Source organism: Salmo salar, chromosome ssa12 (assembly GCF_905237065.1).
Source record: "Salmo salar chromosome ssa12, Ssal_v3.1, whole genome shotgun sequence".
Taxonomy (NCBI): domain Eukaryota; kingdom Metazoa; phylum Chordata; class Actinopteri; order Salmoniformes; family Salmonidae; genus Salmo; species Salmo salar.
The window spans coordinates 8333349-8476642 of NC_059453.1; the positions used below are offsets into that span (position 1 = coordinate 8333349).

General features: G+C 43.8%; 7 protein-coding genes and 1 long non-coding RNA gene across 16 annotated transcripts; 7 read left to right on the top strand and 1 right to left on the bottom strand.

Annotated features, from left to right (window-relative positions):
- Positions 1-3168: 3168 nt before the first annotated feature.
- On the top strand, positions 3169-8043 carry LOC106564032 (uncharacterized). Its single transcript, XR_001319385.2, has 3 exons — positions 3169-3264; positions 3715-3904; positions 6022-8043. It is a non-coding gene; the product is annotated as an uncharacterized lncRNA (long non-coding RNA).
- Positions 8044-10484: 2441 nt separating this feature from the next.
- LOC106592426 (zinc finger protein 271-like) lies at positions 10485-22091 on the top strand. Its single transcript, XM_045690609.1, has 3 exons — positions 10485-10665; positions 11405-11589; positions 17679-22091. The coding sequence occupies exons 2-3, from the start codon at positions 11421-11423 to the stop codon at positions 20084-20086; spliced, it is 2577 nt and encodes an 858-aa protein (XP_045546565.1). The 5' UTR covers positions 10485-10665; positions 11405-11420; the 3' UTR covers positions 20087-22091.
- A 5095-nt stretch (positions 22092-27186) lies between these two features.
- Positions 27187-48186, bottom strand: LOC106592427 (zinc finger protein 271). 3 transcript variants are annotated; one of them, XM_045690612.1, is made up of 10 exons: positions 47976-48186; positions 47266-47495; positions 45881-45931; positions 45219-45332; positions 44580-44774; positions 31405-31581; positions 30498-30734; positions 29803-30012; positions 29503-29718; positions 27187-29318 (listed from the first exon to the last, which is right to left on the bottom strand). In XM_045690612.1, the coding sequence occupies exons 2-10, from the start codon at positions 47474-47476 to the stop codon at positions 28351-28353; spliced, it is 2379 nt and encodes a 792-aa protein (XP_045546568.1). In that variant the 5' UTR covers positions 47477-47495; positions 47976-48186; the 3' UTR covers positions 27187-28350. The 3 variants fall into 3 exon arrangements, with proteins under 3 accessions (XP_045546568.1, XP_045546567.1, XP_045546569.1); XM_045690611.1 differs by having other exon boundaries at positions 30498-30737; XM_045690613.1 differs by lacking the exon at positions 45881-45931 and having other exon boundaries at positions 30498-30737.
- Positions 48187-52557: 4371 nt separating this feature from the next.
- LOC123725399 (zinc finger protein 501) lies at positions 52558-61081 on the top strand. Its single transcript, XM_045690614.1, has 4 exons — positions 52558-52603; positions 53042-53140; positions 58291-58503; positions 59350-61081. The coding sequence occupies exons 1-4, from the start codon at positions 52558-52560 to the stop codon at positions 60432-60434; spliced, it is 1443 nt and encodes a 480-aa protein (XP_045546570.1). The 3' UTR covers positions 60435-61081.
- A 1422-nt stretch (positions 61082-62503) lies between these two features.
- LOC123725400 (zinc finger protein 883) lies at positions 62504-74614 on the top strand. Of its 3 annotated transcripts, none has more exons than XM_045690615.1 (10): positions 62504-62580; positions 62999-63196; positions 63777-63833; positions 64849-64905; positions 65054-65299; positions 66415-66501; positions 66934-67017; positions 72721-72857; positions 73015-73248; positions 73446-74614. In XM_045690615.1, exons 2-10 carry the CDS (start codon positions 63010-63012, stop codon positions 73881-73883), a joined length of 1527 nt encoding a protein of 508 aa, XP_045546571.1. In that variant the 5' UTR covers positions 62504-62580; positions 62999-63009; the 3' UTR covers positions 73884-74614. The 3 variants fall into 3 exon arrangements, with proteins under 3 accessions (XP_045546571.1, XP_045546572.1, XP_045546573.1); XM_045690616.1 differs by having other exon boundaries at positions 62505-62580; positions 65060-65299; XM_045690617.1 differs by having other exon boundaries at positions 62505-62580; positions 63039-63196.
- A 9634-nt stretch (positions 74615-84248) lies between these two features.
- LOC106595424 (vascular cell adhesion protein 1) lies at positions 84249-110191 on the top strand. 4 transcript variants are annotated; one of them, XM_045690619.1, is made up of 7 exons: positions 84256-84584; positions 86360-86528; positions 86679-86758; positions 86860-87207; positions 87519-87785; positions 92309-92413; positions 109932-110191. In XM_045690619.1, the coding sequence occupies exons 1-6, from the start codon at positions 84527-84529 to the stop codon at positions 92377-92379; spliced, it is 993 nt and encodes a 330-aa protein (XP_045546575.1). In that variant the 5' UTR covers positions 84256-84526; the 3' UTR covers positions 92380-92413; positions 109932-110191. The 4 variants fall into 4 exon arrangements, with proteins under 4 accessions (XP_045546576.1, XP_045546575.1, XP_045546574.1 ...); XM_045690620.1 differs by lacking the exon at positions 109932-110191 and having other exon boundaries at positions 84249-84584; positions 86706-86758; positions 92309-93351; XM_045690618.1 differs by lacking the exon at positions 109932-110191 and having other exon boundaries at positions 84257-84584; positions 92309-93351.
- Positions 110192-121105: 10914 nt separating this feature from the next.
- On the top strand, positions 121106-126145 carry LOC106564107 (vascular cell adhesion protein 1). Of its 2 annotated transcripts, none has more exons than XM_045690622.1 (6): positions 121106-121350; positions 122173-122341; positions 122492-122571; positions 122673-123020; positions 123201-123461; positions 125685-126145. In XM_045690622.1, exons 1-6 carry the CDS (start codon positions 121299-121301, stop codon positions 125876-125878), a joined length of 1104 nt encoding a protein of 367 aa, XP_045546578.1. In that variant the 5' UTR covers positions 121106-121298; the 3' UTR covers positions 125879-126145. The 2 variants fall into 2 exon arrangements, with proteins under 2 accessions (XP_045546578.1, XP_045546579.1); XM_045690623.1 differs by having other exon boundaries at positions 122519-122571.
- Positions 126146-131020: 4875 nt separating this feature from the next.
- Positions 131021-138380, top strand: LOC106564104 (hsp90 co-chaperone Cdc37). The gene is made up of 9 exons (XM_014130099.2): positions 131021-131355; positions 132315-132608; positions 133815-133920; positions 134457-134572; positions 134795-134917; positions 135169-135261; positions 137058-137147; positions 137455-137526; positions 137690-138380. Exons 1-9 carry the CDS (start codon positions 131242-131244, stop codon positions 137840-137842), a joined length of 1161 nt encoding a protein of 386 aa, XP_013985574.2. The 5' UTR covers positions 131021-131241; the 3' UTR covers positions 137843-138380.
- The last annotated feature ends 4914 nt before the right edge of the window (positions 138381-143294 follow it).

Sequence of the window (143294 nt, forward strand, 5' to 3'; positions counted from 1 at the left end):
ACTTTACGCACAGTCTCTTTTCTACTCATTCATCTGCCCAGAGAAGAGGCTACTCTGGTGAATGTCTGTGATGAATAAATAGTGGTGCTCGTTTAATAAAGTTAGATTAATGCTTAATAAAGTTAGATCAAAATCTAATTTTCAAGCTCTACCCGTAGATTTTGCGGTGACGTAGTGTCCCCATGAGTGACAGAACACTGAGCCAATCACGGAGCAACTAGAGAACATTACCAATTACCATTACCAATGTTTCGTATTTTCCGCTGGCTGTCCCACCACCACAGAAGGCACTGAGCTAGGCTGAAACACCTGCATTTTGGAGCTGCCTTACTCAAGAAAGCAAAAAAAGAGACCAAGTTTGTATGTGGCTTTATTAACTCAATGTTTTATTAATTTCTTTTACATTGTTTGCAAACTGAAATGTGACACGTATTAATGCCAAAATAACATGCAAAACAGGCAACAATAAAAAAAATATATATACACATACAGTACCAGTCAAAAGTTTAGACACACCAACTCATTCCAGGGTTTTTCTTTATTTTGACTATTTTCTACATTGTATAATAATAATGAAGACATCAAAACTATGAAATAACACATATGAAATCATATAGTAAACAAAGAAGTGTTAAACAAATCAAAATATATTTTATATTTGAGATTCTTCATAAGAACACAGCACAACTCTGCAGTTACCCAGACTTGGGAGGGCGAAAACTCCCTATTTTCAGCCACAGACTAAAAAAGTGATGTATCTGTCAGATGGCCAAAATATGCACAGCTACTACAGCTGATATGACACTCACAAACATTTATTGCAGTGCTCCATTAATCCAGACCAGACACAGTCAGCAGGATTAGGGTCATGGCAGCAACACACTAGCTGTATCCTATCCACATTAAGACTTCGGGTTTTCAGAATTTGTATTCAAAATAAAAGTCCGGGGGAAAACTTTTTTGCATCTTTGCATAGGGCATAATGTTAAAATGATGTAAAAAAAACAATCGGACCAGCAACACTCTGTATTATTCAGTGCCCCATGAAATGACACCATATGTACACTGAGTGTACAGAACATTAGGAACACCTTCCTAATATTGAGTTGCACCCCCTTTTGCCCTCAGAACAGCCTCAATTTGTCAGGGCATGGACTCTACAAGGTGTCGAAAGCATTCTATAGGGATGCTGGCCCATGTTGAATCCAATGCTTCCCACAGTTGTGTGAAGTTGGCTGGATGTCCTTTGGGTGATGGACCATTCTTTATCTACACACAATACCCCATAATGACAAAGCGAGAACAGGTTTTTAGACATTTTTGCAAATGTATTAAAAATAAAATACAGAAATAGCTTATTTACATAAATATTAATCCTTGAGATGTTTCTACAACTTGCAGTCCACCTGTTGTAAATTCAATTGATTAGACATGATTTGGAAAGGCACACACGTGTCTATATAAGGTCCCACAGTTGACAGTGCATGAGAGAGCAAAAAACAAGCTATGAGGTTGAAGGAATTGTCCATAGAGCTCCGAGACAGGATTCTGTCGAGACATACATCTGGGGAAGGGTACCAAAAAATTTCTGCAACATTGAAGGTCCCCAAGAACACAGTGGCCTCATCATTCTTAAATGGAAGAAGTTTGGAACCACCAAGACTCTTCCTAGAGCTGGACACCCGGGCAAACTGACAACCATCTCTGCTGCACTCCACCAATCAGGCCTTTATGGTAGAATGGCCAGATGGAAGCCACTCCTCAGTAAAAGGCACATGACAATCCACTTGGAGTTTGCCAAATGGCACCTAAAGGACTCTCAGACCATGAGAAACAAGATTCTCTGGTCTGATGAAACCAAGATTGAACTCTTTGGCCTGAATGCCAATCGTCACGTCTGGAGGAAACCTGGCAGCATCCCTACTGTGAAGCATGGTGGTGGCAGCATCATGCTGTGGGGGTGTTTGTCAGCGGCAGGGACTGGGAGACTAGTCAGGATCGAGGGAAAGATGAACGGAGCAATGTATAGAGAGATCCTTAATGAAAACCTGCTCCAGAGCACTCAGGACTTCAGCCCGGGGTTGAAGGTTCACCTTCCAACAGGTCAACAACCCTAAGCACACAGCCAAGAGAAAGCAGGAGTGGCTTCGCGACAAGACTCTGAATGCCCTTGAATAGCCCAGCTAGAGCCCGGACTTGAACCCGATTGACCATCTCTGGAGAGACCTGAAAAAGCTGTGCAGCAACGCTCCCCAGCCAACCTGACAGAGCTTGAGAGGATCTGCAGAGAAGAATGTGAGAAACACCCAAAATACAGGTGTGCCAAGCTTGTAGTGTCATACCTAAGACTCGAGGCTGCAATCGCTGCCAAAAATGCTTCAACAAAGTACCTAGTAAAGGGTCTGAATACTTATGTAAATGTGTTATTTAAGTTTTTTAGTTTTAATAAATGTGCAAAATTTTCTAGAAACCTGTTTTTGCTTTGTCATTATGGGGTATTATATGTTGATGTGGGAAAAGTCAAGGGATCTGAATATTTTCCAAATGTTCTGTACACAATCCATGTCTCAATTGTCTCAAGGCATCACATTTCTTCTTTAACCTGTCTCCTCCCCTTCATCTACACTGATTGAAGTGGATTTAACAAGTGACATCAATAAGGGTTCATAGCTTTCACCTGGATGTATTTCACCAGTCTATGTAGGCCGTCATTGAAAAATAAGAATTTGTTCTTAACTCACTTGACTAGTTAAATAAAGGTTACACGTGTCAAATTTCACCTGGATTTACTTCACCAGTCTATGTCATGGAAAGAGCAGGTGTTCCTAATGTTTTGTACAATGGATTGGGTGGAGTAAAAGGCCAGCAACACGCCATATAATTTAGTCTCCCATGAAATGGTATTCTACAGACCCTACTGAGTATTCCCTAGTGCAGCACCTAGAATAGTTTTCACTCTATCAGCCAATACCAGGTCTGGGCAATTCCAGTCCTCGGGGGCCTGATGGGTGTCACACTTTTCCCCCATCCCTAGCGTTTAGACACTTTTTTTTCTATATCATGAATAAATAAGGGTTATTGACACTTTTCTACTATTACATGGGGGGACTTTTATTTTTGAAAATTTCCGAAATTCCGTGACCCGGAAGTACTTCATTAATGTTGCTGACGAGACGCTGATGTCGGCAGGTGGATGATTGATTCTGCTAGCGCTCTCACTGGATCTCCTCAACCAAACAAGTAGCTAAAGGAAATCAATATCAGGTAGCCTACTGCTAACATTTTCAATGTGAGCTTGTAAATTTGGTCTGTAAACTAACGCATTCCATGAATCGTTAGTGGTTGCCGCGGCCTGGCTTTGTTGTTATCCAACCTAGCTAGAACTACACTCCAATCCAACCCGTTTGTGTAGCTAGCTAACTAAATTCAGTGAGAGTTGAAATGTGTCTTTATTTTATACTTAGCCAGCTATCGTTGCATTTTGAGTAAAATGTCTAGTGAGGAATAAGTTAGCTGGCGCTTGGCTAGGTAGTTAGCTAGCTAAATTATCTTGACCAACCGTTGCTAAACTAATTGGCTACCGGTTTGTGTTAATCCCTGTTGGACGGGATGAGTTGTTAACTATTTTAGTTATATATATATATATTTTTGGAACTATCCCACGATCAAGGTTTGTGAAAATCCCCCTGAACTCGTTGGGTCTCCTCTTTTTAGATCCACCTCTAGCTGACCATGTCTGAACCGGGTTCTGGCTGTGGTGTTCCCGCCCAGAGAAGCTCACAGCGGGTTCCAGAGATGGTGTCAGTGAGGCTGGAGGACTGCAGTCAAACAGTGGAACTCAATGTGATTGTCAAAGAGGAGGAGGGATAGAGCGAGGACAGAAACAGTGACTCCGTTGACTCAGGTAAATTCAGGCTAACAACATCATCTTTGGGTTATAAAAATCAGGATCATTGAATTAACCAGCTAATTTTGATTAACAACCCCACATTACCGTTGATTTTCTGGTACATTAAGAAATCTAAACTTATATGTGTGTTTTGGGTTGTTGAGTCAAATTACACCATGCCAATATCAAGCTTCAAGTTATTTCTGAATATTTAGACAAGTTTGTATTTGTATTTATTATGGATCCCCATACTCTTCCTGAGGTCCAGCAAAATGAAGGCAGTTATACATTTTAAAAACATTACAATACATTCATAAGAGTTTTCACAACATACTAAGTGTGTGCCCTCAGGCCTCTACTCTACTACCACATATCTACAACACAAAATCCATGTGTACATGTCCCACCTGTATAATAGGGTGTATTTTTATCTGTTTTTTAAATTATTTCAGTGAAATACGGAACCGTTCCGTATTTTATCGAACGGGTGGCATCTATAAGCCTAAATATTGCTGTTACATTGCAGAACCTTCAATGTTATGTCATAATTATGTAAAATTCTGGCAAATTAGTTCGCAACGAGCCAGGCGGCCCAAACTGTTGCATATACCCCGACTCTGTGTGCAATGAACGCAAGAGAAGTGACACAATTTCCCTAGTTTAATATTGCCTGCTAACATTCATTTCTTTTAACTAAATATGCAGGTTTAAAAATATATACTTCTGTGTACTGATTTTAAGAAAGGCGTTGATGTTTATGGTTAGGTACACATTGGTGCAACGACAGTGCTTTTTTTCGCGAATGCGCTTGTTAAATCACCCATTTGGCGAAGTAGGCTGTGATTCAATGATAAATTAACAGGCACCGCATCGATTATATGCAACGCAGGACACGTTAGATAAACTAGTAATATCATCAACCATGTGTAGTTAACTAGTGATTATGTTAAGATTGATTGTTTTTTATAAAATAAGTTTAATACTAGCTAGCACCTTACCTTGGCTCCTTGCTGCACTCGCATAACAGGTAGTCAGCCTGCCACGCAGTCTCCTCATGGAGTGCAGATTGTTATGAAAACTTGAAATCGGCCCTAATTTATCGGCCATTCCGATGAATCGGTCGACCTCCAGTATGCATCGGTGTCCGAGCTGTGTGCCAGTAGTTTAGACAGACAGCTCGGTGCTTTCAACATGTCAATACCTCTCACAAATACAAGTAGTGATGAAGTCAATCTCTCCTCCACTTTGAGCCAGGAGAGATTAACATGCATATTATTAATGCTCTCTGTGTACATCCAAAGACCAGCCGTGCTGCCCTGTTCTGAGCCAATTGCAATTTTTCGAAGTCCATTTTTGTGGCACCTGACCACACGACTGAACAGTATTCAGGTGCGACAAAACTAGGGCCTGTAGGACCTGCCTTGTTGATAGTGTTGTTAAGAATGCAGAGCAGCGCTTTATTGTGGACAGACTTCTCCCCATTCTAGCTACTGTTGTATCAGTATGTTTTGACAATGACAGTTTACAATCCAGGGTTACTCCATACAGTTTAGTCTCCTCAATCTGCTCGATTTCCACATTATTCATTACAAGATTTAGTTGAGGTTTAGTGAATGATTTGTCCCAAATACAATGCTTTTGGTTTTTGATTCCTTGCCACCTATTCTGAAACTAACTGCAGCTCTTTGTTAAGTGTTGCTGTCATTTCAGTCGCTGTAGTAGCTGACATGTACAGTGTTGAGTCATCCTCATGCATAGACACACTGGCTTTACTCAAAGTCAATTAGACCATGCCAATATCAAGCTTAAAGTTATTTCTGAATATTTCGGCAAGTTAGCTGGCTAACTCATTGATCCTGCTTTGTAGTATACCCCTCAGGCTTCTGAATGTGGGAGGGTGAGTGCCAAAACAAATGTCTGTCGAGTACTCACCAGTGTGCAATGCATTGTAATTTATCTCTGTGTGATACAAAGCAACAAGCCCCTTGTAAAGTATGTTAAGGCTCTGTTAATGTACACACCTTCCAGCTCACATCCCACCAAATTCATGTTGAATCCTGCATTTTTAAACCCAAAAGCCTTTGTTTCCGCTCTGTCTGTTTCTTACCCAATATGTGTTCATATTCTTACAGGAGAGAGCTCGAACCCAGGCTCAGACAGCAAGCCCAGTCCCACAGCATCAGGAAACCGCAGACAGAAGCCCCAACCCTGCTGTAGTGACAGTTGTATTTATCCAACTCGCCACAAATCACACCAACAAACTCCCAAAATAAATAAGACTTACTTTTGCCATCAATGTGGGAAGAGTTTTCAGACACCAAGCAAGCTAAAGGCTCACCAGAGAATGCACATTGGAGAGAATCCTTACCCCTGCTCCCAGTGTGAGAAGAGCTTCAATCATTCAGGAAGACTTAAGGACCATCAAAGAGTACATACTGGGGAGAAGCCGTACCACTGCTCTCTTTGTGAGAAGAGTTTCAGTCAGTTAGGAAACCTGAAGACTCATCAGAAAAATCACAAGCCTTACCACTGCTCCCAATGTGGGAAGAGTTTCAGTGAGAAAGTAAAACTTACGGGACACGAGAGAGCACATAATGGAGAGAAACCTTACCGCTGTACCCAATGTGGGAAAAGCTTAAATTATTATTCAGTACTTAAGGAACATCAAAGAGTACATACAGGGGAGAAGCCGTACCATTGCACACTTTGTGGGAAGAGTTTCAGTTGGGCAACAAACATAAGGAATCATCAGTTAAGACACATTGGAGAGAAACCTACATGTACTCTCAATGTGATTGTCAAAGAGGAGGAGGGTGAACAGAGCCACATTAAGGCAGAAGAGAGAGAAGTAGAGGAAGAGGCTACATAAGCTAACTCCATAGGAATGTAAAGGCACACCTCCTATCCATTGCAATGCTGTCTTCTGTGACAGCCCTCAATGGTGCTGCCCATGCCCTATCTCTTAAAGAAATCCATATCTATTCTACTATTCTAAGTGTATTGGAAGGTAGAAAATAAACTCAAAAAGGTACATACCACCACCTACTTTGTTAGTGTACAAAGCCAAGATTGGTGATTTACTGCCAGCTGCAGTTATGGAACGTTAGCTCCATATAATTCATTGGTTGATCCCTCCTGCTGACCTGGATGGAATTCTGTGATCCTTCCTAAACGCATAAGGGGACCACGTTAGAAACAAGTGATTTTCGCTTTAACGTGTTATCCACTGGATTGTACTCTGTGCTTGTTTTTTCTCAGTAAATCAATAGTAAGTCCCACCCAGTTGACTACTTTAAAATGTTGAAAACCCTCAATGGCGCTGCCTGTAAGCCTTCTATCCACCTCTATGGTGGAGAACAAAGTGCTGCTGGATATGTATGACACAGTCCACTTTAAAAACATATTTGTGTTTTCCACCCCGGTTTACCTGAGACAGGTAGTAAAGTTTTTATTTTTTTCTCTACTGGCTCTGGTGTATTCCATATACATTGCACGAGGGACAATGGAGGGGGAGGAACACGAAGTGCTGCTGGATTTATACGACACAGTCCCTCTCAAAAACTAAACATATTTGGTTAGTAGAGACCTTAATGAATCATTTCCGACCCACTTTAACTGAGACAGGTCCTACAGACAGGTCCTACAGCCCAATATTTTCAACATTGTATTTTTCAATGGACAGACTAGGACAGAAGAGCTGGCTCCCTCCAAAGGAAGGTTGGTGGACCAAGGTCAGACTAGGACAGAAGAGCTGGCTCCCTCCAAAGGAAGGTTGGTGGACCAAGGCCAGACTAGGACAGAAGAGGTGGCTCCCTCCAAAGGAAGGTTTGTGGACCAAGGTTCCAAGGTCAGGCTAGGACAGAAGAGGTGGCTCCAATACCAAATCGTCCCCTAAGCCCTGCACACCATGTACTTGTGTAGATCTGAGAGGAATTGATAACACTGTAGAGGGGGGGGGACCATTGTTAATTGAATTCATCATTCCATTTGGTTGACATTCATGTGAATGGTTTGTGTCTGGACTTTATGGTTTTCTTGCATTGTTGTAAATACAGTGCCTACAGTGCTTTCAGAAAGTATTCATACCCCTTGACTTATTCCACATTTTGTTGTATTACAGCCTGAATTAAAAATTGAAAACATGTTTTTAGAAATGTTTGCAAATTTAGTGAAAATGACATTTGAGATTAGCCTCAGCTAGCTAGCTATGTAGCTGTTTAGCTTTCTAGCACATTCACTCATTTGTTTGTAAACAATAAAACAAGCTAGTTAGATACCACATGTTATTGTCAGACTGTCAATAGAATAGATAGCAAAGCAACATAAAATGACAAGTAACAGTCTAAAAACCACTTGAGGGCAAATACATCTGATTTGTACCTTTGCAGACACAAATCGCATGGCCAGGAATCAGATTTGTATCTGACTTCAAATCACCTACGAAGGTGGTTTGAAATGTGGCTTGAAATATCAGATTCCATGTGCTTTTTTTAGCTGTTCAGACTGCAGGAAAAATAACAGTTTCTAATTAGATATGCAAAAAAAAATGGATTTCAGTCACTTCAAACTGCCAGTGTGAACAAGGTTTTAGACCAGCAGCAGCCAGGGGCAAAACATGGTAGGGAAGAGGATGATTTACGTGACAAAGACTCAGGCCCAAAACAAGTTAAGCCACCCCAGAATCCACTTGGCCGTTTTGATTGCAAAACTAAAGACACAGAGACAGCAACAGAAGAGTAGATGATGGAGAGAGACACCAGACAAGACACAGAGACAGCAACAGAAGAGTAGATGATGGAGAGAGACACCAGACAAGACACAGAGACAGCAACAGAAGAGTAGATGATGGAGAGAGACACCAGACAAGACACAGAGACAGCAACAGAAGAGTAGATGATGGAGAGAGAGACAGATAGCAGCAGAAAATACAGAGAAAGTGACAGAAGAGGGCAGATGGAGAGAGAACATAGATGGGTTGAGCACACAGTAAACTGTATTACTTCAAGCTGCTCTATAGATTCTAATTACACTGAACAAAAATATTAATGAAACATGTAAAGTGTTGGTCCCATGTTTCATGACCTGAAATAAAATATCCCAGACAATCAGATTGGCTCATTAGACAAGTCAGAGTCTATGTTTGAAGTTGTTGAGTGGTTTTTGGCAATACACTGTAGAGTAGAGAGTGTTCCAGAGTAGAGAGTGTTCCAGAGTAGAGAGTGTTCCAGAGTAGAGACCCACAGTAGCTACTGTAATTGAGTACTGGTAGTTTCTGCTGTGGCAGGTGGGAAGGTGCACCATCTCTCTAAATTAATCTCAAAGTGCACCAAATTCATGCATTTAGCTGTTGAAATTCCTTTTTTTTGTTGGGGTAGAATGCCTACTGGCTTTGGGCTAAGACCCCAATGTCTTAAAATCCTATATATTTCTAAATATTTTTTAAATGAACCTTTATTTAACTAGGCAGGAGAACAAATTCTTATTTACAATGACGGCCTACACTGGCAAAACCCGGACGACGCTGGGCCAATTGTGCACCGCCCTATGGGACTCCCAATCACGGCCAGTTGTGATACAGCCTGGATTCGAACCAGGGTATCTGTAGTGATGCCTCTAGCACTGAGATGCAGTGCCTTAGACTGCTGCGCCACTCAGGAGCTGCAAGAGCCCCTACCAGTGAGGCAGAGGTGCTGCAAGAGGTTTCACTCTCTCCAACATCTGTCCACTTGGGAATACAGCGTTATTCAATGTGTTTATATGACTCAATATGCAGACATAAGCTTGTTGCTTTCCTTCCCACCTTTGGGACAACGACTCCCATTCTTAGGGCGGAGACATGAGGATCTAGTCATTATTTAAATACATTATGTTGTTACAGGTATCAAGCTTATGGGCATGTTGCAGCAGTGTTTAGGAGGGAGGTTCCTAGGTGTGAGAAGTGTGCAGAAGGGCATAAGACAAAGGAATGTGTAGCATTGGGGAAAGAAGCGGTACGTGTTAATTGTCTCATGCTCTTCTGCACACCTCTCCCTCCTACACTCTTCTGCAACATGCCCATAAGCTTGACTCCTGTAACAACATGGGGCTGGGGATCAGAAATGTCCGGTGAGAGAGAGGCAGGTTGAGGTTACCAGGGTTAGAGTAGTGCAGAAGTTGTCATATGCTGAGGCAGTGAAGAAAGTAGAGGAAGATGGGTCAAGGGAGAGGGATCCTGAGAGGATCACAGTGGGTAGTAGATCTGTACCAGCACAGAGGGATGGGCCAACGAGTGATATATGCTTCAGTAAGATTGGATTTTTTGAATTTATAGCAATGGATATCTACTGTACTGCAGGGATAGAACATAAGTCGCAGAAAATTGAAGTTGTGGTGGCAGCTGCAGAGAAGTATTTGGTTGAACGAGATTTGACATAAGAGTTACAGGGTGTGTTGAGTGGTGGTGTCCTGTCCTTTCAGGCTGTTGGCCTGAGGTACGACTACATAGATTTAGTGGAGTAGGGTGGTGGGTTTTTAATTAGTGTAGGGTTAGATGGTAGGGTATTTGTTCATCTATTAACTTTAAAGCAAACTATAAGGTAGTTATACTCCAGTCTAGATGGTGGCGGTAATGCAACGTGTATTGGATGCCAACGGCCGTTAAACCACATCGAAGAAGATCCCGTCATACAGATGTGTTTATACCATATAGAATAATACATTGCACGATTCTGATTGCTCTCACTGGATCTCATAATTTGCACTTACATTCAAACAATTACAGAAAATTAATTGTTCAGGTATTTTGATTTTAAATGTGACCTTGTAGTTGGGTATGTAAACTAAGGCATTCCATGGATTTGCAGTGGTTGCCGCGGCCCGTCTTTGTTGTTGTTTTCCCCGCAAGTTAGCCATTAGTCAGCTAGATAGTTCGTTAGTTAGTTACAACCTCCAATCCGTTAGTATAGCTAATGTTAGGTAGCTAACTCCAGTTCAGGGTAACGGTTGAAGTGTGACTTGCGTTTGGTAGCCAGCTATCGTCTCATTGTGAGCAAAATGACTAGCGAGGAATTAGCTAGCTAGCTAAATTAGCTGGACCAACCGCTGCTGAGCTACCTGGCTACCGGTTTATACTAAAATCATTCCATGAATCTGCAGTGGTTTCCACTGCTGGGCCTTGATGATGTTGTCCCAGCTAGCCATTAGCACGCTAGATAGTTAGCTACCTACACCCCTCCAACCCGTTTCTTAAGCTAGGTAGCTAACTCCAGTTCAGGGTAACGGTTGAAGTGTGACTTGCGTTTGGTAGCCAGCTATCGTCTCATTGTGAGCGAAATGACTAGCGAGGAATTAGCTAGCTAGCTAAATTAGCTGGACCAACCGCTGGTAATGGATACCGATTTATGCTAATCCCTGTTGGACGTGATGTGTGGTTAGCTCGTTTAGCAAACGTTACATATGTGTTGTCTTTTCTGTAGCAATCCCACGAAAGATATATTTGTGAAAACCATCCTGAACTATTTGGGTCTCCGCTTTTAGATCTACTCAGCCTACCATGTCAGAGCCGGGTTCTGGCTGTGGTGTTCCAGCCCAGAGAAGCTCACAACAGGTTCCAGAGGCGATGTCAGTGAAGCTGGAGGACTGCAGTCAAACACTGGAACTCAATGTGATTGTGAAAGAGGAGGAGGAGAGAGAAATCAAGGAGGAAGAAAACAGTGACTCAGGTGAGTTCTGGCTGTCCTTTCCCACTAGCACAGACTTTGCTGATAGCTACTTTATTGAGGAAACATGCACTTACTATTATTGAGAAATGTGGTGGTCTCACCTACTTAAGATGGATGCACTAACTGCAAGTCGCTCTGGTTAAGCGCGTCTGCTAAATGACTAAAATGGAAAATGTTCAGACTTCAGAAAATGTTCAGAACATCCTCTTTGACTTGAGTTCAGGCTGTGTTTGGGAGGGAGGACGAATTGCTTTATCCCCAAACATTATAATACTTTATATATTTAATTTGTGTTATCACTGTGTGATTCAAAGCAACAAGCCCCTTGTAAAGCCTTTCTTTCAATGCTCTGTTAATGTACCAGCCCTCTGGCTCACATCCCAACAAATTAAAGAGCAACTGAATGCAAAAAAACAACTTCTCTGGTTGAAAATGGCTTATGTGGCATCGATATTAGTCAAACATTTATTCCACTTTCAATATTGACTAAAGTGTAAGTAGGATAATTTTGGTAATAAAGTATATTCCAAAACAGTTGTAAGATTTGTGTAACTGAGGTCATCACGATGTACATGAGGGTTGTGTTTGGATTCCAATCGTGCCCCACTAACACAACAGTGGTAGACCTGATCACTGACAACGATGAGACAGCCTATAGGGAGGAGGTCAGAGACCTGACCGTATGGTGCAAGGACAACAACCTCTCCCTAAATGTAATCAAGACAAAGGAGATGATTGTGGACTACAAGAAAAAAGCGGACCGAGCATGCCCCCATTCTCATCGACGGGGTTGTAGTGGAGCAGGTTGAGAGCTTCAAGTTCCTTGGCATCCACATCACCAACAAACTAACATGGTCCAAGCACACCAAGACAGTCGTGAAGAGGGCACGACAAAACCTATTCCCCCACAGGAGACACAAAGATTTGGCATGGGTCATCAGATTTTTACAGCTACACCATCGAGAGCATCCTGACGGATTGCATCACTGCCTGGTATGGCAACTGTTCGGCAGCGTACGGCCCAGTACATCACCAGGGCCATGTTTCCTGCCATCCAGGACCTCTATACCAGGCGGTGTCAGAGGAAGGCCCTAAAGATTGTCAAAGACTCCGGCCACCCTAGTCATAGACTGTTCTCTCTGCTACCGCACGGGAAGCAGTACCAGAGCGCCAAGTCTAGGTCCAAGAGGCTCCTAAATAGCTTCTACCCCCAAGCCATAAGACTCCTGAACAGCTAATCAAATGGCTACGCAGACTATTTGCATAGTCTGGGTAGCCATTCCCTTCTCCTAGCTGCCAACCGCCTAGCTCCAAAGCACCTCTCACTCACATGGCTCTCTCAGATATCTCAATTCTTATTAGCCAATGCCCGTCACGTGATCGGGTCCATCTCACAGTCGTCGCAGCTCCAAGGTAGGCTAATAGCGAAAACCGACACATCGGGGTAGGCTGCTAGCGAGACCGACACATCGGGGTAGGCTGCTAGCGAAGACCGCCACATCGGGGTAGGCTGCTAGCGAAGGCCGCCACATCGGGGTAGGCTGCTAGCGAAGGCCGACACATCGGGGTAGGCTGCTAGCGAAGGCCGACACATCGGGGTAGGCTGCTAGCGAAGGCCGACACATCGGGGTAGGCTGCTAGCGAAGGCCGACACATCGGGGTAGACTGCTAGCGAAGGCCGACACATCGGGGTAGGCTGCTAGCGAAGCCCGACACATCGGGGTAGGCTGCTAGCGAAGACCCGACACATCGGGGTAGGCTGCTAGCGAAGCCCGACACATCGGGGATACAACGGTCTTATCGGATTCCAAGACGCATATTAAAGATGTTAGACGAAATGTCCACTTTTTGGTCGACAAGATGAGTAACGAACAGGCTGCTAATTTTACTATGTCAATGTACTATCCCCCCATAGTACAAAAGTTGACCTATTCTATTGGTCAGCTTGTTGTTCTGTGGGAGAAGTAAATATTCCAAACCAGACTATGGGACAGTTGTGGGGTGATGGATCCCAAATGAATCCAACCACTGTACATCAAAACACCCTTTAATAGCAATGAGGCTGATCAGAATGTTTAGTTACATTTTTTTTGTAAAGTATTATTTCTTCACGTTATAAGCTCAGCAATGTGCACACGGCAGTAAATCAAATCAAATCGAAATGTTATTGGTCACACACACATGGTTAGCAGATGTTAATGTGAGTGTAGCGAAATGCTTGTGCTTCTAGTTCCGACCGTGCAGTAATATCTAACAAGTAATCTAACAATTTCACAACAACTACCTTATACACACAAGTGTAAAGGAATTATTAAGAATATGTACATATAAATATATGGATGAGCGATGGCCGAACGGCTTAGGCAAGATGCAGTATATGGTATAGAGTACAGTATATACATATGAGATGAGTAATGTAGGGTATGTAAACATTATATAAAGTGACATTGTTTAAGTGACTAGTGATACATCCAAATGTTAATTATAAAAATGTAATAAGTGGCTAGAGATTGAGTGAGTATGTTGGCAGAAGCCACTCCATGTTAGTGATGGCGGTTTAACAGTCTGATGGCCTTGAGATAGAAGCTGTTTTTCAGTCTCTCAGTCCCCGCTTTGATGCACCTGTACTGACCTCGCCTTCTGGATGATAGCGGGGTGAACAGGCAGTGGCTCGGGTGGTTGTTGTCCTTGATGATCTTTTTGGCCTTCCTGTGACATCGGGTGGTGTAGGTGTCCTGGAGGACAGGTAGTTCACCCCCGGTGATGCGTTGTGCAGACCTCACTACCCTCTGGAGAGCCTTACGGTTATGGGCGGAGCAGTTGCTGTACCAGGCGGTGATACAGCCCGACAGGATGCTCTCGATTGTGCATCTGTAAAAGTTTGAGTGTTTTTGGTGACAAGCCAAATTTCTTCAGCCTCCTGAGGTTGAAGTGGCGCTGTTGCGCCTTCTTCACCACGCTGTCTGTGTGGGTGGACCATTTCAGTTTGTCCGTGATGGGTACACCGAGGAACTTAAAACTTTCCAACTTCTCCACTACTGTCCCGTTGATGTGGATAGGGGAGTTATTTTCCTGACACCACACTCCGAGGGCCCTCACCTCCTCCCTGTAGGCCGTCTCGTCGTTGTTGTTAATCAAGCCTACCACTGTAGTGTCGTCTGCAAACTTGATGATTGAGTTGGAGGCGTGCATAGCCACGCAGTCATGGGTGAACAGGGAGTACAGGAGAGGGCTGAGAACACACCCTTGTGGGGCCCCAGTGTTGAGGATCAGCGAGGTGGAAATGTTGTTACCTAGGTGCGGCCCGTCAAAGTCCAGGACCCAGTTGCACAGGGCGGGGTCGAGACCCAGGGTCTCGAGCTTAATGACGAGTTTGGAGGGTACTATGGTGTTAAATGCTGAGCTGTAATCGATGAACAGCATTCTTACATAGGTATTCCTCTTGTCCAGATGGGATAGGGCAGTGTGCAGTGTGGTTGCGATTGCATTGTTTGTGGACCTATAAGCAAATTGGAGTGGGTCTAGGGTGACCGGTAGGGTGGAGGTGATATGATCCTTGACTAGTGTCTCAAAGCACTTCATGATGACAGAAGTGAGTGCTATGGGGCGATAGTCGTCTAGTTCAGTTACCTTAGATTTCATGGGAACAGGAACAATGGTGGCCCTCTTGAAGCACAGCAGACTGGGATAGGGATTGATTGAATACGTCCGTAAACACACCAGCCAGCTGGTCTGCGCATGCTCTGAGGACACGGCTAGGGATGCCGTCTGGGCCATTAACACGTTTAAATGTTTTACTCACGTTGGCTGCAGTGAAGGAGAGCCCGCAGGTTTTGGTAGTGGGCCGTGTCAGTGGCACTGTATTGTCCTCAAAGCGAGCAAAGAAGTTGTTTAGTTTGTCTGGGAGCAAGACATTGGTGTCCGCGACGGGACTGGTTTTCTTTTTGTAGTCTGTGATTGACTGTAGACCCTGCCACATACGTCTCGTGTCTGAGCCGTTGAATTGCAACTCTACTTTGTCTCTATACTGACGCTTAGCTTGTTTGATTGCCTTGCGGAGGGAATAGCTACACTGTTTGTATTCGGTCATGTTTCCGGTCGCCTTGCCATGATTAAAAGCAGTGGTTCGCGCTTTCAATTTTGCACGAATGCTGACATCAATCCACGGTTTCTGGTTGGGGAAGGATTTAATCGTCACCGTGGGTACCAGATCACCGATAAACTCGCTCACTAAATAAGTGTATACATCAATGTTATTGTCCGATGCTATCCGGAACATATACCAGTCCACGTGATCGAAGCAATCTTGAAGCGTGTAATCAGATTGGTCGGACCAGCATTGAACAGACCTGAGCACGGGCGTTTCCTGTTTTAGTTTCTGTCTTTAGGCTGGGAGCAACAAAATGGAGTCGTGGTCAGATTTGCCGAAGGAGGGCGAGGGAGGGCTTTGTATGCATCACAGAAATTAGAGTAGTAATGATCCAGAGTGTTGCCAGACCGGTTCGCGCATTCAATATGCTGATAAAATTTAGAGAGCCTTGTTTTCAGATTAGCCTTGTTAAAATCCCCAGCTACAATAAATGCAGCCTCAGGATATGTGGTTTCCAGTTTACATAGTCCAATGAAGTTCTTTCAGGGCCGTCGATGTGTCTGCTTGAGGGGGATATACACGGCTGTGATTATAATCGAAGAGAATTCTCTAGGTAGATAATGCGGTCGGCATTTGATCATAAGGAATTCTAGGTCAGGTGAACAAAAGGACTTGAGTTCTTGTATGTTGTTATGATCACCCCACGACTCGTTAATCATAAGGCATAGATAGATGTTTGTTTCTGTCGGCGCGATGCATGAAGAAACCGGGTGGGCTATAAGCTCAGCAATGTGCACACGGCAGTAGGCTATAAGCGCAAATGTTCGAAATTGCATTTAGCGTTTATGGTTAAATAGTTAAAATGTTGACTGCCTCCGCTCAGGTTGCAAGGTGGGTGATGTTGCGGTGCTCAACAGTCACTGGCTTTTCTCTCCTATCTGAATGAACAGTGCCTCTGGTATGACAGAATCAAGCCTTTAGACCTTAATATGAATTATCCTTCATTATATTTGTCAAACATGACAGGCATTAGTCAATACCATAGTCTATCACTTTGATGTGTAGGATAATTATTTCTGTACATTGACATACACTTATGTTTTTCTTAACAGAAGAGCTAGTGTTTATTTGTTGTTTTCAAATCAATTTAATTGTCTATTTTGGTTAATGGCCTTGGTGCCCTGGCAGGTGGCCTTGGGGCCCTGGCAGATGGCCTTGGTGCCCTGGCAGATTGGGCACCTCTTGAAAGCCAAATGGCCTTGCCCCTTAACATCAGGAAACTCCAGGCCTGGTGATCACTCCAGTCTGCCATTGATTTGGGCAAATGGGGAATTGAGACGATGCACACTTGCATCCCAACTGCCATTTGTCAATATTCCAAAATTCCCATTTGCGAACATCTTGTGACCTGTTTTATAACATAATTCGCTATGAAACACTGCCAGACTTACACACTCTGGTAATAGATAGCGAGGAAGTTGTAAGAAACAAAACGGTACCGAAGCACATGTGTCGCCAGTGACTTGATAAGCTGATTGAGCTAACGTGGCCTGCCTGCTCAATGTACCTGCTTCATTGACAAACACAGAGATGGAACTTGGCTGGCTGGCTAGCTAGCTAGTGATTCTAGGAACTAATAAATGTGATTGGTGAAGGGTATGGAACCCTGGTCTCTGGTGGGGAATCTTAAATGTGATTGGTGTAGGGGAGTTTTATCACTACATCACGGCTCTCCACTAATTACAGATTTCTTGATTGATCTGAGATTATTTTGAGGAAGTGGTAGGATATGTTGTTGCTACCGTGACTCAAGAGGGACAAACAACAGTAACTGCCAGAGTAGGATATTCGAACATAACTCACCCACATCAAACCACACCCTGAAAACCGATATCTAGTTTTTTCAGCCGTTATTTAAGGTTAAATCCTGCATTTCTACGCCTAAAAGCCTTTGTTCCTCTTTCTGTTTCTTACCCAATATGTGTTCATATTCCTACAGGAACGAGCTCCAACCCAGGCTCAGACAGCAAGCCCAGTCCCACAGCATCAGGAAATCATAAACAATGCAGACAGAAGCCCCAACCCTGCTGTAGCGACAGCTTTATTTGTCCAACTCACCTCAAATCACTCAAACAGACTCCCAAAATAAAGAAGACATACCTCTGCTCCCAATGTGGGAAGAGTTTCAGTCGGACAGGAGACCTAAAGAGTCATCAGAGATCACACAGTAAAAAGAAGCCTTACCACTGCGCTCGATGTGGGGAGGGATTCACTCAGCTTGGAAGTCTAAAAAGTCACCAGAGAATACATACAGGGGAGAAGCCTTACCACTGCTCTCAGTGTGGGAAGAGCTTTAATCGCTCAGGAAACCTTACAGAACACCAAAGAATACATACAGGGGAGAAGCCTCACCACTGCACCCAATGTGGGAAGAGTTTCAGCCGGGCAGGAATTCTAAAAAATCATAAGAGAACTCACACAGGAGAGAAACCTTTCCACTGCTCTGCTTGTGGGAAGAGTTTTACAAGAGAAGTAAGCCTAAAAAATCATCAAAGAGTACACACTGGAGAGAAACCTTTCCACTGCTCCACATGTGGAAGGGGTTTCAGTGAGAAAGTAAATCTTAATAGACACGAGCGAGTACATAGTGAAGAGAAGCCTTACCACTGCACCACATGTGGGAAGAGCTTTAATCATTCAGGAAGCCTTAAGGAACACCAGAGAATACATACAGGGGAGAAACCTTACCACTGCACTGAGTGTGGAAAGAAATTCCGTTTTGCAGGAGATCTAAAGAATCACCAGAGATCACACAGTAGGGAGAAGCCTTACCACTGCTCTCTTTGTGGGAAGAGTTTCAATCAACCCGGAAACTTAAAAAGTCATCAGCGTATACACATAGAAGAGAAGCCTACCTGTACTGTCAATGTGATTGTCAAAGAGGAGGGTGAGAGGGAAATCAATGATAAGGTAAAGAGAGAAGTTGAGGAAAGTAAAGGTGTAGTTGACCCAGGTACAGCAAGACTACCTGGTCGTGGGAGTTACCCCTGCCCTCAATGTGGGAAGAATTTTAGTTCCTCAAGTAATCTGAAGAATCATCAAAGAGTACACACTGGAGAGAAACCTTTCCACTGCTCAGCATGTGGGAAGCGTTTCCGTGAGAAAGCACACCTTAAGAGACATGCGAGGGTACATAGTGGAGAGAAGCCTTACAACTGCTTCGAATGTGGGAAGAATTTCCGTATGGCAGATACCCTACAGAAACACCAGAGAATCCACACAGGAGAGAAGCCTCACCACTGCTCTCTTTGTGGGAAGAGCTTTAATCATTCAGGAAGCCTTAAGGAACATCAAAGAATACATAGTGGAGAGAAGCCTTACCACTGCTCTCTTTGTGGGAAGAGCTTCCATCATTCAGGAACCTTTAAGAAACATCAGCAAAGTCACATTGGAGTAAAACCTATCTGTAATCTCAATGTGATTGTCAAAGAGGAGGATGGTGACTGTACTCTCAATGTGATTGTCAAAAATGAGGATGGTGACTGTACTCCCAATGTGATTGTCAAAGAGGAGGATGGTGACTGTACTCTCAATGTGATTGTCAAAGAGGAGGAGGAAGACCCAGATACATCAAGACTACCAGATTGTGGTCGTTACCCCTGTTCACAATGTGGAAATAATTTTAGTTCCTCAAGTAATCTAAAGAATCATCAAAGAGTACACACTGGAGAGAAACCTTTTCACTGCTCTGCATGTGGGAAGAGTTTCAGTGAGAAAGCAAACCTTAAGAGACATGAGAGAGTACATGAGAAGGAAAAGAGAGAGGTTGAGGAAGAGGAGGAAACTAGTGGTGTAGTTGACCCAAGTACACCAAGACTACCTGGTCATGGGAGTTACCCCTGCTCTCAGTGTGGGAAGAGTTTCAGTTCCTTAGGTAATCTAAATAATCATCAAAAAGTACACACGGGAGAGAAGCCGTACCACTGCACCCAATGTGGGAAGCGTTTCAGTGAGAAAGCAAACCTTAAAAGACACGAGATAGTACATAGTGGAGAGAAGCCTTACCACTGCACCCAATGTGGGAAGAATTTCCGTGTGGCAGATACCCTACAGAAACACCAGAGAATCCACACAGGAGAGAAGCCTAACCACTGCTATTTTTGTGGGAAGAGCTTTGATAATTTAGGAAGCCTTAAGGAACACCAAAAAATACATAATGGAGAGAAGCCTTACCACTGCACTCAATGTGGGAAGAGCTTCAATTATTCAGGAAATTTTAAGAAACATCAAAGAATACATATTGGAGAGAATCCTACCTTTACTCTCAATGTGATTGTCAAAGAGGAGGAGGAAGATGGAAAAGAGAGAGAAGTCGAGGAGAGAGTAGTGAAGGAAGAGGCTACATAAGCTAACTAGGAAAGGATGCTGTCTTCTGTGTCAGTATGGGATTGGGCAGCACCATTGAGGGTGATCTCCATTTTAAAATAGTCCATATCTTCTATTTCGATGAGTGTATTGGAAGGTAGCAAATAAACTGAAAAGGTACATACCACCACCTATTTTGGTGGAGTGTGTATAATCTGAACAGGTACAAAGCCAAGGTTGGTGATTTACTGCTACTTGCAGTTATGGAATGTTAGCTCAGGAGTATAATTCATTGGTTAACTCCTTCTGCTGACCTGGATGGAATTATACATTCCTTCCTTAACCCACAGGAAGTCCCAACATTTTGACTACTTCAAAATGGTGAAAGTCCTCAATGGTGTTGCTCATTAGACAATACAGTGGAGAAGCCTCACCATTGCTTTCATTATAGAAAATCTCTTATTCACTAAAGCATTTGATATATTGTATATGTATGTGTGTGTATAGAAACTGCGTTCCAGGACACAGATTCATGCTGGGAGTTCATCTGACCGTGGGTTGTCGACAATGCAGCTTTTAAAGGCAATTTCCGACTCTGCGAACATATGCAGTATTTACCGTGAATAACATATACACGATAGTGGGAACATTGCCTTTAAAAGTCGGATTAAATCCCAGCTTCTGTCTAGTCATGGTGAAAACATTACATCTTTCTTCCATTTATTTTCTTCCATTTAGCAGAAGCTTTTATCCAAAGTGATTTATTCTGGATGCATAGCACAGACGACACAAACAATATCTAACACATTAAAGGACCAATCCAAAGTTGAACCAATAACAAAGCGAGGCACCCTTGTTTTGGTATAAAGCTTAGGGATGGACCTGGAGAAATGTAACCACTTTCACATTAATAGACAGAGCTACGGACTGACCAGTCATAATGATCATTTTAGCTATGGACTGACCATTCATGATGTCATAATGATCATTTTAGCTATGGACTGACCATTCATGATGATCATTTTAGCTATGGACTGACCATTCATGATCTCAAAATGATCATTATAGCTATGGACCCACCATCCATGATCTTATAATGATCTGCTATGGACTGACCATTCATGATGTCTTAATGATGATTTTAGCTTTGGACCATCCATCCATGATCTCAAAATGATCATTTAAACCATGTTTTGGGCTATACGGGGTTTGTTTACATTTACAATGTTTCCAAACACTGGAGGAAAACAAGTTTATATTTTGGGGTTCTGATGGAGTGTGACAGTTGAAATAATCTCATGAGGGATTATAAATGAATAGTTTAAGAATCAATAGCGATATACAGTATCATTCATTTATAAGTCTAAAAATGTATGTTACAACTGCAGATCGGCCCTTTAAACACTACAGTATCATAACATATTTACATATATCATTACAACAGTTCACAGTAACAGAGGTCAGATAGGCCTACAGTTTACGTTGTTAAACAATGTTTCTGCTTTACTTTTTCAACTGATGAGTGAGATGTGTAAAGGCACATTGGATCACTATTAGTTGTACAAGGTCATTGATAAGTTGATCTACAATACAACCTGCCCCGCCACCTTCCTGTTGAAACGAGTAGTACAGCATCAAGAGAATAATGCCCTGTGGGCTATCCTATTGAATTCAAAATATGTCCATAGAATCATCCCGCTGGGCACAGACATCAGTTCAATGTGAAATCAACAAAACATTTCACCATGTCATTGGATTTAGGTCAAAAGTTTTAGTGAATTGAAAAAAAAGAGATTCCCTTACATTTAAATACTGTTTTCAAATCCAATCAGTTTTCCATGTTGAAATGACGTGGAAACAACGTTGATTCAACCAGTTTTTGCCCAGTAGGATTATGACAGAATTCAGACATTCTTTTTTTAAGCTCAGGAGAAGGGCTGGTTTGGATTGACATCAGAAGTAAACAATATGAGTGTATTGTTATGTCATAATCTGGATGTAATCTGTGTGTAAAATATTGAATTATAAATACAAACAGAACAAACTGTCTGTGTAATCCCTCTTCTTCATTGACATTGTATTATGTTGGTTGGCATGGCACCCACAACAATGCCTCTATACACTTTCAGGAAGGTCAGGAAAATGGCATCCCTTGAGAAGGCAAGAACGAGATGTATGTTAGAAGGGCAATATTATCATAAGGCAAGGTTCCCTAACTGGCGGCCCGCGGGTGGTTTTATTTGGCCCCCAAGTTTTCTAAATTTAAGAAATCTTTTCCCAAGTATTCCCACGCAAAATAGAGAGAAACATCTGATCGTATACAAATGTAAGCAAGGCTTGAAATTGTTTGTCAAACATATGTTTGGGCTTCTTGCGGTCAATTTGCAATTATGTTCCTGCTCCCCCGACCATCCGCTCAAGAAAAAAAAATCTGCCCACAGCTGAATCTAGTTCATGATCCCTGTCATAAGGAGATGTGTACTTGAAATACAGAGGAGGGGAAAAAGAAAGGCAGAGGTCAAAGAGAGGGAGGAAGAGGGTGAGCTTGAATCAGTTTAAAAATGGTGGGGAAAAAGGGAGATGGTTTGTCGAAGAAGAACGGTAGAAAGTGTAAGCAGAGTGAGCTGAAGACAGGAGGAGAAATGTGAGTGAATGAGGGCGAAGTATCGGAGATGGTAGGTGTGGTGAAGTTCTTGGAGCCCGAGCGCAGAGGGTCAGGATGAAGATGAGTCTGTGACAGTAGGAGTTAAGTTTGGAGAAAGTGGACCCCTGCCTTTTGGCTGATCCATTCGTGGTTTCAGGCTGGGTGAAAACAGAGTTGGGTGCTGTGGAATCGGTGAGGGTAACCAGAAGTGGTCTTATGATGATTGTTTGTGTTTCTGCTGGTCAGAGGGAGCAGGTGCTCCGAGTTAAACAAATGGAGACGAGATGTGAATTGTTTTTACTCTCAAGAAAAGAACCCTATTGAAAGGAGTGATTACTGGGGTAGCAGTAAATGTGAAGGGAGTTATTACTGAGGTAGCAGTAAATGTGAAGGGAGTTATTACTGAGGTAGCAGTAATTGTGAAGGGAGTTATTACTGAGGTAGCAGTAATTGTGAAGGGAGTTATTACTGAGGTAGCAGTAATTGTGAAGGGAGTTATTACTGAGGTAGCAGTAATTGTGAAGGGAGTTATTACTGAGGTAGCAGTAAATGTGAAGGGAGTTATTACTGAGGTAGCAGTAATTGTGAAGGGAGTTATTACTGAGGTAGCAGTAATTGTGAAGGGAGTTATTACTGAGGTAGCAGTAATTGTGAAGGGAGTTATTACTGAGGTAGCAGTAATTGTGAAGGGAGTTATTACTGAGGTAGCAGTAATTGTGAAGGGAGTTATTACTGAGGTAGCAGTAATTGTGAAGGGAGTTATTACTGAGGTAGCAGTAAATGTGAAGGGAGTTATTACTGAGGTAGCAGTAAATGTGAAAGTTGACCAACTGAAGGGGAAGATTCCCAGTGTTTGTGATGTTTGGTGCGACGCAGACAGAGTGGCAAAACAGAAGAGTCATTTTGATATTGAGTCTTTGCCCGACCAAATGACGTTAGGATATTTCAGTTATACCGTACAAGCTTTTGTGCCGAATACATTATATTGTTACAGGTGTCAAGCTTATGGGCATGTGGCAGCAGTGTGTAGGAGGGAGGTTCCTAGGTGTGAGAAGTGCATGAGACAAAGGAATGTGTAGCTTTGGGGAAAGTAGTGGTATGTGTTTATTGTAGAGGTGCCCATGGGGCTGGGGATCAGAAATGTCCGGTGAGAGAGAGGCAGGTTGAGGTTACCAGGGTTAGAATAGTGCAGAAGTTGTCATATGCTGAGGCAGTGAAGAAAGTAGAGGAAGATGGGTCAAGGGAGTAGTAGATCTGTACCAGCACAGAGGGATGGGCCAACGAGTGATATATGCTTCAGTAAGATTGGATCTTTTGAATTTATAGCAATGGTTATCAACTGTACTGAAGGGATAAGTTGCAGAAAATAGAGGTTGTGGTGGCAGCTGCATAGAAGTATTTGGTTGTACGAGAAGAGATACAGCGTGTAGATTTGAGAAGATGGCGTCCTGTCCTTTCAGGCTGTTGGCCTGAAGTATGACTAGATAGATTTAGTGGAGTAGGGTGGTGGGTTTTTAACGAGTGTAGGATTAGATGTGAAACGATGCAATCCAACAATTATTTATTCAGAATAGGTTTGATTTTTGCTCTTTTCACATGCCAAAATAAGCTGTTGACCAACAGGGGTATTTCTAGGATTTTAAAACATTGGGGGCTTAGACCACAGCCAGTAGGGGGGTTTGTGGGCATCCTCCCCCACCCCCCAAAAATAAACATTAACTACAGTTGAAGTGGGAAGTTTACACACTTAGGTTGGAGTCATTAAAACTCATTTTTCAACCACTCCACAAATTTCTTGTTAACAAACTATAGTTTTGGCAAGTCAGTTAGGACATCTACTTTGTGCATGACAAGTAATTTTTCCCACAATTGTTTACAGACGGATTATTTCATTTAACTCACTATATCACAATTCCAGTGGGTCAGAAGTTTACATATACTAAGTTGACTGTGCCTTTAAACAGCTTGGAAAATTCCAGAAAATGTCATGGCTTTAGAAGCTTCTGATAGGCTAATTAACATTATTTGAGTCAATTGGAGGTGTACTTGTGGATGTATTTCAAATGGACAATGACCCCAGGGATACTTCCAAAGTTGTGACAAAATGGCTTAAGGACAACAAAGTCAAGGTATTGGAGTGGCCATCACAAAGCCCTGACCTCAATCCTATAGAAAATGTGAGTGCAGAACTGAAAAAGCATGTGCGAGCAAGGAGGCCTACAAACCTGACTCAGTTACACCAGCTCTGTCAGGAGGAATGGGCCAAAATTCCCCCAACTCATTGTGGGGCGCTGGTGGAAGGCTACCCGAAACGTTTGACCCAAGTTAAAATTTCAAGGCAATGCTACTAAATACTAATTGAGTGTATGTAAACTTCTGACCCACTGGGTTGAAATAAATCATTCTCTCTACTATTATTCTGGCATTTCACATTCTTAAAATAAAGTGGTGATCCTAACTGACCAAAAACAGGGAATTTTTTACTAGGATTAAATGTCAGGAATTGTGAAACTGAGTTTAAATGTATTTGGCTAAGGTGTATGTAAACTTCCGAATTCAACTGTAAATGCATGAATTTGGTGCACGTTGAGAGATTAGATCTTTTCAGGTAACTTCCCAACTGCCATAGCAGACGCTGCCAGTACTCAATTACAGTAGCTACTGTGGGTCTCTCTACTTTGAAACAAGTCTACAGTGTATTGCCAAAAAGCTCCATACCACTCAACAACTTCAAACAAACTCTGACCTGTCTAATGAGCCAAACTGATTAAAGAATCCCACAGTACCCAAACACCCTCTCTTTCACAAGTTTGGACACACCACATTCAAGGGTTTTTTCTTTATTTTTACTATGTTCTACATTGTAGAATAATAGTGAAGACATCACAACTATGAAATAACACATATGGAATCATCTAGTAACCCAAAAAGTGTTAAGCCCTCTTCTGTTGCTGTCCCTTAGTCTTATATGCACTGCATAACTGTGTGTACATGTGATTTTGGAGATCCTTCTGGCAAAGAAGTATTCTTTTTTTTTTTTTTATTAGAACATGATATCCCAGAATCCCCAGCTCTCATTGGTAGTCCCTGCTGAGACTTTGTGGCAACTAGTGACAACCCAACAGAGTCGGGAAGTTTGAGACTGTGGATGCCGACACGATAACAGTTATGGACAAGATTGAAGATGATTCAATTATATTTTTTGCAACAATGTCTCTAGAACAGGTACAAAAAATATACACTGGGTATAATTCTCATTTTTAGATTGTGTAATAAAACAATATTCACCTTGTCAGCCAGAAAGGTAGCTAATGTTAGCAATGTCAAGGTAGCTAGCTGACAAAGCAAAACCTTTTTTTAATTTTTTTTTACATATAACAAATAACAGAAATACCTTATTTATATAAGTATTGAGACCCTTTGCTTTGGGACATGAAATTGAGCTCAGATGCATCCTGTTTCCATTGATCCTTAATATTTCTACAACTTGGAGTCCACCTGTGGTAAATTCAATTGATTGGACATGATTTGGAAAAGGACACACCCGTAAATATAAAGTCCCACAGTTGACAGTGCATGTCAGAGCAAAAACCAAGCCATGAGGACGAAGGAATTGTCCGTAGAGCACCAAGACAGGATTGTGTCGAGGCACAGATCTGGGGAAGGGTACCAAAACATTTCTGCAGCATTGAAGGTCCCCAAGAACACAGTGGCCTCCATCCTTCTTAAATGGAAGAAGTTTGGAACCACCAAGACTCTTCCTAGAACTGGCCGCCTGGCCAAACTGAGCAATCAGGGAAGAAGGGCCTTGGTCAGGCAGGTGACTAAGAACCCAATGGTCACGCTGACAGAGTTCCTCTGTGGGGATGGGAGAACCTTCCAGAAGGACAACCATCTCTGCACTACTCAACCAATCAGGCCTTTATGGTAGAGTGTCCAGACGGAAGCCACTCCTCAGTAAAAGGCACATGACAGCCCGCTTGGAGTTTGCCAAAAGGCACTTAAAGGACTCTGACCATGAGAAACAAGATTCCCTGAATGCCAAGCGTCACGTCTGGAGGAAACCTGGCACCATCCCTACGGTGAAGCATGGTGGTGGCAGCATCATGCTGTGGGGATGTTTTTCAGCAGCAGGGACTGGGAGACTAGTCAGAATTGAGGGAAAGATGAACGAAGCAAAGTACAGAGAGATCCTTGATGAAAACCCGCTCCAGAGCGCTCAGGACCCCGATCAAACATCTCTGGAGAGACCTGAAAATAGCTGTGCAGCGACACTCCCCATCCAACCTGACAGAGCTTGAGAGGAATTGCAGAGAAGAATGGGAGAAACTCACCAAATACAGGTGTGCCAAGCTTGTACCGTCATACCTAAGAAGACTCGAGACTGTAATCGCTGCCGAAGGTGGTTCAACAAAGTACTGAGTAAAGGGTCTGAATACTTATGTAAATGTTTTATTTTTAATATATTTGCTAAAAAATCTGTTTTTGCTTTGTCATTATGGGGTATTGTGTGTAGATTTTTTTTTAGCAATGTTTAATCAATTTTAGAATAAGGCTATAATGTGGAAAAAGTCAAGGGGGCAGACATGTCAATAGGTACCAGCCATGGAGACATCATGTCAATAGGTACCAGCCATGGAGACATCATGTCAATAGGTACCAGCCATGGAGACATCATGTCAATAGGTACCAGCCATGGAGACATCATGTCAATAGGTACCAGCCATGGAGACATCATGTCAATAGGTACCAGCCATGGAGACATCATGTCAATAGGTACCAGCCATGGAGACATCATGTCAATAGGTACCAGCCATGGTGAGTGGAGACATCATGTCAATAGGTACCAGCCATGGTGACATCATGTCAATAGGTACCAGCCATGGTGACATCATGTCAATAGGTACCAGCCATGGTGAGTGGTGACATCATGTCAATAGGTACCAGCCATGGAGACATCATGTCAATAGGTACCAGCCATGGAGACATCATGTCAATAGGTACCAGCCATGGTGACATCATGTCAATAGGTACCAGCCATGGAGACATCATGTCAATAGGTACCAGCCATGGAGACATCATGTCAATAGGTACCAGCCATGGTGAGTGGAGACATCATGTCAATAGGTACCAGCCATGGTGAGTGGAGACATCATGTCAGGTTTGAATGTATTATTGTCATAATGGATATTGTGTCATATCATGCCATACATAATCACATCATCCTGTCAATTCATATCTGACATTAGGATACAACCTCAATAAAGTTTCTGTAGAGTATCTTACAGACTGAATAGCTAGTGGTTAGTTTAGTGATACAACCTCAGTTTCTGTAGAGTATCACTAAACTAACCACTAGCTATTCTGTCATGGTGAGTGATGTCTAATGGCACATTTAGAGTACAATAACATGGATGCATGTGGGGGACTTTTATTTTGAAAAAAAACGTCCTCAATGGGAGCAGCAGGTAAAACCACCAGCAGGCCTCGACTATTTCTCAATTCATCATTCCCTGATTCCTCACATTCTTTCTCTTAGTCTCCTCCTCAAAATGCAATAGAGAATAAAGTCAGAGAGGGGGGACCTTGGAACTTCTATTACAGTTGAGAGGAGAGTGGAGCGAGGAATCACAGAAACAGTCTTTTCCTATCTCCCGTCAACCTAGACGGTAGTCTCTTTCATATGTTTCTGTTGGTGTGTCTTTAGCGCTTTGGGTACAATGAACCCTTTCCCACACAGGCTACAGACATACGGCTTCTCCCCTGTATGAAACCTCCTCATGTGCACCTTCAGACTCCCAGAGGTGGTGAACCCCTTATCACAGACAGTACAAGGGTACGGTCTCTCTTTAGTGTGCTTGATCTGATGCACTCTCAAGTTCCCCGACTGGGCAAAACTTTTCCCGCATGTGGCGCAGACGAAGGGTTTCTCTCCGGTGTGTGTTCTCTGGTGACTCTTTAGATCCCCGTCCCGTAGGAACATTCTCCCGCAGTACGAGCAGCAGTACTTCTTTTCCAGGCTCTTGTAGTGCATTCTCGCGTGCACCTCCAGCCTTTTCATGTCCGGGAAACTCTTCCCGCACTCGCACATGTGGTGGCGGACCTCTTCCATGTGTATCCTCTTGTGTTTCTTCAGGCTTTCGCTTCTGGCAAAACGTTGGCCACACACAGAACACTGGTGCGGTTTTTCCTTGGTGTGGGTCAGTATGTGGGTCGCCAAGGACGTTTTCTGAGTGAAGCCCCTCCCGCAGTAGGAGCAGTGGAGGAGGTTCTCCCCTGTGTGGATCGACCTGTGGGTCTTCAGGGTGTAGAAGTGGGTGAACGTCTGGCCGCATTGGTCACAGAGGTACGGTTTCTTGTTGTTGTGTGTCTGCTTGTGCTCCCTGTACTCCAACAGGTTGCCAAAGCTCTCTGGGCACTTGGAGCAGTGGTACGGTTTCTCTCCTGTATGGGTGCGCTGGTGAGTCTTTAGGTCCTGCAGCAGAGTGAAGGTCTTCCCACATGGTTGGCAGATGTGCTTGGTCTTCTCTCCTGTGTGGATCGTCACATGAATGTTCAAGTCATCAAGCTTCAAGAAACTCTCCTCGCAGACAGAGCACTGGTGGGGTTTCTCTGTGCAGGCACCATCTTCTGTTTTAATGACAACATTACAAGCATTAAAAACAGACAGAGAGGAGAAATTAATTGGTGCACACCGTAGCAGAAACAATGCGTTTCTTATTGGAAAAGATCTGGTAGTCCATCCCTGTTTCTGCCTGTTTGCTTCAGTGTGGTTTCCTAGTGAACACAACTCAGGTGTGTGGGTCTCGCTTACCTTTGTGAATCACCTGGTGTCTCTTCAGGTCCTGGTATCGCAGGAAACACTTCCCACAGACGGAGCACTGGTGGGGTTTCTTTCCGCTGTGCGTCATTGTGTGTGTCTTCAGGCTGCTGGCTGCAGTGAACCTCTTACCGCACTGGGAGCAGAAATATGGCTTCAGCTCCTGGTCAGGGTCCCCTGGGCTGTCAGGGTCAGAGCTGGTGCCCTCTCCTGTTTCAATGACAACATTAGAAGGGTTTAACGCAGGAGGAGAATGATGAGGAAAGCACAACTCCAACCTGGTGTTCCTCTCACCTTTATGGGTCACAAGGTGTCTTTTAAGGTCGTAGGGTCGAAGGAAGGCCTTGCTACAGATGGAGCACTGGTGGGGTTTCTCTCCGCTGTGGATCTTCATGTGTGCCTTAAGTCTGAAGGCTGCGGTGAACCTCTTACCACACACAGAGCAGGGGAACGGTCTCTCCGGATCTGGTTCCCCTGGGCTGTCTGCGTCAGAGTTGTTGCCCCCTTCAATGACAACATTACAGGGGTTAAAATGCTGCACTGTCAATAAATGACAGTTTATTACAGACTAATACACATAAAAATACCCAGCTAATTTACGGAAAGAGGCACTGGTGTGGATATGTTGATGTTTCTTCAAGTCACCTGTCTTCCAGCAGAGATCTCAGGGTCCTGTTCATTACTGCACACTGTTGCAAAATGTTTTGCAAACGGAAAACAAGTGTATTATTATTGGATAGTCCCTCCCACTTAGGCTTATTTGTTTCTGTTTGGTTCCTAATGAATATGACCCAGGTGTGTGAGCAGAGACTTCAGGGTGTATTCACTAGGAACAAAATGGAAGCAAAAAGAACAAAATGGAGAGGGACCTACCTGAATTTGTCCAATAGAATTTTTGCACAAAAAATGTTTTTCCTTTCGGAGTCAAAGGTTACCATTGCAAAACGTTTGCTACAGTGTGCGACTCAGTGTGTTGGTGTCTCTCTCACCTTTGTGGATCTCCTGGTGTCTCTTGAGGTCCTGGAACAGCAGGAAACACTTCCCACAGACGGAGCACTGGTGGTGTAGCTCTCCACTGTGCTTCTTCATGTGAGACTTCAATAAAGGTGCTGTGGTGAACCTCTTGCCACACTCTGAGCAGAGGTACAGTCTTTCAGGGTTCGGGTACAGCTTCTGCCCTTGTTCGGGATCCCCTGGGCTGTCTGGGTCAGAGTTGGCGCTCTCTCCTGCTTCAATGACGACATCACAGGGTTTAAAACACATCAAGACAGAAGCGAGAACAGCAAGTACACATACAGTAGACCTACACCCTATGGTCACTGTCCTCTGAGCCTCTATAGTCACACCCTATGGTCACTGTCCTCTGAGCCTCTATAGTCACTGTCCTCTGAGCCTCTATAAATCACACCCTATGGTAACTGTCCTCTGAGCCTCTATATTCACACCCTATGGATCCTCTATAGTCACACCCTATGGTCACTGTCCTCTGAGCCTCTATAGTCACACCCTATGGTCACTGTCCTCTGAGCCTCTATAGTCACACCCTATGGTCACTGTCCTCTGAGCCTCTATAGTCACACCCTATGGTCACTGTCCTCTGAGCCTCTATAATCACACCCTATGGTCACTGTCCTCTGAGCCTCTATAATCACACCCTATGGTCACTGTCCTCTGAGCCTCTATAGTCACACCCTATGGTAACTGTCCTCTGAGCCTCTATAGTCACACCCTATGGTCACTGTCCTCTGAGCCGTCATAATCACAACCGGTCGTACAGTACTGTTTCCGTTGAATTCAACGATGCACCGTTCTGAACACAATCCTGGGCTTGCAAAGGTCATATTCTACCAACGAGCCACACAGGACAGTCTTCCAGCAGAGAGATGTTTCTCTCACCTTTGTGCACCACCTGGTGTCTCTTCAGAACACATAGCCACAGGAAACGCTTCCCGCAGACAGAACACTGGTGGGGTTTGTCTTCGCTGTGGATCTTCACGTGGATCCTCAGGCTGGTTGGCGAGGTGAAGGTCTTGCCACACTCAGAACAGTGGTACGGTCTGTCTGAGGTGACTGCTTTAATGACAACATTACAGAGGTTAAACTGCTGCAGGACACAGAGGAGAGAACAGCTCACCACCACATACAGTATTATGCATCTATGGGCAATTCCATTTTAACTGAATGGAGACTGATTGTTTTTCATGTAAAATGTATGCTCTACAAAAACCATTGATTTTTAACAAACCATACAACTTTATGCACAAGGACTACGTTTACACTGAACATATTGCAAAAAACACATTTATTTACTGGAAGAACTGTGAGGATGCAAAGTTTGGTAACAGAATTACAGTTATTTATGTGACCAGGTTTTCTTAAAAACTCTGCATAAAAGAATGGCGTGTCAGTTATGACAGGACACTTTGAGTTTGAAAGAAGTGAGTGAAGTGGATTTACACCCGGTAACTGATTTCTACACAAACGGTGTAAATATGCAACATCCTCCTCTACATATGTGGGTATTATTTTACACACTGGCTATTATTTAATCAACTCCGCAGCAAAACCACATTTGGTTCATCCGAAGCGGATCAAATCTGCACAAATGTTTTACAAGTTTGGATATCAAAGCACAGTACAGTTCAGTAGAGTACAGTAGATTTCTGTACAGTATAGAAGATTTCAGTAGAGAAAAGTTCAGTACAGTATATTTCTGTACAGTATAGTAGATTTCAGTAGAGAAGAGTTCAGTAGAGTACAGTAGATTTCAGTACAGTATAGTAGATTTCAGTACAGTAGAATAGATTTCAGTACAGTAGAGTAGAGGTCAGTAGAGTAGAGGTCAGTAGAGTAGAGGTCAGTAGAGTTCAGTAGAGTAGAGTTCAGTAGAGGTCAGTAGAGTAGAGGTCAGTAGAGTAGAGGTCAGTAGAGTAGAGGTCAGTAGAGTAGAGTTCAGTAGAGTAGAGGTCAGTAGAGTAGAGGTCAGTAGAGTAGAGTAGAGTTCAGTACAGTAGAATAGATTTCAGTACAGTAGAGAAGCGGTCAGTAGAGTAGAGGTCAGTAGAGTAGAGGTCAGTAGAGTAGAGTAGAGAAGAGTTCAGTACAGTAACGTTCGGCACAGTAGAGTATAGTTCAGTAAAATATAGTATACTCAACTCTAGTGTGCACTATACAGGACCGTATGGTACTATACTGAACTATAATCCACAGTACAGGACCGCATGGTACTATACTGAACTATACTCCACAGTACAGGACCGTATGGAACTATACTGAACTATACTCCACAGTACAGGACCGTATGGAACTATACTGAACTATAATCCACAGTACAGGACCGTATGGAACTATACTGAACTATACTCCACAGTACAGGACCGTATGGAACTATAATCCACAGTACAGGACCGTATGGTACTATACTGAACTATACTCCACAGTACAGGACCGTATGGTACTATACTCCACAGTACAGGACCGTATGGAACTATACTGAACTATACTCCACAGTACAGGACCGTATGGAACTATACTGAACTATACTCCACAGTACAGGACCGTATGGTACTATAATCCACAGTACAGGACCGTATGGAACTATACTGAACTATACTCCACAGTACAGGACCGTATGGAACTATACTGAACTATACTCCACAGTACAGGACCATATGGTACTATACTGAACTATACTCCACAGTACAGGACCGTATGGAACTATACTCTACAGTACAGGACCGTATGGAACTATACTGAACTATACTCCACAGTACAGGACCGTATGGAACTATACTGAACTATACTCCACAGTACAGGACCGTATGGAACTATACTGAACTATACTCCACAGTACAGGACCGTATGGTACTATACTGAACTATACTCCACAGTACAGGACCGTATGCTACTATACTGAACTATACTCCACAGTACAGGACCGTATGGAACTATACTGAACTATACTCCACAGTACAGGACCGTATGGAACTATACTCCACAGTACAGGACCGTATGGTACTATACTGAACTATACTCCACAGTACAGGACCGTATGGAACTATACTCCACAGTACAGGACCGTATGGAACTATACTGAACTATACTCCACAGTACAGGACCGTATGGTACTATACTGAACTATACTCCACAGTACAGGACCGTATGGAACTATACTCCACAGTACAGGACCGTATGGTACTATACTGAACTATACTCCACAGTACAGGACCGTATGGAACTATACTGAACTATACTCCACAGTACAGGACCGTATGGAACTATACTGAACTATACTCCACAGTACAGGACCGTATGGAACTATACTTAACTATACTCCACAGTACAGGACCGTATGGAACTATACTGAACTATACTCCACAGTACAGGACCGTATGGAACTATACTCCACAGTACAGGACCGTATGGTACTATACTGAACTATACTCCACAGTACAGGACCGTATGGAACTATACTCCACAGTACAGGACCGTATGGTACTATACTGAACTATACTCCACAGTACAGGACCGTATGGAACTATACTGAACTATACTCCACAGTACAGGACCGTATGGAACTATACTCCACAGTACAGGACCGTATGGAACTATACTGAACTAACCACAGTACAGGACCGTATGGAACTATACTTAACTATACTCCACAGTACAGGACCGTATGGAACTATACTGAACTATACTCCACAGTACAGGACCGTATGCTACTATACTGAACTATACTCCACAGTACAGGACCGTATGGTACTATACTCCACAGTACAGGACCGTATGGAACTATACTGAACTATACTCCACAGTACAGGACCGTATGGAACTATACTGAACTATACTCCACAGTACAGGACCGTATGGAACTATACTGAACTATACTCCACAGTACAGGACCGTATGGTACTATACTGAACTATACTCCACAGTACAGGACCGTATGGAACTATACTCCACAGTACAGGACCGTATGGTACTATACTCCACAGTACAGGACCGTATGGAACTATACTGAACTATACTCCACAGTACAGGACCGTATGGAACTATACTGAACTATACTCCACAGTACAGGACCGTATGCTACTATACTGAACTATACTCCACAGTACAGGACCGTATGGAACTATACTGAACTATACTCCACAGTACAGGACCGTATGGAACTATACTGAACTATACTCCACAGTACAGGACCGTATGGTACTATACGGAACTTTACTCCACAGTACAGGACCGGATGGAACTATACTGAACTATACTCCACAGTACAGGACCGTATGGTTCTCTGTGTTCAGCTCATAGTGTCTCCTGCTACTTCCTCCCTTCCACTGAGACACTATGAGCTGAACATAACAGTATGTCAGTGGAAGAGAGGACAGTAACAGGAAACACTATGAGCTGAACATAACAGCCAGTGGAAGAGAGGACAGTAACAGGAAACACTATGAGCTGAACATAACAGTGGAAGAGAGGACAGTAACAGGAGACACTATGAGCTGAACATAACAGTATGTCAGTGGAAGAGAGGACAGTAACAGGAGACACGATGAGCTGAACATAACAGTATGTCAGTGGAAGAGAGGACAGTAACAGGAGACACTATGAGCTGAACATAACAGTATGTCAGTGGAAGAGAGGACAGTAACAGGAGACACTATGAGCTGAACATAACAGTTGTCGGGAAGAGAGGACAGTAACAGGAGACACTATGAGCTGAACATAACAGTGGAAGAGAGGACAGTAACAGGAGACACTATGAGCTGAACATAACAGTATGTCAGTGGAAGAGAGGACAGTAACAGGAGACACTATGAGCTGAACATAACAGTGGAACAGAGGACAGTAACAGGAGACACTATGAGCTGAACATAACAGTGGAAGAGAGGACAGTAACAGGAGACACTATGAGCTGAACATAACAGTGGAAGAGAGGACAGTAGCAGGAGACACTATGAGCTGAACATAACAGTGGAATAGAGGACAGTAACAGGAAACACTATGAGCTGAACATAACAGTATGTCAGTGGAAGAGAGGACAGTAACAGGAAACACTATGAGCTGAACATAACAGTGGAAGAGAGGACAGTAACGGGAGACACTATGAGCTGAACATAACAGTATGTCAGTGGAAGAGAGGACAGTAACAGGAGACACTATGAGCTGAACATAACAGTATGTCAGTGGAAGAGAGGACAGTAACAGGAGACACTATGAGCTGAACATAACAGTATGTCAGTGGAAGAGAGGACAGTAACAGGAGACACTATGAGCTGAACATAACAGTCTGGAAGAGAGGACAGTAGCAGGAGACACTATGAGCTGAACATAACAGTATGTCAGTGGAAGAGAGGACAGTAACAGGAGACACTATGAGCTGAACATAACAGTGGAAGAGAGGACAGTAACAGGAGACACTATGAGCTGAACATAACAGTATGTCACTTGGAAGGGAGGACAGTAGCAGGAGACACTATGAGCTGAACATAACAGTGGAAGAGAGGACAGTAGCAGGAGACACTATGAACTGAACATAACAGTATGTCAGTGGAAGAGAGGACAGTAACAGGAGACACTATGAACTGAACATAACAGTATGTCAGTGGAAGAGAGGACAGTAACAGGAGACACTATGAGCTGAACATAACAGTATGTCACTTGGAAGGGAGGACAGTAACAGGAAACACTATGAGCTGAACATAACAGTATGTCAGTGGAAGAGAGGACAGTAACAGGAGACACTATGAGCTGAACATAACAGTATAGGAAGAGAGGACAGTAACAGGAGACACTATGAGCTGAACATAACAGTATCAGTGGAAGAGAGGACAGTAACAGGAGACACTATGAGCTGAACATAACAGTATGTCAGTGGAAGAGAGGACAGTAACAGGAGACACTATGAGCTGAACATAACAGTATGTCAGTGGAAGAGAGGACAGTAGCAGGAGACACTATGAGCTGAACATAACAGTATGTCAGTGGAAGAGAGGACAGTAACAGGAGACACTATGAGCTGAACATAACAGTATGTCAGTGGAAGAGAGGACAGTAACAGGAGACACTATGAGCTGAACATAACAGTATGTCAGTGGAAGAGAGGACAGTAGCAGGAGACACTATGAGCTGAACATAACAGTATGTCAGTGGAAGAGAGGACAGTAACAGGAGACACTATGAGCTGAACATAACAGTATGCCAGTGGAAGAGAGGACAGTAACAGGAGACACTATGAGCTGAACATAACAGTATGTCAGTGGAAGAGAGGACAGTAACAGGAGACACTATGAGCTGAACATAACAGTATGACAGTGGAAGGGAGGACAGTAACAGGAGACACTATGAGCTGAACATAACAGTATGTCACTTGGAAGGGAGGACAGTAACAGGAGACACTATGAGCTGAACATAACAGTGGAAGAGAGGACAGTAACAGGAAACACTATGAGCTGAACATAACAGTATGTCAGTGGAAGGGAGGACAGTAGCTGGTATGATGTACAGAGCACCAATACTACATTACAGAGCACCAAAACGACCTCTTCCTTGTATCTTTTGGTCGTCATTTCCGGTCACAACTTGTAGACTTGTTTATGTGCTGCTGTGCGGTTTGTTGCTAAACTTAGTTTGCTACCTGCTAACTTTACGGTTTTATATATTTAATTTATTTCCCCTCGCTCGATTTTTTTCATTCAACTTTTTCACTCCGGACGCTTTATCTGGACGTGGTTCTGAGGACCTCCACCAGCCGAAGCTAAGTAGTAACATTAACATTATGCCTTCTAATTACAGTCGCTGTACTCATAATATACAGGAGATCGATCGTCTTACGGCGAGGATAGCTGTGCTGCAAGCCCAGCTTCAGACGGAGCCGTTAGGCAAGGGTCATTTCAGTGTAGGAAAGGATGAAACAGCGTCTGTGCCACCAGTAAGTACAGATAGTAACGTTAGTATAAATCCCCTCGCACGGTGCCCACAGCCGGACAACTTTCTCATGGCTTCTGGAGGGAAATGCTGTAGGAATGCTCAACCGGTGTCGCTTATTCAGCCGACAGAAACTTTCAACCGGTTCTCCCCAGCGAGTCCGAGGCCGAGCCTTCTCTGGTCTCTCCTCCTCCCGTTTCAGGGTCTGAGACGCCGAAGCCTCCCACCATAAGCTCTGACAAATTGAAAACCCTAGTCATTGGTGACTCCATTACCTGCAGTATTAGACTTAAAATGAATCATCCAGCGATCATACACTGTTTACCAGTGGGCAGGGCTACCGACGTTAAGGCTAATCTGAAGATGGTGCTGGCTAAAGCTAAAACTGGCGTGTGTAGAGAGTATAGAGATATTGTTATCCACGTCGGCACCAACGAGGTTAGGATGAAACAGAGGTCACCAAGCGCAACATAGCTTCAGCGTGTAAATCAGCTAGAAAGATGTCGGCATCGAGTAATTGTCTCTGGCCCCCTCCCAGTTAGGGGGAGTGATGAGCTCTACAGCAGTCTCACAACTCAATCACTGGTTGAAAACTGTTTTCTGCCCCTCCCAAAAGATACAATTTGTAGATAATTGGCCCTCTTTCTGGGACTCACCCACAAACAGGACCAAGCCTGGCCTGCTGAGGAGTGACAGACTCCATCCTAGCTGGAGGGGTGCTCTCATCTTATCTACGAACATAGACAGGGCTCTAACTCCCTTAGCTCCACAATGAAATAGGGTGCAGGGCAGGCAGCAGGCTGTTAGCCAGCCTGCCAGCTTAGTCTGCCACTAGCACAGTCAGTGTAGTCAGCTCAGCTATCCCCTTTGAGACCGTGTCTGTGCCTCGATCTAGGTTGGGAAAAACTAAACATGGCGGTGTTTGCCTTAGCAATCTCACTGGAATAAAGACCTCCATTCCTGTCATTATTGGAAGAGATCGTGATATCACATCTCAAAAATAGGGCTACTTATTGTTAGATCCCTCACTTCCAAGGCAGTTATAGTCAATGAACTAATCACTGATCATAATCTTGATGTGATTGGCCTGACTAAAGCATGGCTTAAGCCTGATGAATTTACTGTGTTAAACTTCTTATGGATGGTGGCAGTATTGAGTAGCTTGGATGACTGACGTGCCCAGAGTAAACTGCCTGCTACTCACTCCCAGAAACTAAGATATGCATATTATTAGTAGATTTGGATAGAAAACACTCTGAAGTTTCTAAAACTGTTTGAATGATGTCTGTGAGTATAACAGAACTCATATGGCAGGCAAAAAGCTGAGAAAAAAATCCAAAACAGGAAGTGGTTTGTAGTTTTTCAATTGATTCCCTATCCAAACTACAGTGTCTGTGGGGTCATTTTGCACTTCCTAAGGCTTCCACTAGATGTCAACAGTCTTTAGAACCTTGTTTGAGGCTTCTACTGTAAAGTGGGGATGAATAAGAGCTCCTGGAGTCAGAACACTGCCACCAGGGCATGAGGCTCAGGCATGAGCGCTCACGTGAGAGGTAGCTCAGTTCCATTGCATTTCTGAAGACAAAGGATTTCTCTGGTTGAAACTTTATTGCGGATTTACGATAAAAACATCCTAAAGATTGATTCTATACATCATTTGACATGTTTCTACGAACTGAAATGGAAATGTTTGAGTTTTTGTCTGACCTGCGCGTTGTGAATTTGTGAACTGAAGGCGTGAACAAAAAGGAGGTATTTGGACATAAAAGGATGGACTTTATCGAACAAAACAAACATTTATTGTGGACCTGGGATTCCTGGGAGTGCATTCTGATGAAGATCAAAGGTAAGTGAATATTTTATAATGCTATTTCTGACTATTGTTGACTCCAACACGGTGGATATATTGTATGGCATGTTTTTGTGTCTGAGCGCCGTACTCAGATTATTGCTTTTTCGGTAAAGCTTTTTTGAAATCTGACACAGCGGTTGCATTAAGGAGAAGTTTATCTAAAGTTCCATGTATAACACTTGTATTTTCATCAACATTTATGATGAGTATTTCTGTAAATTGATGTGTCTCTCTGCAAAATCACCTGATGTTTTGGAAGCAAAACATTACTGAACATAACGCGCCAATGTAGACTGAGATTTTTGGATATAAATATGAACTTTATCGAACAAAACATACATGTATTGTGTAACATGAAGTCATGAGTGTCATCTGATGAAGATCATCAAAGGTTAATGATTCATTTTCTCTCCATTTCTGCTTTTTGTGACTCCTCTCTTTGGCTGGAAAATGGCTGTGTTTTTTTGTGTGTAGGCGCTGACCTAACATAATCATATGGTTTGCTTTCGCCGTAAAGCCTTTTTGAAATCAGACACTGGCTGGATTAACAAGAAGTAAAGCTTTAAAATGGTGTATAATACTTGTATGTTTGAGGAATTTTAATTATGAGATTTGTTGTTTTGAATTTGGCGCCCTGTACTTTCACTGGCTGTCGTCATATCGATCCCGCTAACGGGATTCAAGCCATAAGAAGTTGAGGCCTCTCCTCCTGGTTACACTAGTGACCATATCCCCCGTGCATCCCGCAAAGGCGGAGGTGTTGTTAACATTTACGATAGCAAATTTCAATTTACAAAAAAAATAAAAAATGACGTTTGTCTTTTGAGCTTCTAGTCATGAAATCTATGCAGCCTACTCACTCACTTTTTATAGCTACTGTTTACAGCGTATACAGCGTTCCTCACTGAGTTCCCTGAATTCCTATCGGATCTTGTAGTCATGGCAGATAATATTCTAATTTTTGGTGACTTTAATATTCACATGGAAAAGTCCACAGACCCACTCCAAAAGGCTTTCGGAGCCATCATCGACTCAGTGGGTTTTGTCCAACATGTCTCTGGACCTACTCACTGCCACAGTCATACTCTGGACCTAGTTTTGTTCCATGGAATAAATGTTGTGGATCTTAATGTTTTTCCTCATAACCCTGGACTATCGGACCACCATTTTATTATGTTTGCAATCGCAACAAATAATCTGCTCAGACTCCAACCAAGTGTCATCAAAAGCCGTGCTATAAATTCTCAGACAACCCAAAGATTCCTAGATGCTCTTCAAGACTCCCTCCACCTACCCAAGGACGTCAGAGTACAAAAATCAGTTAACCACCTAACTGAGGAACTCAATTTAACCCTGCTTAATACCATAGATGCAGTTGCACCCCTAAAAACATTTGTCATAAGAAACTAGCTCCCTGGAATACATAAAATACCTAAGCCCTGAAGCAAGCTTCCAGAAAATTGGAACAGAAATGGAGCTACACCAAACTGGAAATCTTCCGACTAGCTTGGAAAGACAGTACCGTGCAGTATCAAAGAGCCCTCACTGCTGCTCGATCATCCTATTTTTCCAACTTAATTGAGGAAAATAAGAACAATCTAAAATTGATTTTTGATACTGTCGCAAAGCTAACTAAAAAGCAGCATTCCCCAAGAGAGGATGGCTTTCACTTCAGCAGTGATAAATTAATGAACTTCTTTGACAAAAAGATCAGCATCATTAGAAAGCATATTACGGACTCCTCTTTAAATCTGCGCATTCCTCCAAAGCTCAGTTGTCCTGAGTCTGCACAACACTGCCAGGACCTAGGATCAAGGGAGACACTCAAGTTGTTTAATACTATATCTCTTGACACATTGATGAAAATAGTCTTGGCCTCTAAACCTTCAAGCTGCATACTGGACCCTATTCCAATTAAACTACTGAAAGATCTGCTTCCTGTGCTTGGCCCTCCTATGTTGAACATAATAAACGGCTCTCTATCCACCGGATGTGTACCAAACTCACTAAAAGTGGCAGTAATAAAGCCTCTCTTGAAAAAGCCAAGCCTTGACCCAGAAAATATAAAAAAAACTAATCGGCCTATATTGAATCTCCCATTCCTCTCAACAAAAAAATGAAAAAGCTGTTGCGCAGCATCTCACTGCCTTCCTGAAGACAAACAATGTATATGAAACGCTTCAGTCTGGTTTTAGACGCCATTAGAATTGAGACTGCACTTGTGAAGGTGGTAAATTACCTTTTAATGGGTCAGACCGAGGCTCTGCATCTGTCCTCGTGCTCCTAGACATTAGCGCTGCTTTTGATACCATCGATCACCACATTCTTTTGGAGAGATTGGAAACCCACATTGGTCTACACAGACAAGTTCTGGCCTGGTTTAGATCTTATCTGTCAGAAAGATATCAGTTTGTCTCTGTAGATGGTTTGTCCTCTGACAAATCAATTGTACATTTCAGTGTTCCTCAAGGCTCCGTTTTAGGACCACTATTGTTTTCATTATATATTTTACCTCTTGGTGATGTCATTCGGAAACATAATGTTAACTTTCACTGCTATGCAGATGACACACAGCTGTACATTTCGATTAAACACAGTGAAGCCCCAAAATTGCCCTCCCTGGAAGCCTGTGTTTTAGACATAAGGAAGTGGATGGCGGCAAATGTTCTACTTTTAAACTCGGACAAAACAGAGATGCTAGTTCTAGGTCCCAAGAAACAAAGAGATCTTCTGTTGAATCTGACAATTAATCTTGATGGTTGTACAGTCGTCTCAAATAAAACTGAAGGACCTCAGCGTTACTCTGGACCCTGATCTCTTTTTTGACTAACATATCAAGACTGTTTCAAGGACAGCTTTTTTCCATCTGCGTAACATTGCAAAAATCTGAAACTTTCTGTCCAAAAATTATGCAGAAAAATGTATCCATGCGTTTGTCACTTCTAGATTAGACTACTGCAATGCTCTACTTTCCAGCTACCTGGATAAAGCACTAAATAAACTTCAGTTTGTGCTAAACACGGCTGCTAGAATCTTGACTAGAACCAAAAAATGTGATCATATTGCTCCAGTGCTAGCCTCTCTCCACTGGCTTCTTGTGAAGGCAAGGGCTGATTTCAAGATTTTACTGCTAACCTACAAAGCATTACATGGGCTTGCTCCTATCCATCTTTCCGATTTGTGTCCTGCCGTACATACCTACACGTACGCTATGGTCACAAGACGCAGGCCTCCTTACTGTCCCTAGAATTTCTAAGCAAACAGCTGGAGGCAGGGCTTTCTCCTATAGAGCTCAATTTTTCAGGGAATGATCTGCCTATCCATGTGAGAGACGCAGACTCGGTCTCAACCTTTAAGTCTTTATTGGAGACTCATCTCTTCAGTAGGTCCTATGATTGAGTGTAGTCTGGCCCAGGAGTGTGAAGGTGAACGGAAAGGCATTGCAGCAAAGAACCACCCTTGCTGTCTCTGCCTGGCCGGTTCCCCTCTCTCCACTGGGATTCTCTGCCTCAAACCCTATTACGAGGGCTGAGTCACTGGCTTACTGGTGCTCTTCCATGCTGTCCCTAGGAGGGGTGCGTCACTTAAGTGGGTTGAGTCACTGACGTGATCTTCCTGTCCGGGTTGGAGCCGTGCGGGAGAACTTCGTGGGCTATACTCGGTCTCGTCTCAGGATAGTAAGTTGGTGGTTGAAGGTATCCCTCCAGTGGTGTGGGGGCTGTGCTTTGGCAAAGTGGGTGGGGTTACATCCTGCCTGTTTGGCCCTGTCCGGGGCTATCGTCGGACGGGGCCACAGTGTCTCCCGACCCCTCCTGTCTCAGCCTCCAGTATTTATGCTGCAATAGTTTGTGTCGGGGGGCTAAGGTCAGTCTGTTATATCTGGAGTATTTCTCCTGTCTTATCCTGTGTCCTGTGTGAATTTAAGTATGCTCTCTCTAATTCTCTCTCTCTTTCAATCGGAGGACCAGAGCCCTAGGACCATGACTCAGGACTACCTGGTCGAATGACTCCTTGCTGCCCCCAGTCCACCTGGTCGTGCTGCTGCTCCAGTTTCAACTGTTCTGCCTGCTGCTACGGAACCCTGACCTGTTCACCGGACGTGCTACCTTGTCCCAGACCTTCTGTTTTAAACTCTCTAGAGACAGCAGGAGCGGTAGAGATACTCTAAATGACTGGCTATGAAAAGCCAACTGACATTTACTCTTGAGGTGCTGACCTGTTGCACCCTCTACAACCACTGTGATTATTATTATCTGACCCTGCTGGTCATCTATGAACATTTGAACATCTTGGCCATGTTCTGTTATAATCTCCACCCGGCACAGCCAGAAGAGGACTGGCCACCCCTCATAGCCTGGTTCCTCTCTAGGTTTCGGCCTTTCTAGGGAGTTTTTCCAAGCCACCGTGCTTCTGAACCGGCATTGCTTACTGTTTGGGTTTTAGGCTGGGTTTCTGTACAGCACTTTGTGACATCAGCTGATGTAAGAATGGCTTTATAAATACATTTGATTGATTGGTTTGTGACCCAACTGAGGTTTGTAACTACTATGATGTCCCATTATAGTCTATTCAATAGCAGAAATTCTGTTACCGATTAAAAAAAAAAAAATAATTGGTGAGGGGGGTCAAATAATTTTGAATTCATAAACGAATTTGATATCAGTAAAAACACTATAACTAATTGGTAGGTCTACATTTACTTGTTACTTTTGTGAACTTTCATTATCCTCCTCATGAGGGAGAGACATTAGAAAATATATTCAAGATATGTGGGTTTTTAGTAACTGTATTTCAAGGCACAAGGCAACGTTTCAGTAAAATGTATCCAAAACTAAATATAAGTGTTTATTAGTTTGCAGGGTTTTTACTTCAATATTATTGTGTTTTGATATATTTCTGATACCTTCTAGGACTTTTTCTGGTAGATGTTTTTTAAGACCCCTTGTCCATCCAATAAGCCTTTGCTTATTCACATTTTTGGGGATGGAAAATGGTTCAAAATATATGTATGCCTTCATTTCTTAAAAATATAGACTATGCTTTCATTTGACACCCAATTTGACATGCTCCAATGAACTTCACGTTGGTGCTCATGGGTCGTTTTACATGGAAATGAACCTACACCATATAGATCAACTTATGTAACTGATAAACAGTTGCACTGGTGTGGATACGTTGATTGACAGTGTTCCAACAGAGAGATGTGTGTGAGGAGCGACGCCAGGTGTGTGAGGAGCGACGCCAGGTGTGTGAGGAGCGACGCCAGGTGTGCGAGTGTCTCTCTTACCTTTGTGGATCATCTGGTGTCTCTTCAGGTCTGTGGATCGCAGGAAGCGCTTCCCACAGACGGAGCACTGGTGGGGTTTCTCTCCGCTGTGTCTCTGCATGTGAGTCTTCAGGCTGCTTGGTGCAGTGAACCTCTTACCACACTGGGAGCAGAGGAACGGTCTCTCTCTGTCTGAGCTGGCACCCTCTCCTGTTTCTATAACAACATCATACAGCCCTTAGCCGTGGTATATTGGCCATATATCACAAACCCCCGAGGTGCCTTATTGCTATTATCAACTGGTTACCAACGTAATTAGAGCAGTACAAATAAATGTTATGTCATACCCGTGGTATACGGTCTGATAAACCAAGGCTGTCAGCCAATCAGCATACAGGGCTCGACCCACCCAGTTTATTATACTGTATATAACACTATGCATTGGTATGTAGGAAGGTAGAAAGGGAAGATGACTCCTCTAAGAGCCCTATTTAATTTAAACTGATTAGGAGTTATTTGGTTAGGGGGCACAGTTTAGTACATACAAGAATGACAGCTATAAGCAGTCACTCAGCCCTCTGGGCCCTTCTCAAAGGTAGTGCTCTATATAGGGTGCTGGGTTCCATGAAACTGGTCTCTGATGTTCTGATCAGTGATTACCTGGGTTGGTCCTGTCCCCAACCTCCTCTCTGTCCCCGACCTCCTCCTCCTCCTCTCCATCCTCCTCCTCTCTGACCCACTCCTCCTCTTCTTCTCTTTTAACAGTAACAAGTCCTGTAAAACGTCAAACCAAAAGATCTAAAACACTTGATAATATAAATGCCCCCCCCCATCAGTACTCCACCAGAGGGAGCTCTAACTTGGTTCCCTGTAGAGTCAACAGCTCCTTGGGGGAAACACATTCAGGTACTCTGCTGTAGTTCTGTGGAACTGAACCTGTAAAGTGTCACTTAAGAAATATCTGAAAAGTAACGTAATGGTGTGATTAGGGGTAGGCTATTCTTTCAAGAGGTGACTCTTAAAACAAGCACCTCTGTGCTGTTAATTGTTCTAAGTTGTTGTATATATTTGTAATTGATGATACTGTTGTTTTAAATTGCATTGAGAATAATGTGTAAATCATGCCCACCTGCCATCTCACAGGACTTCAGTGTTTTTATCCTGAATAATAGTTCATGTTATGTTATGTCATGTTATGTCGTCTTCAGCTGGAGCAGACTAACTTTTCATTACCTAATACATTAAAATCAATCAATATTCAAATAATAAGGTCTTGGGATAATAAATACATATTCTATTCCCTGGCTAGTGTACTTTATTACCTGGGTTAGCCAGATCTCCTCCTCCTTTCTGGTCCTCCTCTTCTTCCATATCTACTGGAACAAGATCAACATCACACACATGGTCTGTGTCCGGAATGACACACTATTCCCTATATAGTGCACTACATGCTGTGCAATACTCTGAACTATAGCAGACCTGGGTTCAAATAGTATTTGAAATCATTCAAATGCTTGATCTGTGCTTGATTGAGCTTGCCTGGAGCAATTGAACCAAATGGGATAGTCCCAAAAGTGCCACCCTGCCCCCCTGGCTATCTGGCACTCCAGGCAGGCTCAACCAAACGCTGAAGGATTTGAATGTTTTAAATGATTTGTTATATATTTTTGAACTAGATTAGGATGTAACCTCTCTAAAACTCATATTAGTATTTAAAATAGCTCTAAAAACTCCTATTAGGATGCAACCTAAAACTCCTACTAGGATGTAACCAAGCAACCTAAAACTCCTGTTAGGATGTAACTTAAAACCTCCTATTGGGATGTAACCTAAAACCTCCTATTGGGATGTAACCTAAAACCTCCTATTGGGATGTAACCTAAAACCTCCTATTGGGATGTAACCTAAAACCTCCTATTGGGATGTAACCTAAAACCTCCTATTGGGATGTAACCTAAAACCTCCTATTGGGATGTAACCTAAAACCTCCTATTAGGATGTAACCTAAAACCTCCTATTAGGATGTAACCTAGCTCTGTATAACTCTATGGAGCATTCTGCCTTCTCCCTACAGTTTTCAGCCATTAGCTTCGCCCGCGACTGGCTCGTGTGAACTACAGTCCCGACGCTGTGTTTTAACGTTTAGAAACACCAATAATCATCGCTTGAGATAAGGCTTTCAAAACATATGGCCCTTATCTTTCAACGGCGAGGAAAAATCCTTCAAATACTGTAGCAGTTACAGATCCATACAGCTATGGAGCCTCCATCCTACTAAACTACACTGTAGCAGTAACAGATCCATACAGCTATGGAGCCTCCATCCTACTAAACTACACTGTAGCAGTAACAGATCCATACAGCTATGGAGCCTCCATCCGACCAAACTACACTTCCACTACTCTTCCCGAGTTACGCTTACACACAGGTGTTCAGAGCTAACTTGAAGATATGGCCGTATGGGAACACTAGCCCTATCAAGGTGTGTATCAATTTAACCTGTCGTTTTTTTGAAAATTATAAAAAGGTCCTTATCCTTCCAAAACCGTACCACAAGCGAATTATGTTAATGTTCAGATTGAGCGTATGGGCTCTTAACAAAACTGTACAGAAGACGCCTTCGTCCAATGTCTTCTGTAATGGAACTGAGAGTGAGGATCAAGGTCTAGATGTAACCCAGTGGCAGGTGTAGGCATCTTAGACTCACCGGAGTCAATGTTACCATCTTCGCTCTCCAGTTCATCTTCCCTTTCCTGTTCTACTCCCCCGTTCTCTTCCTCGGTTCTTCTCTCATCCTCCTCTTCCTCTTCTTTAACAATCACATTGAGCTCCAGTGTTTGACTGCAGTCCTCCAGCTTCACTGACGCCATCTCTTGACCTGGCTGTGAGCTTTTCTGTGCCGGACTCGGTTCAGTCATGGTATGCTGGAGGCAGATGCTTTAAGAAAGGAAAAGGAATACATGTTAAACATCAACTCTAGATATGTTCAGGAAATTAAATTAATATATAAAACAAAATATATATAAATCACAATGGGAGGAACCGACTATCATGCCAGGGAGAGCGCTGCAGCTAAGCAATAAGCTAAAGGCCATTTCACTAATCACCATGTTTGTATATCAGCTAAATGGTGATGTAATGTACGACCGCGCGAAAAAAATGTAGGCTTTCTACGTACAGTGTTTTCACTACGAAAGAATTCATTCACATGGAGTTCCTCCCCTAAACTGTAATGGATTTTTATCAGTAACGTTCCTGGCCAGAACAACAACCGTGACAGCCCAACGGACGGTAACCATGGCTGTCTACCACCACACTGTTCAACATCTACCACATCGCCGACCGACAATAAACGTTAACTAAATTTCAGCGTCTGGTTATAGTTTAATGTATTATAATTAAAACACAACAGATTACCTGATATCCCTGGTGTTTTATTGTTTGATTAGACTCTGAGCATGGAGAATCGGATGAGCCAGGACTGTAAACTTCCGCCTGCGTGCAGGATGGGAAAGAGCGTCATGTTCACGGGCGTCATGTAAGCGCAGCCGTCGGCCATCACACCGACCGATTCACAACCCTCCTCCCAGTTTATCAATAAAAGACCAGCGATTTCAGGTAATCCGACATGCTTTCATGATCATTTAAACGATAGCCAACAGTTGAACATTACAGTAAACGTTTATTGTCAATCGGTAATGTGGTAGATTGCAGCTGTTGAATAGTGTCAGTTTTTCGGGCTGCAGCGGTTGTTGTGGTTTCCGTCTGTCATGTTTTTTTTAATTTTTTTTACTCAGGGTCGTTATCGATACAAGCCATTACATAGGTGAGGACTCAAAATGAATGTATATCTGAGTAAGAGTATGGTACTGTGTAAAAAAAGTGCCGATTAGTAAAATGCCCCTTATTGTTTTACTGTGGCGCTTGTTGCACAAGCAAGAGAACTGACTCCTCACACCGTGACAAATATAAGGGAAAGAGGATACCTAGTCAGTATGTGTGGTAGTATGTATATATATATATATATATATATATATCGTTCAAAAATGTGGAGTCACTTAGAAATGTCCTTCTTTTCCATGAAAACATACATGAAATTAATTGCAAAATGAATAGGAAATATAGTCAAGACGTTGACAAGGTTATAAATAATGATTTTTAATTGAAATAATAATTGTGTCCTTCAAACTTTGCTTTCATCAAAGAATCCTCTATTTGCAGCAATTACAGCCTTGCAGGCCTTTGGCATTCTAGTTGTCAATTTGTTGAGGTAATCTGAAGAGATTTCACCCCATGCTTCCTGAAGCACCTCCCACAAATTGGATTGGCTTGATGGGCACTTCTTATGCAGAGGCGGAAATCCCGGGGGGACGGGGGGGACACGACCCCCCCATCCTGGGAAAAATATGATTTGTCCCCCCCAATATATCACTGAAACATAACTATGTAATTTAAATAATATTAATAATACGCAATGAAAGCAATTGTGCTGATTTATAGACACTTAATACCGCGTTTTTAAGTTTCAAAAGATTGCGACACCCCCACCCTTTGCCTCACAATGGTTTGATCCACTGCCAGTTCCTTAGCTTGCTCCGTAACAGAGAGGCCGTATCTACTGTCTGAAAGGCACTCAATGAACGTAACTGACGTGAGGTTAATCCAGTCAATCACGCACACACACTAGCTGAATATGCAGAGCTAGCGCGCAAATATTAACTATTAAGCTAGCTAGTACCTATTCCATTTATGTGGCGTTGTCAAAGATGGAATCTTTGCTATCGTCAATTTATTCCAAGATCAGCATGCAGATGATGTAAGTTAGTGCTTCAAAGTCCCTGTTATAAGGTTAGCGATAAACTGAAGTCCAAACTGAACAGAACTACACTCTCTTCTACCATTGTCTTAAATATATTTAATGGTCTCGTTGCAAAAGCTAAATTGTCGCAAGGGAACTTTTATTTATTTATTTTATTTCACCTTTATTTAACCCGGGTAGCAAAGATTATAGCAAACACCACTGAAACGGAATTGGTGCTCGCTAGCTTTGCAAATTCAGCTATTGTTGGAAGCCAGCCAATATGAAACAAACTATTAAAATTACAAAAGGTTGCAGCATATGTTGTGTAAATGGTGAACTCATACAGCTGTCAACTCTTGTCATTTTAATCCGTTTCACATTTGCTAGCTACCTTTTAGATTGAAGCCCAAATAGAATGATAGAAGATAAGATGATAGAAGCCCATCTCCTACTGTAAATAACCTACACACTGTGTGTGTGTGTGTGTGTGTGTAGCCAGCCAGGTAGAAAAATGGCAGAAAAATAAAAGACAGACATCAGAGTATTTTTCAATACACCAAAACGCAAAGTAAGAACCCTAGTAGCATAATATCTCAAAGACTAGTTGATAAAATGTTCATAAGAAAGAAATTAAATTCTAATGGAAATGTTTCACAATGATGTCATTAGGCAGAGCAGGCAACAGATGGCACACAGACAGCAGAGTTGGGGACAGATATGCAGGGACAGACTGGCAGAGACAGGGAGTTTCAGGTAAGTTTGTTGAGTCTTTGTTTGGCAACATTATGAAAGGTTCTAAAATTTTTTGACTTGTAAAATAGGAACATAATTGGAAAATGCCATGGATACCCCCACTCTCAACTTAAACTGGTGACTGAACTAAGATTTGGTAAAGGCAATGGTATTGCTGTTGTGATTAGTTGTGTAGTTTTGGGTACCGGTAGTTAAGAGTAAGAGTATGGCAAACACCTTATTTCTTTGGTTCCTCAATATACATTTACCATATTACAATGTAGGCTATGTGTTACAGCACTACTTTTGGTGTCCCCCTCAGGAATTGCTCTTGAGAAAATTTCATGTAATTGTCCCCTCCAAAGTTGATATCAGATTTTTGCCCCTGTTCTTATGTACCATACGGTCAAACTGCTCCCACAACAGCTCAATAGGGTTGAGATCCGGTGACTGTGCTGGCCACTCCGTTATAGACAGAATACCAGCTGACTGCTTCTTCCCTAAATAGTTATTGCATAGTTTGGAGCTGTGCTTTGGGTAATTGTCCTGTTGTTGGAGGAAATTGGCTCCAATTAAGCGCCGTCCACAGGGTATGGCATGGTGTTGCAATATTGAGTGATAACCTTCCTTCTTCAAGATCCCTTTAACCCTGTACAAATCTCCCACTTTACCACCACCAAAGCACCCCCAGACCATCACATTGCCTCCACCATGCTTCACAGATAGCGTCAAGAACTCCTCCAGCATCTTTTCATTTTTCTGCGTCTCACAAATGTTCTCCTTTGTGATCCGAATATCTCAAACTTAGATTTGTCTGTCCATAACACTTTTTTTTCCAATTTTCCTCTGTCCAGTGTCTGTGTTCTTTTGCCCATCTTAATCATTTATTTTTATTGGTCAGTCTGAGATATGGCTTTTTCTTTGCAACTCTGCCTAGAAGGCCAGCATCCCGAGTCGCCTCTTCACTGTTGATGTTGAGACTGGTGTTTTGCGAGTACTATTTAATGAAGCTGCCAGTAGAGGACTTGTGAGGCGTCTGTTTCTCTACCTAGACACTCTAATGTACTTGTCCTCTTGCTCAGTTGTGCACCGGGGCCTCCCACTCCTCTTTCTATTTTGGTTAGAGACAGTTTGTGCTGTTCTGTGAAGGGAGTAGTGCACAGTGTTGTACGAGATCTTCAGTTTCTTGGCAATTTCTCACATGGAAAAGCCTTCATTTCTCGGAACAAGAATAGACTGACGAGTTTCAGAAGAAAGTTCTTTGTTTCTGGCCATTTTGAGCCTGTTATCAAACCCACAAATGCTGATGCTCCAGATACTCAACTAGTCTAAAGAAGGCCAGTTTTATTGCCTCTTTAAATAGCACGACCGTTTTCAGCTGTGCTAACATAATTGCAAAAGGGTTTTCTAATGATCAATTAGCCTTTTTAAAATGATAAACTTGGATTAGCTAACACAGCGTTCCAAGGGAACACAGGAGTGATGGTTGCTGATATGGGCCTCTGTACGCCTATGAAGATATCCCATTACAAATCAGCCGTTTCCAGCTACAATAGTCATTTACAACATTAACAATGTCTACACTGTATTTCTGATACATTTTAATGGATAAATATTTTTTGCTTTTCTTTCAAAAACAAGTACCTTTCTAAGTGATCCCAAACTGTTGAACGGTAGTGTGTATGCATATTATATATGTTTTTCTGTTCGTTTATTTCATTTCTGAGCAACACTTAGATTTACATTTTTTGATTCAGACACTTTTTTTCTAAATAGAAAAAAAGCATCCAGTCCACTTCATACCATGTCTGAACTGGGTTCTGGCTGCAGTGTTCAGACCATGTCTGAACTGGGTTCTGGCTGCAGTGTTCGTACCATGTCTGAACTGGGTTCTGGCTGCCGTGTTCATACCATGTCTTAACTGGGTTCTGGCTGCAGTGTTGCAGCCCAGACAAGCTCACAACAGGGTCCAGAGATGGCATCAGTGAAGCTGGAAGACTGCAGTCAAACACTGGAACTCAATGTGATTGTCAAAGAGGAGGAGGAGGAGAGAGAAATCGAGGAGGAGGAGGAAGGCGGGGGGGAGGAGGAGGAGGAGGAGGAAGAAGAGGAGGAGGAAGATAATGACATTGACTCTGGTGAGTCCAGGTTGGCTACACCAGTATTTTGGTTACATCATAGTCCTTACAGTCCAGATCTAGGTTCAGAAAGTATTTAAAAACGTTCAAATACTTTCAGTGTTTGCTTGAGCCTACCTGAAGTGTCACCTAGTTAAGCGGGTTGATGGTCATTTTTGAGACTATTCTGTTGGTTCAAATGGACCATGCACATATTGATTCCAATCAAGCACAGACTGATTTTAAATTCGAATTGAACCCATGTCTACTATTGTCTAGTGTGGCACACACAGCATGTGTAGTCCAAAAATAACCCCTAAGGCCCTGTTTTGACGTTGTTCAAGTAGATATGGAAGAAGAGGAGGACCAGGGAGAAAGAGGTGCAGCTAACCCAGGTAATACATTACAATAGAAAGAGAACTAACCCAGGTAACACATTACAATAGAAAGAGAATAGAGTAAAGCCTATTATTATTATTATTACTATTATTACTATTACTATTATTACTATTATTATTATCATTATTATTATTATTACTTTTACTATTATTACTATTACTATTATTATTAGTATTAGTATTATTACTATATTATTATTACTATTATTATTATTATTATTATTACTTTTACTATTACTATTATTATTATTACTATTATTATTATTATTACTATTATTATTACTATTATTATTATTACTATTATTACTAGTATTATTATTACTATTATTATTACTATTATTATTACTACTACTACTATTATTATTATGTGAAGATCTATTATAAAGTGTTTTAATGAACATTGTGTTCCAGTCTTATTGGTTTGATGTTTTACAGGGCTTGTTATTGTTAAAAGAGAAGAGGAGGAGGAGGAGGAGAGGGACAGAGAGAAGAAGGATGAAGCGGAGGAGGAAGGTGTGGATAGGACCAAGCCAGGTAATCACTGATCAGAACATGCATCCAGAGGAGGGGGTGGGGGGTGGAGAGGAGGAGGAAGGTATAGATGGAACCAAGCCAGGTATTTATTTAAACACATGAAACTACCAATTCATATACACATTAATATACAATAAACACATTAAACTACCCATTAATATACAATAAACACATTCAACTACCCATTCATATACACATTCATATACAATAAATCCATTAAACTACCCATTCATATACATATTAATATACAATAAACACATTAAACTCCACATTCATATACACATTAATATGCAATGTGCTGTACCCACACACTTCAAGATGTGCAACTGGATGTGCAACTGGGTCCTGTACTTTGACGGGCCGCCCCTAGGTAACAACATTTCCACCTCGCTGATCCTCAACACTGGGGCACCACAAGGGTGCGTTCTCAGCCCTCTCCTGTACTCCCTGTTCACCCATGACTGCGTGGCCATGCACGCCTCCAACTCAATCATCAAGTTTGCAGACGACACTACAGTGGTAGGCTTGATTACCAACAACGACGAGACGGCCTACAGGGAGGAGGTGAGGCCCTCGGAGTGTGGTGTCAGGAAAATAACCTCACACTCAATGTCAACAAAACAAAGGAGATGATCGTGTACTTCAGGAAACTGCAGAGGGAGCACCCCCCTTTCCACATTGACAGGACAGCAGTGGAGAAAGTGGAAAGTTAAGTTCCTCGGCGTACACATCACGGACAAACTGAAATGGTCCACCCACACAGACAGCGTGGTGAAGAAGGCGCAACAGCACCTCTTCAACCTCAGGAGGCTGAAGAAATTTGCCTTGTCACCTAAAACCCCCACAAACTTCTACAGATGTACAATCGAGAGCATCCTGTCGGGCTGTATCACAGCCTGGTACGGCAGCTGCTCCTCCCATAACCAGAAGGCTCTCCAGAGGGTAGTGAGGTCTGCACAACACATCACCGGGGGCAAACTACCTGCCCTCCAGCACACCTACACCACCCGATGTCACAGGAAGGCCAAAAAGATCATCAAGGACAACAACCACCCGAGCCACTGCCTGTTCACCCCGCTATCATCCAGAAGGCGAGGTCAGTACAGGTGCATCAAAGCTGGGACTGAGAGACTGAAAAACAGCTTCTATCTCAAGGCCAGCAGACTGTTAAACAGCCATCACTAACATGGAGAGACTGCTACCAACATACAGACTCAAATCACTGACCACTTTAATAAATTGATTTAATAATGTTATCACTAGTCACTTTAAATAATGCCACTTTTATATGTTTACATATCCTACATTACTCATCTCATATGTATATACTGTATTTCATGCCATCTATTGCATCTTTCCTATGCCGCACGGCCATCGCGCATCCATATATTTATATATACATATTCTTATTCTATCCCCTTACATTGTGTGTGTGTATAAGGTAGTCGTTGTGAATTTGTTAGATTACTTGTTAGATATTACTGCACTGTCGTAACTAGAAGCACAAGCATTTCGCTACACTCGCATTGACATCTGCTAACCATGTGTATGTGACAAATAAAATGTGATTTTATTTAAACACATTCAACTACCCATTCATATACACATTAATATACAATAAACCCATTAAAAGACCCATTCATATACATTTATATACACGTTATTATACACAACAATACACGAAAAGAAAAACAAAATTATAAAAAAGACATTCAGTAAAACGGTCCCCCTAACAACCATCTGAAAGGCCCTAGAGGGTCCCCTAACAACCGTCTGAAAGGCCCTAGAGGGTCCCCTAACAACCGTCTGAAAGGCCCTAGAGGGTCCCCTAACAACCGTCTGAAAGGCCCTAGAGGGTCCCCTAACAACCATCTGAAAGGCCCTAGAGGGTCCCCTAACAACCGTCTGAAAGGCCCTAGAGGGTCCCCTAACAACCATCTGAAAGGCCCTAGAGGGTCCCCTAACAACCATCTGAAAGGCCCTAGAGGGTCCCCTAACAACCATCTGAAAGGCCCTAGAGGGTCCCCTAACAACCGTCTGAAAGGCCCTAGAGGGTCCCCTAACAACCGTCTGAAAGGCCCTAGAGGCACCAATTCCTACAATTTTAAAGTGCATTGTAGATCATTCCACACTGAAGTGCAAAAAAACTGAAAGCAGATCTACCCAACTCAGGGGATATCGAAGGGATCTCCAGAGAGTAGCCATCTCTGAGCCCGGGTCCGGTAGCCCGTACATCTATAGGTTAACAATTAGGTAAGGTACGGCGGAAATGTATGCAATAGGCTTTTTTATAGACAAAAGAGCACAATGCATCGATCTACGAGACTTCAAGGTGGGCCAGCCTGCATTCTGATACAAAATGCAATGTGTGCTGAACCTATCGGCCGTAATAAATTGCAACGCATCATGATAAACCACATCCAATGACTTCAATACAGTGGCAGCTGCATTCAGATAGACAATATCCGCCATAGTCAATATACCTGGAATGAATGTTGACTAAATGATTTGTTTTCTGCTATTAAATGAAAGACACAACCAGTTCGTATAGAAGAAGCAGATTTTTTTTAAAAAACTTTATTAATTTATTTTTTAATATTATTAATTAACTAATTCATCAACATACTTTTTGAAAAGATCGCTTTTCATCCATCCAGATGGACAGACATGTATAGGCGGGGACACGATCAGTGAGAGCACCATCCAAAGTACTTATGCATAAATCATCATATATCATTTTGTCGTGATTTGGAAAATGTACATATACTTGGTTTTACCTGCATTAAGTTTCAGTTCAACAAAGGCTTTCTGTAGAGCAATGGAGACAGATTGAAGCTCTGACAGAGCCTGGTCAGCTACGTAGGCAACAGCATACACCACAGTGTCATCTGCGTACAAGTGAAAGATAAAATTTTAAGATAGTGAGAGAAAATAAAACGGACCAAGAATGGATCCCTCCGGGAAACCCTTTATGTCCAGAACCTGATTTAACACCATCAGTAAATACACACTGTGTTCTGAGGGGTATCCTACGAAGCAAGCAACTCTAGGTTTTCTAAAGCTAACCGGGCTTCAGTTAGCTTGACATCCCATCTTAGGCTTCATCCGTACTCACGACGGCGGATATTTCTCACCTGCCTGCCGCTAACTCCACCAGGCGAACATGGCTTGTCGAATTCTTCATTGAGACAATGCTGAAACGTCAATCCGTGGGCAAATCAGTGCCATGTTCAAATTAGAGACGAAAATCATAATGAAGGAAAAGTTATCTTGGAGATTCAGCAGGCTGAGGTGTGAAATAAGCTTTTAGAAGTATCTTCTTCATTGTTTTACTTTGCTGTGTTTATTGTTATTGTTAAAATAATTATATAATAATAAATGTTTATTTTAGTTTCTAAATGCATTGTGTCATTACTAAATCATGTGATGGGTATTTTTTTTTAATTGTAAGGATAGAGTTGGCCTGCTTGGGAACAGGTTAGTTCTGAAGGATTCATTCAGGATAGAGTTGGCCTGCTTGGGAGCAGGTTAGTTCTGAAGGATTCATTCAGGATAGAGTTGGCCTGCTTGGGACCAGGTTAGTTCTGCTTGGGACCAGGTTAGTTCTGAAGGATTCATTCAGGATAGAGTTGGCCTGCTTGGGAGCAGGTTAGTTCTGAAGGATTCGCTGCCATAGAACTGACTAAAAGGTGAGCCACATTCATACGACTGGTTATCCTTTTAAATCATTTTCAAACCAGCTACATGCAGCCTGGTCCAGGCTTCAGAATAAGTCGTGTAGTATTTAGTAGTATTTATTGGGACCCCCAATTTGGAAATAAAACGAAACAAATAAAATACATGATATACATAAAATATACATAAAACGACATAACACTACATAATCTCCTGCCTCTGCCTCACGCTTCAGAAACAGGAGATGCCTCCTGTCCTATGAGCCGTTCCGGCTTGTACAAGCCAAGGCTTGTGGAAGGCTACTTACCTACATACAGTGCTTTCGCAAAGTATTCAGACCACTTGACTTTTCCCACATTTTGTTACGCTACAGCTTTATTCTAAAATAGATTAAACAAATGAAAAAATCCTCATCAATCTACACACAACACCCCATAATGACGAAGCGAAAACAGGTTTTCAGAAATGTTTGCAAATGTATTAAAAATGAAAACAGAGACCCTTTGCTATGAGACTCGACATTGAGCTCAGGTGCATCCTGATTCCATTGATCAACCTTGAGATGTTTCTACAACTAGATTGGAGTCCACCTGTGGTAAATTAAATTGATTGGACATGATTTGGATAGGCACACGCCTGTCTATATAAGGTCTCACAGTTGACAGTGCATGTCAGAGCAAAAACCAAGCCATGAGGTCAAAAGAATGGTCCTTAGAGCTGTCAGGACTGTGTCACGACACAGATATGGGGAAGGGTTTCCTAGAGCTGGCCACCTGGCCAAACTGAGCAATCGGGGGAGACTGGCCTTGGTCAGGGAGGTGACCAAGAACCCGATGGTCACTCTGACAGAGCTCCAGAGTTCCTCTGTGGAGATGGGAGAACCTTCCACAAGGACAACCATCTCTGCAGCACTCCACCAATCAGGCCTTTATGGTAGAGTAGCCAGACAGAAGCCACTTCTCAGTAAAAGGTACATGACATCCAAAAGGCACCTAAAGGACTCAGACCATAAGAAACAAGATTATCTGGTCTGATGAAACTAAGATTGAACTCTTTGGCCTGAATGCCAAGCGTCACGTCTGGAGGAAACCTGGCACCATCCCTATGGTGAAGCATGGTGGTGGCAGCATCATGCTGTGGGGATGTTTTTCAGCGGCCGGGACTGGGGCGAAGGTTCGCCTTCCAACAGGACAACGACCTTAAGCACACAGCCAAGACAACACAGGAGTGGGTTTGGGACAAGTCTCTGTATGTCCTTGAGTGGCCCAGCCAGAGCCAGATTTGAATATCCCAGTAATCGCTGATCAGAACATACATTTAAGAGGAGGAGGAAGGTGTGGGTAGGACCAACTCAGATCAGAATATACATTTAGGAGAAGTCAACTTCCCTTTCTACCTTTTTAGATACCGATGCATATATAGCATATAAAACAGAAAACAAGTGTTTAACCCCTGTAATGTTGCCATTGAAACAGGAGAGGGTGCCAGCTCTGACCCAGACAGCCTAGGGGACCCTGACACTGAGAGACCATATCTCTGCTACCAGTGTGGCAAGAGGTTCACTGCAGCCAGCAGCTTGAAGATACACATGATGACCCACAGCGGAGAGAAACCCCACCAGTGTTCCATTTGCGGGAAGGCCTTCCTGCGATCCTATGACCTGAGACGACACCAGGTGGTTCACAAAGGTGAGAGAAACACCTATACCCTGATGTTAAACTATTTTATTGACTATGGTACAGGTACACTATTATGTAAAACAATGAATTTGAAGATGATCTCCACTGTATGTTTGTTACCTAGCTATCCAGACAGTTTTTAAAAAAACTGCCAACATTCCATTAAAAAATTGCAGTCAATCTACAGCCATACACTGGCTGAAATCAGTTGTTGATAGGACTTAGACAAGTTGTAAATGCAAGTACTGATATTGTATCGTATAGTAACACTCACTGCTTTCCAAGAGAACACACATTGAGACATTATGGTTTGTTTACATATATTTTAGAGGCAATAATACGGAAAGTGTGTATAAAACCTGTATAAACTGTATTTAGAATTATATGACCAATATTTTAGGTAGACTAATTCTATTACCCAATTTCTGATACATCACATGCCTTTTATTTTCCTGCGTCAGTTAAAGCAGGAAATGCATCACCTACTGCCATTCATTCCAATTAGACTGGGTTGGATTTCTCCCTGACCAAGATGGCTGCCATTTTCAGACCATTATGGAACTTTGAGGGTTTACAACACAGCCCCTCTAGTAATTGAGTAGGATCTCTATGGGTACAGGTACATGGTATTGTAGCAAATTTGGGGTGTATCTCCGACCAGGATGCAAACTGTGTCCAGGAGACTGTCAACCCTACAGTGATCTGAACCTCTTGACGAGGATGCTAGGTGTTGGGTTAAGGTCGCTATAGTATTTTACTGTATGTACAGTATACTGTTAAGCATGCAAGGGATGCTGTTCTCTCCTCTCTGTCCTAGCAGCGTCTCTAACCCCTATAATGTTGTCATTGAAACAGGAGAGGGTGCCAGCTCTGACACGGACAGCTCTGAGAAGCTGCACCGCTGCTCCGAGTGCGGAAAGAGGTTCCTCACAAAGACGCGGCTGAACAGACATGCGCTGATTCACAGCGGAGAGAAACCACATCAGTGCTCTGTCTGTGGGAAGTGTTTCTTACGACCCGATGACCTAAGGAGACACATGACCATCCACACCGGAGAGAAAACCAAGCACGTCTGCCATCCGTGTGGGAAGACCTTCACCTTGCTACGGCACCTCAAGATCCACCAGCGAGTCCATACAGGAGAGAAACCATACCACTGCTCCAAGTGCCCAGAGAGTTTCGCCCACCTGTTGGAGTATAGGAAGCACAGACAGACCCACCGTAAGGAGAAACCATACCACTGTGATGACTGTGGCAAGATGTTCTCCCACTTCAGAACCCTCAAGGTTCATCGTCTGATCCACACAGGAGAGAACCTCCACCACTGCTCCTACTGTGGGAAGGGCTTCACGATCAGAGGGAACCTCAACACCCACCTACTGACCCACACTAAGGAGAAACCGCATCAGTGCTCCATCTGCGGACAACGCTTCGCAAGATCCCAGTGCCTGAAAAAACACAAGCTCAAGAAGTTACACATGGAAAAGGTCCTCTACCATATCTGCAACTGCGGTAAGAGCTTCACGGATGTAGAGAAGCTGCAGACGCACGCAAGGACGCACTTGAAGAACCTTGAGAAGAGGTTCTGCTGCTCATACTGCGGCCGGACGTTCGTACGGGCTGGTGACCTTCAAAGCCACCAGAGAACACACACGGGAGAGAAACCGTATGTCTGCACTATATGCGGGACCCGTTTCGCCCAGTCTGGGAACCTGAGAGTGCACCAGATCACGCACACTAAAGAGAGGCCGTACCCTTGTACTGTCTGTGATAAGGGGTTCACCACACCGGGGAGTCTGAAGGTGCACATGAGGCTCCATACAGGGGAGAAGCCTTATGTCTGTAGCCTGTGTGGGAAAGGGTTCCATGTACCCAAATTGCTTAAGAAACACCAGGAGCATCACACAAGCGAGATGACAGCCTCCTTGGACATGACATAGGAAAAGCCTACAATTTGTCTGGAGGACCTTTATTTTGGAAAACACATGTCCTCAATGAGACCAGTGGCCAGTACTTTATTCACTGAGTCCTATCCTTTCTCAATTCATCTTTCCTCGATTATCTCGCATCCTCTCTCCTCACCTCCTCAACTATATTGGAGGAGAATATCTAAAGTCCCTCCCCTCAGACCTTCTCCTCCAATGAGTTTTGAGAAGAAGCTGAGGTGAGAGAATACAAGGACTCGAGGACTGAGGAATTGAGAAAAAAAATCCAGGTTTCAATGGCCAAAGGATTGCTGGTGGTTTCTCTGCTGCTCTCATTAACACTAGCGTCGCTGGGCCTCGGGCACGTACCAGTGGAACGTCTACATTTGAAACAGTCTATAAATCCATTTAAGGACATGGGTTTTCAAAATAAAAGTCATCTGAAATTGTGCTCCAAACGTGCTTTCCAACATCTCACTAATCATGACTGAATTTGTAGTGCTTCATTTAGTGATACAGCCTTCATAAAGCTTCTCTAGATTAACTCCATATATGAAGACAGTAATGATATATAATGTGTTACATCATGTGTTGCCCTCTATAGGTAGCCTAGTGGTTAGAGCCTGGTGGTTAGAGCCTGGTGGTTAGAGCCTGGTGATTAGAGCCTGGTGGTTAGAGCCTGGTGGTTAGAGCCTGGTGGTTAGAGCCTGGTGGTTAGAGCCTGGTGGTTAGAGCCTGGTGGTTAGAGCCTGGTGGTTAGAGCCTGGTGGTTAGAGCCTAGTGGTTAGAGCCTAGTGATTAGAGCATTGGGCCAGTAACTGAAAGGTTGCTGGATCGAATCCCTGAGCTGACAAGGTAAAAATCTGTCATTCTGCCCCTGAGCAAGGCAGTTAACCCACTGTTCCCTGGGCGCCGTGGATGTCGATTATGGCAGCCCCCCGCACCTCTCTGATTCAGAGGGGTTGGGTTAAATGCGGAGGACACATTTCAGTTGAAGGAATTCAGTTGTACAACTGACTAGGTATCCCCCTTTCCATTATAGCCATTATGGTTATTATTTGACCCTGCTGGTCATCTTTGAACGTTTGAACATCTTGAATAACGATCTGTCCTTAATGGTCACATGGACTCTTACATCTCTATCTGGCACAGCCAGAAGAGGTCTGGTCACGCCTCGGTGCCTGGTTCCTCTCTACCCAGCACAGCCAGAAGAGGACTGGCCACCCATCAGAGCCTGCTTCCTCTCTAGGTTTCTTCCTAGGTTTCTGCCTTTCTAGGGAGCTTTTCCTAGTCCCTTTGCTTCTGCCTCTGCATTGCTTGCTGTTTGGGGTTTTAGGCTGGGTATCTGCAGAGCACTTTGTGACACCTGCTGATGTAAAAAGGGCTTTATAACATACATATGATTTGATATGACACGATGTGAACATGTCAGTATATGTCATGACAATAAATGCTAACTATGTGATGTGTTGTTCTTTGTTTGGGGTTCTCTGAGGGGCGGGTTCCCACACGCAGATTAAGCCTAGCCCTAAAAAGACATTCTCAATGGAGAATTTATAGTGGAAGTGCTTTTTAGTCCAGAACTAGGCTTGATCTGTGTCTGGGAAACTGCCCCAGAGACATTTAACATGTGGAGTGTATAAATGCTAAAATAAAATTAATTCATCTTGGTGGCAATTTTGGGGATTATTTCGGTTGTCCAAGATGAGGCCTATCCAGCAGTACAATTATCCTTAAAAATGAAGACATTTAAAAATGTTGCGCTTACCAATTAGTTTAGACACATTCATTTTCTAGAAACGTGTTAGATTTAAATGAAAAGTCATGGAGAAGTCCTGCCTAATTGCGCCTGTAAATCGCTCTGGATAAGAGCATCTGCTAAATGTATCTCCTATTTACACCAATACACATTGAATAGTGTACTGCTCTACCGACTAGTAGGCCGTCATTGTAAATAATAATTTGTTCTTAACTGACTTGCCTAGTTAAATAAAGGTTACATACAAATAAATAATAATAAAACAATCCAGAGTGAGAGAAGCGCAATGACTGCGCATACTTGATGCTCGTGAACAAACCTTTTTCCTCATACAGGCGGAAGTTTACAGTTGGATTCCCCGACCCTCCTCCATGCCAAATAATTGAAGAAAACCTATCCCAGGTAATCTTTATAACGTTGAAATGTGAACCCAACATGCTATATCAGTGTTTAAGCTACTACCCGACGTATCGGCAACGGTAGCGAATGCTAGCCGCTGTGTAGAACGACTACCAGCCAGGGAAGCGTCAAGTCGAGCTAGCTAGGTTGCGTCTATGGCTTTTTTCACGTTCTCCACCTAGTCAGTAGCCACAGCCCATGTATAAGCTACAACATGTGAAGGCTATTCCCGTCTCAGTAACTAGCTAACCTTAACTAGATCAGTGACCGTTGTTGTTTTTGCTCCAATGTTCTGCAAGCAGTGAACTAGCAAGTGTAGACTCATATCTGATACAATAACGATGTTAGATAGCTAGACGTCAGTATGTTTTCTGAATAGATCGATCGATCACATATCGCCAATGTCCTCTTCATATTTAAGACTGTGGCACCATGTCTGATCCGGAATCCCCGGATTCTAGTGATCCAGTCCCGAGAAGCTCCCTGCGAGGTCCAGAGATGGCGTCAGGGAAGCTGGAGGACTGCAGTCAAACACTGGAACTCAGTGTGGCTGTCAAAGATGATGATGGTAATGACGAGGAGGAGGCTGATGAAGAGGATAGCGATGCTGTAGACTATGGTAAGTTCAGGTGTTGAGTCAAGTCAATATTGGGCTACAATAAACTCTACTGTGCTGTGTAGCCTATTCATAGCCTGACTGCCAGTCTGTTTCCCTTATCTTGCCAACTCCTTATGGAGTGTGATTTGACAGGAGCGCAGAAACAGACTGGCAGTCAGGCTAGCTTATTCATAGTGCTGATGGTCTTTCATCATCACTACTGTCTGTTTTCAGTCAGGCTAGTCTATTCATAGTGATGGTACTTTTATCAGTACTACTGTCTGTTTTCAGTCAGGCTAGTCTATTCATAGTGATGGTACTTTCATCAGTACGACTGTCTGTTTTCAGTCAGGCTAGTCTATTCATAGTGATGGTACTTTCATCAGTACGACTGTCTGTTTTCAGTCAGGCTAGTCTATTCATAGTGATGGTACTTTCATCAGTACGACTGTCTGTTTTCAGTCAGGCTAGTCTATTCATAGTGATGGTACTTTCATCAGTACGACTGTCTGTTTTCAGTCAGGCTAGTCTATTCATAGTGATGGTACTTTCATCATCACTACAGTCTGTTTTCAGTACAGTATCGTGTGTTCTCCACCAGGGCATAACGTTGTGAAAGTGGACATGGATGAGGAGGAAGGAGAAGCAGTGAAGTCGGGTGAGTAGTACAGTAGCTAGCTAGAATGGGTGGGGAGAGAGTCCTCTGGGTAGTAGCAGGACAGTAGCTAGCTAGAATGGGTGGGGAGAGAGTCCTCTGGGTAGTAGCAGGACAGTAGCTAGCTAGAATGGGTGGGGAGAGAGTCCTCTGGGTAGTAGCAGGACAGTAGCTAGCTAGAATGGGTGGGGAGAGAGTCCTCTGGGTAGTAGCAGGACAGTAGCTAGCTAGAATGGGTGGGGAGAGAGTCCTCTGGGTAGTAGCAGGACAGTAGCTAGCTAGAATGGGTGGGGAGAGAGTCCTCTGGGTAGTAGCAGGACAGTAGCTAGCTAGAATGGGTGGGGAGAGAGTCCTCTGGGTAGTAGCAGGACAGTAGCTAGCTAGAATGGGTGGGGAGAGTCCTCTGGGTAGTAGCAGGACAGTAGCTAGCTAGAATGGGTGGGGGAGAGTCCTCTGGGTAGTAGCAGGACAGTAGCTAGCTAGAATGGGTGGGGAGAGAGTCCTCTGGGTAGTAGCAGGACAGTAGCTAGCTAGAATGGGTGGGGAGAGAGTCCTCTGGGTAGTAGCAGGACAGTAGCTAGCTAGAATGGGTGGGGAGAGAGTCCTCTGGGTAGTAGCAGGACAGTAGCTAGCTAGAATGGGTGGGGAGAGAGTCCTCTGGGTAGTAGCAGGACAGTAGCTAGCTAGAATGGGTGGGGAGAGAGTCCTCTGGGTAGTAGCAGGACAGTAGCTAGCTAGAATGGGTGGGAGAGAGTCCTCTGGGTAGTAGCAGGACAGTAGCTAGCTAGAATGGGTGTGGAGAGAGTCCTCTGGGTGCCTAACCTTCTGCACTCATTATTATACACTCCTGGTTACCCATGTCTATATCAAACACTGATTGACAGAAATAATAAACATCAGCAGACACTCAGGCCCCCGGTGGCCTGGTGGCCTGGTTGCCTGGTTGCCTGTGCTGGACTGTTGTAGAGGTTCTGATGGATATTATCTGTTCTATTCATGTGAATCTGTGTTTTAACAGGGCTTTCTATTAAAAGAGATGCAGAGGAGGGAGGTGGCGGGGATGAGACCAACTCAGGTAATCACAGACCACAATAACCATTCATGGGGATGATAAAAGCTTTGGTTGTATCCACTTTGATAGTTTATAGTGTTAGGTAAGAGAACATTGATCTTAAGAGATACACCCGGTCTCCTACAGTATTTAACCTGTAGTGTTGTCACAGAAACAGGAGAGGGCGCCAACTCCGACACAGACAGTTTCGATGGGGAGAATGAACAGAGTTTGAACGCTCAGAGTGCAGTGGAGAAGCCACACCCCTGCTCCCAGTGTGGCAAGACCTTCATCACCGTGGGGAGCCTGAAGAGGCACACACAGACCCACAGCGGAGAGAAACCCCATCAGTGCTCCGTCTGCGGGAAATGTTTCTCACGCTCAGACGACATGAAGAGACACCTCACCATCCACACAGGTTATTGTGAACAATGATTATTATATTTCAGTATTTGGCATAGACTATTACAAGATAGAATATAGCTGTAAGCAGCCATGGTGGTGCTCAAGCCTTATTGCACCACAGCGCCAATTTCAGGACAACTTGGATGAGCTACTTCTGTACATCTGACCATGCCTGCCATAACATAACATCACAACTCAACATCCTCCAGACCATGCCTGCCATAGCATCACAACTCAACATCCACCAGACCATGCCTGCCAATTATCACAACTCAACATCCACCAGACCATGCCTGCCGTAGCATCACAACTCAACATCCACCAGACCATGCCTGCCGTAGCATCACAACTCAACATCCACCAGATCATGCCTGCCAATTATCACAACTCAACATCCACCAGACCATGCCTGCCAATTATCACAACTCAACATCCACCAGACCATGCCTGCCAATTATCACAACTCAACATCCACCAGACCATGCCTGCCAATTATCACAACTCAACATCCACCAGACCATGCCTGCCAATTATCACAACTCAACATCCACCAGACCATGCCTGCCAATTATCACAACTCAACATCCACCAGACCATGCCTGCCAATTATCACAACTCAACATCCACCAGACCATGCCTGCCAATTATCACAACTCAACATCCACCAGACCATGCCTGCCAATTATCACAACTCAACATCCACCAGACCATGCCTGCCAATTATCACAACTCAACATCCGCCTGCCATAACATCACAACTCAACATCCACCAGATCATGAAGTATGCTTCTGATGGATTTGGGACCATTTTTTAGTGACGTCAACTACTTCTCTAAGTAGAGGTGCTGTGAAGTGTAGAGGTCTTCTCATGTCAATGCTAAATAAATCTGTATCCACACAGGAGAGAGGGTCAGTCACATTTTAAAAGTTGTATGTATTATTATTATTATTATTATAGTAAGAGATGTGTGGTACATGCTTACCTATCTATTGGGGGGGCTGAATCAAAAATATGTCTAGCAATGGGAAATATCACTTAAAGGTATTATTTTAGATTACAAAATGTTCAAATCGATATATGGGTGCTCTTGATCGACTTATCAGTCAGTACCTGTAACTCATCCCTAGGAGAGAGGGTGAGCCATGTCTGTCACCAGTGTGGGAAGACTTTCACCAGTCTGGGAGGGCTGAAGAAACACCAGATGACCCACACAGGTGTAGTGCTCCTTCTTCCAGGTGTATAGAGGATGATGTCATGGGATGTTGTTGTTGATGATGAGGGGGCAGCAGGTAGCCTAGTGGTTAGAGTGTTGGGCCAGTAACCAAAATGGTTGCTGGATTGAATCCCCGAGCTGACACGGTAAAAATCTGTCGTTCTGCCTCTGAACAAGGCAGTTAACCCACTGTTCCCCGGTAGGCCGTCATTGTAAATAAGAATTTGTTCTTAACTGACTTGTATGTTACCTTTATTTAACTAGGCATTATGTTAATGATAGTATGATGTAATGTATTATAACAGATATTGACATTATAATTGCCTAGAAAAGTTATCAGTCTCTCAAAACTCTCTTTGAGTGGGCCTCAATGTGGTTTTTAAATCTGTTATTTGTGACATTGAAACGTTCTGTTTGTCCGTCTATCTATCAGGAGAGAAGCCGTTCCAGTGTTCAGAGTGTGGGAAAGGTTTCACTGCGCAGGGTAACCTCAAGATCCACCAGCGTATCCACACAGGTCAATTATATAATATATTTAATATAATATATGCCGTTTTACCTCTCAGGTTTATATCTCTCAGAAAGACACTAAACGTTTTGTACCGGCTTTTAACTGAAAATGTGTTTATGTTCATCTTGTATATGTTTTGCATTGGCATCATTGGTATGTGTTCTGTGTAGAGTTCTCATTCTCAGCCCGAACCCGACGGTTTCAGGCTTGCCGTTTTGTGTTAAGGGGGGAGAACCCAATGGAAGTCTGCCTACCTTGTCAGCCCACTACGTTTCTCTCTCAGCCGCAGCAGTTGCCAGGATTCCAGTATTGGCTGGGCCAGAGAAATTTGTGGCCATGATGAAACTTAATTTTTTCGGGATGATTTGAAATGTTTCAAATCGCGATAGGAATAGGCCTGAGTGCACTCGGGAGAATGATGATCCGCGAGACCGCGACAGGCAGAGCATCTTGGTATCAGGAGAAGCCCATATTCCAGTGGTATCTGTTAAAACCTCTCTTGGGTATGTGGGACGTGACCGTCCCACCTGCGGGACACACTCCCAACAGCCAGTGAAATAGCAGGGTGGCAAATTCAAAACAACAAAATCTCATAATTCAAATTTCTCAAACATACGACTATTTTACACCATTTTAAAGATACACCTCTCCTTAATCCAACCACATTGTCCGATTTCAAAAAGGCTTTACAGCGAAAGCAAAACATTAGATTATGTTAGGACAGCACCTAAACAAGAAAAGCCACACAGCCATTTTCCTAGCAAGGAGAGGCGTCACAAAAACCAGAAATACAGCTAAAATTAAGCACTAACCTTTGACGATCTTCATCAGATGACACTCATAGGACATTATGTTACACAATACATGTATGTTTTGTTCGATCAAGTTCATATTTATATCCAAAAACAGCATTTTACATTGGCGCGTGATGTTCAGAAAATGTTTGCCTCCCAAAACTTCCGGTGAATGTGCACATTAATTTACAGAAATACTCATCATAAACGTTGACAAAATATATAACAATTATTTAAAGAATTATAGATACACTACTTCTTAATGCAACCGCTGTGTCAGATTTCAAAATAACTTTACGGAGAAAGCACATTGTTCAATATTCTGAGTACAGAGCTCAGCCATCAATGCAAGCTATACAGCTACCCGCCAAGTCATGGCATCAACAAAACTCTAAATTAGTGTTATAAATCTTTCCTTACCTTTGCTGATCCTCGGCGGAATGCACTCGCAGGACTCCCACAAGAAATGTTTATTTGTTCGGTAAAGTCCATAATTTATGTCCAAATACCTCTGTTTTGTTGGCGCGTCCAGAACACTATTCCAAAGGCACGATGCGGGAGCGCAAATCAATAGACGAAAAGCTCAAAAGTTCCATTACCGTTTCTAGAAACATGTCAAACGATGTTTACAAATCAATCCTTAGGGTGTTTTTAACATAAATAATCGATAATATTCCAACCAGACAATAGCGTATTCATACCAGAAGAAAAAAAAAAAATGCTATCCATGCGTGAATGTGCATGAAGTAACTACATGACCTCAGACAGTCCACTGCTTGAACCGGCTGTTATTCCCTCAAAATTCACCATAGAAGCCTCAAACAACTTTCTAAAGACTGTTGACATCTAGTGGAAGCCTTAGGAAGTGCAAAATGACCCCTAAGTCACTGTAGTTTGGAAAGGGAATACATTTAAAAAAAACTATAGCCTCAGATTTTCAACTTCCTGGTTGGATTTTTCTCAGGTTTTTGCCTCCCATATGAGTTCTGTTATACTCACAGACATCATTTAAACAGTTTTAGAAACATCAGTGTGTTCTCTATCCGAATCTACTAATAATATGCATATTCTAGTTTCTGGGCTCGAGTAGTAGGCAGTTTAATTTGGGTACGTTTTTCATCCGGCCGTGAAAATACTGCCCCCTACCCAAGAGAGGTTAACACTGATACATCCTACCAAAATACACCCTGTGACTGCCCTGCTAAAGAGCCTCGCTGGACCTGGTAAACTATCCGAAGTAGCTAACTATCCAATTGTTTACTAATCAAACATGCGTTGAAAACACAGGGTTTTTAATCAAATAGATGTTTGGCAGAAAAATCGAGAAAAATCAAGGCTCCCTTTTGTTATTTCATTTCAAAATAAAATGCGTGAATGCTGTGCAATGACATGAATGAATGGTTGATTATATTGAAGTTGCGTTAAGACAGATAAAACGGGACGTACTCTCACAGCTCCATGGTGGATAGATTATACATAGAAACCAATTTAGTCAAAATGGATTCAATTGGTTAATTTTCTCACCCATCTACCCATAATGACAAAGTGAAAACATATTTTTCCAAATGTATTGAAAATGAAATGCAGAAATATCTAATTTACATAAGTATTCACACCTTGAGTCAATACATGTTAGAATCACCTTTGGCAGTGATTAGAGCTGCGAGTCTTTCTGGGTAAGTCTCTCAGAGCTTTGCACACCTGGATTGTACAATATTTGCACATTATTATTTTTTAAATTCTTCAAGCTCTGTCAAGTTTGTTGTTGATCATTGCTAGACAGCCGTTTTCAAGCCAATTTAAGTCAAAACTTTAACTGTGTTTTAGGTTATTGTCCTGCTGAAAGGTGAATTTATCTCCCAGTGTCTGTTGGAAAGCACACTGAACCAGTTTTCCTCTGGGATTTTGCCTGTGCTTAGCTCTATTCCTTTTCTTTTTATCCTAAAAAAACTCCCCAGTCCTTGCCGATAACAGGCATACCCATAACATGATACAGCCACCACAATACTTGAAAATATGGAGAGTGGTACTCAGTGATGTGTTGTGTTGGATTTGCCCCAAATATAACGCTTTGTATTCAGGACATAAAGTTCATTTCAGTTTTACTTTAGTGTCTTATTGCAAACAGGATGCATGTTTTAGAATATATTTATTCATTACAGGCTCCCTTCTTTTCACTCTGTCATTTCTCAGTTTTCTCCTTTCACAGCCATTAAACTCTGGAACTGTTTTAAAGTCACCATTGGCCTCATGTTGAAATCCCTGAGTGGTTTCCTTCCTCACAGGCGTCCTTCCTAACTCAGTTGCCGGAATCTTTGTAGTGACTGGGTGTATTGATACACCATCCAAAGCGTAATTGATAGCTTCACAAGGCTCAAAGGGATATTCAATGTAGGCTTTTTTTTACATTTTTACCCATCTACCATCTGCTATACGAGGCATTGGAAAACCTCCCTGGTCTTTGTGGTTGAATTTGTGTTTTAAATTCACTGCTCAACTGAAGGACCTTACAGATAATTGTATTTGTGGGATACAGAGATGAGGTAGTCGTTCAAAAATCATTTTAAACACTATTATTGCACACACATTGAGACTTGTTAAACACATTAACTTGTTTTACTCCTGAACTTATTTAGGCCAAAACAAAGTGTTTAAATACTTATTTACTCAAGACATTTCAGCTTTTCATTTTGTATTAATTTGTAATGTCTAAAAACATAATTCCACTTTGACATTATGGGGTATTGTGTGTAGACCAGTGACACAAAATCTCAATTGAATCTATTTTAAATTCAAGCTGTAACAACATTTTGGAAAAGGTCAAGGGTTGTGAATACTTTCTGAAGGCACTGTACAGACAGCGATTCGGTTGAATAAAATCTCATTGACTGATTATCAGACAAGACACAGGCGTTTGGTTGGGAGGAGGACCGGCTGCTACGCCAGAGAAGAGCAGAATCCACTTGTTAAGCTACACGCTGGCAAAATTTTGTTAAAGCAATGCGGTGGCGCTGTCCTAATCAAGTCGGTGCTGAAATTATCATCTCGGTGACCACACATGACTATTGCTTTAAATTAGTATAACGGTTGGATATGACATTGGGAGTTTCAGTATAAGCAAGTACAGTTGAAGTCGGAAGTTTACATACACCTTAGCCAAATACATTTACACTCAGTTTTTCACAATTCCTGACATTTAATCCTAGTAAAAAATACCTGTCTTAGGTCAGTTAAGATCACCACTTTATTTTAAAAATGTGAAATGTCAGAATAAGCTTTTATTTCTTTCAACACATTGCCAGTGGGTCAGAAGTTTACATACACTCAATTAGTATTTGGTAGCATTGCCTTTAAATTGTTTAACTTGGGTCAAATGTTTCGGGTAGCCTTCCACAGGCTTCCCACAATAAGTTGGGTGAATTTTGGCATATTCCTCCTGACAGAGCTGGTGTAACTGAGTCAGATTTGTAGGCCTCCTTGCTCGCACACGCTTTTTCAGTTCTGCCCACAAATGTTCTATAGGATTGAGGTTAAGGCTTTGTGATGGCCACTTTGTTGTCCTTGAGCCAATTTGCCACAACTTTGGAAGTATGCTTGGGGTAATTGTCCATTTGGAAGACCCATTTGTGACCAAGCTTTAACTTCCTGACTGATGTCTTGAGATGTTGCTTCAATATATTCACATAATTTTCTTTCCTCATGATGACATCTATTTTGTGAAGTGCACCAGTCCCTCCTGTAGCAAAACACCCCATAACATGATGCTGCCACCCCCGTGCTTCAGGGTTGGGATGGTGTTCTTTGGCTTGCAAGCTCCCCCTTTTTCCTCCAAACATAACAATGGTCATTATGGCCAAACAGTTCTATTTTTGTTTCATCAGAGCAGAGGACATTTCTCCAAAAAGTATGATCTTTGTCCCCATGTGCAGTTGCAAACTGTAGTCTGGATTTTTTATGGCGGTTTTGGAACAGTGGCTTCTTCCTTGCTGAGCGGCCTTTCAGGTAATGTCAATATAGGACTCGTTTTACTGTGGATATAGATAGTTTTGTACCTGTTTCCTCCAGCATCTTCACAAGGTCCTTTTGCTGCTGTTCTGGGATTGATTAGCACTTTTCGCACCAAAGTAAGTTCATCTCTAGGAGACAGAACGCGTCTCCTTCCTGAGGGGTATGAAGGCTGCGTGGTCCCATGGTGTTTATACTTGCATACTATTATTTGTACAGATAAACGTGGTACCCTCAGGCGTTCGGATATTGCTCCCAAGGATGAACCAGCCTTGTGGAGATCTACCATTTTTTTCTGAGGTCTTGGCTGATTTCTTTTGATTTTCCCATGATGTCAAGCAAAGAGGCACTGAGTTTGAAGGTAGGCCTTGAAATACATCCACAGGTACACCTCCAATTGACTCAAATGATGTCAATTAGCCTATCAGAAGCTTCTAAAGCCATGACATTTTCTGGAATTTTCCAAGCTGTTTAAAGGCACAGTCAACTTAGTGTATGTAAACTTCTGACCCACTGGAATTGTGATACAGTGAAATAATCTGTCTGTAAACAATTGTTGTAACATTTACTTGTCATGCACAAAGTAGATGTCCTAACCGACTTGCCAAAACTATAGTTTGTTAACAAGAAATTTGTGGAGTGGTTGAAAAACTAGTTTTAATGACTCCAAACGGTGTATGTAAACTTCCGACTTCGACTGTATTTGATACATGCCTTCAATTGCATTAGCTTATTTTATTGCAATATTATTTTTTAACATTAAGTTTATTATAACTAAGCGCAGAGAGAGAAACTCCCCTATCTGTTTCCTCATCTCCTCACTCCGTTGCTGCCTGCTTCCACCTCGTTGTTCTCAACACCAGTTTAAATCAATATAAACTTTATAAAAAAATAGTTATTCTATTCACAGGGGAGAAACCGTACCAGTGCTCCCAGTGTCAGAAAAGCTTCTCCCGGCTGGCCCACTATAAAGACCACCAGCAGACTCACCGGGAGGAGAAACCGTACCACTGCAATGACTGTGGGAAAAGCTTCTCCTACTTCAAGGTTCGTTGTTGTTTTACTGTCTTAATTTATCTATTTACTCCTCGTCTACTGTTTTTTGTTTTATCTTTCTCACGTTTTATTGATTTATGTATGGGAAGCACTTTGCACTGCATTTTGTTGTAAGTAATGATCTAAATGAAGTTTGATTTGATACAAGTCGCTCAAGTGCCACCAGATGATCCATAAAGGGGAGAACCTTCACCACTGCTCCGTATGCGGTAAAGGGTTCGCCATTCGCGGCAACCTGAAGACCCATCTGCAGACACACACCAAGGAGAAACCACACCAATGCTCCGAGTGCGGGAAACAGTTCTCCCGAGCCCACGACCTGAAGAAACACAAGCTGCTCCACACGGGGCAGAAGACCTACCACATTTGCCAGTGTGGCAAGGTGCGTGTCAATTCAAGTTACATTATGTAGCTTTGTGTACGAACCAACAGATTTCAGATAGAAATGCGAGTTATAGATTTGCCATTCTCTTTGAAAACAAGTCTTATAAGCGGTAGATCCGTTATATGTGCAATATTTCTATGCCTCCCCTCCATTTTTGTTTTTGTGTCTTTTTGTTTATCTGTCTCCAATCTAAGAGCTTCACGGAGCTGGGGAACCTGCGGACCCACCAGAGAACCCACACCGGAGAGAAACCATTCTGCTGTTCCTTCTGCGGCCGAACCTTCTTGCGCGCTGGAGACCTGAAGAGCCACCAGCGGACACACACCGGAGAGAAACCATTCATCTGCACCATATGTGGGACCAGTTTTGCCCAATCTGGCAACCTGAAAGTGCATCAGATCACACACACTAAAGAGAGGCCGTACCCTTGTACTGTCTGTGATAAGGGGTTCACCACACCGGGGAGTCTGAAGCTACACATGAGGACACATACAGGGGAGCGGCCGTTCCTGTGTAGCGCGTGTGGGAAAGGGTTCACGGCGTCAGGGCAGTTGAAGAGGCACCAAGAGTGTCACATGAGAGACACTGTCCAATCATCTCCTAGTGAAGACACGAGGGTGGCTTCAAAATAAGAGCACTGGAAACGTGCCATTGTGTGTCTGAACTGTGATCATGATGGGAGGTTTTACTGCTTCATGATGTCCCTAATGGGACACCATTCACTATGGGCTCTGGTCAAATGGGACACCATTCCCAATGGGCTCTGGTCAAATGGGACACCATTCCCAATGGGCTCTGGTCAAAAGGACTGCACTATAAAGGGAGTAGGGTACCATTCAGGACTGACACTATTTCTCCCTTTTGCAGAACGTCAGTTGTTTACTCTATGAGCTCAATTATGAGCTTTTAAAGTGTCAGAGAATGTGATGTTTGACAAAAAATTGTATTCTGAGTCCTGAATGACACCCAATTTAGTGCACTACGTTTGACCAGGGCCCATAGGGTTCTGGCCAAAAGTAGTGCACTATATAGGGAATAGGGTGCCATTTGGGACCCTATGTGAATGTGATGGTCTTAATGGTAAAAGGTCTGTCATGTCATCTACCCATTAGAATGTACACGATCTGATATTGATCATATAATATGATTCCCAAATGGCACCCCTATTCCCTATATAGTGCACTAATGTTGATCAGAGCCTAAAGTAGTGCACTATATAGGGAATAGGGTGCCATTAGGGACGTAAATAGTGTATACTATACTACAGTACTAATGAACACATTCTCTGGTAAAACACAGTTTACATATTTGTCTCTTTATTATGAGTATTGGATCTCATTTTAATAAATAACATTAAAGTATACTAATGCGTTTCATCCTGTGAAAACTTAGTTTGAAAGAATTAAGTTCCCCTATTGCCCTGCAGGTGGTGCCATTGTGTCACATTCACAATGCAGCCAGTAGTTTCCCCCATCGTCCTGTAGGTGGTGGTATTGGGTCACATTCACAATGCAGCCAGTAGTTTCCCCCATCGTCCTGTAGGTGGTGGTATTGGGTCACATTCACAATGCAGCCAGTAGTTTCCCCCATCGTCCTGTAGGTGGTGGTATTGGGTCACATTCACAATGCAGCCAGTAGTTTCCCCCATCGTCCTGTAGGTGGTGGTATTGGGTCACATTCACAATGCAGCCAGTAGTTTCCCCCATCGTCCTGTAGGTGGTGGTATTGGGTCACATTCACAATGCAGCCAGTAGTTTCCCCCATTGTCCTGTAGGTGGTGGTATTGGGTCACATTCACAATGCAGCCAGTAGTTTCCCCCATCGTCCTGTAGGTGGTGGTATTGGGTCACATTCACAATGCAGCCAGTGAAGTTTGTTGTGTTTTTAGCCCATAGCGCTCTGTAGTGCACTATATTTACATTTGAGTCATTTAGCAGACGCTCTTATCCAGAGCGACTTACAGTAGTGAATGCATACATTTCATTTCATGCATTTTTCTTTTTGTACTGGCCCCCCGTGGGAATCGAACCAGTGTGCCATTTGTTATGTAGACTTAGTGTGAAACTAAAGGGAGGGACTAAGGTGTGTTTCCTACTGATAAGGAACTCTTCCTCAGAGTAAACATGTATTACCCCCTAAAAAACAGGTGGGTTATAACAAAGAATGGACAAAATTAGTCATACCAAAAACTGTAAACAAAATGGGCAGTGTTGGGGAACTTCATGTAATTCAAATAGTAATTTAACTACACGGAACAAAAATATAAACGCAACCATTTCAAAGATTTTACTGAGTTTAAGTTCATATAAGGAAATCAGTCAATTGAAATAAATGAATTAGGTCCTAATCTATGGATTTCACATGATTGGGAATACAGATATGCATCTGTTGGTCACAGATACCTTTAAAAAAAAAGGTAGAGGCATGGATCAGAAAACCAGTCAGTATCTGGAGGGACCACAATTTTCCTCATGCAGTGCGACACATCTCCTTCACATAGGGTTGATCAGGCTGGTGATTGTGGCCTGTGGGATATTGTCCCACTCGTCTTTAATGGCCAGTTGCTGGATATTGGCGGGAGCTGGAACACGCTGTTGTGCCTGTCGATCCAGAGCATCCCAAACATGCTCAATGGGTGACAATGAGTATGCAGGCCATGGAGGAACTGGGACATGTTCAGCTTCCAGGAATTGTGTACAGACCTTTGTGACATGGGGCCGTGCATTATCATGCTGAAACATGAGGTGATGGAGGCAGATGAGTGACACAACAGTGAGCCTCAGGATCTCGTCACGGTATTTCTGTTCATCAAAATTGCCATCGATAAAATGCAATTGTGTTCATTGTCCGTAGCTTATGCCTGCCCATACCATAACTCCACCACCACCATGGTGCACTCAATTCACAACGTTGACATCAGCAAACTGCTCACCCACACGACACCATACGAAAGGTCTGCGGTTATGAGGCCAGTTGGACGTACTGCCAATGTTCCAAAATGACATTGGAGAAAGAACTCTGGTGAACATTCCAACAGTAAACAGGACAATTGCACTCTCCCTCAAAATTTGAGACGTCTGTGGCCTTTTATTGTCCCCAGCACAAGGTGCACCTGTGTAATGATCGTGCTGTTTAATCAGTTACTTGATATGCCACACCTGTCAGGTGAGTGGATTATCTTGGCAAAGGAGAAATGCTCACTAACAGGGATGTAAAACAATGTGTGCACAACATTTAGAGAAATAAGCTTTTTTGTGCATATGGAACATTTCTGGGATATTTTATTTCAGCTTATGAAACCAACACTTTACATGTTGTGTTTATAGTTTTGTTCAGTGTACATTAGCTTGGTAGTTGAACTAAATTCAAATCTAGCGAAAGAACCGTCACCGACTCCTTCCCTGGAGTCTCATATTACAGGAGTTTCCCCCTGAAAACAGACATGTCCGTGGTAAGGACAACTTGGTTGCTGAATGTCAAGGGTGGGCAGTCGATCCGTTTTGTGTTTAGCCTGTGTGTAGCCTTGGCTCGCAATTTATTTTCACTGCACGTTTTGGAGATGAGTTTTGTTTTGGTTGCGATCGTTCCAAGGGGACGAGATTATTAGGGGCGACAGGTAGCCTAGTGGTTAGAGCGTATTTTTATTTATTTTATTATTTTTATTATTATTATTATATATTTTTTGCCATGTTTACCCTGGAGAAGGCGCCGCATTTACGTTGATTATGTTGTGCGATGGAAGTTGTTTTCTGTTGGTGGTGCGCAAACGTGTCCAACAAAAATATAGGATATATTAGTTGTCTCAAGGGGGAAGGTGTTACAGGCTTTGGGTTTTCCATTTATGTTTTGAGGTTGGACTTTTAGCACGTAGGGCGCGCCGATTGGCGTCACCTCGTGTGTGTTACAACCACACCTGTCCTGGCTCGTCCATCTCGTTAGTGGGAAGGTGTTTCACCTGTGCTGGCCCTGGTGATATTTAAAAACGACTGGGCCAGTGGTCTTGAGAGATGTGGAGGGTCAACACCTTTAGTTTGCGCTCCCGCTTTGATATCTAGATAAAGATTCATTTGTCTGATCTGCCCAGTTTGTTTTGCTTCCTGTCTTTCAGTTTGGGTTTTTATTTTGTTTGCCTCTTGGGAAAATTGAGTGTGTGTCTTTTTAGGTTCTAGTTGTTGTTGCTAGTCAACTTTCAGTGGACACCCCCATGAGTGTCTTTCAGAACCCCTCCTGTTTCGTTTTGGTTGTTGTCAGTGACTCTGTTCCCCTTCTGTTTGAGTGATATTCTTTGTTTTTTTTTGCTGGGGAACGTTACAAAATGGGTTTCAGTAGTGTTTTCAGTTAATTACTTTTGGCATGTCGCTAACTACTGGAACTACACAAAATATGGGTGAAGTAGACAATCTCTTCCTTTTATCAGACCTGCCCGAATCCTCACTTGAAACATTCATTTTTGTGTATTAAGCTAAATTACACATTCTGTTAACATTTGACCCCCAAAGTGATCTACTCTTGCAATATGTAGTCTAACATTTCAGATTTAGTTATGGTAATTATGAAGTAGTTTAATGATGTAGTTTCGTGCTTTTTTTCTCTCAAAGTCACTGAGTAAACTTTGTTTCTCAAGGGTAGCTTTAGTGTACAGTAGCCTAACTTCCAGTGTTCAGTAATTGGTAGCTTGGTAAACTATATTTTCAGAGTAGCTTTCCCAAAGCTGAAAATGCGGTCTCTGCTTTGCACTATGCCAGCTTTTCGCAAACTCGGCCCTGGGGTCCCTAAGGGGGGTATTTGGAGTTTTGCCCGCATCAAGCTTTGATTATTTGAATCAGCTGTGTAGTGCTAGGGCAAAAACCAAGGTAACACTTTATTTGGATAGTCCATCTGTAGATGCTCAACAGAATATCAGTAACATTTCCACTATCTACTAGATCTAACGTAACCTTAACCCTTATCCTGACCCTAAACTTACCCCTTACCCTTACCATAACCCTTATCCTGACCCTAAACTTACCCTTACCATAACCCTTATTCTAACCCTAAACTTACCCTTACCATAACCCTTATTCTAACCCTAAACTTACCCTTATTCTAACCCTAACCTTGGCCAGCAGTTGCTTATGAACAGATTGTTTGTTGATAGTATGACCAACTGTAGAGGATCTATAGATAGTGCAGATTTGCTATCCAATAAAGTGTGACCAAAATGATCCCCCTCTGGGGAATGCTGCACACAGCAATATAAGGAGATAGATTGGGGTTGAGGCCTTGTGATAGACTAGTGTCCTGTCCAGGGGGTGTAGTGTACATCAAGCTGCCTCACTACAGAAACAGGAGATGGACTAGTGTCCTGTCCAGGGGGTGTACTGGTACATCAAGCTGCCTCACACTACAGAAACAGGAGATGGACTAGTGTCCTGTCCAGGGGGTGTACTGGTACATCAAGCTGCCTCACTACAGAAACAGGAGATGGACTAGTGTCCTGTCCAGGGGGTGTACTGGTACATCAAGCTGCCTCACTACAGAAACAGGAGATGGACTAGTGTCCTGTCCAGGGGGTGTACTGGTACATCAAGCTGCCTCACTACAGAAACAGGAGATGGACTAGTGTCCTGTCCAGGGGGTGTACTGGTACATCAAGCTGCCTCACTACAGAAACAGGAGATGGACTAGTGTCCTGTCCAGGGGATGTACTGGTACATCAAGCTGCCTCACTTCAGGAACAGGACACAGGCGCCTACTCTATAAGCTGTTCCAGTTCACACAACCCAAGACTAGTGCATGGCTGCTTACTTACTCAGGAAGGGAGAGGTGGGAGGGAAAGAGAGGTGGGAGGGAAAGAGGGGTGGGAGGGAAAGAGGGGTGGGAGAGCGGCATGGAAGGCAGAGAGAGTGGGCAGATATTGTTGGGGAAGGAGTGGCGAGTGAGATTGGAAAAGTTTGAGAAGAGAGGAGGTGGCGGGTGGAGAGTATGAGTGTGGAATATGTGTGTGGCTATTTCTGGGTGTACACAGTTTAAAGTGGTTTCAGATTTCTCATCCTACGTCACACAGGCTCAGAATATAATACTGTGTCCGTGAGAAGCAGGGCTATTGCTCAATGCAAGCCATTTCAATATACACACCGTGTATACACACCACACATCGATGTATAAGCGGAGATGTCGGTCGGAACCAGTACCAGAACCTCGCAGGGCCGCTAAGCAGGGAACTTCAGAATTAAGAGGTTTTAATTCCTATTGGAATCCAGCCAGAGTGGGGATTTAAATCCTATTGGAATCCAGCCAGTGAGGATTTAATTCCTATTGGAATCCAGCCAGAGTGGGGATTTAAATCCTATTGGAATCCAGCCAGAGTGGGGATTTAAATTCTATTGGAATCCAGCCAGAGTGGGGATTTAAATCCTATTGGAATTCAGCCAGAGTGAGGATTTCATTCTTATTGGAATTCAGCCAGAGTGAGGATTTAATTCCTATTGGAATCCAGCCAGTGAGGATTTAATTCCTATTGGAATCCAGCCAGTGAGGATTTAATTCCTATTGGAATCCAGCCAGAGTGAGGATTTAAATCCTATTGCAATCCAGCCAGAGTGGGGATCTACAATACTTCTACATTGTTAGAGTATTGGTACAAAGCAAAAAAAACGCTCTGATCCTGCCTGTTACCAACATGCTCCTCTTAAGAATAAAGCAACACAGTTTATAAAGTTACTCTCCCACTTCATCTATTGTATAGTTCCAGTTCCGTGGTGTTATATCTAGCCTAGCTGTAGAAGAACGCACATCTGCACAGTTTCACATTGTACATCACTCTGTCGTTTAATGACATGTGCCATTCATCCGTAAAGCAGCACACTGTCGTAAACCATAACAACGTACAGTATGACGTACAGCACGTCGTACCATACATAACACGTGGGTTATAACAGTCGGACATAAACTGGTGGATGGAAGCAATGGCTAACGTGTTTTGAGGAAGCTAAACGACGTGTCTTGTTATTAATGTTTGAATCTACTTTTCCAGCTTGCTTTATTTCAACGGCTGGCCTCATTTCATTGTTTAGTGGTTGATGAGCACCCTGGGACGTTTTATCCCTACATTTCCTTCATACAGCTGAGTTTGAAAATGATTATATATATATAGTCGACATGATAACTTTTCAGCTAGCTAGCTAGAAGACGTGGTAAACAATGAAATGAACACACATCAGTCCAATCAAAGTAACCGGAGAAAATACGTCGATGGCTGATGACCTCAAGCCTGATTGGACGGGCACTGACCATGTAACTATGGCAGCACCCGAGAAGTCGCCTGTTTTTGTTTGCTAACTGATATGACACCAGTGGGAGGAAGTGTCATGCCAAATTGTCTGGTATGTTGACAATAAAGATTAAACGCTGCCAGTTCTGTAGTCTTAATGAGACTGACATAAAATCATGTGATACCAAAGAGATTGTTAGGGTTCTATTTTCAAGACAGTGAGCATTTCATCACGATATTGTGACACGAATGAATGGCAGAATTATATGTACATTACATTTACATTTAAGTCATTTAGCAGACGCTCTTATCCAGAGCGACTTACAAATTGGTGCATTCACCTTATGATATCCAGTGGAACAACCACTTTACAATAGTGCATCTAAATCTTTTAAGGGGGGGAGGTTAGAAGGATTACTTGATCCTATCCTAGGTATTCCTTAAAGAGGTGGGGTTTCAGGTGTCTCCGGAAGGTGGTGATTGACTCCGCTGTCCTGGCGTCGTGAGGGAGCTTGTTCCACCATTGGGGTGTCAGAGCAGCGAACAGTTTTGACTGGGCTGAGCGGGAACTGTGCTTCCTCAGAGGTAGGGGGGCCAGCAGGCCAGAGGTGGATGAACGCAGTGCCCTTGTTTGGGTGTAGGGCCTAATCAGAGCCTGAAGGTATGGAGGTGCCGTTCCCTTCACAGCTCCGTAGGCAATCACCATGGTCTTGTAGCGGATGCGAGCTTCAACTGGAAGCCAGTGGAGAGAGCGGAGGAGCGGGGTGACGTGAGAGAACTTGGGAAGGTTGAACACCAGACGGGCTGCGGCGTTCTGGATGAGTTGTAGGGGTTTAATGGCACAGGCAGTGAGCCCAGCCAACAGCGAGTTGCAGTAATCCAGACGGGAGATGACAAGTGCCTGGATTAGGACCTGCGCCGCTTCCTGTGTGAGGCAGGGTCGTACTCTGCGAATGTTGTAGAGCATGAACCTACAGGATCGGGTCACCGCCTTGATGTTAGTGGAGAACGACAGGGTGTTGTCCAGGATCACGCCAAGGTTCTTAGCACTCTGGGAGAAGGACACAAGGGTGATGGCCACCTCAACCGTGATGGCGAGATCATGGAACGGGCAGTCCTTCCCCGGGAGGAAGAGCAGCTCCGTCTTGCCGAGGTTCAGCTTGAGGTGGTGATCCGTCATCCACACTGATATGTCTGACAGACATGCAGAGATGCGATTCGCCGCCTGGTTATCAGAAGGGGGAAAGGAGAAGATTAATTGTGTGTCGTCTGCATAGCAATGATAGGAGAGACCATGTGAGGATATGACAGAGCCAAGTGACTTGGTGTATAGCGAGAATAGGAGAGGGCCTAGAACAGAGCCCTGGGGGACACCAGTGGTGAGAGCGCATGGTGCAGAGACAGATTCTCGCCACGCCACCTGGTAGAAGCGACCTGTCAGGTAGGACGCAATCCAAGCGTGGGCCGCGCCGGAGATGCCCAACTCGGAGAGGAGGATCTGATGGTTCACAGTATCAAAGGCAGCAGATAGGTCTAGAAGGATGAGAGCAGAGGAGAGAGAGTTAGCTTTAGCAGTGCGGAGACCCTCCGTGACACAGAGAAGAGCAGTCTCAGTTGAATGCCCAGTCTTGAAACCTGACTGATTAGGATCAAGAAGGTCATTCTGAGAGAGATAGCAGGAGAGCTGGCCAAGGACGGCACGTTCAAGAGTTTTGGAGAGAAAAGAAAGAAGGGATACTGGTCTGTAGTTGTTGACATCGGAGGGATCGAGTGTAGGTTTTTTCAGAAGGGGTGCAACTCTCGCTCTCTTGAAGACGGAAGGGACTTAGCCAGCGGTCAAGGATGAGTTGATGAGCGAGGTGAGGTAGGGGAGAAGGTCTCCGGAAATGGTCTGGAGAAGAGAGGAGGGGATAGGGTCAAGTGTGCAGGTTGTTGGGCGGCCGGCCGTCACAAGACGCGAGATTTCATCTGGAGAGAGAGGGGAGAAAGAGGTCAAAGCACAGGGTAGGCCAGTGTGAGCAGGACCAGCGGTGTCGTTTGACTTAGCAAACGAGGATCGGATGTACTTACTCTTACTCTCTATCCTTTATCCCTCTTGCTCTTTATCTCTCTTACTCTCTATCCTTTCTCTCTTACAATAGCTTATAGGGGGATATACAGGGCTTGAGGTACCGGGACGCATGAGAAAAAAAGTGTCAATCACAAAGTAGCAGCGCAGCAGCGTAAACAGCCAAGTAGCATACTATATATGGTGGTGAAACGGACAGCGCTCTTCAAGTAGCCTACTATATATGGTGGTGAAACGGACAGCGCTCTTCAAGGTGCTGATTCCTTCAAACTATTTTAGATGTCACGCCCGTCATACGCATAGCCAATACCAGGAGTAGTCAAATCTGACCCTACGAGGTCCGGAGCCTGCTGGTTTTCTGTTCTATCTAATTATTGATTGCACACACCAGGTGTCCCAGGTGTAAAGCAGTCCCTGATTAGAGGGGAACAATGAAAAAAAGTACAGTGGAACTGGCTTCAAGATCCAGAGTTGAGTTTGAGGGGCCTGTAGTATCCCAACCTACTCTAGTATAGCTTACACAAGTCCGAATTTCTTATAGCCTAATTCTTGAGACATCAATGTACAGAAACACGTTTAGACGTCACTGCAGAACACGGGCCATATGCATATGAACACATACTCTGCTGTGGACCAAGAAATCAATGTAACAGTAGAACAAATATCACAATATCGGAATATAACTTCAAATAAAATAAATGAATGTAGGCTACAGCAGAACACACATATGAGGATATATAGGCCTCCATATGTTATAATATGAAGCACATTCACCTTAACTTCACAGTACAGAATTGTGTTCCTGTGTTAGTTTTCTAAACCTCCCACAATGACTTCCCCCATGTCAAGTCCATTTAACTCCTGACAGTCAATTTATTGTGGCTGTGACATTTATCCTCTTTGTTAGTCTGTTCGAAAGACTTCATTTTGAGTGTTGACTATAAGCTGGATGTACTCTTTAGCTTTGTCTACAGTGCTTGCTGCCACTAAATGCACCTTGGTTAGGGCATGTTCAATTTCTTGCTCAAAGCCATGAGAGGGCCTGTGACTGTGACGTTTAGCCTCTTGTAAGGCTGTCAGGAAGACTGTATATTTTTTTCTCTCTGTCAGATCTAATCAACTTCCTGCCCTGCAGTTTCACTTCCTCTGTTTAGCTCCCCAGCGACCGGACGAACATGCCCGTTACCATGGAGAGACCGTGAACTTAATTGATCAGGGAATATGAGAATATATTAATAGAATGTGCTTTTCAGGGTTTCAGAGAGAGAAGCACCAATGATACTTTCATTCTGGTTTTGATTGATTAAAGTAACACCTCTAACCTAAACAACACTTGATTATAGACTACTGTCCTTATTTGTCTCTCTCTCTCTGTGTTATCTATCTCTCAGATAGATTGGGCACCAGTGTCAATGATAGAATTATGTTTATGACAATGCAGATGTTGGTTGACTGGTTAATATATCTGCCCTCCCACCTATAGCCTCTATCCTCTCCACCCCGCCCTCTATCCTCTCCACCCCGCCCTCTATCCTCTCCACCCCTGCCCTCTATCCTCTCCACCCCTGCCCTCTATCCTCTCCACCCCTGCCCTCTATCCTCTCCACCCCTGCCCTCTATCCTCTCCACCCCCGCCCTCTATCCTCTCCACCCCCGCCCTCTATCCTCTCCTATTGTCCCATACAATCTATACTCTTATTTATGCTTTGGGCGAGTGCACTGCAGTTCTCCCTCGAGTTCGTGACCCCGACTATGAATACCAGTGCTGTAGATAATAGAAGACAGAGAGAGAGAGAGGCGGAAGAGGAGGGGTCGTTGGGGTGTTTTCCAGTAAAGAATACTTACGTTCAACGGTCTTCTGCAAAGCAGAAGTGCGAGCGCATTTCTTCTTCAACTCGTCTGACAGAATAGCGGAATACTTCACCGAGGGACGTTCGTTGATAGTTAGATGGAAAATGGAGATTGTAATTGGTCTACTTCTTTCATCATTGTCTCTGTATTGTGACTTCATCGGTAAGTTAGACTTCGGTCTAATTCCACAACTCTGTGACAAGTGCGGAATTAAGTTGAGTTTGATAGTTTAGGTATTTTTCTGTTTCGTTACCTTAAATATATTTTAGTACTGTGCATTTGATTAAGTATTGTAGATAACTAATGACTGACAGTGAATGGTTGAATTCTTCCCACCATTGTTCAATGACGTACTAAATTCCATGTGTGTGTACGTGTTAGTGGTGCGCGGGTCAGCTGTTTGTTCACCCGCACCCGCCCGCAACCGCTAATAACCCGTCCACAGCAACCCGACTATATGTGATAAAGTGAAAGTCTGAGGTCTGCACCCAACCCTAACCCGCAAATATAGAAAATATGCTATAGGCTACAGTCAAAGACGGCGTAACGATATTTGACAGGGGGAGTAGGATTTTTTTTAAACCTGATTTAGATATAAATTATAATTTCCGACATTTTGGTAGGCTATTTGTTAGTCAACTAATCTATAATTACATTAATGTAGCTTCTCTTTTGTCATTATATGTTGACCTAGAACACCAAATAAACCCTTGATCAACATAATGTAATAGATCGATAGAATGAACACTTCAATCTAGTTGACATCTGTAAAGTTTTCTGTTTTCTTTCGCAGAGCGAAGACGTTTAGAGACCGGCGAGAAAATACAATAACGCAACTGTCACGGGTGTCATAGGGTAAAGACCAAGACGCAGCGGGAAAATATATACTCATCTTCTTTTTATTTGGTGAAGAAGGAAAACACAAACGAACTAGCCAGTCTTGTCAGGCACACAGCTAAACAAGCACAATCTCCCACAAAAACCCATGAAAAACAAACTCCTAATTATAGGACCATCAATCAGAGGCAACAATAACCAGCTGCCTCCAATTGAAGGTCCAACCCCAATTAACTACACATAGAAATACAAAAGACTAGATAGAACATAGAAAATATACTAACATAGAACATAGACTAACAAACCCCGAACCACATAAACCAAACACCCCTCTACCTAAATACTCAGCCCAAACCACATGAAACAAACACCCCCTGCCACGTCCTGACCAAACTATAATAACAAATAACCCATATTACTGGTCAGGACGTGACAGCAACAACAACAAAAAAACGGGAAAGATTTTCAGTGCAAAATGTCCAAATGACATCAGTTTGACCGGTTGTAAGGAGAAAGAAAGCTGTGAAAATGAAACCCAATGTGTTTCTAATAAGATTGCAGTTCGGCTTCGATGCGTATTTTATGTGGTTGAAATACTATCAGGTTTTATGATGTTTAATGATAAAGATATCACCTCTACAGATGGTATCTAACTGAGCATTGTATTCTCTCAAGATGTAGATCTAAAGAAATCATATTTCTCCACACCTGTTCCCAAGTCCACATTTTGTCTACATTTGGTGTATCATTTTACTGCAAGAAATGTTTAGTTCTGCAAGAGTTAATAGTAAGGCTAAGTGAGAAGTTATAGACCTACCAACAGATTTCCGTTTCCATGTAACCCATCTAAACAGTAAGCTACAGTTCCTTAACATGCCATAGCCCCATTTGAAGTCCCGTCTTGTGACTGTCGGATTTATACAGCGTCTCCTAATCATCAATCTCTTTTACCACTTTACCACTTCTTTTCCAAATATTACTTTTCTGGCCCTCCCTTCTCTTTATTTTCATCTTGCAGATACATGAACGTTAGACAATAATATCGTCCTGTTTTTTTTAATGAAAAGCAATAAAGTTTTAACTTGACCTTTGTCTTCCAGATGCTGAGTGCCTGGTGATCAGTCCTGCCAGGCTGGTGGTGAAGTATGGAGACCCAGCCTCCTCTAACTGCAGCTCAGATACCCCTGTAGAGATGGGCTGGGAAGCCACCCAGGGAGGGACAGGTCTAACAGACAAGGAGGTGAAGTTTCTAAACTGGAGGGTGGACAGGTAAGAGAGGCAGACACAGCTGAGACCTTTAAAACTCGTTAAAAAAGGCTTCAATAGCCTTTAATTAATGGTTTTACTGGTATTTTAGACCATTCTGGCTTCTATTTTTCATTGATTTATTTTAACTGCACTTTAAATATTTCATGACAGTGTGAATGACTGGAATAACAAACCTAGGTGCTACACAGAGGGAGGCCAGTGTCAGAAACAGCTGGACATCACAGTTTATAGTGAGTAACGTCTCTCTCTTATCTTCTCTGGTGTTTCAGAATGTATTCTTAGTATGGCTCTGCACTGTTAAATCACTGTGTGTGTTTCCATTCCTCCACAGAGCTTCCAGACAGCGTCTCCATCAGCTATAGGAAGTACCCGGATCCGATGGTTGAGAAGCATCAGTACCAGCTACAGTGTCTTGTCCAGAACATCGCTCCTATTGAGACACTCAGGGTGACCTTCTACAAAGTCAATACCACTGGTGAACAGACAGAATTAGACACACAACATAAATCCAAGGACAACATCAAGACACCAGAGAATGGGGCCTATACTCTGGACTTCACCCCGAGTAGAGATGATGACGGGGCCCAGTTGTGGTGTTCAGCCATGTTGGATCTGGGACCAGAGGGACCCCAACCTCCTCCTGTGATGGAATCAGACCGCCTCAACATCAACGTGCTCTGTGAGTCCATCTGCTTCTCTGTCTCCACACATTTAGTACAACTGTTAGTTAGATACCAGACGAGTCATGACGTTGACTGATGTTGTTTTCACTTCATATTCTCTCATTAATCAACTTGTTTATCATCTCTTTCTCTATCTCCTATGAATCTTTCTCCCTCATTCTCACTCTCTCTCTCGTTCTCTCTCCCTCCCCCTCTCAACCTCTCTCATTCTCTTTCTCACACTCATTCCCTCTCCCTTCCTCTCCTTCTCTCTCCATCTCTCTCTGTCTCTCTCTCTCTCTCCCCTCCTCTCCCCCCTCTCTTCTAGACAAGCCTCTGATCAATATGAGTCCTGGATGTTTCTCCATGAACATCACAGAGGGCGACACCCAATCACTGGCATGTAGTGCAAAGGGTAACCCCGCCCCCTCCTACGATTGGTTGCGCCCCCAATCCGCCCCCGCCCCCAACACCACAGAAGGTAGATCCGTAGTGACCATCACCAACATGGCCAAGTCTCACTCTGGAGAGTACACCTGCATCGCCAGAAATCACCTGGGAAACAGCACCTGTACTGTTAACGTGGAGGTCACAGGTGAGATGGATGGATGGATGATTGGTTGGATGTTTGGTTGGCAGGTAGGTTGACAGATTCGTCCGTCGGTCTCAGTCGGGGGTCGTTCAGGGTCGTTCGGGGGTAGTTCAGGGTCGTTTGAGGGTCGTTCGGGGTCAGTTGGGCGAGAAGATCCATTTTTTTTTAAATTCAACAATAGAATTCACACCTCGTATAATGAAAACCTCTCCCCTGTGTGACCGTGCTCTCCTCGTCATGAAAACCTCTCCCCTATGTGACCGCGCTCTCCTTGTATCATTAAAAATTGTCCCCTGTGTGACCGTGCTCTCCTCGTCATGAAAACCTCCCCTGTGTGACCGCGCTCTCCTTGTATCATTAAAAATTGTCCCCTGTGTGACCGTGCTCTCCTCGTCATGAAAACCTCTCCCCTATGTGACCGCGCTCTCCTTGTATCATTAAAAATTGTCCCCTGTGTGACCGTGCTCTCCTCGTCATGAAAACCTCTCCCGTGTGACCTTGCTCTCCTCGTACAATGGAAACATCTCCCCTGTGTGACCGCGCTCTCCTCGTCATGAAAACCTCTCCCCTATGTGACCGCGCTCTCCTTGTATCATTAAAAATTGTCCCCTGTGTGACCGTGTTCTGCTCATCATGAAAACCTCTCCCCTATGTGACCGCGCTCTCCTTGTATCATTAAAAATTGTCCCCTGTGTGACTGTGCTCTCCTCGTCATGAAAAGCTCATCTCTGGAATTGAGGAGGAGCATCCCAACATGGAAACACTAACGCCGAATAAAAGCCCCATAGCTCCAATGTGATATCAACTTTCACATAATCATTGGTGTTACTCAATACAAGCGTTGTGATTTTGACATTCCAGGTGTGTTTATGTTATTTGAAACCCGACACAGCTCATTACTATACGATGTGTCTATTCTATAGTTGAATTGTGAATAATTCTCCCCCCCACATACAGCTAACATAGAGCAGGGCTCTCCAACTCTGTTCCTGGAGAGCTATCCTCCTGTAGGTTTATACTCCAACTCTGTTCCTGGAGAGCTACCATCCTGTAGGTTTATACTCCAACCCTGTTCCTGGAGAGCTACCATCCTGTAGGTTTATACTCCAACCCTGTTCCTGGAGAGATACCGTCCTGTAGGTTTATACTCCAACCCTGTTCCTGGAGAGATACCGTCCTGTAGGTTTATACTCCAACCCTGTTCCTGGAGAGATACCGTCCTGTAGGTTTATACTCCAACCCTGTTCCTGGAGAGATACCATCCTGTAGGTTTATACTCCAACCCTGTTCCTGGAGAGATACCCTCCTGTAGGTTTATACTCCAACCCTGTTCCTGGAGAGCTACCGTCCTGTAGGTTTATACTCCAACCCTGTTCCTGGAGAGATACCCTCCTGTAGGTTTATACTCCAACCCTGTTCCTGGAGAGATACCGTCCTGTAGGTTTATACTCCAACCCTGTTCCTGGAGAGATACCCTCCTGTAGGTTTATACTCCAACCCTGTTCCTGGAGAGATACCATCCTGTAGGTTTATACTCCAACCCTGTTCCTGGAGAGATACCCTCCTGTAGGTTTATACTCCAACCCTGTTCCTGGAGAGCTACCCTCCTGTAGGTTTATACTCCAACCCTGTTCCTGGAGAGATACCGTCCTGTAGGTTTATACTCCAACCCTGTTCCTGGAGAGCTACCGTCCTGTAGGTTTATACTCCAACCCTGTTCCTGGAGAGATACCCTCCTGTAGGTTTATACTCCAACTCTGTTCCTGGAGAGATACAGTCCTGTAGGTTTATACTCCAACCCTGTTCCTGGAGAGCTACCCTCCTGTAGGTTTATACTCCAACCCTGTTCCTGGAGAGATACCCTCCTGTAGGTTTATACTCCAACCCTGTTCCTGGAGAGCTACCCTCCTGTAGGTTTATACTCCAACCCTGTTCCTGGAGAGCTACCCTCCTGTAGGTTTATACTCCAACCCTGTTCCTGGAGAGCTACCCTCCTGTAGGTTTATACTCCAACCCTGTTCCTGGAGAGCTACCCTCCTGTAGGTTTATACTCCAACCCTGTTCCTGGAGAGATACCGTCCTGTAGGTTTATACTCCAACCCTGTTCCTGGAGAGATACCGTCCTGTAGGTTTTAACTCCAGCCCAGTTGTAACTAACCTGATTCATCTTATCAACCAGCTAATTACTAGAATCAGGTGTGCTAAATTAGGGTTGGCATGAACCTACAGGAGGGTAGCTCTCCAGGAACAGAGTTGGAGATAAAACCTACAGGAGGGTATCTCTCCAGGAACAGGGTTGGAGTTAAAACCTACAGGAGGGTAGCTCTCCAGGAACAGGGTTGGAGTTAAAACCTACAGGAGGGTATCTCTCCAGGAACAGAGTTGGAGATAAAACCTACAGGACGGTATCTCTCCAGGAACAGGGTTGGAGTATAAACCTACAGGAGGGTATCTCTCCAGGAACAGGGTTGGAGTATAAACCTACAGGACGGTAGCTCTCCAGGAACAGGGTTGGAGTATAAACCTACAGGACGGTATCTCTCCAGGAACAGGGTTGGAGTATAAACCTACAGGACGGTAGCTCTCCAGGAACAGGGTTGGAGATAAAACCTACAGGACGGTATCTCTCCAGGAACAGAGTTGGAGTATAAACCTACAGGAGGATAGCTCTCCAGGAACAGGGTTGGAGTATAAACCTACAGGAGGGTAGCTCTCCAGGAACAGGGTTGGAGTATAAACCTACAGGACGGTATCTCTCCAGGAACAGGGTTGGAGATAAAACCTACAGGACGGTAGCTCTCCAGGAACAGGGTTGGAGTATAAACCTACAGGACGGTAGCTCTCCAGGAACAGGGTTGGAGATAAAACCTACAGGACGGTATCTCTCCAGGAACAGAGTTGGAGAGCCCTAGAGGGAAAATAGAGAAGGTCATGTTAACCTGGAGTTCTGTTCAGTAGACATGAAACAGAAAAAGACACTGATGTAGCCTCTGATAGGGCAGCACTAAACACTGATGTAGTCTCTGATAGGGCAGCACTAACACTGATGTAGTCTCTGAAAGGGCAGCACTAACACTGATGTAGTCTCTGAAAGGGCAGCACTAACACTGATGTAGTCTCTGATAGGGCAGCATTAACACTGATGTAGCCTCTGATAGGGCAGCATAAACACTGATGTAGCCTCTGATAGGGCAGCACTAACACTGATGTTGCCTCTGAAAGGGCAGCACTAACACTGATGTAGTCTCTGAAAGGGCAGCACTAACACTGATGTAGCCTCTGAAAGGGCAGCACTGACACTGATGTAGTCTCTGAAAGGGCAGCACTGACACTGATGTAGCCTCTGAAAGGGCAGCACTAACACTGATGTAGCCTCTGAAAGGGCAGCACTAACACTGATGTAGCCTCTGAAAGGGCAGCACTAACACTGATGTAGTCTCTGAAAGGGCAGCACTGACACTGATGTAGCCTCTGAAAGGGCAGCACTGACACTGATGTAGTCTCTGATAGGGCAGCACTAAACACTGATGTAGCCTCTGAAAGGGCAGCACTAACACTGATGTAGCCTCTGAAAGGGCAGCACTAACACTGATGTAGTCTCTGATAGGGCAGCATTAACACTGATGTAGTCTCTGAAAGGGCAGCACTAAACACTGATGTAGTCTCTGAAAGGGCAGCACTAAACACTGATGTAGTCTCTGAAAGGGCAGCACTAAACATTGATGTAGTCTCTGAAAGGGCAGCACTAACACTGATGTAGCCTCTGAAAGGGCAGCACTAACACTGATGTAGTCTCTGATAGGGCATCACTAAACACTGATGTAGCCTCTGATAGGGCAGCACTAACACTGATGTAGCCTCTGAAAGGGCAGCACTAACACTGATGTAGTCTCTGAAAGGGCAGCACTAACACTGATGTAGTCTCTGAAAGGGCAGCACTAACACTGATGTAGTCTCTGAAAGGGCAGCACTAACACTGATGTAGTCTCTGAAAGGGCAGCACTAACACTGATGTAGTCTCTGAAAGGGCAGCACTAACACTGATGTAGCCTCTGAAAGGGCAGCACTAACACTGATGTAGCCTCTGAAAGGGCAGCACTAACACTGATGTAGTCTCTGATAGGGCAGCACTAACACTGATGTAGTCTCTGATAGGGCAGTACTAAACACTGATGTAGTCTCTGAAGGATGCAATGCTCATTTCCCCTCTCTATTCCTTTAAACTTTGGGGTGGTTGTCTTGGTAACGGTAGGTAATGTGCAAAAACACTTCAGAGTAAAACAAATCTAATCTGAGTGTCCATGTATATGGAGGATGGGAATTGTATCATTACTGAGATCCACATATGAATGTGGTATAAATCAAAACTCTAAAGGTAGGACTCGTGTCGGACTCGTGTCGTTTTTTTTATGTTTACACATTGGGGGAAAATATCAGATATATATCAGACATGCCAAATTATTGGCATAAGATCAGAATTGGGCTGCCTGTGTAAACGCAGCCTAAACGTATGTTTCCCTCCTCAGGAGCTTCCTGTCAGGCTGCTGGAAGTGCCATGGTGGCTGTGCTGCTCCTCCAGCTGATTCATTGGCTGTAAGACCACTTCCTGAACCCACTGATTGGCTGAATACATGTGATAATTTTTTTACAACTGTGAGTGGGGGCTGTCTGTCCACTTTCTGCTAACTATTGATTCATTATTTTATTGATTGATTGATTTATTGATCGATAACCATGCCTACAATACTTTGATAATATTACCTTGTAACTTTATGATTTTGCCTTATATACAGAACCAGTCAAATGTTTGGACCCACCTACACATTCAATGGTTTTTCTTTATTTGTACTATTTTCTACATTGTAGATAGTGTGCACAGCTCTCATCAAGGCAAAGGGTGGCTACTTTGAAGAATCTAAAATATATTTTGATTTGTTGAACACTTCTTGGTTACTACATGATTCCATATGTGCTATTTCATAGTTTTGATGTCTTCACTATTATTCTACAATGTAGAAAATAGTAAAAATAAAGAAATACCCTGGAATAGTAGGTGTGTCGAAACTTTCGATTGATACTGTATATGTGTGTGTGTGTGTGTGTGTATGTATGTATGTATGTATGTGTATATATATATATGAAATGAATTAAATCCATTATATATGTATATGGATTTAATTCATTTTACAAATTGTATTGCCTGCATTTTATTTCACTATCTCTGACCATTCGTGATCTTAGTCAGCTATGACACATAATACTTAACTTAATAAGGAAATGTGAAATTATGGTGTCAGATAAAATACAGTGAACTAGACTTTGTTAATATACAAATGGCGTTGGTCCAGGTGAGGATTTTTTCTGCACTAGTGTGTCAATAGCAGGACATCTTTGACTCTAGATTACACCGACTTAACCTACTTTACATTGTTTGCGAGATCAGACATGATATCATTCTAATCCGAGTGTTCATTTTAGGCAGTTGTTTTCATTTCAGCGCGTCTAATTTGTAAACATTTCAACTGTATTAAATTATAACTTTTTTCAATTCCATAAAACATTAACATGATCTTGTGATGTAAGAGTCGAGACCGTGACGAAGCTTTAGAGTTCTTATCGATTCAACGGTAAAACAATGTGTTCCATTGGTCCCATTTCAGCCATTATTGGGGTCATATGCATATGAACACACACTCTGCTGTGGGGCTTTACAACACATCAATGTAACACACATTCTGCTGTGGGGCTTTACAACACATCAATGTAACACACATTCTGCTGTGGGGCTTTACAACACATCAATGTAACACACATTCTGCTGTGGGGCTTTACAACACATCAATGTAACACACATTCTGCTGTGGGGCTTTACAACACATCAATGTAACACACATTCTGCTGTGGGGCTTTACAACACATCAATGTAACAGTAGAACAAATATCACAATATCGGAATATAACTTCAAATAAAATAAATGAATGTAGGCTACAGCAGAACACACATATGAGGATATATAGGCCTCCATATGTTATAATATGAAGCACATTCACCTTAACTTCACAGTACACAACAAGTTTGTAAAGGAAAAATATAAATCCTACCTTTTTTAGTTTTCAAAACCTCCCACAACGGATCTTCCCAAGTCAAGTCCATTTAACTCCTGACAGTCAATTTGTTGCTCAAAGCCGTTAGAGGGCCTGTGGCTGTCACGTTTAGTCTCTTGTAAGGCTGTTCGAAAGACTGAGTCAATGTTTTCATTTTGAGTGTTAACTATAAGCTGGATGTACTCTTTAGCCTTGTCTATAAGGCTTGCTGCCACTAAATGCACCTTGGTTTGGGCATGTTCAAAACCCCTTTTTTCCTGAGGCATCTGTGTGGACATTAGTGGTACTGTACGTTCCACCCATTCTTCTGTTAGTTTAATCCCTCCAGTCTTTCCTAGACCCCAAACTCCCTACCGTTTTAACATGTTGTACAGCCCAGCTCTGAATTCTCTATGACAAAGCTAGGGGTTATACATTTAATTGTTCTTGAACTGAGCCTCCATCCACATTGTACCTGCTCTGAGCACTTCGTCGCCACCTGGGCGGCGGGAGAAATAACGAGGAAGCAACATGATTTAACTCTGATCGCTTTTATTAGAATGTTTACAGCGCCAACAGTGAAACAGTGAATGAATCATGCCGTGAGAGGAACTGGATCCAGTTCTGGCAGTAGTGACAGTGTAGATGTTTCAGCTGCTGGTCTCGGAGGGAGTAACAAAGGTTTTTCTCTGACCTTTTTGGTAAAAATTCCAAACTAATGACTGCAAGACTTCCAAAGAGATAATCAACATTTTATTGTTTTCTAATCTACTTGGCAATACACCGCTTTATGGTGATTTGGTAACTTGTTTTGGGTTTGCAGAGCCAACGCGGATGGAGTCACTCCTCTTCCTGTTTCTCTCATATGGTAATATACAATACCCTACATAGTGCACTACTTCTGGCCAGGGCTCCGACCAGGGCTCTGACCAAAAGTAGTGCACTATGTAGGAAATAGTGGCATTTGGGGCAAAGACATCATGTCAAGGACATGGCAGCTTTCCCTTAGATGAGCCAACATCCTGTGCTGCAGGTAGTCATTCAGGAGAAAAATCCTGCAGGAATCTTGCAGATAGTCCTCAAATAAATCCTGCAGGATTTTATCCTGAATGACTAACTACAGGATTCCTACAGGAATCGTCCTACAGCAAAATGACCCCACAATCCTGTGGGATATCCTGTAGATTCCTGCAGGTAATTCCACAAGATTTTCAGGGCCATTTTCCTGTAGGACAACTTGCCGGATCCCTTCCTCGTCCTTCATAGAGAATTTACTGTAGGACAATACACATGTTTTCAAAAGAATGGACAGAAAGCACAAGATATCAGACTGCATGGCAATTTTATTATTCAATGCCGCAACAAAGGATGAGTTTGATTGGTCCATTTCAGCTTCAGCTCTACATAAAATATTATTCCTAGGAGAATCACCTGAATGGCTGTCCAGTGTTGCTGCCTGTCAGTCTCACTGTTGTTCATAGACTCGGCCTTAACTGGGGAGGAGGGGACAGAGATTCTTAACTGGGGAGGAGAGGACAGAGATTCTTAACTGGGGAGGAGAGGACAGAGATTCTTAACTGGGGGAGGAGAGGACAGAGATTCTTAACTGGGGAGGAGAGGACAGAGATTCTTAACTGGGGAGGAGAGGACAGAGATTCTTAACTGGGGAGGAGAGGACAGAGATTCTTAACTGGGGAGGAGAGGACAGAGATTCTTAACTGGGGGAGGAGAGGACAGAGATTCTTAACTGGGGAGGAGAGGACAGAGATTCTTAACTGGGGAGGAGAGGACAGAGATTCTAAACTGGGGAGGAGAGGAGAGAGATGAGAGGATTTAATGGCAGAAACTCTGTCTGTAATCAGAGAGTCCACGATATAACAGCTGAAACTGTGTGTTGTGTTCCCTTTGCCTGCATGGCTGTCCAGTGTTACTGACTGTGTTAGTCAGTCTCACTGTTGTTCATAGGCTCGGTCATAACTGGGGAGGAGAGGAAAGAGATGAGGGCAGAGTTCACAGGATGTAACAGCAGAAACTGTGTGTGTGTGTGTGTGTGTGTGTGTGTGTGTGTGTGTGTGTGTGTGTGTGTGTGTGTGTGTGTGTGTGTGTGTGTGTGTGTGTGTGTGTGTGTGTGTGTGTGTGTGTGTGTGTGTGTGTTAGATGAGGAACAGTGACAAAGGAAATCAGAAGTAACAGTTAGGTCATACTTACCAGAATAGTACGAACTATCATAAATCCACCTCAATGAAATGGGTCGTAACTCGGAACAGAAACAAACATGATCGTTGTTAAACATCGTTATGAAGCCCAAGTATGTGGTATTACTGATAGGCTATCAACTCAGTCTAGAGATTCATATTATATTAAACATGTTACAAAAGAACACAACTTCCTTTTTACTTTTATTGATATTCTCCTAATAGCAGTACTGTATCTCTGCTGAATGTCATGTCTTTCTGCTATTAGCAGTACTGTATCTCTGCTGTATGTCATGTCTTTCTGCTATTAGCAGTACTGTATCTCTGCTGTATGTCATGTCTTTCTGTTATTAGCAGTACTGTATCTCTGCTGTATGTCATGTCTTTCTGCTATTAGCAGTACTGTATCTCTGCTGTATGTCATGTCTTTCTGCTCTTAGCACTACTGTATCTCTGCTGTATGTCATGTCTTTCTGCTATTAGCAGTACTGTATCTCTGCTGTATGTCATGTCTTTCTGCTATTAGCAGTACTGTATCTCTGCTGTATGTCATGTCTTTCTGCTATTAGCAGTACTGTATCTCTGCTGTATGTCATGTCTTTCTGCTATTAGCAGTACTGTATCTCTGCTGTATGTCATGTCTTTCTGCTATTAGCAGTACTGTATGTCATGTCTTTCTGCTATTAGCAGTACTGTATGTCTGCTGTATGTCATGTCTTAATGCTATTAGCAGTACTGTATCTCTGCTGTGTGTCATGTCTTTCTGCTATTAGCAGTACTGTATGTCATGTCTTTCTGCTATTAGCAGTACTGTATCTCTGCTGTATGTCATGTCTTTCTGCTATTAGCAGTACTGTATCTCTGCTGTGTGTCATGTCTTTCTGCTATTAGCAGTACTGTATGTCATGTCTTTCTGCTATTAGCAGTACTGTATCTCTGCTGTATGTCATGTCTTTCTCCTGTTAGCAGTACTGTATCTCTGCTGTATGTCATGTCTTTCTGCTATTAGCAGTACTGTATGTCATGTCTTTCTGCTATTAGCAGTACTGTATCTCTGCTGTATGTCATGTCTTTCTGCTATTAGCAGTACTGTATCTCTGCTGTATGTCATGTCTTTCTGCTATTAGCAGTACTGTATCTCTGCTGTATGTCATGTCTTTCTGCTATTAGCAGTACTGTATGTCATGTCTTTCTGCTATTAGCAGTACTGTATCTCTGCTGTATGTCATGTCTTTCTGCTATTAGCAGTACTGTATATCTGCTGTATGTCATGTCTTTCTGCTATTAGCAGTACTGTATCTCTGCTGTATGTCATGTCTTTCTGCTATTAGCAGTACTGTATGTCATGTCTTTCTGCTATTAGCAGTACTGTATCTCTGCTGTATGTCATGTCTTTCTGCTATTAGCAGTACTGTATGTCTGCTGTATGTCATGTCTTAATGCTATTAGCAGTACTGTATCTCTGCGGTATGTCATGTCTTTCTCCTGTTAGCAGTACTGTATGTCATGTCTTTCTGCTATTAGCAGTACTGTATCTCTGCTGTATGTCATGTCTTAATGCTATTAGCAGTATTGAATCTCGGCTGTATGTCATGTCTTAATGCTATTAGCAGTATTGAATCTCTGCTGTATGTCATGTCTTTCTCCTGTTAGCAGTACTGTATGTCATGTCTTTCTGCTATTAGCAGTACTGTATCTCTGCTGTATGTCATGTCTTTCTCCTGTTAGCAGTACTGTATGTCATGTCTTTCTCCTATTAGCAGTACTGTATCTCTGCTCTATGTCATGTCTTTCTCCTATTAGCAGTACTGTATCTCTGCTCTATGTCATGTCTTTCTCCTATTAGCAGTACTGTAGCTCTGCAATACGTCATGTCTTTCTCCTATTAGCAGTACTGTAGCTCTGCTCTATGACTTTCGTCTTACTGTGTGTCTATTCCTTCTCTGTCTGTCACGTCTCTGTTTGTCCCGTCTCTGTTTGTCCCGTCTCTGTTTGTCCCGTCTCTGTCTGTCCCGTCTCTGTCTGTCCCGTCTCTGTCTGTCACGTCTCTGTTTGTCACGTCTCTGTCTGTCACGTCTCTGTCTGTCACGTCTCTGTCTGTCACGTCTCTGTTTGTCACGTCTCTGTCTGTCACGTCTCTGTCTGTCACGTCTCTGTCTGTCACGTCTGTTTGTCACGTCTCTGTCTGTCCCGTCTCTGTCTGTCACGTCTGTTTGTCACGTCTCTGTCTGTCCCGTCTCTGTCTGTCACGTCTGTTTGTCACGTCTCTGTCTGTCACGTCTCTGTTTGTCACGTCTCTGTTTGTCACGTCTCTGTCACGTCTGTTTGTCCCGTCTCTGTTTGTCCCGTCTCTGTCTGTCCCACGTCTGTCTGTCACGTCTCTGTCTGTCACGTCTCTGTCTGTCACGTCTCTGTCTGTCACGTCTGTCTGTCACGTCTGTCTGTCACGTCTGTCTGTCACGTCTCTGTCACGTCTGTTTGTCCCGTCTCTGTCACGTCTCTGTTTGTCCCGTCTCTGTTTGTCCCGTCTCTGTTTGTCCCGTCTCTGTTTGTCCCGTCTCTGTCTGTCACGTCTCTGTCACGTCTCTGTCTGTCCCGTCTCTGTCTGTCACGTCTCTGTCACGTCTGTTTGTCCCGTCTCTGTCACGTCTCTGTTTGTCCCGTCTCTGTTTGTCCCGTCTCTGTTTGTCACGTCTCTGTCTGTCACGTCTCTGTCACGTCTCTGTCTGTCCCGTCTCTGTCTGTCACGTCTCTGTTTGTCCCGTCTCTGTTTGTCCCGTCTCTGTCTGTCACGTCTCTGTCTGTCACGTCTCTGTTTGTCACGTCTCTGTTTGTCCCGTCTCTGTTTGTCACGTCTCTGTTTGTCACGTCTCTGTTTGTCACGTCTCTGTTTGTCACGTCTCTGTCTGTCCCGTCTCTGTCTGTCCCGTCTCTCTCTGTCCCGTCTCTCTCTGTCACGTCTCTGTTTGTCACGTCTCTGTCACGTCTGTTTGTCCCGTCTCTGTCACGTCTCTGTCACGTCTCTGTCTGTCCCGTCTCTGTTTGTCCCGTCTCTGTTTGTCACGTCTCTGTTTGTCACGTCTCTGTTTGTCACGTCTCTGTTTGTCACGTCTCTGTCTGTCACGTCTCTGTTTGTCCCGTCTATGTTTGTCACGTCTCTGTCTGTCCCGTCTCTCTCTGTCCCGTCTCAGTCTGTCCCGTCTCTGTTTGTCCCGTCTCTGTTTGTCCCGTCTATGTTTGTCCCGTCTCTGTTTGTCCCGTCTCTGTTTGTCACGTCTCTGTCTGTCCCGTCTCTCTCTGTCCCGTCTCTGTCTGTCCCGTCTCTGTTTGTCCCGTCTCTGTTTGTCCCGTCTCTGTTTGTCCCGTCTATGTTTGTCACGTCTCTGTCTGTCCCGTCTCTGTCTGTCACGTCTCTGTCTGTCCCGTCTCTGTCTGTCCCGTCTCTGTCTGTCACGTCTCTGTCTGTCCCGTCTCTGTCTGTCGCGTCTCTGTCTGTCCCGTCTCTGTCTGTCCCGTCTCTGTCTGTCCCGTCTCTGTCTGTCCCGTCTCTGTCTGTCACGTCTCTGTCTGTCACGTCTCTGTCGCGTCTCTGTCTGTCCCGTCTCTGTCTGTCCCGTCTCTGTCTGTCCCGTCTCTGTCTGTCACGTCTCTGTCTGTCACGTCTCTGTCTGTCCCGTCTCTGTTTGTCCCGTCTCTGTTTGTCACGTCTCTGTCTGTCCCGTCTCTGTTTGTCACGTCTCTGTTTGTCACGTCTCTGTCTGTCACGTCTCTGTCTGTCCCGTCTCTGTTTGTCCCGTCTCTGTCTGTCACGTCTCTGTTTGTCACGTCTCTGTCTGTCACGTCTCTGTCTGTCCCGTCTCTGTTTGTCACGTCTCTGTTTGTCCCGTCTCTGTTTGTCCCGTCTCTGTTTGTCACGTCTCTGTTTGTCCCGTCTCTGTCGCGTCTCTGTTTGTCCCGTCTCTGTTTGTCCCGTCTCTGTCTGTCCCGTCTCGGTCTGTCCCGTCTCTGTCTGTCACGTCTCTGTCTGTCCCGTCTCTGTTTGTCCCGTCTCTGTTTGTCCCGTCTCTGTTTGTCACGTCTCTGTTTGTCACGTCTCTGTTTGTCCCGTCTCTGTTTGTCCCGTCTCTGTTTGTCCCGTCTCTTTTTCTCCCGTCTCTGTTTGTCCCGTCTCTGTCTGTCACGTCTCTGTCTGTCCCGTCTCTGTCTGTCCCGTCTCTGTCTGTCACGTCTCTGTCTGTCACGTCTCTGTTTGTCCCGTCTCTGTCGCGTCTCTGTTTGTCACGTCTCTGTCTGTCCCGTCTCTGTTTGTCCCGTCTCTGTTTGTCCCGTCTCTGTTTGTCCCGTCTCTGTTTGTCCCGTCTCTGTTTGTCCCGTCTCTGTTTGTCCCGTCTCTGTTTGTCCCGTCTCTGTCTGTCCCGTCTCTGTCTGTCCCGTCTCTGTCTGTCCCGTCTCTGTCTGTCCCGTCTCTGTTTGTCCCGTCTCTGTTTGTCCCGTCTCTGTTTGTCCCGTCTCTGTTTGTCCCGTCTCTGTTTGTCCCGTCTCTGTTTGTCCCGTCTCTGTTTGTCCCGTCTCTGTTTGTCACGTCTCTGTCTGTCACGTCTCTGTTTGTCCCGTCTCTGTCTGTCCCGTCTCTGTCTGTCCCGTCTCTGTTTGTCCCGTCTCTGTTTGTCCCGTCTCTGTTTGTCCCGTCTCTGTTTGTCCCGTCTCTGTGTCAAGCATGTAAAACCTGTCAATGTTTTAGCATGCAACTATTAAAACAAAGTAGGCCAACTAACTGTTTTCAAGTGGTGTGTCATATTCGTTGTCAATCTATGATAAGCAGGCCGCTGTTTGAAGAGTTCCCATTCCACTTTTTTGGCGTCATCCTTTACAATAAAATGCTGTCACACTGCACCCTTTTTCGACATTTTGAATCGTATCATCAAGTATGTACTGGTAGGTAAGTCTTAGGCTACAATTATGCTCACAATTCGGAAAACACATTTGTTATAAAATAATATTTTTATTAGTGTTGCGATGTTATTGTATACAAAGCATTATAAACTGAGTGGTTCAAGCCCTGATTGCTGATTGGCTGACAGCCGTGGTATATCAGACCGTATACCATAGGTATGACAAAACATTTATTTTTACTGTGCTAATTATGTTGGTAACCAGTTTATAATAGTAATAAAGCACCTCAGGGTTTGTGATATATGGCCTATATACCACGGCTACGGGCTGTGTTCTATTTTCTTCTTTTATTTATCTAAATGTTTTAAAAAACATTTTACTTCAGTTTATTTTAGTAAATATTTTCTTAGCACTTATTTTTCTTAAAAAGGCATTGTTGGTTAAGGGCTTGTAAGTAAGCATTTCACTGTAAGTCTATATACCTGTTGTATTCGGCGCATGTGACAAATAACATTTGATTTTATCCAGGCACTCTGCGTTGGGTCATGCTTAAGAACAGCCCTTAGCAGTGGTATATTGGCCATATACCACACACCCTCGTGCCTTATTGCTTAATCATAAAATGTGTGGTTTGCATCACTTAACACCTGGTGTTAAATATAAGCAACATGCATTTTGAGTGGCTATGCTTCGCCAAAAGTGTATATTTTTCTTAGAAAATGTACCCAGGCATCTCTGGACATCTAATGAGCATTTTGCATGCATTGAATTTCGAAACACCTGTTTGACCACGTACGAGGCTGTTTCGGAGAAGCAGAACTGCCTTGTTTGACAACCTGCAAAGGCGTTCAATTTAGACTGACGATTTTTGTGGCCGATCTCTTACAAAGATCGGCCACTAGATGGTGGCAAAACAGTTTATCTCTACGATCTCGTCTAAGAGAACTGTGTTTTTTTAATGTTTTGATCGGCTACAGGCACGTTACCAGGTGTTTAAAGATACTTACTTGCATTTGATTTCACTATCTCAGACCATTCTTGATCTTAGTCAGCTAACACTTATAATACATTTCCTTATTATCTTGTGGAGTCCGATACAATGAACTAGACTTTGTCAATATGTAAATGACAGTCTAATTATGGGTCCAGGCGAGTTTTTTTCCCGCACCACATTCATGAACACATTCCCTGGTAAACACCGTTGACTTTTTATTATCTTTATTGGATCTGATTTTAATGAATAACTAATGTATCCTACTAAGGGATTTCGTACTTCAGCCTTCTATTTAGGGGGGCAGGTAGCCTAGTGGTTAAAGCGTCGGACCAGTAATTGAAATGTTCCTATTTCGAATACTCGAGTCGACAAGATGAAAAATCGACGTGTCTTTGAGCAAGGCACTTAACACTAATTGCTCCAGGGTCACTGTTGATAATGGCAGACCCTGGCCATGACCTCACTCTCAGAGGGTGTCTCAGGGAGAGTTGGGATATGCAATTTTCAACACGACAAATATAAGCTTCTTTTTTTAAAATCTATGTAAAAACGTTTTTTTTATATATAATGTAGTTTCCCCTATTGTTCTGTAGGTAGTGCTATTGTGTCACATTCACAATGCAGTTAGTGGAGTTTAGTGTGTTATTAGCCCATAGTGCTCTGGTGGAAGGTATGGCATTATAGAGAGAAAAGGAGCCAGTCAAGAGGATTTGGACACAGCCAAGGGTGGTCAGTACCAAAGCCAAGGGTGCTCAATAAAAAAAGCCAAGGGTGCTCAGTACCAAAGCCAAGGGTGCTCAGTACCAAAGCCAAGGGTGCTCAGTACCAAAGCCAAGGGTGCTCAGTACCAAAGCCAAGGGTGCTCAGTACCAAAGCCAAGGGCGCTCAGTACCAAAGCCAAGGGCGCTCAGTACCAAAGCCAAGGGCGCTCAGTACCAAAGCCAAGGGCGCTTAGTACAAAGCCAAGCGTGCTTAGTACAAAGCCAAGCGTGCTTAGTACAAAGCCAAGGATGCGTAGTACCAAAGCCAAGGGTGCTCAGTACCAAAGCCAAGGTTGCTCAGTACTAAAGCCAAGGGTGCTCAGTACCAAAGCCAAGGTTGCTCAGTACTAAAGCCAAGGGTGCTCAGTACCAAAGCCAAGGGTGCTCAGTACCAAAGCCAAGGGTAGTCAGTACCAAAGCCAAGGTTGCTCAGTAAAAAGGCCAAGGGTAGTCAGTAACTCTCCCCTCCTCTGAGTTAACACTTTATTTAACTAGGCAAGTCAGTTAAGAACAAATTCTTATTTACAATGACGGTCTACCGGGGAACAGTGAGTTAACTGCCTTGTTCAGGGGCAGAAAGACAGATTTTTACCTTGTCCGCTCGAGGATTCGATCCAGCAACCTTTTGGTTACTGGCCCAACGTTAACCCCCAAAAGTAATTATTTATCACCAGAGGGCCATAAACAAGGGTGCTCAGTAAATGTAAAAATTGTATAAAAATTTATATATATATATATATATATATATATATATCAAATCAAAGTTTCTTTGTCACGTGCAACCTTACAGTGAAATTCTTACTTACAGGCTCTAACCAACAGTGCAAAAAAGGTATTAGGTGAACAATAGGTATGTAAAGAAATATAAACAACAGTAAAAAGACAGTGAAAAATAACAGTAGCGAGGCAATAACTGTAGCAAGGCTACATACAAGGAACAGGTTAGTCAGTCTGATTGAGGTAGTATGTACATGTAGACATGGTTAAAGTGACTATGCATATATGATGAACAGAGAGTACCAGTAGCAGTAGCGTAAAAGAGGGGTTGGCGGGTGGTGGGTGGGACACAATGCAGATAGCCCGGTTAGCCAATGTGCGGGAGCACTGGTTTGTCAGGCCAACTGAGGTAGTATGAATGTATCGTTAAAGTGACTATGCATATATGATAAACAGAGAGTAGCAGCAGCTTAAAAGAGAGGTTGGGGGGGGCACACAATGCAAATTGTCCGGGTAGCCATTTGATTACCTGTTCAGGAGTCTTATGGCTTGGGGGTAAAAACTGTTGAGAAGCCTTTTTGTCCTAGACTTGGCACTCCAGTACTGCTTGCCATGCGGTAGTAGAGAGAACAGTCTATGACTGGGGTGGCTGGGGTCCTTGACAATTTTTAGGGCCTTCCTCTGACACCGCCTGGTGTAGAGGTCCTGGATGGCAGGCAGCTTAGCCCCAGTGATGTACTGGACCGTACGCACTACCCTCTGTAGTGCCTTGCAGTCAGAGGCCGAGCTATTGCCATACCAGGCAGTGATGCAACCAGTCAGGATGCTCTCGATGGTGCTGCTGTAGAACCTTTTGAGGATCTGAGGTCCCATGCCAAATCTTTTTAGTTTCCTGAGGGGGAATAGGCTTTGTTGTTCCCTCTTCACGACTGTCTTGGTGTGTTTGGACCATTCTAGTTTGTTGGTGATGTGGACACCAAGGAACCTGAAGCTCTCAACCTGCTCCACTACAGCCCCGTCGATGAGAATGGGGGCGTGCTCGGTCCTCCTTTTCCTGTAGTCCACAATCATCTCCTTAGTCTTGGTTACGTTGAGGGAGAGGTTGTTATTCTGGCACCACCTGGCCAGTTCTCTGACCTCCTCCCTATAGGCTGTCTCGTCGTTGTCGGTGATCAGGCCTACCACTGTTGTGTCGTCTGCAAACTTAATGATGGTGTTGGAGTCGTGCCTGGCCATGCAGTCGTGGATGAACAGGGAGTACGGGGGGGACTGTGCACGCACCCCTGGGTGGCTCCAGTGTTGAGGATCAGCGTGGCAGATGTGTTGCTACCTACCCTCACCACCTGGGGGCGGCCCGTCAGGAAGACCAGAATCCAGTTGCAGAGGGAGGTGTTTAGTCCCAGGGTCCTTAGCTTAGTGATGAGCTTTGAGGGCACTATGGTGTTGAACGCTGAGCTGTAGTCAATGAACAGCATTCTTACATAGGTGTTCCTTTTGTCCAGGTGGGAAAGGGCAGTGTGGAGTGCAATAGAGATTGCATCATCTGTGGATCTGTTTGGGCTGTATGCAAATTGGAGTGGGTCTAGGGTTTCTGGGATAATGGTGTTGATGTGAGCCATTACCAGCCTTTCAAAGCACTTCATGGCTACGGACGTGAGTGCTACGGGTCTATAGTCATTTAGGCAGGTTGCTTTTGTGTTCTTGGGCACAGGGACTATGGTGGTCTGCTTGAAACATGTTGGTATTACAGACTCAATCAGGGACATGTTGAAAATGTCAGTTAAGACACCTACCAGTTGGTCAGCACATGCCCTGGTAATCCGTCTGGCCCCGCAGCCTTGTGAATGTTGACCTGTTTAAAGATCTTACTCACGTCGGCTAGGGAGAGCATGATCACACAGTCGTCTGGAACAGCTGATGCTCTCATGCATGCCTCCGTGTTGCTTGCCTCGAAGTGAGCATAGAAGTGATTTAGCTCGTCTGGTAGGCCTGTGTCACTGGGCAGCTCGCGTCTGTGCTTCCCTTTGTAGTCTGTAACATAAGAAAAGCATCTGAGCTGGTGTAGTACGATTCAATCTTAGCCCTGTATTGACTCTTTGCCTGTTTGATGGTTCGTCGCAGGGCATAGCAGGATTTCTTATAAGCTTCTGGGTTAGAGTCCTGCACCTTGAAAGCGGCGGCTTTACCCTTTAGCTCAGTGCGAATGTTGCCTGTAATCCATGGCTTCTGGTTGGGGTATGTATGTACCTACAGTGACTGTGGGGACGGCATCCTCAATGCACTTATTGATAAAGCTAGTGACTGATGTGGTGTACTCAATGCCATCGGAAGAATCCCGGGACATGTTCCAGTCCGTGATAGCAAAACAGTCCTGTAGTTTAGCGTTTTTATTTATTTTTATTTCACCTTTATTTAACCAGGTAGGCAAGTTGAGAACATGTTCTCATTTACAACTGCGACCTGGCCAAGATAAAGCAAAGCAGTTCGATACATACAACAACACAGAGTTACACATGGAGTAAAACAAACATACAGTCAAACATACAGCATCTGCTTCATCTGACCACTTTTTTACAGACCGAGTCACTGGTGCTTCCTACTTTAATTTTAGCTTGTAAGCAGGAATCAGGAGGATAGAGTTGTGGTCGGATTTACCAAATGGAGGGCGAGGGAGAGCTTTGTACGTGTCTCTGTGTGGAGTACAGGTGATCTAGAATTTTTTACATATATCACAAACCCCGGAGGTGCCTATTATAAACTAGTTACCAACGTAATTACAGAAGTAAATACAAATGTTTTGTTATATACTGGTATATGGTCTGATATACTACGGCTGTCAACCAATCAGCATTCAGGGCTCGAACCATCCTGATTATTATATGTCAGCTGACATAATGGGTGTGTTTCGTAAATTGCTTCCAGTGTTGCCTCAGACTGCGTTCTTGGCAGTTCTTAAAATTCAGAGCAGATTGTAATTTCATAAATTCTGCGAGTTTCGCTCTCAGAGCGTTCAGAGTGCACACTGGCAGAGGAATAGGGTTGATCCGAGCATTCTGACCTTACAACCGCGGTCAAGTACACAAGCTAACGTTGGCTAGCTTCTTCCAGACACAAACGAGGGAACACCTCACTGACCATTTTACTCGCCTTAGCAGAGCTGGTTAGGCTGTTTTCATGTTATCTAAAGCGTTAGTGACTGTAACTGTGCTGCTAGCAACAATTTAATTACGCTTTTTTTTGCCGAGGTTTACTGACACCGGTCATATTCAACCGGTGTTGAGCGTTCGTAAATTCATCAGTTATTTTGCGCTCTGGCACACTCAGATGAGAGCTCTGAAATCGGAGTTTGTGGTAAGGTCAAAATAACAATTAGCGGGCTCGTTTTTTTTTAATGATCAGACAGTGAAACTAAAATTGATGTGTAGCTAGCTGTTGAGGATTTTATTTATTTCCCAATTAATTTGGTGATCAAGCTGAAACTGTGTTTCCCAAGTCGTTGCTCATGCCGCGTTCAAAACACCCCGGGGCTCGCAACTGGGAACTCGGGAACCTCAACTTCTGTATTAAAAACAACTGGGAACTCGGAAATCTCCAACTTCTGTATTAAAAACAACTGGGAACTCGGAAATCTCCAACTTCTGTATTAAAAACAACTGGGAACTCGGAAGAAAAAAAACGAGCTCAGACTGGGAAAAATCGATTTGAACGGTCATCCAACATGGGAACTCTGGCCTCTTTCAGATCTGAAGATCCCAGTTGTATTTTCCCCAGATTTCAAAAGGCTTTAAATACAAGGTCAGGTGTCTTATCTTAAACGCAAAAATATGGATCTTGAAAGGGAAATGTTTTTGTGGATGTAGGAGTTTTGTATCGCCGGGTGTTATTCATCAACTTCCACGAGAAATATAAGCCTTAAAATAATATATACTGCTCAAAAAAATAAAGGGAACACTAAAATAACACATCCTAGATCTGAATGAATGAAATAATATTATTAAATAATTTTTCTTTACATAGTTGAATGTGCTGACAACAAAATCACACAAAAATAATCAATGGAAATCCAATTTATCAACCCATGGAGGTCTGGATTTGGAGTCACACTCAAAATTAAAGTGGAAAACCACACTACAGGCTGATCCAACTTTGATGTAATGTCCTTAAAACAAGTCAAAATGAGGCTCAGTAGTGTGTGTGGCCTCCACGTGCCTGTATGATCTCCCTACAACGCCTGGGCATGTTCCTGATGAGGTGGCGGATGGTCTCCTGAGGGATCTCCTCCCAGACCTGGACTAAAGCATCCGCCAACTCCTGGACAGTCTGTGGTGCAACGTGGCGTTGGTGGATGTAGCGAGACATGATGTCCCAGATTGCTCAATTGGATTCAGGTCTGGGGAACGGGCGGGCCAGTCCATAGCATCAATGCCTTCCTCTTGCAGGAACTGCTGACACACTCCAGCCACATGAGGTCTAGCATTGTCTTGCATTAGGAGGAACCCAGGGCCAACCGCACCAGCATATGGTCTCACAAGGGGTCTGAGGATCTCATCTCGGTACCTAATTGCAGTCAGGCTACCTCTGGCGAGCACATGGAGGGCTGTGCGGCCCCCCAAAGAAATGCCACCCCACACCATGACTGACCCACCACCAAACCGGTCATGCTGTAGGATGTTGCAGGCAGCAGAACGTTCTCCACGGCGTCTCCAGACTCTGTCACGTCTGTCACGTGCTCAGTGTGAACCTGCTTTCATCTGTGAAGAGCACAGGGCGCCAGTGGCGAATTTGCCAATCTTGGTGTTCTCTGGCAAATGCCAAACGTCCTGCACGGTGTTGGGCTGTAAGCACAACCCCCACCTGTGGACGTCGGGCCCTCATACCACCCTCATGGAGTCTGTTTCTGACCGTTTGAGCAGACACATGCACATTTGTGGCCTGCTGGAGGTCATTTTACAGGGCTCTGGCAGTGCTCCTCCTGCTCCTCCTTGCACAAAGGCGGAGGTAGCGGTCCTGCTGCTGGGTTGTTGCCCTCCTACGGCCTCCTCCACGTCTCCTGATGTACTGGCCTGTCTCCTGGTAGCGCCTCCATGCTCTGGACACTACGCTGACAGACACAGCAAACCTTCTTGGCACAGCACACATTGATGTGCCATCCTGGATGAGCTGCACTACCTGAGCCACTTGTGTGGGTTGTAGACTCCGTCTCATGCTACCACTAGAGTGAAAGCACCGCCAGCATTCAAAAGTGACCAAAACATCAGCCAGGAAGCATAGGAACTGAGAAGTGGTCTGTGGTCACCACCACAGATCTTGCTAATTGCCTATAATTTCCACCTGTTGTCTATTCCATTTGCACAACAGCATGTGAAATGTATTGTCAATCAGTGTTGCTTCCTAAGTGGACAGTTTGATTTCACAGAAGGGTGATTGACTTGGAGTTACATTGTGTTGTTTAAGTGTTCCCTTTATTTTTTTGAGCAGTGTATTTTAGTACTTTATGTATTTACTATTTTAAATGAAAAAATTGGAAAGCCTGTGTTACGTGGTACAGAGTGAAATAGAATATAATTTGGAGTCAAAAGGTTCTGAGTTGATCTGGCCTCTATGCCCTTTTCCCTCCTTTCAAATTCTTTAAGAATGTATCTTCCTTCCTTCCTTCCTTCCTCCCTCGCGTTAAACTAGTCACTCATTTCACATGGTATGATTGGTGAATACTAGGGAGGGGTTGCTTCAACAGGTTCTCTCTCTGTGTGTGGTGTGTGTGTGTGTGTGTAACATGTGGTTGATTAACATTCAGACAAACATTAGACAATAATATCGTCCTGTTTTTTTTTATGAAAAGCAATAAAGTTTTAACTTGACCTTGGTCTTCCAGATGCTGAGTGCCTGGTGATCAGTCCTGCCAGGCTGGTGGTGAAGTATGGAGACCCAGCCTCCTCTAACTGCAGCTCAGATACCCCTGTAGAGATGGGCTGGGAAGCCACCCAGGGAGGGACGGGTCTAACAGACAAGGAGGTGAAGTTTCTAAACTGGAGGGTGGACAGGTAAGACAGACAGACACAGCTGAGACTTTTTAAAACCCACCTTTTTAGCCTTTAAAGTGGCAAACAGTGGCAGCTGGCTACTTTGTTGATGTTTGAACTTAAACTGTGTTATTGCCTTTATTTGCTATTTTAAATGCACTTTAAATGAAGTTGGTTATTGTTTCAACTAAGGATTGCTGCTTTAAATAAAATGTAATGTGATTTGACAGTGTGAATGACTGGAATAACAAACCTAAGTGCTACACAGGAGGCCAGTGTCAGAAACAGCTGGACATCAGTTTATAGTGAGTGACGTCTCTCTCTTATCTTCTCTGGTGTTTCTGAATGTATTCTTAGTATGGCTCTGCACTGTTAAATCACTGTGTTTGTTTCCATTCCTCCACAGAGTTTCCAGACAGTGTGTCTATGACAGGCCCCTCAGGTCCGATGGTTGAGTGGAAAGAGTACGAGTTTAAGTTGAATACATGTGATTATTTTCCAACCCCCTCCCACTGTGGCTGTCTGTCCACTTTCTGCTAACTATTGATTTATAATTGTCAGGTATATGCAGGGAGTCAGGAAGCAGGTGCAGAAGGACAGTTTAATAGCGATGATGCTAGTTAAATGAACAAAACAGGGGATGATTACTGAACATGAAAACAAACCTCTACTGCCTGATGACTGAAGCTACCGAGGGCTACATGAAGGGAAGGTAGTCAAGATGATGATGAAGTCCAGGTGTGGGTAATGATGGGGAGCAGGTGTGGGTAATGATGGGGAGCAGGTGTGGGTAATGATGGGGAGCAGGTGTGGGTAATGATGGGGAGCAGGTGTGGGTAATGATGGAGAGCAGGTGTGGGTAATGATGGGGAGAAGGTGTGGGTAATGATGGGGAGAAGGTGTGGGTAATGATGAGGAGAAGGTATTATGATGGTTGCCAGGGCTGATGGTTAGTAGACCGGCGACTTCGAGTGCTGGAGAGAGGGAGCGGGTTGGCGACCTGACCATATCCACATAGAAATGTGAGTTATAGATCTGTCATTCTCATTGAAAGCAAGTCTAAGAAGCGGTAGATCTGTTCTACATGCGGTATTTCTATGCTCCCCGTTCTTAAGTTTCGTTTTTTTGCGGAGCGATTTCTGCATATTGCAGCTTTGGTTGATTACCACGACATCAATACTTTGATAGTATTACCTTGTAACTTTATAATTTTGCCTTATACATATAATGGAGTTCATTCATTTGACAATGTTATTACTTGCATTTGATTTCACGATCTCAGACCATTCTTGATGACCATTCATTACTTCATTCTACATTTCCTTATTATCTTATGGAGTCAGATCAAATACAATTGACTATTTACTTTGTTCATATACAAATTACATTGTCTGATTATGGTGAGGATTTTTTGTTTAGTTCTTTGTCTCTTTTATTATGAGTATTGTATCCAGTTTGAATAAATACATGTTTTTACTACTTTGCAAATATTTTGATTTTCAACGATGACACATACAGTATTTGTGTATGTATTTTTTTTTATATACAGTATATGTATATACACCGACTGTCACGCCTACTTCCCCTCTGCTCGAGGCTCCAGACTGCCTTCATCATGCACACCTGTCGCCATCATTACGCGCACCTGCGCTTCATCACCGGTCACCATCACGCGCAGCAGCGCATCACTGGACTCACCTGGACACCTTTCATTTCTGACTTCCGACTTCAGTCGGACAACTGGGAACTAAGAAAAAAACGAGCTCATCCCAACTCGGAAACTCTGGCATCGTTCTCTGACCTGAAAATTACTGATGTCTTGATTTGACATCGTCCCCCCCCCCCCCAGTTTACCGGATTAACAGACACAATCACTGTCACCATGCAATCCTTCGTCTATACATTTCTGTGATGTTTTATGGTTAAAAGCAGGGTTCGAATTGAGGGTGTGTGTGAGGATATAGGCGTTGTTATAGAGACGTCTAAAAAGCATAAACTACCACTTGTTTGCTTAGCTATAGGAAAAGCAACGGTCCCGATTTTATAAGCGATCTAGACTATAACAATGGTAATCTCCACGATTATTTACGCAGTCTATTAGCCTATCGAAGGTCTTGCGCATCCTAAACATCACAGGAAATGTGGTTGGTTTATTAAATGCTCTGCAATATAGAGCTATGGCTAATGCAAAATACCAAAGAGTTAGAATAGGTATGGGTCTATGCATCGACCAAACAGCTTAACAGATAAAAATGTATTATTCAGGAGAATCCCATTGAATCAGGCTATTCATTTCAGTGCAGTTGCGTTCTCACTCACTAAACGGAACCGAAAACACCCCAGCCTGTTTTGATCACAGACCATGATGAAGCCTGAACATTTAAGCTGCTTGTCATTCGTGTTATTTACCATCTTCTGCTTTTTATGAATAAACAGGCATCAGTGTAAACAATATCATTTCAATGCCCTCCACACACACATTGTTACTTACCTTACAGATCACAAAGTGAGCTAATTTCCACTCCATTCATATGAAAATACATTTGATTCATAGTCTGGCTGGCATGTTTTCATTTTAAACAGGCCTTCCCTTATCTACACTGAAATCATTTTAGTCCTCAATTATGATTTAATCAAATTTCAAATCAAATTTATTTTTATATAGCCCTTCGTACATCAGCTGATATTCTCAAAGTGCTGTACAGAAACCCAGCCTAAAACCCCAAACAGCAAGCAAAGCATGTGAAAGAAGCACGGTGGCTAGGAAAAACTCCCTAGGAAAAACTCCCTAGGAAAAACTCCCTAAGAAAGGCCAAAAACCTAGGAAGAAACCTAGAGAGGAACCAGGCTATGAGGGGTGGCCAGTCCTCTTCTGGCTGTGCAGGGTGGATATTATAACAGAACATGGTCAAAATGTTAAAATGTTAATAAATGACCAGCATGGTCAAATAATAATAATCATAGTAGTTGTCGAGGGTGCAACAAGCACGTCCGGTGAACAGGTCAGGGTTCCATAGCCGCAGGCAGAACAGTTGAAACTGGAGTAGCAGCACGCCAGGTGGACTGGGGACAGCAAGGAGTCATCATACCAGGTAGTCCTGAGGCATGGTCCTAGGGCTCAGGTCCTCCGAGAAAAAGACAGAAAGAGAGAAAGAGAGAATTAGAGAGAGCATATTTAAATACACACAGGACACCGGATAAGACAAGAGAAATACTCCAGATGTAACAGACTGACCCTAGCCCCCCGACACATAAACTACTGCAGCATAAATACTGGAGGCTGAGACAGGAGGGATCAGAAGACACTGTGGCCCCATCCGATGATACCCCGGACAGGGCCAAACAGGCAGGATATAACCCCACCCACTTTGCCAAAGCACAGCCCCCACACCACTAGAGGGATGTCTCCAACCACCAACTTACCGTCCTAAGACAAGGCCGAGTATAGCCCACAACGATCTCCGCCATGGCACAACCCAAGGGGGGGGCGCCAACCCAGACAGGAAGACCACGTCAGTGACTCAACCCACTCAAGTGACGCACCCCTCCCATGGACGGCATGGAAGAACACCAGTAGGCCAGTGACTCAGCCTCTGTAAAAGGGTTAGAGGCAGAGAATCCCAGTGGAAAGAGGGGAACCGGCAAGGCAGAGACAGCAAGGGCGGTTCGTTGCTCCAGCCTTTCCGTTCACCTTCACACTCCTGGGCCAGACTATACTTAATCATAGGACCTACTGAAGAGATAAGTCTTCAGTAAAGACTTAAAGGTTGAGACTGAGTCTGCGTCTCTCACATTGGTAGGCAGACCATTCCATAAAAATGGAGCTCTATAGGAGAAAGCCCTACCTCCAGCCGTTTGCTTAGAAATTCTAGGGACAATTAGGAGGCCTGCGTCTTGTGACCGTAGCGTACGTGTAGGTATGTACGGCAGGACCAAATCGGAAAGATAGGTAGGAGCAAGCCCATGTAATGCTTTGTAGGTTAGCAGTAAAACCTTGAAATCAGCCCTTGCCTTAACAGGAAGCCAGTGTAGGGAGGCTAACACTGGAGTAATATGATCAAATTTTTTGGTTCTAGTCAGGATTCTAGCAGCCGTATTTAGCACTAACTGAAGTTTATTTAGTGCTTTATCCGGTAGCCGGAAAGTAGAGCATTGCAGTAGTCCAGCCTAGAAGTAACAAAAGCATGGATTAATTTTTCTGCGTCATTTTTGGACAGAAAATTTCTGATTTTTGCAATGTTACGTAGATGGAAAAAAGCTGTCCTTGAAACAGTCTTGATATGTTCTTCAAAAAGAGAGATCAGGGTCCAGAGTAACGCCGAGGTCCTTCACAGTTTTATTTGAGACGACTGTACAACCATCCAGATTAATTGTCAGATTCAACAGAAGATCTCTTTGTTTCTTGGGACCTAGAACAAGCATCTCTGTTTTGTCCGAGTTTAAAAGTAGAAAGTTTGCAGCCATCCACTTCTTTATGTCTGAAACACAGACTTCTAGCGAGGGCAATTTTGGGGCTTCACCATGTTTCATTGAAATGTACAGCTGTGTGTCGTCCGCATAGCAGTGAAATTTAACATTATGTTTTCGAATGACATCCCCAAGAGGTAAAATATATAGTGAAAACAATAGTGGTCCTAAAACGGAACCTTGAGGAACACCGAAATTTACAATTGATTTGTCAGAGGACAAACCATTCACAGAGACAAACTGATATCTTTCCGACAGATAAGATCTAAACCAGGCCAGAACTTGTCCATGTAGACCAATTTGGGTTTCCAATCTCTCCAAAAGAATGTGGTGATCGATGGTATCAAAAGCGGCACTAAGATCTAGGAGCACGAGGACAGATGCAGAGCCTCGGTCTGACGTCATTAAAAGGTCATTTACCACCTTCACAAGTGCAGTCTCAGTGCTATGATGGGGTCTAAAACCAGACTGAAGCGTTTCGTATACATTGATTGTCTTCAGGAAAGGAAGTCAATGGCTGTGCAACAGCTTTTTCGAAAATTTTGGAGAGGAATGGATGATTCGAAATAGGCCGATAGTTTTTTATAATTTCTGGATCAAGATTCGGCTTTTTCAAGAGAGGCTTTATTACTGCCACTTTTAGTGAGCTTGGTACACATCCGGTGGATAGAGAGCCGTTTATTATGTTCAACATAGGAGGGCCAAGCACAGGAAGCAGCTCTTTCAGTAGTTTAGTTGGAATAGGGTCCAGTATGCAGCTTGAGGGTTTGGAGGCCATGATTATTTTCATCATTGCGTCAAGAGATATAGTACTAAAACACTTTAGTATCTCCCTTGATCCTAGGTCCTGGCAGAGTTGTGCAGACTCAGGACAATGGAGCTTTGGAGGAATACCCAGATTTAAAGAGGAGTCTGTAATTTGCTTTCTAATGATCATGATCTTTTCCTCAAAGAAGTTCATAAATTTATTACTGCTGAAGTGAAAGCCATCCTCCATTTGTGAAGGCTGCTTTTTAGTTAGCTTTGCGACAGTATCAAAAAGAAATTTCGGATTGTTCTTATTTTCCTCAATTAAGTTGGAAAAATAGGATGATCGAGCAGCAGTAAGGGCTCTTCGATACTGCACGGTACTGTCTTTCCAAGCTAGTCGGAAGACTTCCAGTTTGGTGTGGCGCCATTTCCGTTCCAATTTTCTGGAAGCTTGCTTCAGAGCTCGTGTATTTTCTGTATACCAGGGAGCTAGTTTCTTATGACAGATGTTTTTAGTTTTTAGGGGTGCAACTGCATCTAGGGTATTGCGCAAGGTTAAATTGAGTTCCTCGGTTAGGTGGTTAACTGATTTTTGTCCTCTGACGTCCTTGGGTAGGCAGAGGCAGTCTGGAAGGGCATCAAGGAATCTTTGGGTTGTCTGAGAATTTATAGCACGACTTTTAATGCTCCTTGGTTGGGGTCTGAGCAGATTATTTGTTGCAATTGCAAACGTAATAAAATGGTGGTCCGATAGTCCAGGATTATGAGGAAAAACATTTAGATCCACAACATTTATTCCATGGGACAAAACTAGGTCCAGAGTATGACTGTGGCAGTGAGTAGGTCCAGAGACATGTTGGACAAAACCCACTGAGTCGATGATGGCGCCGAAAGCCTTTTGGAGTGGGTCTGTGGACTTTTCCATGTGAATGTTAAAGTCACCAAAAATTAGAATATTATCTGCTATGACTACAAGATCCGATAGGAATTCAGGGAACTCAGTGAGGAACACTGCATATGGCCCAGGAGGCCTATAAACAGTAGCTATAAAAAGTGAGTGAGTAGGCTGCATAGATTTCATGACTAGAAGCTCAAAAGACGAAAACGTCATTGTTGTTTTTTTTTTGTAAATTGAAATTTGCTATCGTAAATGTTAGCAACACCTCCGCCTTTGCCGGATGCACGGGGGGTATGGTCACTAATGTAACCTGGGGGTGAGGCCTCATTTAACACAGTAAATTCATCAGGCTTAAGCCATGTTTCAGTCAGGCCAATCACATCAAGATTATTATCAGTGATTAGTTCATTGACTATAACTGCCTTGGAAGTGAGGGATCTAACATTAAGTAACCCAATTTTGAGATGTGAGGTATCACAATCTCTTTCAATAATGGCAGGAATGGAGGAGGTCTTTATACTAGTGAGATTGCTAAAGCGAACACCGCCATTTTTAATTTTGCCCAACCTAGATCGAGGCACAGACACGGTCTCAATGGGGAAAGCTGAGCTGACTACGCTGACTGTGCTAGTGGCAGACTCCACTAAGCTGGCAGGCTGGCTAACAGCCTGCTGCCTGGCCTGCACCCTATTTCATTGTGGAGCTAGAGGAGTTAGAGCCCTGTCTATGTTCGTAGATAAGATGAGAGCACCCCTCCAGCTAGGATGGAGTCCGTCACTCCTCAACAGGCCAGGCTTGGTCCTGTTTGTGGGTGAGTCCCAGAAAGAGGGCCAATTATCTACAAATTCTATCTTTTGGGAGGGGCAGAAAACAGTTTTCAACCAGCGATTGAGTTGTGAGACTCTGCTGTAGAGCTCATCACTCCCCCTAACTGGGAGGGGGCCAGAGACAATTAATCGATGCCGACACATCTTTCTAGCTGATTTACACGCTGAAGCTATGTTGCGCTTGGTGACCTCTGACTGTTTCATCCTAATATCGTTGGTGCCGACGTGGATAACAATATCTCTATACTCTCTACACTCGCCAGTTTTAGCTTTAGCCAGCACCGTCTTTAGATTAGCCTTAACGTCGGTAGCCCTGCCCCCTGGTAAACAGTGTATGATCGCTGGATGATTAGTTTTAAGTCTAATACTGCGGGTAATGGAGTCGCCAATGACTAGGGTTTTCAATTTGTCAGAGCTAATGGTGGGAGCCGTCGGCGTCTCAGACCCCACAACGGGAGGAGTAGAGACCAGAGAAGTCTCGGCCTCCGACTCCGACTCGCTTAATGGGGAGAACCGGTTGAAAGTTTCTGTCGGCTGAATAAGCGACACCGGTTGAGCATTCCTACAGCGTTTCCCTCCAGAAGCCATGAGAAAGATGTCCGGCTGCGGGGACCGTGCGAGGGGGTTTATACTAACGTTACTATCTGTACTTACTGGTGGCACAGACGCTGTTTCATCCTTTCCTACACTGAAATTACCCTTGCCTAACGATCGCGTCTGAAGCTGGGCTTGCAGCACAGCTATCCTTGCCGTAAGGCGATCGTTCTCCTGTATATTATAAGTACAACGACTGCAATTAGAAGGCATCATGTTAATGTTACTTAGCTTCGGCTGTTTGAAGTCCTGACGAACCATGTCCAGATAAAACCTCGGAGAGTTTGGTAAAGTTCAAGTATAATCCTTTACTCAGGTGTAACAGGTCACGACATTTAATAAAATCATAGCTCATTAGTACACCCTTGTGGTTGAATATATATATATATAGCATGCCTTATGATACAATTAATAATGTTGAACTAACAAATACCATCAAGGGGTACTTTACAATAACGAACACCTTATGAAACAGCTGTGAAAACCAATCTAGCAATATTTTAGACTTAAATACATAACCATTGATATTTATTTGGTACATGTCAATTTACATTCAGATTGTTTGTACACTCACATGGCAATCAGACTGAAATACAGAGTTCTGGTGTGTGGAATAGAGAAGAGGTGGGTATTGTGTGGATGGAAGGTTCTGCCTGTCACTTGTTTTTCAACAGGTAGTGGACTCGAAGATGGAAACTGCAAAGTCCAGGTGCTGCTGCCCTCTTTGTTCTGAGTGTTTGCAGTGCTAGTGTGTTTAGCTAATCTGTGCAGCTCACATGTGCCCAGTATGATAGTTGTCTTGCTCTGTCTTAGCAGATAATGACAACTTGACAATAACAGTAGCTGATGTAATGAAAAGTTGGAGGGTGGTTGGTAAAGGAGGACATCAGGTGGATCTAGGTGTTGGGCAGAACCCCTAGGTCCTGGAGAACAGGAGCAGAGTAAAGGGAACAGGGTAGGAGACAGACCAAAACAATCTAGAGGTGAAATAAACACACACCTATTTAGGCGAGGTGCTGGCTATAAAGGAGAGCTGCACACTCTAGGAACCTCGGATGCAAAAAAAATGTTTGTCCAACGTTTCGACAGACATGCTGTCTTCATCAGGGTATGAATGACAAACACTACGGGGTGACTCGTTTATATAGTGTCAAGACACACACAGGTGCTGTAATCATGGTCGGGTGTGGCCTGATATCATTGGTTAATTCTCATTTAAAATAGCATACAAAAAACAAATGATAGCGTTATTACAGTTGTCCTGTTTTTTCTGATGGATAGAAACTCGGGTGGGTGTGTGTTTGTATTTCCCTTCTGATAAGAAACTTTCCCTTCCTCTGAGTTAACGCGTACCACTCAGAGAAGGGTGGTGTTACGAATGACAAATCCCAGATGAGCCCCCACTTATGTTATGTTACGAATACTCTTTGGCCCAGCAGTCTAGGGGCGATGGCAACGAGACCCGTAACATAAATTATAATAGTGAAAAAGTAACAGTGAGAACCAATAACCACAGACAACTACAATCTACCGTCAAACTCTAATGGTTTATTTAGAAACACACGGTAATGGGGTGTGAGAAAAGGGGCTGAGCTGGACCCAAGCAAAGAAACAATAATCCCAAAACACCCCTAAAATAGACTAGCCTACTTCAAGAACAGTTAGCTAACTAACCAAAAATACAGTGGGTGGTCCGCCCAGTTCTAACTAGGGTACTTAGACACAGTATTCCTACGGGTAATGTATGCCCATGGGCGACTTGTCTTGGTACCCCCTTTTCCCACCAAAGAAATAAACAGTAAAACACTATAACAAAACAATACTCACAGGATAACCGGATAAATGTGACATGTAGTTGCAAAACGAGAGAGAGGGAGAGAGAGAGAACACAAAGATTGCTCTGGGGAGAAAACAACTGACTGGGTTTTTAAACCAAGGGGATGTGATTGGTTGAGGGAAAAGGAGCAGGTGTCTTCTGTTTGGGGAGTGATGATTGTCACCTGTGAGAAGGAGAGCAAAGAAATACACATACAGGATACACACTCAGGATACCTGTATCCGTAACAGTGGAGTTGGTTGAGTGAAAAAGAAGGAAGAGGTAGAGAGTGAGCTTGAAAAAGTTAGAGGAGAGAGGGCAGAGGGAGGGAGGGAGAGAGGGCAGAGGGAGGGAGGGAGAGAGGGCAGAGGGAGAGAGGGCAGAGGGAGAGAGGGAGGAGGGCAGAGGGAGAGAAGGAGGAGGGCAGAGGGAGGGGAGGGAGGAGGGCAGAGGGAGGGAGGGAGGAGGGCAGAGGGAGGGAGGGAGGGAGGCAGAGGGAGGGAGGGAGGGCAGAGGGAGGGAGGGAGGGCAGAGGGAGGGAGGGAGGGTGGAGGGCAGAGGGAGGGAGGGAGGAGGGCGGAGGGAGGGAGGGAGGGGGGGCAAGGGAGGGAGAGGGAGGGGGGCAAGAGGGAGGGAGGGGGAGGGAGGAGGGCAGAGGGAGGGAGGGAGGGAGGGAGAGGGGCAGAGGGAGGGAGGGAGGAGGGCGGAGGGAGGGAGGGGGGCAGAGGGAGGGAGGGAGGGGGGCAGAGGGAGGGAGAGGGAGGGGGGCAAGAGGGAGGGAGGGGGAGGGAGAAGGGCAGAGGGAGGGAGGGAGGGAGGGAGGGAGGGAGGGAGGGAGAGGGGCGGAGGGAGGGAGGGAGGGAGGGAGAGGGGCAGAGGGAGGGAGGGAGGGAGGGAGGGAGAGGGGCAGAGGGAGGGAGGGAGGGAGATGCAGAGGGAGGGAGGGAGGGAGAGAGATAGAGATGGCAGAGGGAGGGAGAGGTACCTCTGAGAATCTGACTGAACACTACTTGAATGCAACATTAACAGAGACATTATAAACTCCTGGAATATAAAAGTCCCAAACAGCACCCTATTCCCTATGTGGTGCAAGGCGACTGGTCAAATGTAGTGCACTATATAGGGAATAGGGTGCCGTTTGGGATAAGTATAGGAAGAGGAGGAGGGCTGACATTACAGAGAGGTAGTTCAGGAATGTTGTGTGTGTTCAGATCTAATCAACTTCCTCAGTTCTGTTTAGCTCTCTGGCGCACAGATATCATACCGCCCAATAATGCTAAACTCCCCTGTTATTGTAATGGTGAGAGGTTAGCATGTCTTGGAGGTATGATATACAATGCTAACCTTCCCTGTTATTGTAATGGTGAGAGGTTAGCATGTCTTGGGGGTATGATATTTGTGGGTCTGTAACTTTCTCACTCATCAGTATTCATAATTCAGGACTATCCACAATCATGGTAGCATCCATATGCATGTAGAAGTGTTTAGAAACATATTATATTGCTATTTACAATAAAAAATTACAACACATTATTTACCATTAATTTCTATTGGACACAACATTATCTGAAACACAACCAAAACAAACAGCAGATGTATCCAACAAGTTTGTAGAGTGATAAGCTTTATGTGATCATTTGGTACTAAGAATATGGGACCAAATACTTAACTTTTTACTACTTTAATACACATATAAGTGAATTTGTCCCAATACTTTTGGGCCCATAAAATGGGGGGACTTTGTACAAAAAGTGCTGTAATTTCTAAACGGTTCACCAAATGAAAGCTGACAGTTTGCAGTGTAACCTCGTAGTCAATGTATCATTTAAAATCCAAAGTGCTGAAGTACAGAGCCAAAACAACAAAACATATGTCACTGTCCCAATACTTTTGTACACAAACACTGAGTGTACAAAACATTATGAACACCTGCTCTTTCCATGACATAGACTGACCAGGTGAATCCAGGTGAAAGCTATGATCCCTTATTGATGTCACTTGTTAAATCCACTTCAATCAGAGTAGATGAAGGGGAGGAGACAGGTTAAAGAAGGTTTTTTAAGGCTTGAGACAATTGAGACATGGATTGTGTATTTGTGCCATTCAGAGGGTGAATGGGCAAATATATTTAAGTGGCTTTTGAACAGGGTATGGTAGTAGGAGCCAGACGCACCGGTTTGTGTCAAGAACTGTAATCCTTCTAACCCCCCCCTTAAAAGATTTTTCTCTAGCTTTCTGGGAAATTCCAAACCAGTGACACCGACAGGAACCTACTACACTTCCCCCCATCCTCTCCCCCCCTCACTGCCCGTAGAGAAGCAGGAGAAAGAGAGATGAGGGCTCACCCCTCACTGCCCGTAAAGAAGCAGGACAGAGAGAGAGAGAGAGAGAGAGAGAGAGAAGGGTGGATTGTTGGGGAGTTTCCAGTAAAAATGATTCAGCTCGCCTAACAGAATAAAGTGTCCTTCACTGAGGGACGCTCAGGGATTATTACGGGGAAATGGAGATTGTAATACTTGTTTCATTATTGTCTCTGTATTGTGACTTCACCGGTAAGTTTGACTTCTGGTCTAGTACAACGTTGTGATACAGGTGCTTGGTAAATTACATTCTACTAAGATAACATCTGTAATTGTTTTAAGATGGTCATACCATTGATCATTTAGCCATTTGATTTTAGGATTTCTGTAAGTATCCCCACCAAAAATATTTAAAATGAAATATATATATATTTTGCTTTTGACATGTATTTAACCCCTTTTTGGGGGGGGGGGCACAAAACTTCCGCCATGTATTTCTTTTTACCTGTGAGTTTCCCCTTCAGACGTATTTTGATGGGGATTTTATTACTATATCAATTAGATTGACGCAATCGACTCCTAATAGCTTAGGTGTTTTTCTGTTTCGTTTTAATATTTTAGTACTTTATGTATTTAATATGAAGTATTTTTTTCTTTATAGATTGGAAAGCCTGTGTGTTTCGTGGTACTTATTATGGCAGAGTGAAATAGAATTTGGAGTCCAAATATTCTGAGTGGATCTGGCTGTAACAGGCCAGTGTGTGTGTGTGTGTGTTTGGCATCACAGAGCACAATGGCAGGAAGAGGAGGGTCCAGATGTTGTCTGTGTTGCCATAGTGATAACAAGAGGTCATTAGAAGCATGGGGTCTGCTAGTACGGGAGATGTACTGTAGCATGTTGTGTGTGTGTGTGTGTGTGTGTGTGTGTTCAACTTCTGGGTTATGGAGTGTAACATGTAGTTGATTAACATACAGATAGATAAACATTAGACAATAATATTTTCCTGTTTGGTTTGAACAATAAAATCAACAATAACAGAACAATAAAGTTTTAACTTGACCTTGGTCTTCCAGATGCTGAGTGCCTGGTGATCAGTCCTGCCAGGCTGGTGGTGAAGTATGGAGACCCAGCCTCCTCTAACTGCAGCTCAGATACCCCTGTAGAGATGGGCTGGGAAGCCACCCAGGGAGGGACGGGTCTAACAGACAAGGAGGTGAAGTTTCTAAACTGGAGGGTGGACAGGTAAGAGAGGCAGACACAGCTGAGACCTTTAAAACTCGTTAAAAAAGGCTTCAATAGCCTTTAATGAATGGTTTTACTGGTATTTTAGACCATTCTGGCTTCTATTTTTCATTGATTTATTTTAACTGCACTTTAAATATTTCATGACAGTGTGAATGACTGGAATAACAAACCTAGGTGCTACACAGAGGGAGGCCAGTGTCAGAAACAGCTGGACATCACAGTATATAGTGAGTAACGTCTCTCTCTTATCTTCTCTGGTGTTTCAGAATGTATTCTTAGTATGGCTCTGCACTGTTAAATCACTGTGTGTGTTTCCATTCCTCCACAGAGCTTCCAGACAGTGTCTCCATCAGCTATAGGAAGTACCCGGATCCGATGGTTGAGAAGCATCAGTACCAGCTACAGTGTCTTGTCCAGAACATCGCTCCTATTGAGAGACTCAGGGTGACCTTCTACAAAGTCAATACCACTGGTGAACAGACAGAATTAGACACACAACATAAATCCAAGGACAACATCAAGACACCAGAGAATGGGGCCTATACTCTGGACTTCACCCCGAGTAGAGATGATGACGGGGCCCAGTTGTGGTGTTCAGCCATGTTGGATCTGGGACCAGAGGGACCCCAACCTCCTCCTGTGATGGAATCAGACCGCCTCAACATCAACGTGCTCTGTGAGTCCATCTGCTTCTCTGTCTCCACACATTTAGTACAACTGTTAGTTAGATAACAGACGAGTCATGACGTTGACTGATGTTGTTTTCACTTCATATTCTCTCATTAATCAACTTGTTTCTCATCTGTTTCTCTTTATCGCTCATTAATCAACTTGTTTCTCATATCCCCCCCTCCAGACAAGCCTCAGATCACTATGAGTCCTGGATGTTTCTCCATGAGCATCACAGAGGGCGACACCTTATCACTTAACTGTAGTGCAAATGGTAACCCTGCCCCCTCGTACGATTGGTTGCTCCCCCAAGACGCCCCCAACGCCACAGAAGAGAGATCCGTAGTGACCATCACCAACATGGCCAAGTCTCACTCTGGAGAGTACACCTGCATCGCCAGAAATCACCTGGGAAACAGCACCTGTACTGTTAACGTGGAGGTCACAGGTGAGACAGATAGTTGATTGGTTGGATGGATGATTGGTTGGATGGTTCATTGAATGATTGGTTGGTTGCGTTTGGAAAGTATTCAGACCCCTTGACTTTTTCCAAATTGTGTCACGTTACAGCCATATTCTAAAACTGATTAAATTGTTTCCCCCCTCAATCTACACATAATACCCCATAATGACAAAGCAAAAACAGGTTTTTAGAATTTTTTGCAAATTTATAATAAATACAAAACTTTATCACATTTACATAAGTATTCAGACCCCTTTACTCAGTACTTTGTTGAAGCACCTTTGGCAGCGATTACAGCCTCGAGTCTTCTTGGGTATGATGCTACAAGCTTGGCACACCTGTATTTTGGGCTCCCGAGTGGTGCAGTGGTCCAAGGCACAGCATCTCAGTGCAAGAGGTGTCACTACAGTCCCTGGTTCGAATTGTTAGGTTCTAATTCTCAGAGTGAAAAACTAAACAAACTATTATGAAATTTCAACCAAGTTTATTCTGCCCAGAGGGTCAATACAGCTGCATTCAGACAACACACGTTTACAACACCACAAGTATACAGTATATACTCCAATATGGCCACTCCTCCTTCTCTCCAATCCAAACATCTGTTATGGTCTGACAGGAAGACGAGGTGATAGGATAATAAACCATTGTTTCTCCCTTAAGGGAAACTGACCTGACCTCAACCCCCTTGATGTCTAATCCAATGATCTCCGCCCGTCTACCACAACACATTCCACAGCCATCTGTCTCCGACAGATAACCATTAACTTCTGATGTAAAAACCAGTCTCCTTCACTCTTCAGATACTATCCTTCTGAGTATATCAATGTTCCACGTTTAACCCAGAATCCAGGCTGTATCACATCCGGCCGTGATTTGGATTCCCTTTGGGCAGCGCACAATTGGACCAGCGTCGTCCGGGTTTGGCCGGGGTAGGTCGTCATTGTAAATAAGAATTTGTTCTTAACTGGACTTGCCTATTTAAATAAAGGTTACATTTAAAATGTAAAATTTGGGGAGTTTCTCCCATTCTTCTCTGCAGATCCTGTCAAGCTCTCTCAGGTTGTATGGGGAGCATCGCTACACTGCTATTTTCATGTCTCTCCAGGATCGCTCTGTACTTTGCTCCGTTCATCTTTCCTTCGATCCTGACTAGTCTCCCTGTCCCTGTCCCTGCCGCTGAAAAATATCCACACAGCATGATGCTGCCGCCATCATGCTTCACCGCAGGGATGGTGCCGGGTTTCCTCCACACGTGACGCTTGGCATTCAGGTCAAAGAGTTCAATCTTGGTTTCATCAGACCAGAGAATCTTGTTTCTGATGGTCTGAGAGTCCTTTAGGTGCCTTTTGGCAAACTCCAAGTGGGCTGTCATGTTTCTTTTACTGAGGAGTGGCTTCCGTCTGGCCACGACCATAAAGGCCTGATTGGTGGAGTGCTGCAGAGATGGGAGAACCTTCCAGAAGGACAACCATCTCCACAGAGGAATTCTGGAGCTTTTTCAGAGTGACCATCTGGTTCTTGGTCACCTCCCTGACCAAGGCCCTTCTCCCCTGATTGCTCAGTTTGGCCGGGCTACCAGCTCTAGGAAGAGTCTTGGTGGTTCCAAACTTCTTCCATTTAGGAATGATGGAGGTCACTGTGTTCTTGGGGACCTTCAGTGCTGCAGACATTTCTTGGTACCCTTCTCCAGATCTGTGCCTCGACACAATCACGTCTTGGAGCTCAATGGACAATTCCTTCGACTCATGACTTGGTTTTTCCTCTGACTTGCACCGTCTACTGGAACCTTATATAGACAGGTGTGTGCCTTTCCAAATAATATCCAATCAATTGAATTTACCACAGGTGGACTCCAATCAAGTTGTAGAAACATCTGAAGGATGATCAATGGAAACAGGATGCACCTGAGCTCAATTTCGAGTCTCATAGCAAAGTGTCCAAATACTTATGTAAATAAGGTGTTTCTGCTGTTTCATTTTTTAATAAGTATTTAAAAAACTTTTCACTTTGTCATTATGGGGTATTCTGTGTAGATTGATGAGGATTTTTTTTTATTGAATCCATTTTAGAATAAGGCTGTTACATAACATGTGGGAAAAAAAATCAAGGGATCTAAATACTTTCCAAATTCACTATATCTCCCTTCCTCTCGCTCTCCCATCTGCCTCTCTCTCTCTCTCTCTCTCTTTCTACTCTCCTGCCCTGTAGTGGACTACCTGCCCATCATTGCAGGGCTGGCTGCAGCTGCGGTGGTGATCCTCTTGGTAGTCTCCTGTTTCATCTACTCCTCTTACTATAAACACACACGCATGGGCCACTACCAGCTGAAAGACATGTTGCCACGACGACACAAGAACAAACAGGTGGTGCACCACAACGGAATGGACCAGTCCTTTATGTAGAGGAGGGGTTGGGGTCAGAGCATGTGAGCAGAGGTGAATGGTTGGAAATGCCGATGAGTGGGTGTGGCTCTCCACGTCCTTTCCTACTGCTACCTCACAGAAAAAAAACACTGCTCCAAATTCACTCCATTCATTAAAATCACAATTTAACAAACACCCATCTATTTATGTGACTACCTGGACCTACCAATTGTTTTTAAGTATTGAAAACCAAACAATATGGATTTGAATGAAAAGTATTAGAATAAACATGAAATGATGAACATAGTATTTTTTTTGTAATTGTAAATGTAACCTTTATTTAACTAGTCAAGTCAGTTAAGAACAAATTCTTACTACAAACCCGGATGACGCTGGGCCCATTGTGCGCCGCCCTATCTGACTCCCAAACACTGCCGGTTGTGATACGGCCTGGATTCGAACCAGGTCTGTAGTGATGCTTCTAGCACTGAGATGCAGTGCCTTAGACCGAACATAATTTCAAATAGGCTACATGTCATATTAAACAGCATATAAACACTAAGTTGGTCAGGGGCCTGAGAAGGAACCAACATGAATGATTTAGGCCATATTATTTAAATTATTTCTAGGCTATAGCCTACAAAGAAAAACATTGTGAAGCATTTACCAGTGCAACACAGTAGCCTGGTAGGGACCAGAGTACCTGAGCGGAGCTTGGAACGGAGCAGAGCAGAGCGTGCCCAATTTGACTGGATCGTGGAGCAAGATTCCCAAAGGCTGGAGCGTCGGTCTTCTCGCCGGCTCCAATTTCGCTCCAGTAGCGCTCACTTCAGCTCAGGGCATGCCCGGCACCAGCATGCATTTGTAGTCTATGTGTGTGCTGGTACATATAATAGCCCCTTGCTTTAGCTACTGTCATGGAGTTTGCTAAATATTTTCATAAAGAAGCTGATAAAGCACACAGGGTCTAAATCAAGGTGACTTACAAAGATGAGGACCAAGAGCAAGAGAGGGAGTGCGGTAACGTAGAGTCCACTGTTATGGGTTAGGCTGCCACCTGCTGGTATGGCGTTAAACTGTTAGGTTATAGACCGGATGTCATTGTTTTATGCTTGGGATATAGCAGTTGTTACACGCTGGCTACATGAAACATCCACAACTAAAGAATCATTGTGGAATTTTCCTTCCGTCGAAGAAGGCAGCTGTCAATGATTACGTTAGGCTGATTTTCATTTAATTTTTTTCATGGCGGTTTGATCGCGGGGGAGGCGCTAGTAATGTATGCAGTTGTCGGTTTGGCTATTTGTTTCAAGTTTATAAGTCTATAAATACATATCTTTGCCAAAACTCGTCATCTCTCCCATGTCTTATTCGACTAGTAGTTGTTCTGAAATGTTTGCTTGCCTACATTTTACTCCCTCCTCTATGTTTAATATAACACACAAACATTCATTATTCATTTCGGTTGCCTATCCTGACGTGAAGTATGTTCTATAGAAAGTATTTGACTCTAGTGACAGAATTAAGGAAATTAGAAGGGGGGGGGCAGATTTCAGCAAGGCCATTTTCTTTCCTGCCGAAATCCCCCCCCCTTTCTAAATTCCTTAATTTTGTGTCTAGAGTCAAATACTTTATGTGGCACACACTACTGGTCAACATGAGCTACCAAAATGATTCTGAAGTGTGCCAGTCCTTGCAGTCCCAAAATAGAAGCGGGGGGGTAGGGTTAGTAACTCATTTTTCGTCGCGTTTATATTTCATTCTAAGTAAGTCACAGTCTGTAGGGTACTAGGAGGTATCTAGCCCCCCATAAGAACAATGTCTAATTGCTGACACAAAAAAGCAACATTTGGTGAAAAAATTGGTAAGTGGATAAAGGTCATGTTTAGGCAGAATAAACTATAAAAGGAGATACATGGCTACAGTTTACACTTTTTTTGTTATTTTGTTTTGTTATTTTATGAAATTTTCTTTTCAGAAAAGGAGCGTTGTTTTTAAAGTACCGGGTTGTCCCAGGGGGTGCCAGTTACCCCTGTAGAAGATTATGGCATAGGATTTCACACAAGTGTGTTAAAATCCATTTAGTCAGTTTTATTAAGACATTATTTAGTAAGTAATACTTAAAAGCTAAGTCTATTTTAATGATTTAAATAAAATATGGGGGGGGGGGATGGTGTTGCACAGGTCACTATTAATATCTGCACTATGAGGAGATTTGATGTAAAGTCTTTTTAACTCTCCTGCACATTCATTTTCTTTGTTGTTCCTTTACCTTTAATTACTTTACATATACAATCCGTGATGTACAATTGCACAAAATGCTATTTGAATAATGCAAGATTTTAAATCCCAGCAATCTTTAAAATGAAAAAAACAAACATATTAATTGAATATTATATTACATATTTTATTAATTTAACTTGGCAAGTCACTTAAGAACAAATTCTTATTTACAGTGACAGCCTACCCCGGCCAACACTGGGCCAATTGTGCTCCACCCTATGGGACTCCCAATCATGGTCAGATGTGATGTAGCCTGGATTTGAACCAGGGACTGTAGTGACACCTCTTGCACTGAGATGCAGTGCCTTAGACCGCTGCACCACTCGGGAGTCAATAGCAATGTTATTTAATAACATTGGAATTTAACATTTCATAACAATAACTTGACTAATTAATTCAGTGTAACATTGATGTGGCAACTCTCTTATGCTCTGCTATTGCACAATTCGAATTTGTACATGGGTCAGAAATAAAGCTATCCCCAGTAAAATTGGAGCACAACTCATGAGCACACCTCTTGCACTGCTCACACCTAATCCAGTCCCCACCTGTGACTGAAAACAGGGGGAAGAGATGCCAATTGAAAAGTTCTCTCTTAAAAATGTAGCTAGCTATCTAGCTATATGACATCACAATGCTGTGTAAAATACCTACAAGGTTATAAAACAACATTAACTGTAAAGCTATCAGTCATAATGTTTCACAAGAAACATTTACAACTGCAGTTAAGTTACGCTATCTTTTTAATGTATTTTACCTCAGACATCTGGTAGTAAGGTTGCTAGCTAGCACTCCTAGCAGCTTGTGCTAACTAGCTAGCTGGCTAGCAATTACTGCTATTAAAGTTGCTAGCTAGCACTTCTAGCAGCTTATGCTAACGTAGCTAGCTGGCTAGCATTTACTGCTAGTAAAGTTGCTAGCTAGCACTCTTAGCAGCTTATGCTAACTAGCAAGCTGGCTAGCATTTACTGCTAGTGTAGTTGCTAGCTAGCCAGTCAATGTTAGCGCACTTGTTTGTATTTGAATGTAGGATACACTATGTGGATTGCCTGTGTATGTTGGCCTATGTAAAATGTGTGTATTCGGCTATTTCAGCCACACCCGTTACTGACAGGTGTATAAAATTGAGCACAGAGCCATGCAATCTCCACAGACAAACATTGCAGGTAGAATGGCCTTACTGAAGAGCTCAGTGACTTTCAACGTGGCACTGTCATAGGATGCCACCTTTCCAACAAGTCAGTTTGTCAAATCTCTGCCCTGCTAGAGCTTCCCTGGTCAACTGTAAGTGCTGTTATTGTGAAGTGGAAACATCTAGGAGCAACAACGGCTCAGCCGCGAAGTGGTAGGCCACACAAGATCACAGAACAGGACCGCCGAGTTCTGAAGCTCGTAGCACGCAAAAATTCGTCTGTCCTCGGTTGCAACACCCATTACCGAGTTCCAAACTGCCTCTGGAAGCAACGCCAGCACAATAACTGTTTGTCGGAAGCTTCATGAAATGGGTTTCCGTGGCCGAGCAGCCGTACACAAGCCTAAGATCACCATGCACAATGCCAAGCGTCGGCTGAAGTAGTGTAAAGCTCGCCGCCATTGGACTCTGGAGCAGTGAGCGCATTCTCTGGAGTGATGAATCACTCTTCACCATCTGGCAGTCCGATGGACGAATCTGGATTTGGCGGACGCCAGGCAAACGCTACCTGCCCCAATGCATAGTGCCAACTGTAAAGTTTGGTGAGGAGGAATAATGGTCTGGGGCTGTTTTTCATGGTTCGGGCTAGGCTCCCTTAGTTCCAGTGAAGGGAAATCTCAACACTACGGCATACAATGACATTCTAGATAATTCTGTGCTTCCAACATTTTGTCAACAGTTTGGGGAAGGCCCTTTCCTGTTTCAGCATGACAATACCCCTGTGCACAAAGCGAGGTCCATACAGAAAGGGTTTGTCGAGATCGCTGTGGAGTATTGGAGGCTGCTGAAGGAGAACAACTCATAATAATGTCTGGAACGGAGCGAATGGAATGGCATCAAACCATGTGTTTGACAGATTTGATACCATTCCACTGATTCCTCTCCAGCCATTACCACGAGCCCGTCCTCCCCAATTAAGGTGCCACCAATCTCCTGTGGTGTGGAAGAAGTTGACCGGCCTGCACAAAGCCCTAAACCTCAACTCCATCGAAGACCTTTGGGATGAATTGGAACGCTGACTGCGAGCCAGGCCTAATCGTCCAACTAATGCTCTTGTGGCTGAATGGAAGCAAGTCCCCCGCAGCAATGTTCCAACATCTAGTGGAAAGCCTATATAGCGGCAAAGTGGGGACCAACTCCATATTAATGCCCATGATTTTGGAAAGATATGTTCGTGTCCATATACTTTTGGTCATGTAGTGTATCTGGTTACACTTGCAGACCGGTGCAAAATCAAATACTACACTTTTCAATGCAGATCATGTTAATTTCAGTATTTATTACTTGCATTGTATTGTCTAATTCACTCAGTCATCATAAAGTACCAATTAACAGGATATGTGTTTAAAGAAAGCACTATTATATATATGTATGCACATGGGTGTGTAGATTAATGCATTTATTTTGTATATATTTTCCCAATAAAGAACCATTTGGAAGTACTCAGAAGGTGTAACTTGATGTGATTTCAACAACAAAAAAATCTGCTTTTTGCTCCTTGTGCGCCTTCCTGTGGCTGACGCTATAGATTACATATGTGATTATAAACAGAATGTACCTTAACGTTTTGCTCTAGAAATAAATAAACATTCCACAGAGATTAAAATGAACTAAGTCTAAAAATATAAAGTTTACTTTCACAGTGAATTATCAGCTCAGGACCCTCTGCTTCTCGAAGACTCCAAACCCATCTCTGTCGCACGATTTCTACGTCACACTACCTCGCAGATCGGAAGCAACAGAGCTTTCCAGAAAATATTTCTGAGCTGAAGCAACGAGTAGAGGGCGGCGGGTTCTCTGCAAGCTTACCTCGCATTTCCTCTCTTTCAACAGGACCAAAGTTAACATTTTCTTTACACATCATTCCATTTAGTGTGCTGTTGTTGCGTGGACATCCCACGGAAAGAGAAGGAGAGAGAGCTAGAAGATGACGTCTAGGACTATTGATTACAGTGTGTGGGACCACATCGAAGTGTCGGATGACGAAGATGAGACTCACCCCAATATCGACACCCCGAGCCTCTTCCGATGGAGGCATCAGGTAGCTATGACAACAGGCGATATGTCTTCACTAAAATAATACTAATACAGAAATAGCTCACGTACGTGACTAGTTAGGCAGCTAGCGACAGTAGCTATGTCAGCAAACACTAGCTAGCTAAGTTCTTAGCCATATAAATCAGTACTCAACCGGCTAATCTAGTTAGCTGGTCAACTAACGTGACTAACGTTAATCCAACTGGCTAAAGTGCTAGCTAGCTAGGCTTAGCTCTGGTCCAGGGTGTTTACTAGGCAAGGCTTTCAACATTCGGGCTTTACAGTAGTAGCCTAGTTGCTCAATAGGAGTTTGTCCACAGCTCTGTCTCTCTGTGTCTGCCTTTCCTTCCTGTCTCTCTTGCTCAATAAGAGTTTCTCCACACAGCCTGTGATACACCTTAACCTTGGCTAGCTACATCAACTAATCCAGCAGAATTGTGTTAGGTACAATATCTTGCTTTGAACATAATTATTATTTTTCTTCTTCTTTGGGATTTGGTTGGCGGATTGCATCCAACTTTGTTGCATACGCCGCCACCTACTGTACTGGAGTGTGAGGCCAGTCACAGCCTACCTATATTAAATTATCTTCATTAGTCCTGTTCCTCTAAGATGGTTGGTTAGCTAGCGAATAGGTAACATTTTAAAGAACAACAATGTTACTATCCCCCACCGCTTTCTTCTCCCTCCTACACCCCTCCACCCTTCCTCTCCTCGCTCCTCCACCCTTCCGTCTTTCTCCCATCTTTCTTCCACCCTTCCTCTCATCACCCTCCACCCATCCTCCCCTTCATCCTTCCATGTCCCTCCTATCTTTCATCTCTCCTCCACCCTCTCTCCGCTGCTCTAATCTTCCACTACACCCCCTCCACCCTTCCTCTCCTCCCTCCTCCACCCTCCCTCTCATCACCCCCTTCTCTCCCTCCACCCTTCCTCTCATCACCCCTCTTCTCACCCTCCTAGGCGCGTGTGGAGAAACAGGTGGCCTTCGAGGAGAAAGGAGAGGAGCTGGAGAGGAACATGGCAGAGTGTAAGAGACGTCTGGAAGAGGTGCAGTACAGAGTGAAGGAGTTAGAGGAGGAAGGAAAGAAGGAGGGAGAGGAGGAGAGGAAGACGGCGCTGAGCAAGGCCCAGGCCGAGGAGAAGAAATACAGAAAGGATCAACGCTTGTGGGAGAAGAAGATGGAGGAACATCGGAGAGAGGAGAAAAAGATGCCTTGGAACGTTGACACGCTCAGCAAAGAGGGATTCAGCAAGGTGAGATATTGAGGCTGTAGCATTTCGCTACACCCGCAATAACATCTGCTAAATATGTGTATGTGACAAGTCAATTAGATTTGATTTTAGATACACCACTCCCTCAACAAAGAGGGCTTCAGCCAGGTGAGCAAGAGATACACCACTCCCTCAACAAGGAGGGCTTCAGCCAGGTGAGATAGAGATTACACCACTCCAGCCAGGTGAGATAGAGATTACACCACTCCCTCAACAAGGAGGGCTTCAGCCAGGTGAGATAGAGATTACACCACTCCCTCAACAAGGAGGACTTCAGCCAGGTGAGATAGAGATTACACCACTCCCTCAACAAGGAGGGCTTCAGCCAGGTGAGATAGAGATTACACCACTCCAGCCAGGTGAGATAGAGATTACACCACTCCCTCAACAAGGAGGGCTTCAGCCAGGTGAGATAGAGATTACACCACTCCCTCAACAAGGAGGGCTTCAGCCAGGTGAGATAGAGATTACACCACTCCAGCCAGGTGAGATAGAGATTACACCACTCCCTCAACAAGGAGGGCTTCAGCCAGGTGAGATAGAGATTACACCACTTCAGCCAGGTGAGATAGAGATTACACCACTCCCTCAACAAGGAGGGCTTCAGCCAGGTGAGATAGAGATTACACCACTCCAGCCAGGTGAGATAGAGATTACACCACTCCCTCAACAAGGAGGGCTTCAGCCAGGTGAGATAGAGATTACACCACTCCAGCCAGGTGAGATAGAGATTACACCACTCCCTCAACAAGGAGGGCTTCAGCCAGGTGAGATAGAGATTACACCACTCCAGCCAGGTGAGATAGAGATTACACCACTCCCTCAACAAGGAGGGCTTCAGCCAGGTGAGATAGAGATTACACCACTCCAGCCAGGTGAGATAGAGATTACACCACTCCCTCAACAAGGAGGGCTTCAGCCAGGTGAGATAGAGATTACACCACTCCCTCAACAAGGAGGGCTTCAGCCAGGTGAGATAGAGATTACACCACTCCCTCAACAAGGAGGGCTTCAGCCAGGTGAGATAGGAAGACAATACATTACTTTGTTGAAGGATAAATCATGAAGATATGGGCTATCATCACAACTATTGATGTCACATTTTATTCCTCTACTGTCAACTGTTCTGTCCACTGAAAATATATTTCTCTCTCTCTCTCCCCTCCTCTCCATCCCTTCTTCCCCTAGAGTATGTTGAACATCAAGCCGGAAGCGACAGAAGAGACGGAGGAACAGAAGGAGGAGAAACACCAGACTTTTGTGGATAAACACAAGAAAGAGATCAAACACTTTGGTGAGTTTCAACACCTCACAACTAAACCATTTAATGTCTGTATTCTACACTCTTCTCTCTCTGTCTGTTTCAACACCTCACAACTAAACCATTTAATGTCTGTATTCTACACTCTTCTCTCTCTGTCTGTTTCAACACCTCACAACTAAACCATTTAATGTCTGTGTTCTACACTCTTCTCTCTCTGTCTGTTTCAACACCTCACAACTAAACCATTTAATGTCTGTATTCTACACTCTTCTCTCTCTGTCTGTTTCAACACCTCACAACTAAACCATTTAATGTCTGTGTTCTACACTCTTCTCTCTCTGTCTGTTTCAACACCTCACAACTAAACCATTTAATGTCTGTTCTACACTCTTCTCTCTCTGTCTGTTTCAACACCTCACAACTAAACCATTTAATGTCTGTATTCTACACTCTTCTCTCTCTGTCTGTTTCAACACCTCACAACTAAACCATTTAATGTCTGTTCTACACTCTTCTCCCTCTCTCTTTCTCTCTTCCTCTCTTTCTAACCTGTGTGTGGTGTGTAGGGATGCTTCGGCGTTGGGAGGACAGTCAGAAGTACCTGTCTGACCACCCTTACCTGGTGTGTGAAGAGACGGCTAACTTCCTGGTTATCATGTGTATCGACCTGGAGGTGGAGGAGGTGAGGGGGGGGGTGTGTTTCACAGATATTGTGTGTGTTTACATCTTTCTGTGTCTTTGTGTATGTTAACCTGTGTGTGTGTGTGTGTGTGTGTGTGTGTGTGTGTGTGTGTGTGTGTGTGTGTGTGTGTGTGTGTGTGTGTGTGTGTGTGTGTGTGTGTGTGTGTGTGTGTGTGTGTGTGTGTGTGTGTGTGTGTGTGTGTGTGTGTGTGTGTGTGTGTAGAAACATGGTTTGATGGATCAGGTAGCCCATCAGACCATAGTGATGCAGTTCATCTTAGAGTTGGCTAAGAGCCTGAAGATCGACCCTCGAGGATGCTTCAGAGAGTTCTTCCAAAAGATCAAGGTGAGTGTGTGTGTGTGTTGCCTTTGTTCATTAAAAGGCCGGTATTCAATCAGAGGTGCGTTACTGCATACAGACAGAAACGCTGCAGATATCGGCTCAAGTGGAAATGACCTTTCAATGAAAAGCCTTGTTTTCTTGTCGATAACGCCCCTTTGATTGAATCCCGGCTTTATGAGTTGATGTTTTAACTTCACGTGTGTATGTACTGTGCACACATATATCGGTATGTCACACCTCTGTCTCTCTGTCAGACTGCAGACCAGCCCTACCAGGAGGCCTTTACTGATGAGCTGGAGTCATTTAAAGAAAGAGTTCGAGGCAGAGCTAAGATCAGGATACAAAAGGTCATTATCCCTCCATTTTGTTTTCTTCCTTCAGGTGTTTAAAAGTATTTTTATGGAATTGGGAGAAGTTCAAAGCGATATTTAATCCAAAAACATTCTGACATTCACACTTTTCTGGGACTGTATCAAAACTGTGGACTGATGAACAAAATACTAAAATACATACATACAGTTGAAGTTGGAAGTTTATATACACTTAGGTTGGAGTCATTAAAACTCGTTTTTCAACCACTCCACAAATTTCTTGTTAACAAACTATAGTTTTGGCAAGTCGGTTAGGACATGTACTTTGTGCATGACACACAAGTAATTTTTCCAACAATTGTTTACAGACGGATTATTTCACTTATAATTCACTGTATCACAATTCCAGTGGGTCAGAAGTTTATTTACACTAAGTTGACTGTGCCTTTAAACAGCTTGGAAAATGATGTCATGGCTTTAGAAGCTTCTGATGTCATTTGAGTCAATTGGAGGTGTACGTATGGATGTATTTCAAGGCCTACCTTCAAACTCAGTGCCTGTAGACCTCCACAAGTCTGGTTCATCCTTGGGAGCAATTTCCAAACACCTGAAGGTACCACATTCATCTGTACAAACAATAGTATGCAAGTATAAACACCATGGGACGACGCAGCCGTCATACCGCTCAGGAAGGAGACGCGTTCTGTCTCCTAGAGATGAACGTGATTTGGTGTGAAAAGTGCAAATCAATCTCAGAACAACAGCAAAGGACCTTGTGAAGATTCTGGAGGAAACAGGTACAAAAATATCTATATCCAGAGTAAAACGAGTCCTATATCGACATAACCTGAAAGGCCGCTCAGCAAGGAAGAAGCCACTGCTCCAAAACCACCATTAAAAAAAGCCAGACTACGGTTTGAAACTGCACATGGTGACAAAGATTGTACTTTTTGGAGAAATGTCCTCTGGTCTGATTAAACAAAAATAGAACTGTTTGGTCATAATGACCATCGTTATGTTTGGAGGAAAAAGGGGGAGGCTTACAAGCCGAAGAACACCATTCCAACCGTGAAGCACGGGGGTGGCAGCATCATGTTGTGGGGGTGCTTTGCTGCAGGAGGGACTGGTGCACTTCACAAAATAGATGGCTTCATGAGGGAGGAAAATTATGTGGATATATTGAAGTAACATCAAGACATCAGTCAGGAAGTTAAAGCTTTGTCGCAAATGGGTCTTCCAAATGGACAATGACCCCAAGCATACTTCCAAAGTTGTGGCAAAATGGCTTAAGGACAACAAAGCCAAGGTATTGGAGTGGTCATTACAAAGCCCTGACCTCAATCCTGTAGAAAATGTGTGGGCAGAACTGAAAAAGTGTGTGCGAGCAAGGAGGTCTACAAACCTGACTCAGTTACACCAGCTCTGTCAGGAGGAATGGGCCAAAATTCACCCAACTTATTGTGGGAAGCTTGTGGAAGGCTACCCAAAATCGTTTGACCCAAGTTAAACAATTTCAAGGCAATGCTACCGAACACTCAATTAGTATATGTAAACTTCTGACCCACTGGGAATGCGATGAAATAAATAAAAGCTAAAATAAATAATTCTCTCTACTATTATTCTGACATTTTAACATTCTTAAAATAAAGTGGTGATCCTAACTGACCTAAAACAGGGAATTTTTACTAGGATTAAATGTCAGGAATTGTGAAAAACTGAGTTTAAATGTATTTGGTTAAGGTGTATGTAAACTTCCGACTTCAACTGTACATAGAGTTAAATATGAGGCATTGGTGAGGTTCAAAATGAAAATAATAAACTAATTGTTAAAGGCTATGGAGGAGTATGAGGAGGAGGAGAGACAAAACAGACTGGGGCCTGGTGGACTGGACCCTGTGGAAGTCTACGACACTCTGCCAGAGGTAACACACACACACAGTCAGTCAGTCGTACCCAGAGAGAGACAGACACACGCAGAGACACACACAGTGAGACACACACACAGTCAGTCAGTCATACCCAGAGAGACACACACACAGACAGACATGCAGAGAGACACGCAGAGAGACAGACAGACACGCAGAGAGACAGACAGACACGCAGAGAGACAGACAGACACACATCTTCATAATAGTCAGCAACCTATGGTCACATATTCAGAGGAAGTGGTCGCCAATCTCAGCCTCCTTTTTTGACCTCTGACTTGTGATGTCACATCCTGTTTCACAGGAAATGAAGAAGTGTTTTGATGATAAAGACATCTCAATGCTGCAGGAAGCTATAAGCAAGATGGACCCCATGGTGAGTGTCTCCTGTCTCTCTCTAACTAACTCTAACTCTAACTCTAACTAACTAACTCTCTCTCTAACTCTCTCTCTAACTCTCTCTCTAACTCTAACTAACCCTCTCTAACTCTAACTAACCCTCTCTAACTCTAACCTGTGTGTGTTGTGGGGTTCCGCAGGAGGCAAAGGGCCACATGAAGAGGTGTATTGACTCAGGACTCTGGGTTCCCAACGCCAATACCGACGAAGAGGACAAAGAAGAAGACGAGGAAGAGGAAAAGGAGGACGAGGAAGAACCAGAGAAGGAGGGAGAGGCGGAGGAGGAGAAATGACTCTGTCATGAATTGAACCCTTCCATTAGACTTTTGACCTTTTCAGACCTAGCTACACTCTTTACTAACATTAGCTTGTCTTATTGAAAACATGCTGTGAAGATGCTAACTTCCCTAGTGTTAATTGGGCTAGTATCGCTAGCATTAGCCTGACCAATTGAAGATCTGCACCGGGCCAGTATTTACAAAGAGTCTCAGAGTAGGACTGCTGATCTTGGATCTGATCTGAACAACACATGTACAAGGGGACCTGATCCTAGATCAGCACTCCTATTCTGAGACTCTTTATGAAAATGTGGGGTGAAGTTTCCCCTAGGTACAGGTCTAGGATCAGATTCCCCTCCCCCAATCCTGACGTTAACCATTTGGGGAAAATGCTAAACTTCACCCTGCTTCCGTTTCTACCCATAGTCCCTTTCTCCATGACCCCATCTTTATATTTACCCCCCCACCTCACTTCTTATCCCTGCTGTCTCTTCTACCCATAGTCCCATCTTTATATACTGCTCAAAAAAATAAAGGGAACACTTAAACAACACATCCTAGATCTGAATGAAATAAATAAGCTTATTAAATACTTTTTTCTTTACATAGTTGAATGTGCTGACAACAAAATCACACAAAAATAATCAATGGAAATCCAATTTATCAACCCATGGAGGTCTGGATTTGGAGTCACACTCAAAATTAAAGTGGAAAACCTCACTACAGGCTGATCCAACTTTGATGTAATGTCCTTAAAACAAGTCAAAATGAGGCTCAGTAGTGTGTGTGGCCTCCACGTGCCTGTATGACCTCCCTACAACGCCTGGGCATGCTCCTGATGAGGTGGCGGATGGTCTCCTGAGGGATCTCCTCCCAGACCTGGACTAAAGCATCCGCCAACTCCTGGACAGTCTGTGGTGCAACATGGCGTTGGTGGATGGAGCGAGACATGATGTCCCAGATGTGCTCATGTAGCGGGTCTCTTATGCACCACAGGAGAACCAAGAAATGAAGAGCGACACCACGGCTGTCTTTTAGGCTTTTATGTCGATCTGCAATAGTATTATGAAAAGACAGGACAGGAACACATCAGTCTCCAATGCACCACCTGACAAGTTGTTCTTTCTCTCTCAGTGTTTTCTCAGACTGAGGAGAGCGGGATCTATGGGTAGTACCAGGGTGTCAGTAGGTGACGTAAGCACCCAGATAAAATAAAATACATTTAATGAAACAAAACCTGAAGATGTTAACATCATTCAGCTACTGTAGCTGCCTACCTAACATCAACAGGCATCACCAGTAGCGCAACAATTAAAATTAGAAACCAAAAGTAAAGTTCCTGGCGATCTGACTCCCCCCTTCTGTCTGAACTTGGAACATTCCTGTTCGCGGGCTTTTGGCCACTGACCCTCAACCTGATTGTTCTGTTCTGCGTTGTGTACTATTCTAATAATTTGAAGTTTGCTGGAATAACCATTTTAACTCTACTACACTCACCCCTTCTTGATTTCAGCAAACTTTAAGACATAAGGTAAGACTTCTTCCTCCACAGGGGTAACCTTGACCAAGAGTCGTCCAGAAGGACAGCAAAGAGACTTTGCCAGGTAGAAATATGCCCATATACATACAACCTATGACCCCCTAATAAAGTATTTCTCATTTCCTTAATCTATCTTCTGGCTTCTGTGTCACTGGGGTACTGTCACTTCAACAAAAGTTGATAAGGCTTGAATCAGGGCGGCTAGATGCTCTCTTTTGTCCGGCTCAGCAATCACTTGACTCATTGACTCTAAAAGTCTTCTGACAGGCTTCACAACTCTTCCAGTTCGAGTTCTCAAAGTGCCTTCACTTGGTCTCAGGACTGTATCAGTGAGCTCAGATGTCTGGCTGTTTCTGCGCTCTACCTCTCTCTGGTTACTCATTCTCTTCTTAGTAGATCTTATGCATACAGAGCCGCTGACTGATGAACTTCTACTGCTGATGCCATCTAGACTGCTCACTGACGTTGCTTCTCTACTTGTGTCATCTTCAGAAGGATCACTTGAATCATCACCAGGCATCATTGAGGAGCTTCCTGTGCTTGATTTAGCTGCTTGTCCTGAGATCATGTCCTTCGCTGGGCATTGAGGAGCAGCTTCTCTCATGTTCACGCCATCTTCCGGTCCCGAAGATTTTTGACCTTCAGCTTCCGTGGGCCCCTCAGGGTTCTGGCCCTCGAGAATCCAGACAGCAGTCCTTCGATCCTCTGAATCCTCATCCACATCGAATACCGGTCTTTCGTCACCGCTGTCTGCGTTTATGTCCTCCTCTGAAGCAGTAGAGGCTACTGTGGACATCTCGTCTGTCTGTCCCACCGGCAGGAAATTCACTGGCAGTATGAAGTTTCGATGAACTACTTTACTCTTCTTGGTAGTAGGATCTTCGACTCTGTAGATGTGCACAGACGGGTCTTTCCATGTGATCACATAGACCGTTGAATCCCACAAGTCGGCAAGTTTACCTTTTCCTCTTTCCTTTCGGTTTGCCAAGAGAACTCGGTCCCCAATCTCCAGGGCAGTACCCTTCACTCTCTTGTTATACTGCCTGGCTTGCTTTTTCTGAGCTTCAGTGGTGTTGGCCTGAGCGATCCTGACAGCCTCTCGCAGGTCCTTTTGGAACGAGTCAACATACTCGTCATGAGTCAACACGTCTTCGTTTTTCAGGGTACTTCCAAACATGATGTCCACTGGCAGCCGTGGAATTCGGCCGAACATTAGGAAGAACGGTGCGAATCCTGTCGTTTCGTGTGTGGTACAGTTGTACGAGAAGGTGAGCGTCTGTATCATCTGGGGCCATCTTTCTTTTGCTCTCGCTGGCAATGATCGGACCATGTTTCCGAGCGTGCGGTTGAATCTTTCCGTCTGACCGTTGCCCATAGGATGATATGGAGTGGTATGGGACTTTTTGACTCCTGAGACTTGTAGCAATTCTGCGATTAAGTGACTCTCAAAGTTTGCTCCTTTGTCAGAGTGTATCCGCTGGGGAAACCCATAGACACAGAAGAACTGGTTCCATAACTTCTGGGCAACCACCTTTGCTGTCTGGTTCGGGCAAGGAAACGCATGTGCCAGCTTCGTAAAATGATCTGTGATGACGAGTACATCAACGCTCTCTCCATCCCTTCCTTCTGCTGACCAGAAGTCTATGCACACCAGTTCCAACGCTGTGCTGGTCTGAATAGATTCCAACGGTGCCCTAGCCTCTGGCTCCATTGTCTTGCCAACCACACAGCGCTTACAGTAGGAGACATACTTCTTCACTTCCCCTTCCATTCCAGTCCAGAAGAACCTTTGACGTACCAAATGGAGTGTTCTAGTCTGGCCTTGGTGGCCGGCTTCATCATGGGTTCCCCTCAGAACGATGGCTTTAAGGGAGTCTGGCACCACCAGCTGGTACCTCTTCTTGACAACTCTGTCCTTAGATCTTCGGTAGAGGATCTCATCCTTGATTTCGAGTTTATCCCAATGCTTCAGCATTCTCAACACTTGGGCAGTCTCATGAGCCCTCTCTCTCCGCGAAGGTCTCCTCCTCCTCTCAACAAAGTACGCCACTCGGGCCAGCACCTGATCCGCCTTCTGTTTTCTCCGTATCACATCAGGAGAAAGGACTGGAAGAGTAGCCACTCCCCCTTCATGCTGAGGGATGCTGGCAGAATACTGGGCTAATTGGAATGTGCGCGCGCACTGGCACACTCGCATCCCACTCCAGACAGGACTCCAAAACTGCTTTCACCCCTTCAGAAGAGACTTGAGCCAGGATCTCACCACCTTGGATATTGACTGACAGTTTGAATGCGTCCTGGATGGACTCTGAAGTCACATACTCTGGGAACTCACTTGCCTTCCTAGCTCCAACGAATGGCTGTCGACTAAGCAGGTCTGCTGGGACATTCTGGGGCCCGGGGATGTACTTCAAGTCAAAGTCGAAGGGGGCCAGTTTAGAGACCCACCGCTGCTCACAGGCATCTAGCTTTGGTTTCGTCATTATATATGTCAGGGGGTTGTTATCTGTTAGGACTGTGAATCTATTCCCCTTCAGCCAATGGGTGAACTTATCACACACAGCCCACTTAAGAGCGAAGAACTCTAATCTGTGTGCTGGGTAACGGGACTGGGACCTCGACAGAGTCTTGCTTGCAAAAGCTACTGGTCTGGGCCTACTCTCACCCTCAAATGTCTGGCTAAGTACTGCACCTAAGCCATCCATTGATGCATCAGTTGATAGGAGAAATGGTCTGTTAAAGTCTGGGTGAGCCAGCACGGCTTTTTGGGAGACAGCAGCTTTTAGCTTCTCCAGCGCCTCCCCACATTCACAAGTCCAGTCTTCAGGTTTCAGACGTTTATGGGCCATGCCATGAGGTTTTCCTTTTTCTCCTTTCCGCTTACTTTTCTGTCCTGCAATCAGACGAAACAGTGGTTTGGCTAAACCTGAGAAACTCGCAATGAAGTGGGAATAATAGTTTGCCATACCAAGAAATGATCTGACCTTGGTGGGTGAAGGTGTTTTCCCATCATTTTCCATCAGGTCAGCTGCTGTGATGTCGTTGATTGCAGACACTTTTCCTGGGTCGGTTGCAATGCCCTCTGCCGTGACGATATGGCCTAAAAACTTGACAGATTTTCTGAGGAGGTAACATTTTTTTTGCGCTAGCTTCAGGTTGTGTTCCTTAAGGCGGGAGAACACCATTTCGAGACGGTCCAGGGCTTCCTGCTCAGTCTTCCCGAAAACCAGGAGATCATCCAAGTAGCACAGGAGGGACAAGTAGTTCTGGTCGCCGAAGATCGAGGTCATCATTCTGGCGAATGTTGCTGGGCTGTTACATAACCCCTGAGCCATTCTGTTGTACTCAAATAAACCCGTGGGTGTTGTGCACGCTGTGTACTTGCGGTCATCTTCATGTATGGGGATGTTGTAGAATCCCGAAGTCAAATCCATAGTACTGAAGAAGCAGTTCCCCCCAAAGCAGCGAGAGCATCGGCTTGATGGGGCAATGGGTATGCATCTTTCTCTGTCCTCTGGTTCAACCATCTGAAATCAGTGCAAATTCTCAACTCTCCTGACGGCTTCCAAACCAGGACAAGGGGGAGGCCCACTCACTACTGGACTTTCGGATGATGCCCCGCTCCTCCATTTCCTCCAGCGTCTGTCTCAGTTTCTGGTAGTCGGATGGAGAGACCCTCCTGTACGGCAGCCGGAAAGGCTTTTCATCTTTGAGTCGGATACGGTGGATGACGTTCTTCGCTTCTCCACAGTCAAGTCGGTCCCTGGAGAAGATGCCTTCATACTGAGCAATAAGGTCCACTAGTTTTCCTTTCCACATGTCAGACACTTCACAGGACTCTATGTCAACTTCTTTTAAGCCCAACTCTTCCAACTTTTGTAGATACTCTTTCTTTGCCCTTTTTCCACCAAATGAACATCCTTCCCC

Coding starts and splice junctions, on each gene's coding strand:
- LOC106592427 (XM_045690611.1), bottom strand. CDS start 47,476: ATGACTGAACCGAGTCCGGCACAGAAAAGCTCACAGCCAGGTCAAGAG. Junction 44,775..45,218: donor TGGGGACAGGACCAACCCAG/GTAATCACTGAT, acceptor ATGTTGTTATAG/AAACAGGAGAGGGTGCCAGC. Junction 29,719..29,802: donor ACACCTTGTGACCCATAAAG/GTGAGAGGAACA, acceptor TCATTGAAACAG/GAGAGGGCACCAGCTCTGAC.
- LOC106595424 (XM_045690619.1), top strand. CDS start 84,527: ATGGAGATTGTAATTGGTCTACTTCTTTCATCATTGTCTCTGTATTGT. Junction 86,529..86,678: donor CTAAACTGGAGGGTGGACAG/GTAAGAGAGGCA, acceptor ATTTCATGACAG/TGTGAATGACTGGAATAACA. Junction 87,786..92,308: donor TGTTAACGTGGAGGTCACAG/GTGAGATGGATG, acceptor TTCCCTCCTCAG/GAGCTTCCTGTCAGGCTGCT.
- LOC106592426 (XM_045690609.1), top strand. CDS start 11,421: ATGTCAGAGCCGGGTTCTGGCTGTGGTGTTCCAGCCCAGAGAAGCTCA. Junction 11,590..17,678: donor GGAAGAAAACAGTGACTCAG/GTGAGTTCTGGC, acceptor ATATTCCTACAG/GAACGAGCTCCAACCCAGGC.
- LOC123725400 (XM_045690615.1), top strand. CDS start 63,010: ATGTCTGATCCGGAATCCCCGGATTCTAGTGATCCAGTCCCGAGAAGC. Junction 64,906..65,053: donor CGGGGATGAGACCAACTCAG/GTAATCACAGAC, acceptor GTGTTGTCACAG/AAACAGGAGAGGGCGCCAAC. Junction 73,249..73,445: donor ACATTTGCCAGTGTGGCAAG/GTGCGTGTCAAT, acceptor CTCCAATCTAAG/AGCTTCACGGAGCTGGGGAA.
- LOC106564107 (XM_045690622.1), top strand. CDS start 121,299: ATGGAGATTGTAATACTTGTTTCATTATTGTCTCTGTATTGTGACTTC. Junction 121,351..122,172: donor TCTGTATTGTGACTTCACCG/GTAAGTTTGACT, acceptor TTGGTCTTCCAG/ATGCTGAGTGCCTGGTGATC. Junction 122,572..122,672: donor GCTGGACATCACAGTATATA/GTGAGTAACGTC, acceptor ATTCCTCCACAG/AGCTTCCAGACAGTGTCTCC.
- LOC123725399 (XM_045690614.1), top strand. CDS start 52,558: ATGGAAGAAGAGGAGGACCAGGGAGAAAGAGGTGCAGCTAACCCAG. Junction 52,604..53,041: donor AAGAGGTGCAGCTAACCCAG/GTAATACATTAC, acceptor GATGTTTTACAG/GGCTTGTTATTGTTAAAAGA. Junction 53,141..58,290: donor TGTGGATAGGACCAAGCCAG/GTAATCACTGAT, acceptor CCATTGAAACAG/GAGAGGGTGCCAGCTCTGAC.
- LOC106564104 (XM_014130099.2), top strand. CDS start 131,242: ATGACGTCTAGGACTATTGATTACAGTGTGTGGGACCACATCGAAGTG. Junction 132,609..133,814: donor GCAAAGAGGGATTCAGCAAG/GTGAGATATTGA, acceptor TTCTTCCCCTAG/AGTATGTTGAACATCAAGCC. Junction 135,262..137,057: donor CTAAGATCAGGATACAAAAG/GTCATTATCCCT, acceptor TAATTGTTAAAG/GCTATGGAGGAGTATGAGGA.